We start from the raw sequence: 144179 nt of genomic DNA on the forward strand, positions 1-144179 counted from the left end.
CAAAATCGATTAGTGGACCCACCCCCACCCAATCATCAAGCCAGAAGCTTACATCGCCTGAGCCGATCAACCACCTAGACCTTTCAAGGATAAACTCTTTATGTGCCAAAGCTCTTCTCCAAGACTTGGACCCAACACAGCCTGATCCAACTAAAACAAAGTGAACATTCTTGAAGAACTTAGCCTTAAAGAAATTGCTCCATAACGAGGTCTCAGACAGGATTCGCCAAACGCCCTTTAACCTGAGAGCCAGCCCCACATCTTCCAAGCACCTTATACCCAACTCACCTTCCGTCAGAGGCCTACAAAATTTCCTCCAGCTCACCCAATGATGTCATTTACCCCAGTCCGAATTCCCCCATAAGAAGTCCGCACAGATACCATTGAAACTACGAATAACTGTTCTGGGCAGGTCCACTGAAGCAATGATATGTATTGGCATGGATGCCAAAACATGTCTTAGAAGAGTGAGACGTCCTCCTGCAGATAAAAGCCTCCCTTGCCACCTCACAATCTTAGTCCTTATCTTACCCAAAAGCTCATCAAAAAACACAGCCCGTGCTCTTCCAGTAAAGATGGGAACCCCTAGGTACATGATGGGGAGCGTTCGCCTGCTAAACCCTGAAATACTTCCAACCATTCGAGCCCTAGCTTCTGAGGTCTTATGACTCATAATGTAGCAGCTCTTCTGTCTGTTAACCAACTGCCCTGAGAAATCCTCATATCTGCCTATAAATCCAAGGATTTGCTTCAACGAGCTCTTCAAACCCTTGGTAAAAATAATGGTGTCATCTGCAAACAAAGAATGGGAGATGCTAGGACATCCCCTCGGCAGATGAAAGTAAGCAGCCCGTCCCTCCTCAAAGAGCTTCCTCAAACCTCTGTTCAAAACCTCTTCTGCAAGAATGAATAGGGCAGGTGAAAGAGGGTTGCCTTGTCTCAGCCCACGGGTGGACTTAAAGTAGCCCGTTGGAGCCCCTCCCCAAGCAACTGAAAACCAACAGTTCTCCACGGTCTTTTTAATCAGGCCAATCCAAGCATCTGCAAAACCAAACCGTGCCAGAACTAAATAGAGAAAACTCCACTCCATCCTGTTGTATTCCATAATAGGATTATCTGTAAATAAAGTAATAGAACTCAAGGCCAATAGGGAATGAATGAACCCATCAGATCTAACATGAATCACAGAATATGAATGGAACTGGTTGGAATGTATATTTTGATTGTGTTTTATATTCATCTCAATTTTTTTGGTAATTTTACTTAAATTTTGAAGGAGAAAAGTTTCTTGTGGGAGAGTGTACCGCCTTGTTCAGACACAATGGAGGTAAAATGACTGCCATACTTCCAATGAAAGGCAGAAATCCCGCTCCCAGGATGCTTCCGCATATGTTCTCACTGGCTCCCCACATGCGCGGGAGCCACGCTACCCATAAAGAACTCTTGCCCAATTTTAATTCAAAGTTTGAGCAATTTTCCTTGGGTACTTTGGACTAAAATTTGACTATTAACCTACATTTGGAGTCCTTTATCACATGGACCACCAAGTGGTAAATAGTGAAGCATTATAATTCACTAGCCATAGTGACACCTAGAAGGACTCAATATATAATTTTCATCTACAACTGTTCCTGAAGGAAATTAGAAACAAACATTAAAGCCTATTTTTAAAATGATCAAAATACCTTTAGCACAATAACAATGTAAGTGAGCCAAAATGTGATCCCAAGATTGTATATAAAGCTTTAAATCAAAATCAAAGTATCAAACACCTTAATAGCTTAATCGAAGTAAAACTAGCAAGATTCACCAAAACATAGAATTCAGCAAAAGTTCAAAGAAGGTAAATCAGAAACGAAACAAAAGAGCCCTTTCTTACTTTCTAATTATTGGCTTGTTAGAAGGTCAAACAAGGTTAAACAACAATTTGTGATTCTGATTACTTAATATATGGAACTTGTTTATATCCCCTTTTTGGTGTATTTCGGTCAATAAAGAAATAGACTGAAATTTATTTCAGTCAAGACTAATCTGTTAGTCAGTGACTGAAAAACGGTCAGTGACTAACAAAACAATCAGAAAACGGTCAATGACTGGAAGTGGCCAGTCACTGAAAATGGTCAATAACCGAAAATGGTCAAAGACTGATGGATTGACAGTGACCGATTAACGGTCAGTGACCGGTAAACAGTCACCAGGGTGGTTATAGACAATTTCAAATAAGTGAGAATTGTAAAAATTACCTAATAACTATAGAAACCACCAAAACAGTCTAGGATGCCTATAAATAGAGAAATTTAAAACAAAGGAGAATCCAACAAATCAATCAAACAAGTCTTTATTTTTATCTTTTATTTTTCTTTTTTAGGAGTAGTGTAATGTAGATTTTCATCCATCTATATATTTTTTGGCTTGCTTCAAAAGACATCCATTATCATCAATTTGCAAGCTTCAACAGTTCTGGCTGGGAGAGTTGTGAAGACTTCAACAAATTCGTTTATATGTTGTTAACAATTTGGTCATAGAGTGGTGGTAGTGTAAATACTAAGTTGTAAGCCTCATCAATTTCGGATTTGGCAAGTTGTAATGATTTCAACAAATGCGTTCTGTAAAGTAAGTAATTTGAATTCTTCTTCTTCTTCTTGGCATTGCAATCTTCGTATTTTTAAAAGTCCTTAGATTACCAAGGCACTAGTAGAATTCATCATCACATGGAACACGATCTTTATTAGTTTCCTCTGTCTGTAACGGTCTCTAGGCCAAAAGGAATTTTGGAGGAAACAGAACACATTTATGTTAATTATAGTTATTGCACAAGGCAATTACCAATCAAATGTATTTGGCCTTTATATAATTGGACGTCGACCCAATAACCACTTTCTAGTTGGATCTTACAATTAGAACATAAAATGGACTCAACCATGTATAAGTTTAGGTTTGTAACTAACAAAATGACAGGAGATCAGTACTTGGTCGCATGGCCTCTACACCAATGTCTGGGCCAATGGGGGAGCACTTCTATGTATCTACCTAGAGGCAGGAGCATCATTTTATGGTGCCCTGTGAGAGGGCATAGAGGGTGCCACCAAGTAGGGATTCTTTTCCGGTAATAAAAATTTGGTCTGAAGGGCCAATCCATACTTATTCCATTATTGCTTTCAAGGCATGAGCAGGACATGAATAAGAAGCCCTTTGCCAAACCTGTCATTGGGCCATTCAAGTGCATGGGCCACTATGTATCAAGTTTTCTCGCATGATTTTCATATTTTATATCATTTAGGACAAAATTTACTTTTTTGAACTAACTGCCAAACCACTATACCAATAGGAAGAGAAGTCAAATCAATCCAAAATTTTTTTGGTGAGAAAATCAATCCATAATTGTTATATTTAGATGCTATGGATAACCTTTCTTTTTTTCATTTTATTTATTTAGTAAAATTTTGTCTTGTAATTAAAAAAAATTCCTGGCATGGCCAGTGTGAAAAACCATACCACACGAAAAGTGTCTTTCTCTCTTATTTTGGCCCATGCAAATTTTATTTCTTCAAACTAACTTATAAAGCCTATGTTGACATGTGTACCGTAGCTGATGATTGAATTAATTTTTTAAATTTAACTCAAGTTTATATGCAGACATGGACAATTCGTCCACAAAAATTGGGATCCGAAAATATGAAGAACACAGAAATCCATAGAAGCAAAACCTCCCATAGCCATGGCGATCGCCATTGCTCCTCTCTCCACCTCCGTTCCTTCCTCTTTCTCTTTGCCTTCATCTTCATCTCCCTTCTGCTTCAGCGGAAACAGCTCAAGCTCGTTACAAGGATCCAAGACTCCCGAAGGAATACCGAATCTCAGATCTCCTTTCTTTGATGTCAACTCATGAAAAGATCGGCAAAATGGCCCAAATCGATCCCCCGCGTTTCTTATATAGTTTTTTAAGTTTTCCTTCTTGTTTGAAGCTTAATTGTCTTGATTTCTTTGAAGCTCTAAAGATGAAACAGTGACGATGAGGGTTGTTCTGGTTATTAATTTCAGGGAGTGTAGTGAACGGAGCAGTGCCGAACGTTCCTTCTGTTATAGCGCCAAATGCAACCCCTGCTATGTGGGCGGGCTTGATCGATGGGTTCCAGAAGTCTGCATTATCGGCAAAGCTTGGGATTCCCATAATATATGCCACTGACGCAGTCCATGGCCATAATAACGCCCTCGGCGCCACTATTTTTCCTCATAACGTCGGCCTTGGAGCTGCAAGGTTTCTCTGTCTTCTTCTTTCTCTGTTTGCTTGTGTGAATATTTTGGACTGTGAGAGAGACAGAAGCTTGAGATCATTAAAATATAAATTGCCACCAGATTTTTGGTTAATATTTCTTGTTTTGTTCTGATGAAGGGATGAGGATTTAATGGTGAGGATCGGAAGTGCCACTGCTTTGGAGGTTCAAGGCACCGGAATGCAGTACACTTTCGCCCCCTTTGTTGCTGTAAGCTCTCTCTCTCTCTCTCTCTCTTTCTCTTTGGAAAATATAAAATCCGAAGAGGGTATATTTATGAACCGAAAAGGAGTGAAATTATTCCATTTCTTTGGCTGCACGCACGGGTACGAGGAGCACTCCTGCAACCAGGGTAGCAACAAATTTTTTTATCTGTTTGGATTAATTTAATTAAGGGTTACAACTTCTAGAAACCTTCTACCTCCTTTAATTGTCTTTGTAATAAAAAAGAACTGACCAAAGGACTCTTGCACGATTGTGTCGAGAGCGTATAAAAAAATATATGATGTTATATGAATTATTTAATGAAGTATTTATATAAAATGATATTTCATAGGATTTATATTCATTGAAAAAAAATACATGTTATCCTAAAGGAAATTTAAAATAAAGGTTTCAAATTCTTAATTCAATATTTTTGTCAAAATAAGAATTTTCTTTTAATTAATTCTCATTTCAAACGATTTTTAATTATTCAAATTAAAAAATTATATGGTCTCAATTCTTTTCTCTATACTTTTTTTTATAACAGCTTGTATAAAAAAATTCTTAGTTCCAAGCTAAGTTACCAGTGGAAAGGCCACTTCAAAGTCCTAACTAATTGCGTTAGAAACCGCAGGAGCAGCTTTTCAATCCCTAGCATGGTTGGTAAACCCAGTTTTTTAACTCGACTCGTCTTTCAAGAAAACCTGGTGATTCGACCTTGTCAAACTCAGTCAAGGCGAGTCCCGTTTTTAAATTTTTAATACAATAAATATGTATAAATTAGTAAAAAATCAGAAAAATACCGAAAAAAGGGTAAACCACAAAAAAAAAAAAAAAAAAAAAATCAAAGAATCCCATATCAATGTATTTTGAGTTTATACCATTGAACAAGATAAGAGAATTGAGGAGTTGAGGGTGGGTTTCTTGCTATTTTAGAATACGGATTTACTATTTTATTCAACTCAGATTCTAAGTGAATCGGCTTTATTTATTTTTTAAAAATGACTAAACTCGCCAAGTTTGCCGTGACTAGGGAAAAAATACTAAGTCTTATTTGACACCAACAATTTATGAACCAGTCTCCCCATCTTTTACCTTGATCTAGTCTACACGACACTTGACCAGGTTTTCCAAAAATTTGACGGGCGACTCGCCCCAGTCAAAACCCGATTTTCAAACTATGATCCCAAGTAGTATAGTATCCGCTATTCCTATATAATTTCAAAGAAGGAGTAGGTCTCCTATCCCCCAAAAGTAGCAGCTACTATTGGAATAATCAACATCTCTTACCACGGCTGTCGTCTCATTCATCTTTTAACAAATTATTCTCCTTGAAAATGGTTGGGGTTTTTGGTGTGTGGAACTGTAGGTGTGTAGGGATCCACGGTGGGGTCGGTGCTATGAGAGCTACAGCGAGGATACGCAGATTGTGAAGAGCATGGCCAAGAGCATACTAGGCTTACAGGGCTACCCTCCTCACAATCACACACTCGGTTACCCCTTCGTCGCTTCTGGGTACTTCCTTTTTCTGTTTAAAGTTTATTTCCTTTTTCATCCCTATTGAGATCGTATCCTCTGCACATACGTCCACCTGAAGATCTTGGCTGTGTTTGGTATGCATTTTAGGTGAATTTTGCATTTTCAGACGATAAAATAACTATTTTTAGTATTCGAGAATGCAAAATCGACCTAGAATGAATTCCAAGAATGCATACCAAACGCATCCCTAATGAGTCAATGAGAGGTTTTGTATGTGATGTTTTTGCTTTCAAAGATGCAGTATCATAGATTTACTGTTTTACATTCTATTTGTATCGTATCATAGATCTGTATGACATGACATGACCAATCCCATATAGATTCCAAAAACCGAGGTCTCTAGTCATTTATTGAATGGCGGACTTTCTAAATTATGATGATTGTTAATGAATGGGTCCATTATAGGGGAAGGAAAGTTCTGGTTTGTGCAAAACACTACGCCTCCGATGGTGGGACACAAGGAGGGGTCGACGAGCAATACACGGTGACCACATATGACGACCTGTATCGCATCCACATGACCCCTTATATTGATGCAATCGCCATGGGGGTGTCGACTATCATGGCTTCTTACTCTAGCTGGAATGGGATCAAGATGCCTGCCAACCCTTTCCTCCTCACTCACATTCTCAAACAAGAGATGTCCTTCTAGGTAGCATAAAATTATTATACAACATCTCTAAATTTACATTTCTACCCTTATCCGGGTCCTGGTACCCTAGTGGTCATCACTTTGTATGGGCTGCTACATGGGACAGGGTATGGTCATATCAGACTGGGAAGCAATTGACCGGATGACCAACCCACCCGCTTCACACTACAAAGAAAGCCTGAAGGCATCAATCAACGCTGGAATCGACATGGTCATGATCCCTTACAAATACCACCAATACTTTACATACATGACGGAGCTTGTGTCGTCCGGCGACATTCCGATCAGCTGGATTGACGATGTTGTGAGGCGAATCCTTAGGGTGAAGTTCATTCTTGGGCTTTTCGAATGGCCCATGGCTGACCGGTCTCTCCATCCCATGGTTGGACACAAGGTTAGTCCAACACCCAACTGAATTAACCGATTTCATTGATATGGGTATTTTCGTCATTAAAATTGGTATAACTTCTTAACCTTTTGGACCCACAGAAACCCAGGGATTTGGCAGGAGAAGCCATGAGGAAGAGTTTGGTGTTGTTGAAGAACGGAAAGGGAGAGAAGAAGATGCTTCCTTTGAGCAATAATGCCCCGAATATTCTTGTGGTTGGGTCTCATGCACACAACATCGGCTACCAATGTGGAGGGTGGACTGTTTCAAGGAAGGGCAACTCAGGCAACATCACCGAAGGAACAACAATCTTAGAAGGCATCAAGAGGGCTGTTAGCAAGCAGACCCGGGTCGTGTTCCAAGAAAAACCTGACAAGCAATTCGTTAACAAGAACCGGGATTCCTCCTATGCAATTGTGGTTGTCGGCGAACTCCCATATGCGAAAACAGACGATGATAGCAAAGAGCTCAGGCTTGCACAAGATGGGGAGGAGACAATCAAGACTATGTGCAAGGAGGTGAAATGTCTGGTTATCGTTGTGTCGGGTCGACCCGTTGTGATAGAGCCTTATGTTGACATGATGGAGGCATTGGTGGCTGCTTGGCTTCCATGGAGTGAAGCTGGAAAAGGGATTGCTGATGTTATAATTGGGGATTATGATTTCCAGGGTAAGCTTCCGAGGACATTGTTTCGGCGGGTCGACCAGCTGCCGATGAAATTTGGGGATTTGTATTATGACCCGCTGTACCCGTTTGGGTATGGGCTCCAGATGGGTATCCAATCATACAAAAGAGGTCATGGTGTTTCATCCTCCTCTTTATCATCTTTTTCATCTATTTGATTGGTTATGGTATAGCTTATAACAAAAAATTTGTAGAAAAAGGGATATATGAGGATCAAGGATATGTTTGTTGTAGCATTTGTATAATTGTTGTTTTGATTAATGAGAATTTATGAAATAGCAAGGCTATGTTTGGTATGCGTTCTTGGAATGTGTTACGGTGAAATCCGAGTAGATTTCTACTTGGTTGAGCTGTCCTGCACAAGCAAATAACACAAGAGAAAAGAGTGTCAGCCTGAACCTGTTAATACACTCCGATACCTTAGTTAGATCTGCAACAGATAAAGACTGCTTTTTTTTCAGTTTTTTCTTTGCTTAACTAGTACCATTAGGAAAAGAAAGCCTCAGTAAAAAGAGACAAATAATTGTGCAAGCTAAATCTATAAAATAAAATGGACATAGGAACCAGCATTGTTCATCAACTAGAGGAGTAGTTGCAGAGTATAGGGGAGTCCATAATCAAATCAAATCTATGTCAAAAAGAAGTTCCACATATACCTTAGAATTAATACAAAATTCATGAGCAATCTACTATCCCTAATTGTTGTGAGCTTCTGCTTCAACTTCATGGTCTGTCACAATAAAACTATACCGATCAAAACAAAATTGCCATGGAACAGAGCCTCATATGCCTAACCTGCTTTGTTCTTATCACAATCAATTACTTTGGAATATGAGAAAAAATGATCAACACTCGGGAATGGGGCTTACCACCCCACCAAAGCTTACAGGGCCCTCTCCCTCGAAACAATTTTTAATATCAAGTGTATATGGGATATTGGGAGTGTTTCCCCATTTAATGTTGTGGACCTAAATGTACTTGAGCATTTTACCAAAAAAAAAAAGAATTGTACAAAAGCACAAGATCACCTAAGTAGTACTATGTTTGGAATAATTCAATGAAAAAAAAATGTATGGAGTCATTTCCTTTTTTGGGTACGATGGACTCTCGGAATGTAAGAAAAGAAGAAAAGGACCGAGTTTTTCGGTACCCAAAGTTGATATTTCCATGGTTCGTGATCCTCTGCTGTCGTCTGCCCATGCGGCCGGCTTGTAGCCTCACACAAGCAGGAGAAAAATGATCGCCCTACCCTTCCGGAGTAGGTGCTCAGGCAATGGATAGGGCAGTCATTTTGACCCTGCCCGTGCAAGGCTTGACGTCGGCGGCACAGGTAAGCAGTAGCAGAGGATCCAAATTGTTTTTCCCTTTGTTTTTTATTATGTTTTTTTTTAACCTTTTTGGAATAAGTTTTCCTGCACCCATAGAGGGTTGTTCCCCCACCATCCTTGGGTTCACAAACCCCTCCTAGGGTTTTGGTATGTTTCAAAATACACTTCTGATGCCCCATCCTGCCCTCTCCCACCCTGTGGTATCCCGTTCAACATGGGTAACAGGAAACTCGATCCTACCTTTTATATATCTATAGCTTGTTTGCCAAACACAACGACTGAAATGAACATACATGTGAAAGGTAACCACCTGTCCTTTTTTTTTTTTTTTTGGGAATTGGGAGCTTATATATATATTTTATACCTCCTGGTGAGCATGGGCCTGAAGTGCACCACAGCTCACCAACTGTGCTAGGCAGCTGTTGTTACTATCTGTCCTTTTTGTTTTCATTAATAAGGAATAATTTCTTAGATCCACTAGATAAGAACTAAAATTACAAGACAGGTAGGTTTCAAATTTGTTTTAAGCCCGCTAGTTTCTATTAAAAATTGATTTACTTAATCCCCATAGTTAGTTATTAGTCATGCCACCTAAGAAGAAAATAGAAGTGTACTTCCAAAAACACCCCTATCTCATTTCTTCTTTTTTTTTTTTTTTTTCAAAACCTCAATTCTCGTTTATGACCGTTTCATTCTAAAAAGATAACGGATTTAATTCATAATGGGAAGAATAAGAGGGAAGACCGTGCCGTCAAGAGATAAAAATTGAAATGGGAAAAATAAGGAGCTGGGCTCACATTCACGTACGTGAAGAGAACGCCTCATAGCCGTTTAGATGGAATCCCCTCCATGTGGGTCCCACGAAGTGGATTCCATCTGAACAGCTAGGAGCCTTTCACGTATGTGAATATGATCCTTGCTCGAATAAAAGGAGGAAAACTAAACTTTTGTGTTTTTTAAAGAAAACATGACCGATCCATACCGGCGATACGGCCGATCTGGATTGGAATTTGCAAAGAACGATGTCGCTTACTAAAGCCCTGGTTTAAACTCTGCTGCTAGACCTTTTTTTTTTGGGGGGGTAATAATAGGAGCTTCGATTAGTAATCGAACAAATGAAAGAAGCAAATTAACATTAGATGGTGAGAATGGATGAGTGACAAATGCCTTGAAGCAAATTAGGATTAGAAGGTGGGTTTGGAATTTTTTTTTCTTTTCTTTTTTATCCGTTTCTTTTGTATTCAATCCCTACTATTAAGCTGCCCTTCTCTTTGGCTCCCATAGTTTAGTTTTTTTTTTTTTTGGAGTTTTTTTTTTTTTAAGATAATAGGAGGTTTGATTTGTACCCCAACAATTAAGGAGCACTTATCATTGTCTTCGCATCCCACTACATCTCAATCTAAGAGATTGTCCAGATCAGTAGTCTATAGTGATAAATGATGGTTGAGGCAATTTTTGAAGTTCACTTTTATTTTCTTCTTAGGTGGCATGACTAATAACTAGCTATGGGGATTAAGTAAATCTTTTTAAAACAGAAACTAGTGGATGGAAGTTCAGTTTTATTCTCTCGTGAGTCGTGATCATATGAGCATGCAACTTGCTCAGCATTCTGTTCTTACAAGAGAATGTACAAAGAAGGCACAGTTTGATAACCTTCCCAAATTCTATAAATAGAGGAGATTTCAAAATCTGAATTCCACATACAGTCATTACTCGTCATTCCTATAGAAGGCTAAGAAAATATGAAGAAGACAGAAATCCAAAGAAGGAAAAGATGATTCTGGTCTGGGTGCCGAGAATGGCATAACTTGGTTCACCCAGGACTCGCGTGGTTCAGTCCAGGGCGGTTGGTCGGTTCGGCCGTAATCCTGATTTGCAATGTGTCACTTGATAGGTTGATTTTGCATTCTCTGATAATAAAAACAACTATTTTTATCATATGTGAAATCGACTTAGAATGCAAGCATAATAGGAGTTTTTTTACTACATTCATGGAACCAGAGGCAATCCAAGATGGATGGATTATAGAGGTTTATGTAGAAATTGCAACCCAGGAATATCGATTGGGGAAACAACTACCATTAATCCAAAGGGAATGTCAATGTGTAACAATCTTATTTAGTTTATGAAGGGGAGCGGATGGCATACACTCTTTTTGAGCTTTTTTTTCAGTTTTTTCTTTGCTTAACTAGTACCATTCGGGAAAGAAAGCCTCAGTAAAAAGAGACAAATAATTGTGCAAGCTAAATCTATAAAATAAAAGATATAGGAACCAGCGTTGTTCATCAAATAGAGGAGTAGTTGCCGAGTACATTGATAGGGGAGTCCATAATCAAATCAAATCTATGTCAAAAAGAAGTTCCACATATATCTTAGAATTAATACAAAATTCAGCAATCTACTATCCCTATTTGCTATGAGCCTCTGCTTCAACTTCATGGTCTGTCACAATAAAACTGTACCGATCAAAACAAAATTGCCATGGAACAGAACCTCATATGCCTAACCTGCTTTGTGCTTGTCACAATCAATTACTTTGGAATATGAGAAAAAATGATCAACACTCGGGAATGGGGCTTACCACCCCACCAGAGCTTACGAGGCCCTCTCCCTTGAAACATTTTTTAATATCAAGTGTATAGGGGTTAATGGGATTGTTTCCCCATTTAATGTTGTGGACCTAAATGCACTTGAGCATTTTACCCCCAAAAAAAAAAAAAATTGTACTAAAGCACAAGATCACCTAAGTTGTACTATGTTTGGAATAATTCAATGAAAAAAAATGCATGAAGTCATTTCCTTTTTTGGGTACCTCGGATTCTCGGAATGTAAGAAAAGAAAAGAAAAGGACCGAGTTTTCCATTACCCAAAGTTGATATTTCCATGGTTCGTGATCCTCTACTGTCGTCTGCCCATGCGGCCGGCTTGTAGCCTCACACAAGCAGGAGAAAAATGATCGCCCTACCCTTCCGGAGTAGGTGCTCAGGCAATGGATAGGGCAGTCATTTCGACCCTGCCTATGGAAGGCTTGACGCCGGCGGCACGGGCAAGCAGCAGTAGAGGACCAAATTGTTTTTCCCTTTGTTTTTTATTATGTTTTTTTTTTTTTTAACTTTTTTGGAATAAGTTTTCCTCCACCCATAGAGGGTTGTTGCCCCACCATCCTTGGGTTCACAAACCTCTCCTAGGGTTTTGGTATGTTTCAAAATACACTTCTGATGCCACATCCCGCCCTTTCCCACCCTGTGGTATCCCCTTCAACATGGGTAACGGGAAACTCGATCCTACCTTTTATATATCTATAGCTTGTTTGCCAAACACAACGACTGAAATGAACATACATGTGAAAGGTAACCACCTGTCCTTTTTTTTTTTTTTTTTGGGAATTGGGAGCTTATATATATATTTTATACCTCCTGGTGAGCATGGGCCTGAAGTGCACCACAGCTCACCAACTGTGCTAGGCAGCTGTTGTTACTATCTGCCCTTTTTGTTTTCATTAATAAGGAATAATTTCTTAGATCCACTAGATAAGAACTGAAATTACAAGACAGGTAGGTTTCCAGTCATACAAAAGAGGCCATAATGTTTCATCCACCTCCGCATCATCTTTTTCATCTATTTGATTCATTATGGTATAGCTTATAATAAAAAATTTGTAGAAAAAGGGATATATGAGGATCAAGGATATGTTTGTTGTAGCATTTGTATAATTGTTGTTTTGATCAATGAAAATTTATGAAGGCTGTGTTTAGTATACGTTCTTGGAATGTGTTGTGACGAAATCCGAGTTGATTTCTACTTGGCTGAGCTGTCCTGCACAAGCAAATAACACAAGAGAAAAGAGTGCCGGCTTGAACCTGTTAATACACTCCGATACCTAAGTTAGATCTGCAACAGATAAAGACTCAAATCCAAAGAGTAACAAGTGAGAGTGTACCTTTTACCTGAGGTAGGCATCGCTATTTATAGGATTGAGTTAGTAGATCGGTGTATAATTTTCTTGGTCGGAGATGGCAGGTAGTGTCTCACATAACTATAGGTGTCATTTCTAGGGTGTGACACCTATCGGGTTGGGAGCCACAAGCAAAGTGTGACCTTAACTGGATCGAACTATGGTCAGGTTAACTAACCAAATAGGTTTAAGTGCTTTTTGCCCAAGCTTTAGGGTTTTATCTGTGTGAACTAGGCCGATTCTTGACCTTAGTCTCCTAGTCAACTCGGTAGCTGTTCTTACGAATGATCTGTTTGGGTTTATGTCTGACATCTGGTCTGGGTGCCGAGTATGGCGTAACTTGGTTCGCCTAGGACTCGCGTGGTTCAGTCCAAGGGGGGTGGTTGGTTCGACCGTAATCCTGATTTGCAATGTGTCACTTGATGACTAGCCAATCATAATTGTGGTTCATCAGAATGCATTATAGGTTGATTTTGCATTCTCTGGTAATAAAAACAACTTTTTTTTATCATATGTGAAATCTACTTAGAATGCAAGCATAATAGGAGTTTTTCTACTACATTGATGGAACCGGAGGCAATCCAAGATGGATGCATTATAGAGGTTTATGTAGACATCGCAACCTAGGAATATCGATTGGGGAAACAACTACCATTAATCCAAAGGGAATGTCAATTTGTGTAACAATCTTATTTAGTTTATGAAGGGGAGCGGATGGCATACACTCTTTTTGAGCTTTTTTTTTAGTTTTTTCTTTGCTTAACTAGTACCATTAGGTAAAGAAAGCCTCAGTAAAAAGAGACAAATAATTGTGCAAGCTAAATCTATAAAATAAAATAGATATAGGGACCAGCGTTGTTCATCAAATAGAGTAGTAATTGCCATGTACATTGATAGGGGAGTCCATAATCAAATCAAATCTATGTCAAAAAGAAGTTCCACATATACCTTAGAATTAATACAAAATTCAACAATCTACTATCCATATTTGCTTTGAGCCTCTACTTCAACTTCATGGTCTGTCACAATAAAACTGTACCGATCAAAACAAAATTGCCATGGAACAGAACCTCATATGCCTAACCTGCTTTGTTCTTATCACAATCAATTACTTTGGAATATGAGAAAAAATCATTAACACTCAAGAATGGGGCTTCCCCTGGTGATTCGGCCTTGTCAAACTCGGTCAAGGCGAGTCCCGTTTTTTAATTTTTTAATACAATAAATATGTATAAATTAGTAAAAACTAAGAAAAATACAGAAAAAAGGGAAAACCAGAAAAAAAAATCAAAGAATTCTGTATCAATGCATTTTGAGTTTATACCATTGAACAAGGTAAAAGAATTGAGGAGTTGAGGGTGGGTTTCTTGCTATTTTAGAATACGGATTTACTATTTTAGTCAACTCAGATTCTAAGTGAATCGGCTTTATTTATTTTTTTATAACGACTAAACACGCCAAGTCTGTCATGACTGGGGAAAAAAATACTGAGCCTTATTTGACAGCGACGATTTATGACCCAGTCTCCCCATCTTTTACCTTGACATAGTCTACACGACTCTTGGCCAGGTTTTCCAAAAATTTGACCGGCGACTCACCCAAGTCAAAACCTGATTTTCAAACTATGATCCCTAGTAGTATAGTATCCGCTATTCCTATACCATTTCGAAGATGGAGTAGGTCTCCTATCCCCCAAAAGTAGCACCTACTATTGGAATAATCAACATCTCTTACCACGGATGTCGTCTCGTTCATCTTTTAACTAATTATTCTCTTTGAAAATGGTTGGGGTTTTGGATGTGTGGAACGCAGTGTGTAGGGATCCGCGGTGGGGTCGGTGCTACGAGAGCTACGGCGAGGATACACAGATTGTGAAGAGCATGGCCAAGATCATACTAGGCTTACAGGGCTACCCTCCTCACAATCACACACTCGGTTACCCTTCGTCGCACGGGTACTTCCTTTTTCGTTTGAAGTTTATTTCCTTTTCAACCCTATTGAGGTCGGATCCTCTGCACATACATGCACTGAAGATCTTGGTTGTGTTTGGTATGCATTCTAGGTCAATTTTGCATTTTCAAACGATAAAAACAACTATTTTTAGTATTCGAGAATGCAAAATCGACCTAGAATGAATTCCAAGAATGCATGCCAAACGCAGCCCTAATGAGTCAATGAGAGGTTTTGTATGTGATGTTTTTGCTTTCAAAGATGCCAATGCAGTATCATAGATTTACTATTTTACCTTCTATTTGTATCGTATCATAGATCCGTATGACATGACATGACCAATCCCATATAGATTCCTAAAACCGTGGTCTCTAGTCATTTATTGAATGGTGGAGATTCTAAATTATGATGGTTGTTATTGAATGAGTCCATTACAGGGGAATGAAAGTTCTGGCTTGTGCAAAACACTACGCCGCCGATGGTGGGACACAAGGAGGGGTCGACGAGCACAACACGGTGACTACATATGACGACATGTATCGCATCCACATGACCCCTTATATTGATGCAATCGCCATGGGGGTGTCGACTATCATGGCTTCTTACTCTAGCCGAACGGGATCAAGATGCATGCCAACCCTTTCCTCCTCACTCGCATTCTCAAACAAGAGATGTCCTTCCAGGTAGCATAAAATTATTATACAACATCTCTGAATTTACATTTCTACCCTTAACCTGTTCCTGACACTCTAGTGGTCATCACTATGTATGGGCTGCTACATGGGACAGGGTATGGTCATATCAGACTGGGAAGCAATTGACCGGATGACCAACCCACCCGGTTCACACTACAAAGAAAGCCTGAAGGCAGCAATCAACGCTGGAATCGACATGGTCATGATCCCTTACAAATACCAGCAATACATCACATATATGACGGAGCTTGTGTCTTCCGCGACATTCCGATCAGCAGGATTGATGATGCTTGTGAGGCGAATCCTTAGGGTGAAGTTCATTCTTGGGCTTTTCGAACAGCCCATGGCTGACCGGTCTCTCCATCCCATGGTTGGACACAAGGTTAGTCCAACACCCAACTGAATCAACCGATTTCATTGATATGGGTATTTTCATCATTAAAATTGGTATAACTCTTAACCTTTTGGACCCACGAAACATAGGGAATTAGCAAGAGAAGCCGTGAGGAAGAGTTTGGTGTTGTTGAAGAATAGAAATGGAGAGAAGAAGATGCTTCCTTTGAGCAAGAATGCCCCAAAGATTCTTGTGGTTGGGTCTCATGCACACAACATCGGCTACCAATGTGGAGGGTGGACTGTTTCATGGAAGGGCGGCTCAGGCAACATCACGAAGGAACAACAATCTTAGAAGGCATCAAGAGGGCTGTTAGCAAGCGGCACCGGGTCATGTTCCAAGCAAAACCCGACAAGCAATTCGTTAACAATAACCGGGATTCTTCCTATGCAATCGTGGTTGTCGGTGAGCTCCCATATGCGGAAACAGACGGCGATAGTAAAGAGCTCGGCTTGCACAGGACGGGGAGGAGACAATCAAGGCGTGTGCGAGGAGGTGAAATGTCTCGGTTATCATTGTGTCGGGTCGACCCGTTGTGATAGAGCCTTATGTTGACATGATGGAGGCATTGGTGGCTGCTTGGCTTCCAGGAGTGAAGTGGAAAAGGGATTGCGATGTTATATTTGGGGATTATGATTTCGGGGTAAGCTTCGAGGACATGGTTCCGTGGTCGACCACTACCGATGAATTTTGGGGATCCGTATTATGACCCGCTGTACCCGTTTGGGTATGGGCTCCAAATGGGTATGCAATCATACAAAAGAGGCCATGGTGTTTCATCCTCCTCTCGCATCATCTTTTTCATCTATTTGATTCGTTATGGTATAGCTTAAAACAAAAAATTTGCGTAAAAGGGATATATGAGGATCAAGGATATGTTTGTTGTAGCATTTGTATAATTGTTGTTTTGATCAATGAAAATTTATGAAGTACCAAGGATGTCTTTAGTATGCGTTCTTGGAATGTGTTGCGGTGAAATCTGAGTGATTTCTACTTGGTTGAGCTATCCTACACAATCAAATAACACAAGAGAAAAGTGTGCGGCTTGAACTGTTAATACACCGGAAACCTAAGTTAAATCTGCAGAGATAAAGACTCAAATCCAACCAAGAAGAAGTGATAAAGTCCCTTTTACCTCGAGGTAGGCATCGCTATTTATAGGATTGAGTTAGTAGATCGGTGTATGATTTTCCTGGTCGGAGATGGTAGGTAGTGTCTCACATAACTATAGATGTCATCTCTAGGGTGTGACACTGTCGGGTTGGGAGCCACAAGGAAAGTGTGACCTTAATCGCATCGGACTATGGTCGGTTAACTAACCAAATAGGTTTAAGTGCTCGGTGCCCAAGCTTTAGGGTTTTATCACGAGTGAACTAGGCCAATTCTTGATCTTAGTCTTGAATTCGACTCGGTATGTTCTTTTGAATGATCTGTTTGGGTTTATGTTCGACATCCTGGTTTGGGTGTCTAGTATGGCATAACTTGGTTCACCCAGGACTAGCAGGGTTCAGTCCAGGGCGGGTGGTCGGTTCGACCGTAATCACTTTGTATGGGCTGCTACAAGGGACAGGGTATGGTCATATCAGACTAGGAAGCAATTCACCGGATGACCAACCCACTCGGTTCACACTACAAAGAAAGCCTGAAGGCAGCAATCAACGCTGGAATCGACATGGTCATGATCCCTTACAAATACTAGCAATACTTCACATACATGACGGAGCTTGTGTCGTCCGGTGACATTTCGATCGGCAGGATTGGACGATCTTTGTGAGGCGAATCCTTAGGGTGAAGTTCATTCTTTGGCTTTTCGAACGGCCAATGGGTGACCAGTCTTTCCATCCCATGGTTGAACACAAGGTTAGTCCAACACCCAACTGAATTAACCGATTTCATTGATATGGGTATTTTTGTCATTAAAATTGGTATAACTTCTTAACCTTTTGGACCCACAGAAACACAGGGAATTGGCAAGAGAAGCCGTGAGGAAGAGTTTGGTGTTGTTGAAGAACGGAAAAAGAGGGAAGAAGATGCTTCATTTGAGCAAGAATGCCCTGAAGATTCTTATGGTTGGGTCTCATGCACACAACATCGGCTACCAATGTGGAGGGTGGACTGTTTCATGGAAGGGCGGCTCAGGCAACATCACCGAAGGAACAACAATCTTAGAAGGCATCAAGAGGACAGTTAGCAAGCAGACCTGGGTCGTGTTCCAAGAAAAACCTGACAAGCAATTCGTTAACAAGAACCGGGATTCTTCCTATGCAATCATTGTTGTCGGCGAGCTCCCATATGCGAAAACAAACAGTGATAGCAAATAGCTCAGGCAAGCACAGGATGGGGAGGAGACAATCAAGACTGTGTGCAAGGAGGTGAAATGTTCGGTTATCGTTGTGTCAGGTTGACCCGTTGTGATAGAGCCTTATGTTGACATGATGGAGGCATTGGTGGCTACTTGGCTTCCAGGGAGTGAAGCTGGAAAAGGGATTGCTGATGTTATATTTGGGGATTATGATTTCCAGGGTAAGCTTCTGAGGACTTGGTTCCGGCAGGTCGACCAGCTGTCGATGAATTTTGGGGATCCATATTATGACCTGCTGTACCCATTTGGGTATGGGCTCCAGATGGGTATCCAGTCATACAAAAGAGGCCATAATGTTTCATCCACCTCCGCATCATCTTTTTCATCTATTTGATTCATTATGGTATAGCTTATAATAAAAAATTTGTAGAAAAAGGGATATATGAGGATCAAGGATATGTTTGTTGTAGCATTTGTATAATTGTTGTTTTGATCAATGAAAATTTATGAAGGCTGTGTTTAGTATACGTTCTTGGAATGTGTTGTGACGAAATCCGAGTTGATTTCTACTTGGCTGAGCTGTCCTGCACAAGCAAATAACACAAGAGAAAAGAGTGCCGGCTTGAACCTGTTAATACACTCCGATACCTAAGTTAGATGCAACAGATAAAGACTCAAATCCAAAGAGTAACAAGTGAGAGTGTACCTTTTACCGAGGTAGGCATCGCTATTTATAGGATTGAGTTAGTAGATCGGTGTATAATTTTCTTGGTCGGAGATGGCAGGTAGTGTCTCACATAACTATAGGTGTCATCTCTAGGGTGTGACACCTATCGGGTTGGGAGCCACAAGCAAAGTGTGACCTTAACTGGATCGAACTATGGTCAGGTTAACTAACCAAATAGGTTTAAGTGCTTTTTGCCCAAGCTTTAGGGTTTTATCTGTGTGAACTAGGCCGATTCTTGACCTTAGTCTCCTAGTCAACTCGGTAGCTGTTCTTACGAATGATATGTTTGGGTTTATGTCTGACATCTGGTCTGGGTGCCGAGTATGGCGTAACTTGGTTCGCCTAGGACTCGCGTGGTTCAGTCCAAGGGGGGTGGTTGGTTCGACCGTAATCCTGATTTGCAATGTGTCACTTGATGACTAGCCAATCATAATTGTGGTTCATCAGAATGCATTATAGGTTGATTTTGCATTCTCTCGGTAATAAAAACAACTTTTTTATCATATGTGAAATCTACTTAGAATGCAAGCATAATAGGAGTTTTTCTACTACATTGATGGAACCGGAGGCAATCCAAGATGGATGCATTATAGAGGTTTATGTAGACATCGCAACCTAGGAATATCGATTGGGGAAACAACTACCATTAATCCAAAGGGAATGTCAATTTGTGTAACAATCTTATTTAGTTTATGAAGGGGAGCGGATGGCATACACTCTTTTTGAGCTTTTTTTTTAGTTTTTTCTTTGCTTAACTAGTACCATTAGGTAAAGAAAGCCTCAGTAAAAAGAGACAAATAATTGTGCAAGCTAAATCTATAAAATAAAATAGATATAGGGACCAGCGTTGTTCATCAAATAGAGTAGTAATTGCCATGTACATTGATAGGGGAGTCCATAATCAAATCAAATCTATGTCAAAAAGAAGTTCCACATATACCTTAGAATTAATACAAAATTCAACAATCTACTATCCATATTTGCTTTGAGCCTCTACTTCAACTTCATGGTCTGTCACAATAAAACTGTACCGATCAAAACAAAATTGCCATGGAACAGAACCTCATATGCCTAACCTGCTTTGTTCTTATCACAATCAATTACTTTGGAATATGAGAAAAAATGATCAACACTCAAGAATGGGGCTTCCCACCCCATCAGAGCTTACTGGGCCCTCTCCCTTGAAACATTTTTTAATATCAAGTGTCTATAGGATAATGGGAGTGTTTCCCCATTTAATGTTGTGGACCAAAATGCACTTGAGCATTTTACCAAAAAAAAAAAAATTGTACTAAAGCACAAGATCACCTAAGTAGTACTATGTTTGGAATAATTCAATGAAAAAAAATGCATGAAGTCATTTCCTTTTTTGGGTACCTCAGATTCTCGGAATGTCAGAAAAGAAAAGAAAAGGATCGAGTTTTCCGTTACCCAAAGTAGATATTTCCGTGGTTCGTGATCCTCTGTTGCCTTCGCCGTGCGGCGGCGTGTAGCCTCACACAAGCAGGAGAAAAATGATCACCCAAACCTTCCGGGGTAGGTGCTCAGGCAATGGATAGGGCAGTCATTTCGACCCTACCTGTGCAAGACTTGACATCGGCCGCACGGGCAAGCAGCAGCAGAGGATCCAAATTGCTTTTCCCTTAGTTTTTATTATGTTTTTTTTTAACCTTTTTGGAATAAGTTTCCCTCCACCCATAGAGGGTTGTTCCCCCACCATCCTTGGGTTCACAAATCCCTCCTAGGGTTTTGGTATGTTTCAAAATACACTTCGGATGCCCCATCCCGCCTTCTTCCACCCTGTGGTATCCCCTTCAACATGGGTAACGGGAAACTCGATCCTACCGTTTATATATCTATAGCCTATCTGCCAAACATAACGACTGAAATGAACATACATGTGAAAGGTAACCACCTATCCTTTTTTTTTTTTTTTTTTTTGGGGAATTGGGAGCTTATATATATATTTTATACCTCCTGGTGAGCATGGGTCTGAAGTGCACCACAGCTCACCAACTGTGCTAGGCAGCTGTTGTTACTATCTGTCCTTTTTGTTTTCATTAAGGAATAATTTCTAAGATCCACCAGATAAGAACTGAAATTACAAGACAGGTAGATTTCAAATTTGTTTTAAGCCCGCTAGTTTCTATTAAAAAATGATTTACTTAATCCCCATAGTTAGTTATTAGTCATGCCACCTAAGAAGAAAATAGAAGTGTACTTCCAAAAACACCCCTATCTCATTTCTTCTTTTTTTTTTGTTTTTTTTTTGTTTTTCAAAAGCTCAATTCTCATTTATGACCGTTTCATTCTAAAAATATAACAGATTTAATTCGTAATGGGAAGAATAAGAGGGAAGACCGTGCCGTCAAGAGATAAAAATTGAAATGGGAAAAATAAGGAGTTGGGCTCACGTTCACGTATGTGAAGAGAACGTCTCACAGCCGTTCAAATGGAATGCCCTCCATGTGGGTCCCACGGAGTAGATTCCATCTGAACAGCTAGGAGCCTTTCACGTATGCGAATATGATCCTTGGTCGAATATAAGGAGGAAAACTAAACTTTACTGTTTTTTTAAGAAAACATGACCGATCCATACCGGCGATACGGCCGATTTGGATTGGAATTTGCAGAGAACGATGTCGCTTACTAAAACCCTGCTTTAAACTATGCCGTTAGACCTTTTTTTTTATTGGGGTAATAATAGGAGCTTCGATTTGTAATCGAACAAAGGAAAGAAGCAAATTAAGATTAGATGGTGAGAATGGATGAGTGACAAATGCCTTGAAGCAAATTAGGATTAGAAGGTGGGTTTGGAATTTTTTTTCTTTCCTTTTTTATCCGTTTCCTTTATATTCAATCCCTACTATTAAGATGCCCTTCTCTTTGATGCCCATAGATTAGTTTTTTTTTTTGAAGTTTTTTTTTTTCTTTTAAGATAATAGGAGGTTTGATTTGTACCCCAACAATTAAGGAGCACTTATCGTTGTCTTCACATCCCACTACATCTCAATCTAAGAGATTGTCCAGATCGGCAGTCTATAGTGATAAATGATGGTTGAGGAAATTTTTGAAGTTCAAGTTTATTTTCTTCTTCGGTGGCATGACTAATAACTAGTTATCGGGATTAAGTAAATCTTTTTAAAATAGAAACTAGTGGATGGAAGGTCACTTTTATTCTCTCGTGAGTCGTGATCATATGAGCATGCAGCTTGCTCAGCATGCTGTTCTTACAAGAGAATGTACAAAGAAGACACAGTTTGATAACCTTCCCAAATTCTATAAATAGCAGAGATTTCAAAATCTGAATTCCACATACAGTCGTTACTCGTCATTCCTACAGAAGGCTAAGAAAATATGAAGAAGACAGAAATCCAAAGAAGCAAAACCTCCCATAGCCATGGCGATCGCCATTGCTCCTCTCTCCACCTCCGTTCCTTTCTCTTTCTCTTTCCCTTCATCTTCATCTTCCCTTCTGCTTCAGCAGAAACAGCTCAAGCTCGTTACAAGGATCCAGGACTCCCGATCGAATACCGAATCTCAGATCTCCTTTCTCGGATGACAACTCATGAAAAGATCGGCCAAATGGCCCAAATCGATCGTTCCGTCGCCTCTCCTGACGTTCTTATAAATCATTCCATCGGTTCGTCCCCTGCTTCTTATGTAGTTTTCTAAGTTTTCCTTCTTGTTTGAAGCTTAATTTTCTTGATTTCTTTGAAGATCTAAAGATGAAACAATGACGATGAGGGTTGTTCTGGTTATTAATTTCAGGGAGTGTAGTGAACGGAGTAGTGCCGAACGTTCCTTCTGTTATAGCGCCAAATGCAACCCCTGCTATGTGGGCGGACTTGATCGATGGATTCCAGAAGTCTGCGTTATCGGCAAGGCTTGGGATTCCCATAATATATGGCACTGACGCAGTCCATGGCCATAATAACGCCCTCGGTGCCACTATTTTTCCTCATAACGTCGGCCTTGGAGCTGCAAGGTTTCTCTGACTTCTTGTTTCTCTGCTTGCTTGTGTGAATATTTTGGACTGTGAGAGAGACAGAAGCTTTAGATCAATAAATTATAAATTGCCACCAGATTTTTGGTTAATATTTTCTTGTTTTGTTCTGATGAAGGGATGAGGATTTAATGGTGAGGATCGGAAGTGCCACTGCTTTGGAGGTTCAAGGCACCGGAATGCAGTACACTTTCGCTCCCTGTGTTGCTGTAAGCTCTCTCTCTTTCTCTTTGGAAACTATAAAATCCTAGGAGGGTATATTTATGAACCGAAAGGAGTGAAATTATTCCATTCCTTTGGCTGCAAGCACGGGTAAGAGGAGCACTACTGCAACCAGGGTAGCAACAAATTTTTTTTATCTGTTTGGATTAATTTAATTAAGGGTTACAACTTCTAGAAACCTTCTACCTCCTTTAATTGTCTTTGTAATAAAAAAGCATTGACCAAAGGACTCTTGCACGATTGTGTCAAGACCGTAAAAAAAAATATATGATATTATATGAATTATTTAATGAAGTATGTATATAAAATGATATTTCATAGGATTTATATTCATTGAAAAAAAATATATGTTATCCTAAAAGAAATTTAAAATAAAGGTTTCAAATTCTTAGTTCAATATTTTTGTCAAGATAAGAATTTTCTTTTAATTAATTCTTATTTCAAATGGTTTTTAATTATTCAGATTAAAAAATCATATGCTCTCAATTCTTTTCTCTATACCTTTGTTTTATAAAAACTTGTATAAAAAAAATCTTAGTTCCAAGCGAAGTTACCAGTGGAAAGGCCACTTCAAAGTCCTAACTCACTAATTGGGTTAGAAACCGCAGGGGCAGCTTTTAAATCCCTAGCATAGTTGGAAAACCCAGTTTTCTAACTCAACTCGTCTTTCACAAAAACCTGGTGATTCGGCCTTGTCAAACTCGGTCAAGGCGAGTCCCGTTTTTTAATTTTTTAATACAATAAATATGTATAAATTAGTAAAAACTAAGAAAAATACAGAAAAAAGGGAAAACCAGAAAAAAAAATCAAAGAATTCTGTATCAATGCATTTTGAGTTTATACCATTGAACAAGGTAAAAGAATTGAGGAGTTGAGGGTGGGTTTCTTGCTATTTTAGAATACGGATTTACTATTTTAGTCAACTCAGATTCTAAGTGAATCGGCTTTATTTATTTTTTTATAACGACTAAACACGCCAAGTCTGTCATGACTGGGGAAAAAAATACTGAGCCTTATTTGACAGCGACGATTTATGACCCAGTCTCCCCATCTTTTACCTTGACATAGTCTACACGACTCTTGGCCAGGTTTTCCAAAAATTTGACCGGCGACTCACCCAAGTCAAAACCTGATTTTCAAACTATGATCCCTAGTAGTATAGTATCCGCTATTCCTATACCATTTCGAAGATGGAGTAGGTCTCCTATCCCCCAAAAGTAGCACCTACTATTGGAATAATCAACATCTCTTACCACGGATGTCGTCTCGTTCATCTTTTAACTAATTATTCTCTTTGAAAATGGTTGGGGTTTTGGATGTGTGGAACTGCAGGTGTGTAGGGATCCGCGGTGGGGTCGGTGCTACGAGAGCTACAGCGAGGATACACAGATTGTGAAGAGCATGGCCAAGATCATACTAGGCTTACAGGGCTACCCTCCTCACAATCACACACTCGGTTACCCCTTCGTCGCTTCTGGGTACTTCCTTTTTCTGTTTGAAGTTTATTTCCTTTTTCAACCCTATTGAGGTCGGATCCTCTGCACATACATGCACCTGAAGATCTTGGTTGTGTTTGGTATGCATTCTAGGTCAATTTTGCATTTTCAAACGATAAAAACAACTATTTTTAGTATTCGAGAATGCAAAATCGACCTAGAATGAATTCCAAGAATGCATGCCAAACGCAGCCCTAATGAGTCAATGAGAGGTTTTGTATGTGATGTTTTTGCTTTCAAAGATGCCAATGCAGTATCATAGATTTACTATTTTACCTTCTATTTGTATCGTATCATAGATCCGTATGACATGACATGACCAATCCCATATAGATTCCTAAAACCGTGGTCTCTAGTCATTTATTGAATGGTGGAGATTCTAAATTATGATGGTTGTTATTGAATGAGTCCATTACAGGGGAATGAAAGTTCTGGCTTGTGCAAAACACTACGCCGCCGATGGTGGGACACAAGGAGGGGTCGACGAGCACAACACGGTGACTACATATGACGACATGTATCGCATCCACATGACCCCTTATATTGATGCAATCGCCATGGGGGTGTCGACTATCATGGCTTCTTACTCTAGCTGGAACGGGATCAAGATGCATGCCAACCCTTTCCTCCTCACTCGCATTCTCAAACAAGAGATGTCCTTCCAGGTAGCATAAAATTATTATACAACATCTCTGAATTTACATTTCTACCCTTAACCTGTTCCTGACACTCTAGTGGTCATCACTATGTATGGGCTGCTACATGGGACAGGGTATGGTCATATCAGACTGGGAAGCAATTGACCGGATGACCAACCCACCCGGTTCACACTACAAAGAAAGCCTGAAGGCAGCAATCAACGCTGGAATCGACATGGTCATGATCCCTTACAAATACCAGCAATACATCACATATATGACGGAGCTTGTGTCTTCCGGCGACATTCCGATCAGCAGGATTGATGATGCTGTGAGGCGAATCCTTAGGGTGAAGTTCATTCTTGGGCTTTTCGAACAGCCCATGGCTGACCGGTCTCTCCATCCCATGGTTGGACACAAGGTTAGTCCAACACCCAACTGAATCAACCGATTTCATTGATATGGGTATTTTCATCATTAAAATTGGTATAACTTCTTAACCTTTTGGACCCACAGAAACATAGGGAATTAGCAAGAGAAGCCGTGAGGAAGAGTTTGGTGTTGTTGAAGAATAGAAATGGAGAGAAGAAGATGCTTCCTTTGAGCAAGAATGCCCCAAAGATTCTTGTGGTTGGGTCTCATGCACACAACATCGGCTACCAATGTGGAGGGTGGACTGTTTCATGGAAGGGCGGCTCAGGCAACATCACCGAAGGAACAACAATCTTAGAAGGCATCAAGAGGGCTGTTAGCAAGCAGACCCGGGTCATGTTCCAAGCAAAACCTGACAAGCAATTCGTTAACAATAACCGGGATTCTTCCTATGCAATCGTGGTTGTCGGTGAGCTCCCATATGCGGAAACAGACGGCGATAGTAAAGAGCTCAGGCTTGCACAGGACGGGGAGGAGACAATCAAGACTGTGTGCGAGGAGGTGAAATGTCTGGTTATCATTGTGTCGGGTCGACCCGTTGTGATAGAGCCTTATGTTGACATGATGGAGGCATTGGTGGCTGCTTGGCTTCCAGGGAGTGAAGCTGGAAAAGGGATTGCTGATGTTATATTTGGGGATTATGATTTCCAGGGTAAGCTTCCGAGGACATGGTTCCGGCGGGTCGACCAGCTACCGATGAATTTTGGGGATCCGTATTATGACCCGCTGTACCCGTTTGGGTATGGGCTCCAAATGGGTATGCAATCATACAAAAGAGGCCATGGTGTTTCATCCTCCTCTGCATCATCTTTTTCATCTATTTGATTCGTTATGGTATAGCTTAAAACAAAAAATTTGCAGAAAAAGGGATATATGAGGATCAAGGATATGTTTGTTGTAGCATTTGTATAATTGTTGTTTTGATCAATGAAAATTTATGAAGTACCAAGGATGTCTTTAGTATGCGTTCTTGGAATGTGTTGCGGTGAAATCGAGTGATTTCTACTTGGTTGAGCTATCCTACACAATCAAATAACACAAGAGAAAAGTGTGCCGGCTGAACTCGTTAATACACCGGAAACCTAAGTTAAATCGCAATGAGATAAAGACTCAAATCCAACCAAGAAGAAGTGATAAAGTCCCTTTTACCCGAGGTAGGCATCGCTATTTATAGGATTGAGTTAGTAGATCGGTGTATGATTTTCCTGGTCGGAGATGGTAGGTAGTGTCTCACATAACTATAGATGTCATCTCTAGGGTGTGACACCTGTCGGGTTGGGAGCCACAAGGAAAGTGTGACCTTAACTGCATCGGACTATGGTCAGGTTAACTAACCAAATAGGTTTAAGTGCTCGGTGCCCAAGCTTTAGGGTTTTATCTGAGTGAACTAGGCCAATTCTTGATCTTAGTCTTCGGGTCGACTCGGTAGCTGTTCTTTTGAATGATCTGTTTGGGTTTATGTTCGACATCTGGTTTGGGTGTCTAGTATGGCATAACTTGGTTCACCCAGGACTAGCAGGGTTCAGTCCAGGGCGGGTGGTCGGTTCGACCGTAATCACTTTGTATGGGCTGCTACAAGGGACAGGGTATGGTCATATCAGACTAGGAAGCAATTCACCGGATGACCAACCCACTCGGTTCACACTACAAAGAAAGCCTGAAGGCAGCAATCAACGCTGGAATCGACATGGTCATGATCCCTTACAAATACTAGCAATACTTCACATACATGACGGAGCTTGTGTCGTCCGGTGACATTTCGATCAGCAGGATTGACGATGCTGTGAGGCGAATCCTTAGGGTGAAGTTCATTCTTTGGCTTTTCGAACGGCCAATGGGTGACCAGTCTTTCCATCCCATGGTTGAACACAAGGTTAGTCCAACACCCAACTGAATTAACCGATTTCATTGATATGGGTATTTTTGTCATTAAAATTGGTATAACTTCTTAACCTTTTGGACCCACAGAAACACAGGGAATTGGCAAGAGAAGCCGTGAGGAAGAGTTTGGTGTTGTTGAAGAACGGAAAAAGAGGGAAGAAGATGCTTCATTTGAGCAAGAATGCCCTGAAGATTCTTATGGTTGGGTCTCATGCACACAACATCGGCTACCAATGTGGAGGGTGGACTGTTTCATGGAAGGGCGGCTCAGGCAACATCACCGAAGGAACAACAATCTTAGAAGGCATCAAGAGGACAGTTAGCAAGCAGACCTGGGTCGTGTTCCAAGAAAAACCTGACAAGCAATTCGTTAACAAGAACCGGGATTCTTCCTATGCAATCATTGTTGTCGGCGAGCTCCCATATGCGAAAACAAACAGTGATAGCAAATAGCTCAGGCAAGCACAGGATGGGGAGGAGACAATCAAGACTGTGTGCAAGGAGGTGAAATGTTCGGTTATCGTTGTGTCAGGTTGACCCGTTGTGATAGAGCCTTATGTTGACATGATGGAGGCATTGGTGGCTACTTGGCTTCCAGGGAGTGAAGCTGGAAAAGGGATTGCTGATGTTATATTTGGGGATTATGATTTCCAGGGTAAGCTTCTAAGGACTTGGTTCCGGCGGTCGACCAATTGTCGATGAATTTTGGGGATCCATATTATGACCTGCTGTACCCATTTGGGTATGGGCTCCAGATGGGTATCCAATCATACAAAAGAGGCCATAATGTTTCATCCACCTCCGCATCATCTTTTTCATCTATTTGATTCATTATGGTATAGCTTATAATAAAAAATTTGTAGAAAAAGGGATATATGAGGATCAAGGATATGTTTGTTGTAGCATTTGTATAATTGTTGTTTTGATCAATGAAAATTTATGAAGGCTGTGTTTAGTATACGTTCTTGGAATGTGTTGTGACGAAATCCGAGTTGATTTCTACTTGGCTGAGCTGTCCTGCACAAGCAAATAACACAAGAGAAAAGAGTGCCGGCTTGAACCTGTTAATACACTCCGATACCTAAGTTAGATCTGCAACAGATAAAGACTCAAATCCAAAGAGTAACAAGTGAGAGTGTACCTTTTACCTGAGGTAGGCATCGCTATTTATAGGATTGAGTTAGTAGATCGGTGTATAATTTTCTTGGTCGGAGATGGCAGGTAGTGTCTCACATAACTATAGGTGTCATCTCTAGGGTGTGACACCTATCGGGTTGGGAGCCACAAGCAAAGTGTGACCTTAACTGGATCGAACTATGGTCAGGTTAACTAACCAAATAGGTTTAAGTGCTTTTTGCCCAAGCTTTAGGGTTTTATCTGTGTGAACTAGGCCGATTCTTGACCTTAGTCTCCTAGTCAACTCGGTAGCTGTTCTTACGAATGATATGTTTGGGTTTATGTCTGACATCTGGTCTGGGTGCCGAGTATGGCGTAACTTGGTTCGCCTAGGACTCGCGTGGTTCAGTCCAAGGGGGGTGGTTGGTTCGACCGTAATCCTGATTTGCAATGTGTCACTTGATGACTAGCCAATCATAATTGTGGTTCATCAGAATGCATTATAGGTTGATTTTGCATTCTCTGGTGATAAAAACAACTATTTTTATCATATGTGAAATCTACTTAGAATGCAAGCATAATAGGAGTTTTTCTACTACATTGATGGAACCGGAGGCAATCCAAGATGGCTGCATTATAGAGGTTTATGTAGACATCGCAACCTAGGAATATCGATTGGGGAAACAACTACCATTAATCCAAAGGGAATGTCAATTTGTGTAACAATCTTATTTAGTTTATGAAGGGGAGCGGATGGCATACACTCTTTTTGAGCTTTTTTTTTAGTTTTTTCTTTGCTTAACTAGTACCATTAGGTAAAGAAAGCCTCAGTAAAAAGAGACAAATAATTGTGCAAGCTAAATCTATAAAATAAAATAGATATAGGGACCAGCGTTGTTCATCAAATAGAGTAGTAATTGCCATGTACATTGATAGGGGAGTCCATAATCAAATCAAATCTATGTCAAAAAGAAGTTCCACATATACCTTAGAATTAATACAAAATTCAACAATCTACTATCCATATTTGCTTTGAGCCTCTACTTCAACTTCATGGTCTGTCACAATAAAACTGTACCGATCAAAACAAAATTGCCATGGAACAGAACCTCATATGCCTAACCTGCTTTGTTCTTATCACAATCAATTACTTTGGAATATGAGAAAAAATGATCAACACTCAAGAATGGGGCTTCCCACCCCATCAGAGCTTACTGGGCCCTCTCCCTTGAAACATTTTTTAATATCAAGTGTCTATAGGATAATGGGAGTGTTTCCCCATTTAATGTTGTGGACCAAAATGCACTTGAGCATTTTACCAAAAAAAAAAAAATTGTACTAAAGCACAAGATCACCTAAGTAGTACTATGTTTGGAATAATTCAATGAAAAAAAATGCATGAAGTCATTTCCTTTTTTGGGTACCTCAGATTCTCGGAATGTCAGAAAAGAAAAGAAAAGGATCGAGTTTTCCGTTACCCAAAGTAGATATTTCCGTGGTTCGTGATCCTCTGTTGCCTTCTGCCCGTGCGGCCGGCGTGTAGCCTCACACAAGCAGGAGAAAAATGATCACCCAAACCTTCCGGGGTAGGTGCTCAGGCAATGGATAGGGCAGTCATTTCGACCCTACCTGTGCAAGACTTGACATCGGCCGCACGGGCAAGCAGCAGCAGAGGATCCAAATTGCTTTTCCCTTAGTTTTTATTATGTTTTTTTTTAACCTTTTTGGAATAAGTTTCCCTCCACCCATAGAGGGTTGTTCCCCCACCATCCTTGGGTTCACAAATCCCTCCTAGGGTTTTGGTATGTTTCAAAATACACTTCGGATGCCCCATCCCGCCTTCTTCCACCCTGTGGTATCCCCTTCAACATGGGTAACGGGAAACTCGATCCTACCGTTTATATATCTATAGCCTATCTGCCAAACATAACGACTGAAATGAACATACATGTGAAAGGTAACCACCTATCCTTTTTTTTTTTTTTTTTTTGGGGAATTGGGAGCTTATATATATATTTTATACCTCCTGGTGAGCATGGGTCAAGTGCACCACTGACTCACCAAGCTGTGCTAGGCAGCTTGTTGTTACTATCTGTCCTTTTTGTTTTCATTAAGGAATAATTTCTAAGATCCACCAGATAAGAACTGAAATTACAAGACAGGTAGATTTCAAATTTGTTTTAAGCCCGCTAGTTTCTATTAAAAAATGATTTACTTAATCCCCATAGTTAGTTATTAGTCATGCCACCTAAGAAGAAAATAGAAGTGTACTTCCAAAAACACCCCTATCTCATTTCTTCTTTTTTTTTTTTTTTTTTTTGTTTTTCAAAAGCTCAATTCTCATTTATGACCGTTTCATTCTAAAAATATAACAGATTTAATTCGTAATGGGAAGAATAAGAGGGAAGACCGTGCCGTCAAGAGATAAAAATTGAAATGGGAAAAATAAGGAGTTGGGCTCACGTTCACGTATGTGAAGAGAACGTCTCACAGCCGTTCAAATGGAATGCCCTCCATGTGGGTCCCACGGAGTAGATTCCATCTGAACAGCTAGGAGCCTTTCACGTATGCGAATATGATCCTTGGTCGAATATAAGGAGGAAAACTAAACTTTACTGTTTTTTTAAGAAAACATGACCGATCCATACCGGCGATACGGCCGATTTGGATTGGAATTTGCAGAGAACGATGTCGCTTACTAAAACCCTGCTTTAAACTATGCCGTTAGACCTTTTTTTTTATTGGGGTAATAATAGGAGCTTCGATTTGTAATCGAACAAAGGAAAGAAGCAAATTAAGATTAGATGGTGAGAATGGATGAGTGACAAATGCCTTGAAGCAAATTAGGATTAGAAGGTGGGTTTGGAATTTTTTTTCTTTCCTTTTTTATCCGTTTCCTTTATATTCAATCCCTACTATTAAGATGCCCTTCTCTTTGATGCCCATAGATTAGTTTTTTTTTTTGAAGTTTTTTTTTTTTCTTTTAAGATAATAGGAGGTTTGATTTGTACCCCAACAATTAAGGAGCACTTATCGTTGTCTTCACATCCCACTACATCTCAATCTAAGAGATTGTCCAGATCGGCAGTCTATAGTGATAAATGATGGTTGAGGAAATTTTTGAAGTTCAAGTTTATTTTCTTCTTCGGTGGCATGACTAATAACTAGTTATCGGGATTAAGTAAATCTTTTTAAAATAGAAACTAGTGGATGGAAGGTCACTTTTATTCTCTCGTGAGTCGTGATCATATGAGCATGCAGCTTGCTCAGCATGCTGTTCTTACAAGAGAATGTACAAAGAAGACACAGTTTGATAACCTTCCCAAATTCTATAAATAGCAGAGATTTCAAAATCTGAATTCCACATACAGTCGTTACTCGTCATTCCTACAGAAGGCTAAGAAAATATGAAGAAGACAGAAATCCAAAGAAGCAAAACCTCCCATAGCCATGGCGATCGCCATTGCTCCTCTCTCCACCTCCGTTCCTTTCTCTTTCTCTTTCCCTTCATCTTCATCTTCCCTTCTGCTTCAGCAGAAACAGCTCAAGCTCGTTACAAGGATCCAGGACTCCCGATCGAATACCGAATCTCAGATCTCCTTTCTCGGATGACAACTCATGAAAAGATCGGCCAAATGGCCCAAATCGATCGTTCCGTCGCCTCTCCTGACGTTCTTATAAATCATTCCATCGGTTCGTCCCCTGCTTCTTATGTAGTTTTCTAAGTTTTCCTTCTTGTTTGAAGCTTAATTTTCTTGATTTCTTTGAAGATCTAAAGATGAAACAATGACGATGAGGGTTGTTCTGGTTATTAATTTCAGGGAGTGTAGTGAACGGAGTAGTGCCGAACGTTCCTTCTGTTATAGCGCCAAATGCAACCCCTGCTATGTGGGCGGACTTGATCGATGGATTCCAGAAGTCTGCGTTATCGGCAAGGCTTGGGATTCCCATAATATATGGCACTGACGCAGTCCATGGCCATAATAACGCCCTCGGTGCCACTATTTTTCCTCATAACGTCGGCCTTGGAGCTGCAAGGTTTCTCTGACTTCTTGTTTCTCTGCTTGCTTGTGTGAATATTTTGGACTGTGAGAGAGACAGAAGCTTTAGATCAATAAATTATAAATTGCCACCAGATTTTTGGTTAATATTTTCTTGTTTTGTTCTGATGAAGGGATGAGGATTTAATGGTGAGGATCGGAAGTGCCACTGCTTTGGAGGTTCAAGGCACCGGAATGCAGTACACTTTCGCTCCCTGTGTTGCTGTAAGCTCTCTCTCTTTCTCTTTGGAAACTATAAAATCCTAGGAGGGTATATTTATGAACCGAAAGGAGTGAAATTATTCCATTCCTTTGGCTGCAAGCACGGGTAAGAGGAGCACTACTGCAACCAGGGTAGCAACAAATTTTTTTATCTGTTTGGATTAATTTAATTAAGGGTTACAACTTCTAGAAACCTTCTACCTCCTTTAATTGTCTTTGTAATAAAAAAGCATTGACCAAAGGACTCTTGCACGATTGTGTCAAGACCGTAAAAAAAATATATGATATTATATGAATTATTTAATGAAGTATGTATATAAAATGATATTTCATAGGATTTATATTCATTGAAAAAAAAATATATGTTATCCTAAAAGAAATTTAAAATAAAGGTTTCAAATTCTTAGTTCAATATTTTTGTCAAGATAAGAATTTTCTTTTAATTAATTCTTATTTCAAATGGTTTTTAATTATTCAGATTAAAAAATCATATGCTCTCAATTCTTTTCTCTATACCTTTGTTTTATAAAAACTTGTATAAAAAAAATCTTAGTTCCAAGCGAAGTTACCAGTGGAAAGGCCACTTCAAAGTCCTAACTCACTAATTGGGTTAGAAACCGCAGGGGCAGCTTTTAAATCCCTAGCATAGTTGGAAAACCCAGTTTTCTAACTCAACTCGTCTTTCACAAAAACCTGGTGATTCGGCCTTGTCAAACTCGGTCAAGGCGAGTCCCGTTTTTTAATTTTTTAATACAATAAATATGTATAAATTAGTAAAAACTAAGAAAAATACAGAAAAAAGGGAAAACCAGAAAAAAAAATCAAAGAATTCTGTATCAATGCATTTTGAGTTTATACCATTGAACAAGGTAAAAGAATTGAGGAGTTGAGGGTGGGTTTCTTGCTATTTTAGAATACGGATTTACTATTTTAGTCAACTCAGATTCTAAGTGAATCGGCTTTATTTATTTTTTTATAACGACTAAACACGCCAAGTCTGTCATGACTGGGAAAAAATACTGAGCCTTATTTGACAATGACGATTTATGACCCAGTCTCCCCATCTTTTACCTTGACATAGTCTACACGACTCTTGGCCAGGTTTTCCAAAAATTTGACCGGCGACTCACCCAAGTCAAAACTGATTTTCAAACTATGATCCCTAGTAGTATAGTATCCGCTATTCCTATACCATTTCGAAGATGGAGTAGGTCTCCTATCCCCCAAAAGTAGCACCTACTATTGGAATAATCAACATCTCTTACCACGGATGTCGTCTCGTTCATCTTTTAACTAATTATTCTCTTTGAAAATGGTTGGGGTTTTGGATGTGTGGAACTGCAGGTGTGTAGGGATCCGCGGTGGGGTCGGTGCTACGAGAGCTACAGCGAGGATACACAGATTGTGAAGAGCATGGCCAAGATCATACTAGGCTTACAGGGCTACCCTCCTCACAATCACACACTCGGTTACCCCTTCGCGCACGGGTACTTCCTTTTTCTGTTTGAAGTTTATTTCCTTTTTCAACCCTATTGAGGTCGGATCCTCTGCACATACATGCACCTGAAGATCTTGGTTGTGTTTGGTATGCATTCTAGGTCAATTTTGCATTTTCAAACGATAAAAACAACTATTTTTAGTATTCGAGAATGCAAAATCGACCTAGAATGAATTCCAAGAATGCATGCCAAACGCAGCCCTAATGAGTCAATGAGAGGTTTTGTATGTGATGTTTTTGCTTTCAAAGATGCCAATGCAGTATCATAGATTTACTATTTTACCTTCTATTTGTATCGTATCATAGATCCGTATGACATGACATGACCAATCCCATATAGATTCCTAAAACCGTGGTCTCTAGTCATTTATTGAATGGTGGAGATTCTAAATTATGATGGTTGTTATTGAATGAGTCCATTACAGGGGAATGAAAGTTCTGGCTTGTGCAAAACACTACGCCGCCGATGGTGGGACACAAGGAGGGGTCGACGAGCACAACACGGTGACTACATATGACGACATGTATCGCATCCACATGACCCCTTATATTGATGCAATCGCCATGGGGGTGTCGACTATCATGGCTTCTTACTCTAGCTGGAACGGGATCAAGATGCATGCCAACCCTTTCCTCCTCACTCGCATTCTCAAACAAGAGATGTCCTTCCAGGTAGCATAAAATTATTATACAACATCTCTGAATTTACATTTCTACCCTTAACCTGTTCCTGACACCCTAGTGGTCATCACTATGTATGGGCTGCTACATGGGACAGGGTATGGTCATATCAGACTGGGAAGCAATTGACCGGATGACCAACCCACCCGGTTCACACTACAAAGAAAGCCTGAAGGCAGCAATCAACGCTGGAATCGACATGGTCATGATCCCTTACAAATACCAGCAATACATCACATATATGACGGAGCTTGTGTCTTCCGGCGACATTCCGATCAGCAGGATTGATGATGCTGTGAGGCGAATCCTTAGGGTGAAGTTCATTCTTGGGCTTTTCGAACAGCCCATGGCTGACCGGTCTCTCCATCCCATGGTTGGACACAAGGTTAGTCCAACACCCAACTGAATCAACCGATTTCATTGATATGGGTATTTTCATCATTAAAATTGGTATAACTTCTTAACCTTTTGGACCCACAGAAACATAGGGAATTAGCAAGAGAAGCCGTGAGGAAGAGTTTGGTGTTGTTGAAGAATAGAAATGGAGAGAAGAAGATGCTTCCTTTGAGCAAGAATGCCCCAAAGATTCTTGTGGTTGGGTCTCATGCACACAACATCGGCTACCAATGTGGAGGGTGGACTGTTTCATGGAAGGGCGGCTCAGGCAACATCACCGAAGGAACAACAATCTTAGAAGGCATCAAGAGGGCTGTTAGCAAGCAGACCCGGGTCATGTTCCAAGCAAAACCTGACAAGCAATTCGTTAACAATAACCGGGATTCTTCCTATGCAATCGTGGTTGTCGGTGAGCTCCCATATGCGGAAACAGACGGCGATAGTAAAGAGCTCAGGCTTGCACAGGACGGGGAGGAGACAATCAAGACTGTGTGCGAGGAGGTGAAATGTCTGGTTATCATTGTGTCGGGTCGACCCGTTGTGATAGAGCCTTATGTTGACATGATGGAGGCATTGGTGGCTGCTTGGCTTCCAGGGAGTGAAGCTGGAAAAGGGATTGCTGATGTTATATTTGGGGATTATGATTTCCAGGGTAAGCTTCCGAGGACATGGTTCCGGCGGGTCGACCAGCTACCGATGAATTTTGGGGATCCGTATTATGACCCGCTGTACCCGTTTGGGTATGGGCTCCAAATGGGTATGCAATCATACAAAAGAGGCCATGGTGTTTCATCCTCCTCTGCATCATCTTTTTCATCTATTTGATTCGTTATGGTATAGCTTAAAACAAAAAATTTGCAGAAAAAGGGATATATGAGGATTAAGGATATGTTTGTTGTAGCATTTGTATAATTGTTGTTTTGATCAATGAAAATTTATGAAGTACCAAGGATGTCTTTAGTATGCGTTCTTGGAATGTGTTGCGGTGAAATCTGAGTGATTTCTACTTGGTTGAGCTATCCTACACAATCAAATAACACAAGAGAAAAGTGTGCCGGCCTGAACCTGTTAATACACCCGGAAACCTAAGTTAAATCTGCAACAGATAAAGACTCAAATCCAACCAGTAAGAAGTGATAAAGTCCCTTTTACCTGAGGTAGGCATCGCTATTTATAGGATTGAGTTAGTAGATCGGTGTATGATTTTCCTGGTCGGAGATGGTAGGTAGTGTCTCACATAACTATAGATGTCATCTCTAGGTTGTGACACCTGTCGGGTTGGGAGCCACATGGAAAGTGTGACCTTAACTGCATCGGACTATGGTCAGGTTAACTAACCAAATAGGTTTAAGTGCTCGGTGCCCAAGCTTTAGGGTTTTATCTGAGTGAACTAGGCCAATTCTTGATCTTAGTCTTCGGGTCGACTCGGTAGCTGTTCTTTTGAATGATCTGTTTGGGTTTATGTTCGACATCTGGTCTGGGTGCCGAGTATGGCAAAACTTGATTCACCCAGGACTAGCAGGGTTCAGTCCAGGGCGGGTGGTCGGTTCGACCGTAATCCTGATTTTCAATGTGTCACTTCATGACTAGTCAGTCATATTGTGGTTCATCATAATGCATTATAGGTTGATTTTGCATTCTCTGGTAATAAAAACAACTATTTTTGTCATATGTGTAATCGACTTAGAATGCAAGCCTAATAGGAGTTTTTCTACTACATTCATGGAACCGGAGGCAATTCAAGATGGGTGGATTATAGAGGTTTATGTAGAAATCGCAATCCAGGAATATCAATTGGGGAAACAACTACCATTAATCCAAAGGGAATGTCAATTTGTGTAACAATCTTATTTAGTTTATGAAGGGGAGTGGATGGTGATGAGCACATTTATGTGTGAAATCTTAGGGCATACATTTTACCACATTGGACAGAGTTACTCGGTGCTTTCTTGTGTTTTTCAGGTTTTAGGTAAATTCTTGTGAAAATAGAGGAGATGATGTTAAGGAAATGTTTTTAAGATGTTTAAAGGTGTTAATGGGTTGGATACGTAGCCTATCAAGTCAGCTTCCCAACGGTTCAAACGGCACATGATTCCAAGTTGAAACGAATAAGTTACGGCCGTTTCGTAATGAAGCACGAAAATGGTCTGTAGGAGTTTATTTGTAATTATTGACAGTCGGCCGGAGACAAAGTGAAGCGAAAGTTCGGATTCTAGGGGCCTTAATACAATAATCAGAAGTTATATTTCTTGTACCGAAAGATTCCATTTGGAGGGCTCTGAACAGTCCAACTTCAACTTGAGATATCTTGGGCTCCCGAACTCCAAATTGGACAAAACTTGGGTCTATTTTGGGTGATTTTTCGCAAGGAACACAATGGTGAGGCCTATATAAGCACCCCATGCTCCATGTTTTCTGAAGGACAGAATGGGTATTTTATTTATTCTTGAAGGAATCCTAGTCATCACCCTTACTCTCTCTCTCCTCCAACTTCTCAAGGGCACGTCTGAAATTCTACTTGGGATAGATTTATTTTGAAAGATATTCTCTCACCTATGGAAAGTTGAAAAATCAAAGATGCTTTGATTTTATTGCTTGGAGAAGATATCTACAAAGAAAAGGAAGCACTTGTTAGAATTGGAAGTTTACTTTTCTAGAAATAGAAGGTCTATGTAAACAATCTTCTCTTCTTCTTCTTTCTATTTTTTTTTTTTTTTTTTCTTAGGATTCAAGGCATTGTAAAAGAGGAAGGAGAAGAGAATATTCTCTTTTCTTAGGGAATATTTCTCCTACACTTCCCTCTTTTCTCTTCTCCTCTCTTCCCCCTATAAATACCCCTTGCCCTCTGGGTTGTAAGAAGTTAGTTTTTAATTCAGTTTTTAGTTAGTTTCTAGTTCAATTTTAATTCAGTTTTTAGTGTAGTTTTTAGTTCAATTAATTAATGACACTTCCCTCTTCTCTCTTCTCCTCTCTTCCCCCTATAAATACCCCTTGCCCTCTGGGTTGTAAGAAGTTAGTTTTTAATTCAGTTTTTAGTTAGTTTCTAGTTCAATTTTAATTCAGTTTTTAGTGTAGTTTTTAGTTCAATTAATTAATGAAATTTTTTCTTCTCTTCTTCTAGTTTTTGGCTTTCTAAGTTCTAGTTTGATTTCATGCTTTCAATTTCATGGTTGTGATGCTTTTGATTCATGCTTTAATTTTATGTCTTCAATATGGTTGTAATAATTCTAGTTTAGTTTCAAGCTTTCTAGTCTAAGTTTCTAAGTTGATGACAAGACTTGGAGATTTAGAAGAGAAAGTAATTTCAGTCCGGTTCAAGCACATCCAGGTTTTCATTCTCTAAACCCTTAATCTCATTCTCCCTCTCCTCTATCTCTCTCTATCTTCTTCTTCTTCTCCCTCTATTTCTTTTATTTTTTTTTTATATATGATTGTGACTTGTGGATGCACTTTTATTCCCTTATTCCTTTTTATGTGGTTATTATGTGTGGCTGCATTTTTATTCCTTTCAATTTGCGTTAGTTTGATAGGTTAGATGCTCATGTGTTAGGACGCCAATTTAATCCCTTAATTTTGTTAGATTCTTATGAGTAGGTTGCATTAATTTTCATTAGTTTAATTTAACACTTTAATTTGGTTCACTTTGCATTACTTTTAAGTTAGTTAAATAAAGTGGCGTATATCTCCTCGTGTTCGACCCGTAGCTACGATTGACCCGTATGCTTGCGGTATTATTTTAACTCAAACAAGTTTTTGGCGCCGTTGCCGGGGAGATTATTGACCATTTTATTTTTCTGATTTTTAAGTAATTCGAAGTGCTTTAGTTTCTTCTCTTTCTCCTCTTTCTTTTTAAAAAAAAAAAAAAATTTTTGAAAACCTCTACTCGTTTCTCTTCTGTTTCAAATAGTGTGCGCCCAATCTAAAGTCCTTCATATGCCCAAACCCAGCCAATCTTGGTGCCACTTGATTCGTTGGGTGGTTTGGATTGGCATGTGACTTATCTTTGGAGGTGACCACTCTTGATAACAGGAAAGCAACATAGTCAGAGCGTTGGAAATATAAACATACAGTAGTCCTCCATCCTACATCAGAATCCATTTGGAGTCGCCTGTAGGTGGCTCGTGAAGACTATATGGGTTCCCTTGCTGTCAACCTATGTGGCAACCTTACAGCTTTGGAACCATTGTTTCGATTTCTGAGGGATAGATGCACTATCTACCTTGGGCTCCCTCTTGTTTTTAGTATTTTTTTTCTTGTCTTTTATTTTTCTTTAAACTTTTTTTTATGGGAGACCTCAATTTGGGATAGGTGGTTAATTTAGAATAATGGGAGATACACTTCCATATAAGACTTTGGGAGAAAGATGGACCTATGCTAAGGCAACCATGATTTTGGAGAAAATGTTTAAACAGGTTAGGGAAGCCAAAAGTAGTGAGATAGAGAACAATTTTGCACCACCCCAGTACAATTTTTCTCCCCAACCCAACTATGGACTTTCGGGAAATTTTGATTGGTCACTTCCCCAAACAATCCATGTTATGGAAGGATGCCCTAATCTTTATGGGGGTAGCTATGGTGATGAGAATATGAGTCCTCAATTTCAATACAATTCTTTTGGCACTTACAATCAAGGGTGGAGTGATCATCCCGATTTCTTGTGGGATCAATGGAATAACCAAGCTGGACCACCCAATTTCCAATATCATGGTCAGTTTGGTCCTCCAATGCCCAACCCTCCATTAAATCTCAATGGGCCACCTCTCCTTGAACCATATCACCAACCCCTTGAGTTTCAAAACATGGGTGAGGAGGCCAGACTGAATGAGCTTGAGAAATACATAGACCTTCTCACAACAAGCCAAAATACCATGGAGAAGCAACTCTCTCAACTGATAACCATGGTGCAAGAGGAGGAAACGGGTACATTACCTAGTCAGCCTGAACCGCCCCATCCCCAGTTTAATGTTATTGAAAGTCCACCACCCCAGTTTGAGGTTAATGAGAGTCATTCCCAACAAGCTGCTTTTCATGATGATTTATTTGTTGAGATTGAGTCTCCTCAAGATATTAGTGAAGCGAGGTTTGATGAGCTACCTGGGGAAGTCCACCTTTTGCCTGAAATTTCTGATTTTAGTGTGTCTAGTGAATTTATTGATTTAGAATCAGATTTTCATGATAACATAGAAAGCCAGGAAATTCGATCTCCCCCCCTCTCTTTGGAAAACTTAGATAATTGTCATTTTGAGGATTTCATTGTCTCACATGTTGCTTTGTCCAAACCTCCTAGGTTTGACGATTTTATTGAGGAGGACAATGTTAGTCATAATGCCTTTCAAGCATATTTCCATGATCCTTATTTGGCAAACCAAGTTATGCAAAGAGCGGATAGTTGTATTGCTAGGATTGATTTGAGTAAACCTTCAATTTTTTATGATTATTTATATGAGGTTATTCATAATCCTTTTTATGCTTATTGTGATCCGTTTTTGATTGGTTTTTCAAAGAATGATAGGTGTTCTACATTGCAAACGGGAAAGGAGGGACAGATTTATGGCCTGAGTTTTAATGCCTTCATTTTTCACTGTCCCATGAGGATAGATATTTCTATTGGATATTTCTCAGTTGTGCTTAACTTCCATATTATTTCTCGCTTTACTAAAATTCATGGTCGAGTGTTTTCTGGGTCTGAAGCTATTTCTCCATTTACTGGCCATGGATTGAGATTTTTGTTGCTGCTCCTAGCACTTTTTGTAGAGCTCATGACTCTTCATGATCCTCTTTGTTGATTATATCTGGTAAGCCCCTTCATCTCCTCCCTTGTCCTTATTTTTTTTCTTTTATGCATGCATTGAGGACACTGCATGAATTAAGTGTGGGGGGGTTGTTGGGCTTAATTGGTGAATTTTGATTGTGGCAATAGTTTGGTTTTGTGCATATGTCTCTTTGATTGCAAAACGAGAGAGAGAGAGGGAATTAGGTGTCCTAGCATGCGAAATAATAAAAAATTCCTTTTCAAGGATAGTGGTTGGTTTGTATCCGGTGAGAGTGATTGAATTGGAAAAAATGAGCATTATTTCATTTGATGGTTAGATTTCTCTATGTATTTTATGGACCCTTTGATCTTTTGGCTAGTAGTTGAGACTAATTTGTTTGTGGCAAGGCAAGGCATGAAAGTAAATGAAAGAAAAAAAAAAAAAAAAGAAAGGAAGGTGGAATTCCTTGGGACTAGATAGGGTAATGTGCCTCATGAAGCAGGGTGACTTGATCGAAATTCCTTGGAAGGAAACTCAAAAAACTCTTGCATCAATGTCTCAAAGTCTCTATGGATATATGCAAAAAGCGAAGCTACCAAGTATTTGGGTGTCTGGTGTATGCTCCACAATGTCATTCAGAGAACAGTAATGGAGTAGAAATAGAGTTTGTGGTTGAGAAAAAAAAAAACCTTTGCCTTAATGCGGGAAAAAAAAAAGAAAGTATTGTCAACAATACTCAATGCCTAAGTCTTTGGTTCCATCGATGCTATGGGGGGGTTTACTTGAAGGTGAGTAGTGTTCAGAAAATATGAGGAGATCCCTTGAACTTGATGCATGCTTGTTACTTAAATTGATGTGGGGTGATAAAATTCAAGTGTGGGGGAACCTTTGGCTCCTTGATCTTTAGTTGAACACTTTTTGGGATTATATGCACTGTCTTACTTATGCCATGATTAAAATTTACAGCATTCATTTACAATTGAATTTTGCGTGTATATTCACTGCAAACACCCATGAGACACAACTCGTCCACTAGGGGTAACCTAGGGGTTTAAAGGCTTGTTGCACATGCTAAGTGCAACCGTGATTCCTACGAAAGTGAGTTAGGATTTTCTGCATTCTAGATTAGTTTTTGTTTTTGCTTTACTTGAGGGCAAGTAACGTTCAAGTGTGGGGGAATCTGATGAGCACATTTATGCGTGAAATCTTAGGGCATAAAGCATACATTTTACCACATTGGAGAGAGTTACTCGGTGCTTTCTTGTGCTTTTCAGCTTTTAGGTGAATTCTTGTGAAAATGGAGGAGATGATTCTAAGGAAATATTTTTAAACTGTTTAGAGATGTTAATGGCTTGGATACGTAGCCCATCGAGTCAACTTCGCAACGGTTCAAACGGCACATGATTCCGAGTTGAAACAAAGAAGTTACAGCCGTTTCCGTAACGAAGCACGAAAATAGTCTATAGGGGTTTATTTGTAATTATTGACAGTCGGCCAGAGACAAAGTGAAGCGAAAGTTCGGATTCCAGGGTCCTTAACACAATAACCAGAAGTTATATTTCTTGTACCCGAAAGATTCCATTTGGAGGGCTCTGAACAGTCCAACTTCAACTTGAGATATCTTAGGCTCCCGAACTCCAAATTGGACAAAACTTGGGTCTATTTTGGGTGATTTTTTGCAAGGAACACAATAGTGAGGCCTATATAAGCACCCCATGATCCATGTTTTCTGAAGGACAGAATGGATATTTTATTTATTCTTGAAGGAATCCTAGTCATCACCCTTACTCTCTCTCTCCTCCAACTTCTCAAGGGCACTTCTGGAATTCTACTTGGGATAGATTTATTTTGAAAGATATTCTCTCACCCATGAAAAGTTGAAAAATCAAAGATGCTTTGATTTTATTGCTTGGAGAAGATATCTACAAAGAAAAGGAAGCACTTGTTAGAATTGGAAGTTTACTTTTCTAGAAATAGAAGGTCTATGTAAACAATCTTCTCTTCTTCTTCTTTCTATTTTTTTTTCTTTTTTTTTATCTTAGGATTCAAGGCATTGTAAAAGAGGAAGGAGAAGAGAATATTCTCTTTTCTTAGGGAATATTTCTCCTACCCTTCCCTCTTCTCTCTTCTCCTCTCTTCCCCCTGTAAATACCCCTTGCCCTCTGGGTCGTAAGAAGTTAGTTTTTAATTCAGTTTTTAGTTAGTTTCTAGTTCAATTTTAATTCAGTTTTTAGTGTAGTTTTTAGTTCAATTAATTAGTGAAATTTTTTCTTTTCTTCTTCTAGTTTTTGGCTTTCTAAGTTCTAGTTTGATTTCATGCTTTCAATTTCATGATTGTGATGCTTTTGATTCATGCTTTAATTTTATGTCTTCAATATGGTTGTAATAATTCTAGTTTAGTTTCAAGCTTTCTAGTCTAAGTTTCTAAGTTGATGACAAGACTTGGAGATTTAGAAGAGAAAGCAATTTCAGTCCGATTCAAGCACATCCAGGTTTTCATTCTCTAAACCCTTAATCTCATTCTCCCTCTCCTCTATCTCTCTCTATCTTCTTCTTCTTCTCCCTCTATTTCTTTTATTTTTTTTTTTATATATGGCTGTGACTTGTGGATGCACTTTTATTCCCTTATTCCTTTTTATGTGGTTATTATATGTGGCTGCATTTTTATTCCTTTTAATTTGCGTTAGTTTCATAGGTTAAATGCTCATGTGTTAAGACGCCAATTTAATCCCTTAAGTTTGTTAGATGCTTATGAGTAGGTTGCATTAATTTTCATTAGTTTAATTTAACACTTTAATTTGGTTCACTTTGCATTACTTTTAAGTTAGTTAAATAAAGTGGCGTATATCTCCTCGTGTTCGACCCGTAGCTACGATTGACCCGTACGCTTGCGGTATTAATTTAACTTAAACAGATGGCATACACTCTTTTTGAGTTTTTTTTTTTCAATTTTTTCTTTGCTTAACTAGTACCATTAGGGAAAGAAAGCCTCAGTAAAAAGAGACAAATAATTGTGCAAACTAAATCTATAAAATAAAATAGATATAGGAACCAGCGTTGTTCATCAAATAGAGGAGCAGTTGCCATGTACATTGATAGGGGAGTCCATAATCAAATCAAATCTATGTCAAAAAGAAGTTCCACATATACCTTAGAATTAATACAAAATTCAGCAATCTACTATCCATATTTGCTATGAGCCTCTACTTCAACTTCATGGTCTGTCACAATAAAACTGTACCGATCAAAACAAAATTGCCATGGAACAGAACCTCATATGCCTAACCTGCTTTGTTCTTATCACAATCAATTACTTTGGAATATGAGAAAAAATGATCAACACTCGAGAATGGGGCTTCTCACCCCATCAGAGCTTACGGGGCCCTCTCCCTTGAAACATTTATTAATATCAAGTGTATATGGGATAATGGGAGTGTTTCCCCATTTAATGTTGTGGACCTAAATGCCCTTGAGCATTTTACCAAAAAAAAAAAAAATTGTACTAAAGCACAAGATCACCTCAGTAGTACTATGTTTGGAATAATTCAATGAAAAAAAATGCATGAAGTCATTTCCTTTTTTGGGTACCTCGGATTACCGAATGTCAGAAAAGAAAAGAAAAGGACCGAGTTTTGCGTTACCCAAAGTTGATATTTCCGTGGTTCGTGATCCTCTGCTGCCTTATGCCCATGCGACCGGCGTGTAGCCTCACACAAGCAGGAGAAAAATGAACGCCCAACCCTTCTGGGGTAGGTGCTCAGGCAATGGATAGGGTAGTCATTTCGACCCTGCCTGTGCAAGACTTGACGTCGGCCACACGGGCAAGCAGCAGCAGAGGATCCAAATTGTTTTTCCCTTTGTTTTTTATTATGTTTTTTTTTAACCTTTTCGGAATAAGTTTCCCTCCACCCATAGAGGGTTGTTCCCCCACCATCCTTGGGTTCACAAATCCCTCCTAGGGTTTTGGTATGTTTCAAAATACACTTCGGATGCCCCATCCCGCCTTCTTCCACCCTGTGGTATCCCCTTCAACATGGGTAACGGGAAACTCGATCCTACCGTTTATATATCTATAGCTTGTCTACCAAACACAACAACTGAAATGAACATACATGTGAAAGGTAACCACCTGTCCTTTTTTTTTTTTTTTTGGGAATTGGGAGCTTATATATATATTTTATACCTCCTAGTGAGCATGGGTCTGAAGTGCACCACAGCTCACCAACTGTGCTAGGCAGCTGTTGTTACTATCTGTCCTTTTTGTTTTCATTAAGGAATAATTTCTTAGATCCACCAGATAAGAACTGAAATTACAAGAAAGGTAGGTTTCAAATTTGTTTTAAACCCGCTAGTTTCTATTAAAAAAAGATTTACTTAATCCCCATAGTTAGTTATTAGTCATGCCACCTAAGAAGAAAATAGAAGTGTACTTCCAAAAACACCCCAATCTCATTTCTCCTTTTTTTTGTTTTTTTTTTTTTTTTGTTTTTCAAAACATGTGTTCTCGTTTATGACCGTTTCATTGTAAAAATATAACAGATTTATTTCATAATGGGAAGAATAAGCGGGAAGATCGTGCCGCCAAGAGATAAAAATTGAAATGGGAAAAATAAGGAGCTGGGCTCACGTTCACGTACGTGAAGAGAACGCCTCACAGCCGTTCAGATGGAATCCCCTCCATGTGGGTCCCACGAAGTGGATTCCATCTGAACAGCTAGGAGCCTTTCACGTATGCGAATATGATCCTTGCTTGAATATAAGAAGGAAAACTAAATTTTTTTGTTTTTTTAAGAAAACATGACCGATCCATACCGGCGATATGGCCTATCTGGATTGAAATTTGTAGAGAATGATGTCGCTTGCTAAAACCTTGGTTTAAACTCTGCCGCTAGACCTTTTTTTTTTTTTTTTGGGTAATAATACGAGCTTCGATTTGTAATCGAACAAATGAAAGAAGCAAATTAAGATTAGATGGTGAGAACGGATGAGTGACAAATACCTTGAAGCAAATTAAGATTAGAAGCTGGGTTTGGAATTTTTTCTTTTTTCTTTTTTATCCGTTTCCTTTGTATTCAATCCCTACTATTAAGATGCCCTTCTCTTTGGCACCCATAGTTTAGTTTTTTTTTTTCGGAGTTTTTTTTTTTTTTTTTTTGAGATAATAGGAGGTTTGATTTGTAATCCAACAATTAAGGAGCACTTATCGTTGTCTTCGCATCCCACTACATCTCAATCTAGGAGATTGTCCAGATCGGCAGTCTATAGTGATAAATGATGGTTGAGGAAATTTTTGAAGTTCAAGTTTATTTTCTTCGGCATGACTAATAACTAGTTATCGGGATTAAGTAAATCTTTTTAAAATAGAAACTAGTGGATGGAAGGTCACTTTTATTCTCTCGTGAGTCGTGATCATATGAGCATGCAGCTTGCTCAGCATGCTGTTCTTACAAGAGAATGTACAAAGAAGACACAGTTTGATAACCTTCCCTAATTCTATAAATAGAAGAGATTTCAAAATCTGAATTCCACATACAGTCGTTACTCGTCATTCCTACAGAAGGCTAAGAAAATATGAAGAAGACAGAAATCCAAAGAAGCAAAACCTCCCATAGCCATGGCGATCGCCATTGCTCCTCTCTCCACCTCCGTTCCTTTCTCTTTCTCTTTCCCTTCATCTTCATCTTCCCTTCTGCTTCAGCAGAAACAGCTCAAGCTCGTTACAAGGATCCAGGACTCCCGATCGAATACCGAATCTCAGATCTCCTTTCTCGGATGACAACTCATGAAAAGATCGGCCAAATGGCCCAAATCGATCGTTCCGTCGCCTCTCCTGACGTTCTTATAAATCATTCCATCGGTTCGTCCCCTGCTTCTTATGTAGTTTTCTAAGTTTTCCTTCTTGTTTGAAGCTTAATTTTCTTGATTTCTTTGAAGCACTCAAGATGAAACAATGACGATGAGGGTTGTTCGGGTTATTAATTTCAGGGAGTGTAGTGAACGGAGTAGTGCCGAACGTTCCATCTGTTATAGCGCCAAATGCAACCCCTGCTATGTGGGCGGACTTGATCGATGGGTTCCAGAAGTCTGCGTTATCAGCAAGGCTTGGGATTCCCATAATATATGGCACTGACGCAGTCCATGGCCATAATAACGCCCTCGGTGCCACTATTTTTCCTCATAACGTCGGCCTTGGAGCTGCAAGGTTTCTCTGTCTTCTTCTTTCTCTGTTTGCTTGTGTGAATATTTTGGACTTTGAGAGAGACAGAAGCTTGAGATCGTTAAAATATAAATTGCCACCAGATTTTGGATAATATTTTCGTGTTTTGTTCGGATGAAGGGATGAGGATTTAATGGTGAGGATCGGAAGTGCCACTGCTTTGGAGGTTCAAGGCACCGGAATGCAGTACACTTTCGCTCCCTGTGTTGCTGTAAGCTCTCTCTCTTTCTCTTTGGAAAATATAAAATCCTAGGAGGGTATATTTATGAACCGAAAGGAGTGAAATTATTTCATTTCTTTTGCAACAAGCACGGGTAGGAGGAGCACTCCTGCAACCAGGGTAGCAACAAATTTTTTTATCTGTTTGGATTAATTTAATTATGGGTTACAACTTCTAGAAACCTTCTACCTCCTTTCATTGTCTTTTTAAGAAAAAAGAATTGACCAAAGGACTCTTGCACGATTGTGTCAAGAACGTATAAAAAAATATATGATATTATATGAATTATTTAATGAAATATTTATATAAAATGATATTTCATAGGATTTATATTCATTGAAAAAAAATACATGTTATCCTAAAAGAAATTTAAAGTAAAGCTTTCAAATTCTTAATTCAATATTTTTGTCAAGATAAGAATTTTCTTTTAATTAATTCTCATTTCAAACGATTTTTAATTATTCAAATTAAAAAATCATATGGTCTCAATTCTTTTCTCTATACCTTTTTTTTATAAGAGCTTGTATAAAAAAAAATCTTAGTTCCAAGCTAAGTTACCAGAGGAAAGGCCACTTCAAAGTCCTAACTCACTAATTGGGTTAGAAACCGCAAGAGCAGCTTTTCAATCCCTAGCATAGTTGGAAAACCCAGTTTTCTTACTCGATTCGTCTTTCAGAAAAACCTGGTGATTCGGCCTTGTTAAACTCGGTCAAGGCTAGTCCCGTTTTTAAATTTTTTAATACAATAAATATGTATAAATTAGTAAAAAATCAGAAAAATACAGAAAAAAGGGAAAACCAGAAAAAAAAAAATCAAGGAATTCTATATCAATGCAATTTGAGTTTATACCATTAAACAAGATAAGAGAATTGAGGAGTTGAGGGTGGGTTTCTTGCTATTTTAGAATACGGATTTACTAGTTTATTCAACTCAGATTCTAAGTGAATCGGCTTTATTTATTTTTGAAAACGACTAAACTCCCCAAGTTTGTCATGACTGGGGAAAAAATACTGAGTCTTATTTGACACCGATGATTTATGACCCAGTCTCCCCATCTTTTACATTGACCCAGTCTACACGACTCTTGGCCAGGTTTTCCAAAAATTTGACGAGCGACTCACCCCAGTCAAAACCCGATTTTCAAACTATGATCCCTAGTAGTATAGTATCCGCTATTCCTATATCATTTCGAAGAAGGAGTAGGTCCCCTATCCCCCAAAAGTAGCACCTACTATTGGAATAATCAACATCTCTTACCACGGCTGTCATCTCGTTCATCTTTTAACTAATTATTCTCTTTGAAAATGGTTGGGGTTATGGGTGTGTGGAACTGCAGGTGTGTAGGGATCCGCAGTGGGGTCAGTGCTACGAGAGCTACAGCGAGGTTACGCAGATTGTGAAGAGCATTGCCAAGATCATACTAGGCTTACAGGGCTACCCTCCTCACAATCACACACTCGGTTACCCCTTCGTTGCTTCTAGGTACTTCCTTTTTCTGTTTAAAGTTTATATCCTTTTTCACCCCTATTGAGATCGGATCCTCTGCACATACGTGCACCTGAAGATCTTGGCTGTTTTTGGTATGCATTCGAGGTCAATTTTGCATTTTCAGATGATAAAAACAACTATTTTTAGTATTCGAGAATGCAAAATCGACCTAGAATGAATTCCAAGCATGCTTACCAAACGCAGCCCTAATGAGTCGATGAGAGGTTTTGTATGTGATGTTTTTGCTTTCAAAGATGCCAATGTAGTATCATAGATTTACTATTTTACCTTCTATTTGTATCGTATCATAGATCCGTATGACATGACTTGACCAATCCCATATAGATTCCTAAAACCGTGGTCTCTAATCATTTATTGAACGGTGGATGATGATTGTTATTGAATGGGTCCATTACAAGGGAAGGAAAGTGCTGGCTTGTGCAAAACACTACGCCGCCAATGGTGGGACACGAGGGGTTGACGAGCACAACATGGTGGCCACATATGACGACCTGTATCACATCCACATGACCCCTTATATTTATGCATGCAATCGCCATGGGGGTGTCGACTATCATGGCTTCTTACTCTAGCTGGAACGGGATCAAGATGCATGCCAACCCTTTCCTCCTCACTCGCATTATCAAACAAGAGATGTCCTTCCGGGTAGCATAAAATTATCTCTGAATTTACATTTCTACCCTTAACCTGGTCCTGACACCCTAGTGGTCATCACTTTGTATGGGCTGCTACATGGGACAGGGTATGGTCATATCAGACTAGGAAGCAATTGATCGGATGACCAACCCACCCGGTTCACACTACAAAGAAAACCTGAAGGCAGCCATTAACGCTGGAATCGACATGGTCATGATCCCTTTCAAATATCAGCAATACCTCACATACATGACGGAGCTTGTGTCGTCCAACGACATTCCGATCAGCAGGATTGACGATGCTATGAGGCGAATTCTTAGGGTGAAGTTCATTCTTGGGCTTTTCAAACGGCCCAGGGCTGACTGGTCTCTTCATCCCATGGTTGGACACAAGGTTAGTCCAACACCCAACCGAATTAACCGATTTCATTGATATGGGTATTTTCATCATTAAAATTGGTATAACTTCGTAACCTTTTGGACCCACAGAAATATAGGGAATTGGCAAGAGAAGCTGTGAGGAAGAGTTTGGTTTTGTTGAAGAACGGAAAAGGAGAGAAGAAGATGCTTCCTTTGAACAAGAATGCCCCCAAGATCTTTGTGGTTGGGTCTCATGCACACAACATCGGCTACCAATGTGGAGGGTGGACTGTTTCATGGATGGGCAGCTCAGGCAACATCACCGAAGGAACAACAATCTTAGAAGGTATCAAGAGGGCTGTTAGCAATCAGACCCAGGTCGTGTTCCAAGAAAAATCCGACAAGCAATTCGTTAACAAGAACCAGGATTCCCCTTATGCAATCGTGGTTGTGGGCGAGCTCCCATATGCGAAAACAGACGGTGAATGCAAAGAGCTCAGGCTAGCACTAAACGGGGAGGAGACAATCCAGACTGTGTGCAAGGAGGTGAAATGTCTGGTTATCGTTGTGTCAGGTCGACCTGTTGTGATAGAGCCTCATGTTGACATGATGGAGGCATTGGTGGCTGCTTGGCTTCCATGGAGTGAAGCTGGAAAAGGGATTGTTGATGTTATATTTGGGGATTATGATTTTCAGGGTAAGCTTCTGAGGACATGGTTCCGGCGGGTCAACCAGCTGCCAATGAATTTTGGGGATCCGTATTATGACCCGTTGTACCCGTTTGGGTATGGGCTCCCGATGGGTATCCAATCATACAAAAGAGGCCATAGTGTTTCATCCTCCTCTACATCATCTTTTTCTTCTATTTGATTCGTTATGGTATAGCTTATAACAGAAAATTTTGTAGAAAAAGGGATTTATGAGAATCAAGGGTATGTTTGTTGTAGCATTTGTATAATTGTTGTTTTGATCAATGAAAATTTATGAAATACCAAGACTGTGGTTGTATGCGTTCTTGGAATGCATTATAGGTTGATTTTGCATTCTTGGGTAATAAAAATAATTATTTTGATCATATGTGAAATCAACTTAGAATGCAAACATAATAAGAGTTTTGATGCTACATTCATGGAAGCAGAGGCATTCCAAGATGGATTGTAGAGGTTGATGTAGAAATCGCAACCATTGAATATCGATTGGGGAAACAACTACCATTAATCCAAAGGATATGTCAATTAGTGTAACAATCTTATTTAGTTGATGACAGGGAGCAGATGGCATACACCTTTTTTGAGCATTTTTTCAGTTTTTTCTTGGTTTTGTCTAGTAAGATTAGGGAAAGAAAGCCATAGTAATAGGAGAGAAATAATTATGCAATTTAAACCTACAAAATAAAATAGAATATGCGGCGTTGTTTATCAACTGGAGGAGTAGTTGCCGAGTTGATAAGGGAGTCTATAATCAAGTCAAATCAAATCTATGTCAAAGAAAATATTCCACACATTGTTGGAGAAGGAGGATTGAAACACACTATATTTTGGTCCCCTCTTCTCCCTTCTCTTCTTTTCTTTTATTAGTAACTGTAATACAATAAGAAGAACAAAAAATGTGAAAATTTTAAGCTTTGTTTTTTTTATCGATTTTTTGTTTTCTCCAACAATCTATGTCCGTTCCGCAGATTTATACAGGTCGTAAACGAAGAAGAGGATGATAAATTGGAATTCGAGAGGTTCGATTTTCGATACATTCCGCTGATACCGTTCGGCGCTCCGAAACGGTGGTTATCGGAGTCCCTAATTTATCCTGTCGGGAAAAGTCGGATTCTGATCAGTGAATTCATCGGTAGAGCAGCATTTGTGGAGGCGATAAAAACGCCGATATATATTCGGCGGAAGAGAGAGAGAGAGAGAAAGAAGTGTGATGGCATCGGTTCGTGGTGGAGAGGAAGCGGCGACGGTGTCGCCGAAGAGTCGTGTGAAGTTCTTGTGTAGCCATGGTGGGAAGATATTGCCAAGGCCAAGCGATGGCCAGCTCAAGTACGTTGGCGGCGAGACACGTGTCCTCGCCTTTCCTTGCAACATTGGTTTCTCAGAGCTAATGAAGAAGCTTGCTGCTATAGCTGAAACTGAACTAGTACTCAAGTACAAATTGATACCAGAAGACTTGGACGTCTTAGTTTCTGTAACATCCGACGAGGACCTCAACCACATGCTCCACGAATATGATCGCCATGAGACACAATTATCCGAAGGTGGTAGTACCCCAAGGCTTCGAACCTTCTTGTTCTGCTCTCACCCGCCTACACCAATCGAAAACCCAATGAACGATGGCCGAATGAACAATATGGCTAGCAATTCACTCGAGCAACGTTACATTGATGCAATCAACCTAGTACGTAGCCCTAATTTTAACATAAGAAGTAGCTCTGCCGGTATTAACTGTCCGACGATCTCGTCGGCCGGAACATCCCCAAGATCAAGTATCCCTGAGGGATTTAGTGGCGGAATGAATGATATGCATAGGGTCAATAGCTCTCCTAATCTTAGTAGCCTTCCACAGCAAAAACCACCATGGTCACCAAATGCAACAGCAACATGCACATTCTTATTATCCTCCATCAAGGCTACATTTCTCGTATTCAAATGGGTGTGGACATGGAAGGTTTGGGACAAACCCTGTCTCATTGGGCCGGAGTGATTTTGGAAGGAAACAAATGAGTCATGTTCCGACTCCTCGATATTTCTCACCAACTAGACGACTTTCAGGAAGTTGGGGAAGGAGTTATGGACCTGTTGATGAAGGTGGCAGCATTCACAAGAGTGGAGAGTTTGAGAAGGGGGAGACTCACCTTCAACACTCTTCTATGAAACAAATATGGGAGTAAGTTGAGTCTCCCTATAGAGGGATATTGAGGGGGAAGGAAAGGTGTTCATAATATCATATAGCAGCTAGCATGTCCAGAAAGGTATAGGTGATTCTTTTACATTCAATGATTCATCGATCAGTTGCTTTGTTTATAAGAACTTTTCTGTTTGGTTTAATGTGATTGCATTTGTCTGTGACTTTGAAAGATAGTTCAAACTTCAAACATGAATTGTACTTAAAAAAAAATGAAAGCACTTGAAAGTTAAAACTGAAAAAAAAAAAAAAACACTATATTTTCATATTTTTAATCACTAGTGTCTTTCTTAAACCATTTTTCGTCTTCTTTAATATTATATTGAGTTGTTTGTGTTGACATTCTTTCTCTTAATCATTTTTTTAATCTTGCTATGTTTTTGTTTGGAAGAGAGCAGACCCTCAGCACAATGGTAAGGTTGCTCCATTACGACCTAGTGGTTATGGGTTCGAATCAAGAAATAGCCTCCTCCAAACCCATGCAGTGGCAAGAGCCCGATGTACTAAGTACACCAATGGTGAAGCTCATGCACGGATAAAAGTGGCTTCTCTCTGTAAATCCTGACATCCTATTGGATAAGATCTTCTCTTATTTCTTTCAATAATATTTTTGTGTTCAATTTGAACCTACATACATCTTGCAATGTGGAGAAATTAATCTTTGAAAATTTGGTGTATTTAAAGAAAATTGAACAACAACAAATGCAAAAGGTTAAAAAAAAGTTTGCAAACATAGCAAAGCATGTGTTTGAGATGGATAAAAAAACTGGTCCATGGCTGATCCAAACCATAATCGATTTATCCATTGTTGCTATGACCAAATTAACAGTCCAACTTAAGGAAAACAATTTACCGATAAAAAGAACTGTCATATAGGCGACTATGGAAAGATAATTTTCCCAATACAAAGGAAAAAAGTTTTCCTTCACTATACGGTGAAGATTCACCACACCATCCTAGGATCAAAAAACCCTATGAGGTTTTAGTAAGTTCCTCCAAAATATCATCCGGTGCACATCTGAATAGACAACCCAAGAAAATAATAGATCAAATTAGGAACCAAGAAAATTTATATAAAAAAAAAGGAAAAATTACACTGCCACCCCCTGAGGTTGGTATTAAATACAAAGCAACCCCCTGTGTTTTTAAATTATACAACCACACCTTTGAGTTCCCACTCCGTTAGTTAAGTGTTACTGTGTTGGTTAAGTTTACCCTCAAATGATTAATATACTCCCTTCAGGATCTGAGCTTACCATTTTGCCCATAGGGCATCCCTAACTTCACACCCAACTTCTTCTTCTTCTTCTTCTTCTTCTTCCTCCTCCTCCTCCTCTGCAACCCCACAGGCCCCACCACCTGTTGCAACCTAAACCACCCGCCGCTACCCCCTTCTGCAACCCAACCCCACCACGTCCCACCTTCCCGTCTCCCCCCTCCCTCTTTTCTTGCACGAACAACCCAATTCGATAGGAATCCCAGATTCAGCTATTGAAAAAAGAGGAGCAAACATTCCTCTCTATGCAACACATTGAAGATGGAGAACAAGTTCAGCATCTTGAAGATATATCAAAGTAAAATCAGGGATACCACCCTTGGCTGAAATCGTGAATTCTAAGAACTAATACTGAAACATTATGTTTTTTAAGTAACAGAGAACCATTCTGAATCATCTTCCATCCAGGATTGCATTCACACTCAAGCTAAGAAAGAAGTTACTAGAAGATTTGCAAGTTCCTTCCCCACAACTGATCAAATTGCATCCAACATCTATTCACAACTCAGAATCCATCAAGAAAATCCACCCAATGATCAGAAAGTATATAAAATACAAAAACCAATTCAGTTATGGGTTTTGGGGGGGAAAGGAATTCAAAAATGGAGCAGATAAATTACTTGATCCATGGCCTTCGCTTACACAGCAGGTCAAAGATAAGCCACCAATAAATAAAGCCAGGAACTGATCCCAATTCCAGCCCATCCATTATGACTGATTCACACACTGAAAACCCTATTTTCAGATCTAAGGGTCAATTCTAGAGTTATTGGGATCAATTCCAATCAGAATTAACAGGAATCAATCTAAAGGGTTTGCATCGACGGAGTCTCCATTCTTGTGGGAGTTTGAGATCAAAAAACTAATGAGGGTCAGTGATGCAGCCCTGGACCTGGACCAGGAAGAAGCCGCCACCTCACACCCTAAGGTTCTTCGAAGATCGGTTCAGGTCAAGGAGAGGCATGTCAGGCAAGGCCAGCCCCTGCAGGGATAGTCCATCTATTCCAAATCTTCCCTCTTTATTTTAAGAAAAGAAGTTGCACCTAAAAGAGGGAAGATTTGGACTGATTTAGGATTATCTCAATTTTTAAATAAATAATGCCTAAATAAATAAATGATCAATCAGCTAGCTAGTATATTGGGTTGATTGAAGATTTGATTGAAGATTGGATTGAAGAGTGGATTTCTGATTGAGAGTATATTGGGTTGATTGAAGAGAAGATTGGATTCTGATTGAAGTATTTTGGCTAACTGGAGATTTTGATTGAAATATTTTTGGCTGATTGATCCTTTATTTATTTAGGCTTTATTTATTTAGAAATTGGGATAATCCCAAATCAGTCCAAATCTTCCCTCTTTTAGGTGCAACTTCTTTCCTTAAAATTATTGGAAAGATAAGGAATGGATGGACTATCCCTGTAGGGCTGGCCTTGCCTAGCATACCTCTCCTTGACCCGAACCGATCTTCGAAGAACCTTAGGGTGTGAGGTGGCGGCTTCTTCATGGTCCAGGTCCAAGGCTGCATCAGTCAGGGACCCGTTTCAAGGTTTTCCATTGGAAGGAATGAAGGGAAAGGTTTAGAGTTTTAGGTAGGGAGAAGTCGTGCACTAGCATAACAGATTAATTATCAGTGCAAGGGTGTTCTGGGTTTTCAAAACCCAAAATGGATTTGTTGAATGTGTAAAGAAAATTACAGATACATTTTCAATTAAGATTCATGTGGCAGACCAAAAACACTCAGAGAGGGAGATAGAGCTAGAGAGTTCCTGGAAGACATTAAAGTTGGAAGCAATGAGAACTGTTTTTGACTGTCGATGGATCTTTTTAAAAGGCTTTGCCATTTCCAAAACCCAGAACCAGACACTTCATACAAAGGAGCCGCACAGCTCAGGATACAACACCAAAAGGAGAGCATTAAAACCCTCCAAGGTTGAAGCTTTGGAGGGTTCAATACAAAGGCAGAAGAGGAAAAAGAGGCAGGCGAGGAAAGTAAAAGCAAAAGAGACAGAACTGAAGAAGAGACAAACAGAGTAAAATTTGTTTTTCTTGGGTTGGGGAAGGAACAGACGGACGGGGGAGACAGGAGGGAGGGTGGGACGTGGTGGGGTTGGGTTGCAAAAGGGAGTAGCGGCGGGTGGAGTTGGGTTGCAGCAGGTGGGTGAGGCCAGTGGGGTTGCAGAAGAGGAAGAAGAGGAAGAGGAACAAGAGGAAGAGGAAGAAGGAGGAGGAGAAGGGACGGTGGTGGGGTGGGTCCCATTCATTTTATTTTATGTGTAAAAGTGGAAAAAAAAATTAGTGTTTCAAACAAATGGGGATACATATGGGCAAAATGGTAAGCTCACACCCAGGGGTATATTAGTCATTTGAAGGAAAACTTAATCAACACCGTAACACTTAACTAATGGAATGGAAACTCAGGGGATACAGCTGTATAATTTAGAAACACAGGGATCGCTTTGTATTTAATACAAACCACAAGGACTGGCAGTGTAAGTTTTCCAAAAAAGAAAAGATCAAAATGTTCAAAACTCAAATGTGTGAAGATTATTAAACGGAGGAGATCTATTACCTCGTTGGCTCGTTCTATTTTTCTTAATGGATCAGTCTTGATTCATCCATGACACAAGATAAGATGACTCACTCATGAGTCATGACTATCGAGGTAAGTCCATTCTTATTCCTTATAGCATTAACACTTTGGGATAACGTAATGGTATTCCATAAATAAAGTAACAGAACACAAGGCCCATGTGAAAGAATACACACCCATGAATCACAGAATCTGAGTGCCCTACTTCCAATGAAAGTTAGAAATTCCGCCCCCATGATGTTTCTGCACGTGTTCTTATTGGCTCCCCGCATGCACGGGGTCACGCTCCCTCATAAAGAACTCTTGCCTAATTTTGAATTAGAGTTTAGGCAACTTTTCTTGTTTACTTTGGACTAAAATTTGATCATTAAAATGCATGTGTACGTAGTTTTCTATCACATGGACCACCTAGTGACAAATAGTGAAGCATTATACTTCACTAGACATAGTGACGCCTAGAAGGACCCCACATATAATTTTCATCTACAATTGTTCTTTAGAAGGAAATTAGAGACAAACATTAAAGCCTATTTTCAAAATTATCAAAATACCTTTAGCACAATAACAATGTAAATGAGCAAAAATAGCCGAAACATAGAATTCAACAAAAATTCAAATGAGGCAAATCAGAAACGAAACAAAAGATCCTTTTCTTACTTTCTAATTCTTGGCTTGTTGGAAGGTCAAACAAGGTGAAACATCCATTTATGATTTTGATTACTTAATATGTGGAACTCATATATGTTAACTATAGTTATTGTACAAGGCAATTACCAATCAAATGTGTTTGTGTAATTGTTTGGATTATGTATTTGGCCTTTAAATAATTGGACGTTGACCCAATAACCACTTTCTATTTGGATCTTACAATTAATTAGAACAAAAAGTGGACTCAACCATGTATTAAGTTTAGGCTTGTAATTAATAAGAGGACAAGAGATCGATACTTGATCGCATGGTCTCTACACCAACATTTGTAAGAAAGTGTAAGGGACGCCACTAAGTAGGGATCCTCTTCCCTTAATAAAAATTTGGTCTAAAGGGCCAATCCATACATATTCCATTATTGCTTTTAAGGCATGAGCAAGTCATGAATAGGAAGTCATTTGTCAAACTTGTCCTTGGGTCATTCAACTCCATGGTCCACAATGTATAGAGTTTTCTCCCATGATTTCAAGTTTTATATCGTTGGGGACAAAATTTACCTTCTTGACCTAACTTCCAAACCACTATAACAATAGATGGAGAAGTCGAATCAACCCATAATTGTTATATGGGCTGATGTTCTCTGTGCCGCAACGCAACCTACGCCCAATCACATGGGCCTGCCATATTCAGGGGGCAGGGTGATCATTTCGCCCACCCCCATGTATTTGGACGCAGCCTACTCCCCCGACATAGAAAACATTTGGTCTTGTTATATATTGATTCTATGGATAACATTTCTATTGACTTTGTTTTTTCTTTATTTATTTAATAGAATTTAGTATTTTAATTAAAAAAAATTCCTTACCTGGCCTGTGTGAGAAACCATACCACACGAATAGTGTCTTTCTCTCCTATTTTGCCCTATGCAAATTTGATTTCTTCAAACAACTTATAAAGCCTATGTTGACATGTGTAGATGATGATTAAATTAATTTTTTTAAATTAATTCAAGATTAAATGCTGACATGGACAATTCGTGGACAAAATTTGGGATCCAAAAAATAATGCCACGTGATTGTTCTTATCACAATTTTTTTTTTTTTTAATAAAAGAAACAAAAAAGTATAAAGAGGAAACAATTAGAGAATTTACAGAATGATTAGAAATAGGTATCCCCCTTAATAAAGCTTCAACACCTAACCCCTTAATCCACTTAACAACATCATGATCAGAAGATACACAAGAAGAACTAGCCCCAACCAAGCAAAAAATCTGCCAAAAAATTATAGAATGATTCCCAATTCGAAATAGTAGATTTCGAAACTGGCACCATAGACTACAAAACCTTAAAATTAGTCCAAAATTCAGCAATCTGTAAGCCTCTGTTTTAACTTCATGGTCTGTCACAATAAAACATGTACCTATCAAAACAAAATGGCCTTGGAACAAAATCTCATAGGCCTAACCTGCTTTGTTCTTATCACAATCAATTATTTTGGAATATGAGAAAAAATTATCAACAATGGAGAACCCTCATTGGTGGCTACCTACCCTACCAGAGCTCACAGCGTCCTCTCCCTTGAAATATTTTGTAATGTACATCAAGTTTATATGGGATAATGGGAGTGTTTCTCCATTTAATGTGGTGGACCTAAATGCACTTGAGCATTTTACCCAAAAAAAAATGTACTTGAGCACATGATCACCTAAGCAGTGCTATGTTTCGAATATTTCAATGAAAACAAAAATACATGAAGTCATTTAAGGACCGAGTTTTCCTCTAGCCTCCATCAAAGGGGACCGAGGCTTTCAGATGGGTGGAACATGGGATCGGTGAACAGTAAAGGGTATTATCGACAAGTCGAGATCAGCTCCTCGTTTGAGGAGAAAATTTTCTCTCTTCATCCTTCAAAAAATTAGCAACTTCCTCATATGATTTGTCATTGTTACTTTGTAATATTTAAAAAAAAAACAAATGGGATCCACATATTCCTTTTAATATATCTATTTTTAATTGTTTTCTTTCAATATATTGTTAGGTACTTGATCGATATGCCAAAAGCTTCAGAGCTGATGGAACGAGTTAAATCGAGCCCTTTAACCTATCCCATACTAAGTTGGTCCAATCTAGCGCCCATACATTAGAGTGGACTCCATTAGGCATGTAACACATCTATTTTTTATTATTTTTATCCATATACAACCCTACCCTTCTTCTCTTCTGTAAAATGCAACCAATCAGAAAAGAAGACGAAGAAGCTGAGATTGAAAATGACTCCTCCGACTTGATCCATTCTGCAAGGAACCTCGAACTTAAAGCACTACGACCATCCAAGGAGGTAGGTGTATGGTGGGAGAAGAGAGGAGGGAATGAGGGACAGACAGGATTACATGGGATAGGGAAGAGGGAGGGTGAGAGCTGGGAGATCAGAGGTTGGGGCATGGGAAAGAGCAGGGTGGGAGGGACTGGCCCGAGTTGCATACGAGGGTGTGGGGATGGAGTGGGGGGTTGTAGAGTGCAGGATTAGGAGGAAAGAACAGGGGTGGGGCTGGGATTACAAGGGGTGTAATAGGGGGTGGGGCAGTGGGTTGGGAGGAGTAACAGGTGGTTGGGGAGAGAGATCAAGGGTGGGGGCACATGAGTTGTAGACGTGGGTGGGGGTTAGGATCAGGCTCTTCTAAGTCACAGGGGTGTGCCGCACATCCTGTGGTGCGGCACCACAACACGTGGATGAGTTCCTCTTTGGACCGCCTGGATTGAGCTAGAAATCTGGATTTCAAAATTCAAAAATCCTCTTGTACGCTGCATGTGCACCACGCTCAGCTTTCCAAACTCTATCCAGGCCATTAAAAGGGGTGTTTATCCACGTGGCAAATTGCGGTGTCGTGCCACAAGATGTGTGGCACACCCTTGTGACATAGAAAAGCCCAATCCTAGGGGTTATGGGGCAAGGGCAAAGAGAGGCAACAGGGATGGGGTGGGGGTGGCCGTATAGGGAGAAGTTGTGGTGGTGGAAGGAGGTTGAGAGCGAGAGGAGAGGAGGAGAGGAGGAGAGGAGGAGAACAGAGGATTTAGAACATTCACCACCTCTGACGCAGCCATCTGGGGTTGTCTCTTACTAATACAGCATCAAAAGAAGTTGACCAAACATTAAAAAAAAAAATTAAACCAAAGAGGAAATCTGTGGTATAGTGACCAGTGATACCTTTCCCGACTCTTGTACAGGTGAAACAGATAGGACCAATTCGACTCCTCTACTTCCCCCAGATTCAGATCGTCTACTGCACCCTGCCTTAGCGGTCTGAGCGGCGCACAAATAGGACATCTTGCAATGACCACCTTATCTTCGCTCGGGCAAGGTGCTCGGACAGGGGTAAGGCGGTCATTGCAAGGCACCCTGTTTGTGCGTCGCTCTGCCCGTAGCCCTATAGACAATCTGGATCCACTTCCCCTTGCCCCTACTACCGTGTGCGCCATACACACAAACAAGGCGAAATGTATCGCATCACCTCTATCCGAACGTCTTATTGGAATGGGGTAAGGCAATACTTTTTGCCATGCTTATGTGTAAAAGGTGTACGGCGGTACCGGGCAGGCAGAAATAGAAGAATCGGATCCAGGACGGACAGATAACTTCCTACGACGATAAACTTGAAGAAATTCTCGAATCTCGAGCATGCAACTTGCTCCGCATTCTGTTACTTACAAGGGACGTAACTGAAATATCCAAAAATCATGAGTCAGAAAATCTATATAAAGAGAAGGGGGGAAATCAGAATCTGAATTCCACTTACAGTTAACCCAATCGTCATCAGTATAGACAATCCAGTATAGAAGGCATGAGAAGAAATATGAAGACGACTGAAACCCAAAGAAGCAAAACCTCCCATAGCCATGGCGATCGCCATTGCTCCTCTCTTCACCTCTGTTCTTTTCTCTTTCTCTTCTTCTTCTTCTTCTTTATCTTCCCTTCTGCTTCAGCAGAGACAGCTCTACATCGTTACAAGGATCCAAGACTGCCGATCGAATACCGAATCTCAGATCTCCTTTCTCGGATGACCATTCATGAAAAGATCGGCCAAATGGCCCAAATCGATCGCTCCGTTGCCTCTCCTGCCGTTCTTATAAATCATTCTATTGGTTCGTCTAGTTTTTCCTTCTTGTTTTAAGCTTAATTTTCTTGAGTTCTTTGAATCTCAAGAAGAGGAAGAAATGATAGAATGAGGTTTTTCTTTCTGATTATTTTCAGGTAGTGTGTTGAACGGTGGAGGAAGCGCTCCAGCGGCAGATGCAACCCCTGTTATGTGGGCGGACATGATCGATGGATTCCAGAAGTCTGCGTTGTCAGCTAGGCTTGGAATTCCTATAATGTATGGCACTGACGCAGTCCATGGCCATAATAACGTCCACGGCGCCACCGTTTTCCCTCACAACATCGGCCTTGGAGCTGCAAGGTTTCTCATCTTCCTCTTTCTCTGTTTGTGTGAATCTCTGCTACTGTTAAAGAAACAGAACCTTCACTATTGAGATCATTTAAGATAAATTTCCATCAGATTTTGGTGAATTTTTACTTGTTTTCTCATTTTCTGGTTTTGTTCTTCTATTGAAGGGATGAGAATTTAATGGTGAAGATCGGAGAAGCCACTGCTTTGGAGGTTCTCGGCACCGGAATTCCGTATACTTTCGCTCCATGTGTTGCTGTAAGTTCTCTCTCCCTCTCCCTCTCCCTCTCCCTCTCCCTCTCTCTAATCTTTACCCAAAAATAAAATGGAGAAATCCAATTGGGATTGTTTAATCGTAGATTAATTAATCTTTCAGTCATTCTTGTCTCGGTGGTATAACTTCCCTTTAATTATTTAATCTTCTGAAAATGCTTGGGGTTTTGTCTGTGTGGAACTCAGGTGTGTAGGGATCCACGGTGGGGTCGGTGCTACGAGAGCTATAGCGAGGATACGCAGATCGTAAAGAGCATGTCCAAGATCATATTGGGCCTACAGGGCTACCCTCCTCACAATCATACCCTCGGTTACCCCTTCGTCGCTTCTGGGTATTTCGCTTCCTACCTTTATCTCAATCAATTTCTGAAATCGAATCAGTCAATGAAAGGATCCAACCGTCATTCCTTTCACTTTTGATATGAAAGATTCCAATTTGATGGCTTTGACATTTATGGCGAATCTAGAGCTTTTTAGATCAAGGGTCCAATTCCATCACATCATTTAAAGTAACAACAAAATAAAACATGGTACTAACCTACTAGGCTATCTATTGTGGCTGGGGATCTACTATAATGAATAATTTAGTGGGACCCACAAAGTCTTGTCCTGATATTCTACACTGGAGGCAAATTAACATAAATAATTGGACTAAAAAGTGGGAACCGGTCCATAATAATTTCCCGGTTTATTGTGTTATTGGTTCACAGTAATTCTGATTATTAAGTGGAGTGGCTTCTACGGTTCTACCTCGCGTCTCTGTCTCCAATTTTTTTATTGAATGGGTCACTATTAACAGGGGAAGAAATGTGTTGGGTTGTGCAAAACACTATGCGGGCGATGGAGGGACACAAGGAGGGGTAGATGAGTACAACACGGTGACCACATATGATGACCTGTACCGCATTCACATCACCCCTTATATTGACGCAATAGCCATGGGAGTTTCAACTGTCATGGTTTCATACTCTAGCTGGAACGGCGTCAAGATGCATGCCAATCCTTTCCTCCTCACTCGCATTCTCAAACAAGAGATGTCCTTTCAGGTAGCCCAAAAATATCATGCAACATCTCTGAATTGACATTTCTACCCTTCACTTTGTCTTGAGTGGTTTGCTACATGGGACAGGGAATGCTCATAACAGATTGGGAAGCAATTGATCGGATCACCGACCCACCCGGTTCACACTACAAAGAAAGCCTGAAGGCAGCCATCAACGCTGGAATCGACATGGTTATGATCCCTTACAAATACCAGCAATACCTCACATGCATGACGGAGCTTGTGTCGTCCGGTGAGATTCCGATCAACAGGATTGACGATGCTGTGAGGCGAATCCTAAGGGTGAAATTCATTGTTGGGCTTTTCGAGCGGCCCATGGCTGACCGTTCTCTCAATCCCATGGTTGGACACACGGTTAGACCAAAACCCAACTTAATTAATCTATTGCCCTTTGTGTTCTCCATGTTATAATTTATTGATATGGGTATTTTGGTCACAAGAATTGGTTTAACTTTTTAATCTTTGGAACCCACAGAAACACAGGGAATTGGCAAGAGAAGCCGTGAGGAAGAGTTTGGTATTGTTGAAGAACGGGAAAGGAGAAAAGAAGATGCTTCCTTTGAGCAAGAATGCCCCCAAGATTCTTGTGGTTGGGTCTCATGCACACAACATCGGCAACCAATGTGGAGGATGGACTATTTCATGGCAAGGCACCTCAGGCAACATCACCGAAGGAACAACAATCTTAGAAGGCATCAAGAAGGCTGTTAGCAAGCAAACCCGGGTAGTGTTCCAAGAAAAACCCGACCAGCAATTTGTTAACAAGAACCGGGATTCTTCCTACGCAATCGTGGTTGTCGGCGAGCTCCCATATGCGGAAACATTCGGTGATAGCAAAGAGCTCAGGCTAGCACTGGATGGGGAGGAGACTATCAAGACTGTGTGCAAGGAGGTGAAATGTCTGGTTATCGTGGTGTCGGGTCGACCCGTTGTGATAGAGCCTTATGTTGACATGATGGAGGCATTGGTGGCTGCTTGGCTTCCAGGGAGTGAAGCAGGAAAAGGAATTGTTGATGTTATATTTGGGGATTATGATTTCCATGGTAGGCTTCCGAGGACATGGTTCCGTCGGGTCGACCAACTACCAATGAATTTTGGGGATCCACATTATGACCCGCTGTATCCGTTGGGGTATGGGCTCCAGATGGGTATCCAATCACGCAAAAGAGGCAGTGTTTCATCTTCCTCTGCATCATCCTTTTCGTCTAGTTGATTGGTTATGATAGATTACAACAGAAAATGTGTACATAAAGGGCTATATGAGGATCAGAACTCAGAAGGGTATGTCTATGATATCAACAATGGTGAGTTTTGTTATTGTAACACAATATTACCCATCAATTTACAAAGTTCCTGGCCGGTTCTCATCTTTTTCTAGTTGACATTTATCTCTTGCGTATTTTGTTAAAAGAAGCGGAACACATGAGCAATCTTGACTCCATACCAAAGGGGAGTGTCTCAATGAAACCTCCATGTCCCGGTAGAAAACCTTTATAAGAACAAAAAAAAGGGGGGGAGGGATGGTGAGTTGTGATAGAGGCATCACCATAGAAGCATTACCTTCTAGGTTTCTCATAAGAATTTGAATATAAAGATAGGTAATGGTAGAATATTTCTTGTTAGTTGTCCCAACATTTTGGTCGATCATTCTACTTGGTTTGCTCTAATCCAATATCCACCTTTTAAATTAGTCTTTTTTTATTTAATTACTACGATAAAATAAAGATTTCATTCTCTAAAATATCAACATGTTATTAATTAAACATGTGATCTGCTAATTAGGGGAAAAATTAAGGCATATATAGTTGGGGAGAACATATTGGTTACAAAAAAGAAGGGAGAAATTATCAGCAATAAAGCTATTTTCCAAAATCTTTTGACCTAAAAAAAAACCGTATTTTGAGAATCAGATGAACTATGCAATGTCATCTACATTATGGCCCAATTACTATAGAAAATATTCGATCAAATAAATCTATGTAGTTATGTTGTCTTGTGTACATAACTTTTTTATTTGAAGGGATAAACATTGTTTTCTTTTTTGATTTTTCTATGGGATCAAAGATTTGTTCATTAGCTTGTATTTGTGGTGCATAATTTCGTGGAATGTAGGTAGGGGTGTCTATTCTAAACCCACATGCCGGTATGACCAATCTGTCCCGATCAATGAAAGTTCGAAACAGGCCCAACCCGTTAACTAAATGTGTCAGACTAAGGCCTGTCACGTTAGTTAAACATGTTGCTTACGGTGCAAGAGGATGGACTGATGAGCGCCCAACTGAGCCCGACACATTTAAGCTCATTTATGGACCGTTTGTTTTACCACTATTACCCCATAAGTTTCCTATTTTATCTTAAATATATCCTTTCTCAATTTCCTTGATTAATTTATTTTCTTGCATTACGTAAGCTATAAATAAAGGATTATGGGCCGAGTAAGACCATAGAATTGATAATTATATATTATTGCACTATGAAGTTGATGGGCAAAAAATAAATGTAACACATAATCAAGGCAATTTATATCTTTTGAAAATATCGTCAGATGTATGTCCATTGAGACTAAGGGCCATACAGCTCCAAATAAAATTGAGATTTACTTATAGATGTCCATTAGCCCAGTGAGGAAAAGTCTCTCAAGTAAGTTCTTTTTTCATCACAAAGAATTAAATCTCATTAGATGCTATATGGACCAAACTTGCATAGCCCGATTGTAGTCCATTTAGTATCAACTCGTTTATAGGCACGTTTAACCCGTTTATAACACGTTTAGATACAAGCTCGATTATAGACCGATATCCAACCGACCGTTTATAAATAGGACCATGCCTAGCCTATGAGGACGATTATTTAAATGGGTCAATCATAGTGTAAGATCCTAAAGTAGAAGGACCAATTAGGCTTAATCACAACCCGCCCAGACCAACCAATTTATATCCCTAAACGTTAGTAGCTATATTCCATTCGATAGAAAAAGAAGAAATAATGTATAATTTTCAGTGGGGTTTTCCTGAAAAAAAATTGTTGCATGACTAGAAATTGTTCTCAATTACCTTGAACGATGTTGGTGCAAGCCAGAATTTGGTGACTTCTTGAAAAAAAATTGAATTTGAAGAATTCTTTTTTTTTTTTAATTTAATTCATAAATGAATGATGGTCCACGATGGTCGGAGCTGCCGTGGACTCTCTGTTTCAGGGCACCATTTTGATCTTAGACCAGATGCTATATAGAGGATCTATATAAGATCTTTATCCCCTGTAGTTTCTTGCCTGGTACAGTTCCTGCAATTTCTTTCATAGAGAGCAAAAATGATCATCTTACCCTTACCCGAACAAACTGCCCAGGTGGGGTACACCCCCCTCTTATTAGAGGCACTAAGGAACTATGAAAGGCAGAGAATTGCAGAAAATAATTTTACATCTATATTCCTAGGGTGTGCAGTACTACCAGTAGTGGCTTTAACCATTAATCGTTTGAGGAAGGACACAAAGAGAAAGGGGCAAAAAAAGAAGGGCAAATTACATAGAAACCCCCTGAGTTTTGCTTTAAATACACGAAAATCCCGTGTGTTTCCAAAAACCTACTGTCTAACATTTTAACCCATTTTGATTAACGATGTTAATGGAAAATCATAAATTACCATTTTAACCTTTCATTAAATATGGAAAAAAAATCATAAATTACTAAGTTACCCATTTCCCTTTAGCGAAAAACAAACCCTTTCTCCTTAAAACCAGACCCTGTTGGTTCATCTTCTCCAACCCCACCTAACTTCCTACAACTTCCAAGCTCGACCGATCTTCATGCTTGCAGCTCCAAAGCAAAAATTCCTATAATCTCATCGTTTTCAACCGATATTGGTACCTGCAACTCAATTGAGCATATCTGCGACTCAACTGAGCTACATAGTTTTGTATCTGTGACTCAATCGAGCTCCATAGTAAGTATGTTGAGGAAGCCGATCCCTTCTCTCTAAGAGAATCAAAACAGTAGGCCAAAGGCATTGATTTGTGCCTAGGCGTGCAGGAAAACGTAGAGTTTTTTTTTTAACCATTTTGAACTTTGGTTCTTAACTCTTAAACAATAACGCTCATTTCTCATTGGGAAAAACAGAAACGCTCATATGATTTTCAAACCTCAGCTCTGCAACTCATGTATTATTGGTGAAGCTTGATTTCGGTCTAGAAAATAGTTCAGAGCATCTTCAAAGGGCCGTTTCGGCCTTGAAACGAGCCCGGATGGCCTAAAAAGTGTGAACGTCACTGCCATTGGCTGGGGGTCATGTAGAGCTCGTCAAGACCTACCAAACGATATATATTTCGACATATGTTTAGTTCTGGTCCAACCCTGATCGGCTGGTATTTTTTGGGCTCTAGGAGCATTTCTGTACTTTCTAGGTTAGGGCTTTTCTATATATTATTCTTTTCTTGGGGAGAGCAGCATGTTGAGGGTTTGTAACATTTCTGAGATAGTGAAATTCATTCTGTTGCTCGGTCTTGGATGTAGCTTCCCATCTTGGGGGTGAACTACATAAATCCTTTGTGTTGTGTGTGTGTTTGTGTTTTGTTCTTCTCTGTTTTTTCGTATTTCTTCTACAAATCGTCACTTCTAAACATCGTTTCTTAACATCATGGTCCAAAGTTTTCAAGTTCAAGTACTGTTACTTCCAACCATCGATTGACTCTTTTTGTTGCAAATTTTATACTCTGATTTATTAAGTTTAAGTCCTCAGACTAGTCTACAGTTACTAGAGAACAAACCTTGCTATTATAAACTCCATTATTCCTAGATTTCTAGAACTAATGGTATACCCTATTTTTAGTTCCTATTTCAATTTAAATGATTAGTAACTGCAGGCTGAACCCTTGATCTGATTAGGCCCGTCTTTTGGGGATTTCAAAGGCTGACCAGGACTAGAACTTAGGAAGAAGAGAAAAAGCAACATGCATGCTATGAGAGAAGCAGAGAAGCAAAAGAGTGAAACCCAAGCCGTAACATTTCACCCCCATTTGGGTCATATGGTCGCCGTCAAGAGAAGCAGAAACTCATGTTGAATGGTTCATAGTTGCTGGTGGAATGGCGATACATCGAGAGAAGAAGAGAAGCAAAGAGTGAAACCCAAGCCCTAACAATTCATCCTCAATTTGTTTTGAGGTCATGGGTACTTTGGTAAATTTACATCATGTTAAGGGTACTTTGGCTAATTTTGGGAAATAGACCATGTTAGCAACTAACGAGATGCGTTACTGAGTGTGATGGAGTGGACTAATGTGTTACAAATTTTAGAAACATAAGGAAAGTTCGTGTAGGTTTTGGAAACACTAGGGGTGTTCGTGTATTTAAAGCAAAACTCAAGGGGCTGCCATGTAATTTTCCCAACAAAAGAAATACAATAAATGGATATTGGTGGAGGAGAATTTTTACCTCCTCCAATTCACTGTCCGCTTCAATTCCCTCAAATTCCTCACATAGGAGCAAAAATGACCACCCTACGCCACCTTGGGCAATGTGTTCGGGCAAGGGGTAAAGTGGTCATTTTCGCTCCTACATGAGGAATTGGAGGGAATTGGAGCGGGCAGGAATTGGAGGTGATAATGATTCTTGTGGAGGATTTGCTTGCGTTAGTCATGGAAGATGGAACTTAAACTATATATGAGCTTTGGGCAACTATTTTTTTTCTTTTTGTGAAAGATGAACTTATTTAATGAAGCATCTCCAACGCAAGGAGTCTGAGTTATATAAATCCGAAATCCAAAGAGAGAAAGATGGCCAAATTATCTCACACGCTAGAGAAGGCTTTTCGGGCAGGAGAGTCAGCCACACTGTTAATCTCTCTTGGAATCTACTCCTTCAAAAATGTTATAAAGATTATGGGAAAATGTTGGACAGGCAGCTAGGGTGCCCAATATGTGTATCCTCTCTGCTCTCATTTTGGAAAAAAAACCTCTTGCCTTCTTGTGTCCAACCCCTTGATTTATGTATTCTGTTAGCTTACCCAAAGCTGGCAGCATACCCAAACCACTCCCAAAAATTATTTATAACTAAGTTGTTACCAAATGGTTTCTCATCCCATACTCTACTTTGTCTAATGTTTACCAAACAATTTCATTTTTTTATGGGGAAAGTTTTCATACACGGTCATGTAAACCATGTATGTGAGAGGGTGGGAGTTTCAAGGCATTAATTAATGTTAGTGGTTCTATTATTTTGCTCTGCAAACACATTTCTGTTTCTTTTCGAATTCAGAACACTCATGTAACCAAATGCATTTTTACCAAATACTCTGCAAAAACATGAACAAATTTTTTTAAAAAAACGGCTAGAGGAGCTGCCTGGAATACTAAACAATAAATACGTAAGCAGCACAAAATACAGAGCTGCCTGGAATAATTAACAATAAATACCTGAGCAGCACAAAATACATCACTACAAAAATCACAAATACGACAGCTCAGTATTCTAAAACCCACACACGAAAAAACACCACCCGTATGATGCTGATCAGTAGAAAAACGATCAAAGACACTAGTTGAGAAAGCATGGTGTTACTGGCAGAAACTATTACTGATATTCTTTTTGATTCTGCATCATTACTGAAAGATGCACAGGCGAGCCAAGGCATGATGGAAGATGATGACGAACCCAAATGTGAATTCATATTGGATTCACCTTCTGCCTCTTCCTCGACTCCTCCCACGGCTGCCTCCTCTCCCTCCACCACCACGGCTGCCTCCTCTCCCTCCGCCACCACGTCCTTGACCTCTACCTCGACCTCGTCCTCGTCCTCGTCCTCGAAAATCTAATCTATCAGGTTTCAGGCCTAAGGATTGGATTCCTCTTCTCTTTCCTTCTCGTTCCTCTTCCCTGTCCTCCTTATATCTGGCGGAGTTTCTGGAAATAAACGAGATCTCTCGTGACCCACCAGGTCCAAGCTTTACATTATTGGGGACACCAGAAACTTGCTGGTCTTGCAAAGCTTCTACCCTTTCTCCCAAAGGAAGAGCATCCTCCTTTGCAAGTGACACGTCATTCCAAAAGGCTTCTGCATGTCGCTCATCCTTCACTTCATACAGCCTGCAGGGAGGATTTATAGAACGTCATTAATAAGAGAGTAGCTAGCTGTTTTTGCATCTGATGATAAAATTTCCCAGTCATACACTGAAGTACCCTTAATATTCTTAAGATAAAATTTCCAGATCAACCTTGAAATGTTTAGATTTTAAATTGGCAATTTAGCATTCACAGGAGAACCATTGTAATATTCACACTCTATGACACAACAAAAACTATGACTTGGAAATATATTAAAGCACTGTCTTTATCAACTCAACATAATAATCCTTATCCCAACTAAACAGGCTAGCCTATGTAAATCTTGTTATGCCAATGAACTCTATTTAAATTCATGTTGGTAACAATTCATTTGTATCTACTACTCCACTGTTAATCATTGCTTCCTACTATTCATTTATTTTAGAGTCGGTCTCAGTATACCCTTGCCCTGAAGTAGAACTGCACATAGTTGTCACGGGCCTCACGGCGACTAGGCGACCCAAAGGCATTGTTGGGGCAAATAGGCGACAAGATGCCCAGCTAGACGTTGCCTAATCACCCTAGGCATGCAGTATATGATTGTGTGTAATATACCAATGATAATTTTATATGATTTTACTTATATGCAACACAGAAGCTATATCAATGCAATATGATAAAAATTATACTAGCTATGACTTAATATGAGAAAAACCAACATATAATAAACAAAGCATAATATATAATATAAGCATGTTCATCAAAAAACAAAACAATAAACATAAATCAACGTAAATTTGTGTAGTGTAACTTGGGCTGGGTTAGGTTGGTCAGTCTGGTTGATGCAATTTATAAATATGTGTTGAAGCTAAAAATTCTAAACAAGATACTTTATCATCCATACTGTTTCTCTCCTTTTTCTTTTTGTTGCAATCATATAATCTTATATAGGTTGTACCAAATCAATAAAGGATATGAAAAATCTACACCAGATGCATATAATTATCATTATCATATCATACAAAAAAATGTATAACATACATGCAAAATATATATATATATATACACACACACATACATACACACAAATGTTAAGGCTCTATTGGGGGCCAGGCTGTGATGAACCAAATAGTTCACTCGTAACCCCGTGATCTGGTTAAAAAAGTCAGCATTGCCCAGGAAAGAATTGGGATTGACCCAATCAAGGTCAAAACAGCTGAACCCAAGTTAACCCCCACTATAATACTGTAAGGTTATGCAATTAATCTGATTAAATCAAATAACTATTGAGACAAGACTGCTCTTGAGATGACAAGTTTTAAATAAGATATTCAAGGCTAGCCCAAAACTATTCATTTATCGAACCTGGCTATATTATGCAGTTAAAACACCTCACCTTGGAACCCTTGATGTCTTCTTTTTAACTTTACTTCTGTCTTCATTGAACTCATCTTCTGATGACTCAGGCCCTGCTGAGGCATCCGAATCATTTATACCCTGCTCTTCTCCCAGAACTGGCTCAAAATGTTCCTCAATCAATGAGGGCTGCTTCTTGGTGGAAGGCATAGGATGTAAAGATATATATTCATGGGAGAACTCATCAACTTCAAAGTCCTGGATGTGAAACCAAAAAATGTTTCATCATGTAAGGAACAAAATAATGATATTATTACAATTCACAAGCAGGCTGCTACAAAGTAGGGGGGGATAATGAGTAATGACAATACAACCATGTTCACAAGTAAGCAGCGATTCCATAATTACAAATGGCATCACATTAAACAGTGTGTGTGTGTGTAAACGGAGCAGGCTGCTACAAAGTAGGGGGGGATAATGAGTAATGACAATACAACCATGTTCATAAGTGAGCAGCGTTTCCCATAATTACAAATGGCATCACGTTAAACGATGTGAGTGTGTGTGCATCATGTTAAACGGAGCAGGCTGCTACAAAATAGGGGGCCCATAATAACAAATGGCATCATGTTAAACGGGGTGTGTGTGTGTGTGTGTGTGTAAACGGAGCAGGCTGCTACAAAGTAGGGGGGGGGGATAATGAGTAATGACAATACAACCATGTTCATAAGTGAGCAGCATTTCCCATAATTACAAATGGCATCACGTTAAACGATGTGTGTGTGTGTGCATCATGTTAAATGGAGCAAGCTGCTACAAAATAGGGGGCCCATAATAACAAATGGCATCATGTTAAACAGGGTGTGTGTGTGTGTGTGTGTAAACAGAGCAGGCTGCTACAAAGTATAGGGGGGGGGGGGGGGATAATGAGTAATGACAATACAACCATATTCATAAGTGGGCAGCGTTTCCCATAATTACAAATGGCATCTCGTTAAACGATGTGTGTGTGTGTGTGCATCATGTTAAACGGAGCAGGCTGCTACAAAATAGGGGGCCCATAATCACAAATGGCATCATGTTAAACGGTGTGTGTGTGTGTGCGTGTGTGTGTGGGCAGTTCACAAGCAGGCTGCTACGAAGTAGGCGGGAAAATAATGGGTAATGACAATACAACCATGTTCATAAGTGAGCAGCGATTCCCATAATTACAATGGCATCATGTTAAACGGTAATTATCAATGTTCTGTATGTGTGTGAGCAAGCATTCACGAAGAGAGAATACTGAATAAATTAGGTTTCCTTCATTCTCTTCTCCTATCTGCCATACACAAATTGATAACTGCTAATTTCCAAAATGAAAGGTGAATGATCATTAATCATCAGCAGATTAGGAACTTACATTTATTATGTGTCAACACATCTATACATACCATAATTAATAGACATAAGACATAAGAAGAAAAAAACACAAGATTAAATACATGATCTGCATAGACATAACCAGTGAATGATTAAAAGGAGGGCAGGGGAATGGGGATGATCAATATAAGGTAATAAAGTAATCACACGATTGTACCTTATTTTCAAACATTGCCGAAAAACGCTCATCCTTCAGCACTTCACTGCTTAATCCCTTCTTTTTCTTTGACGTTTTCTTTGTGTTTCCAGCATCAACATCTCTTACTTCACCTTCAGCTTCTTCATTTTCAAGAAGACGAGCAGCAAAGGCGCGGTTTACTTTAGGTAATTTCCTCTTGATCTATAGAAAGATAGAAACATGAGATTCGTTCAGCCAAAAATAAATGTTTTTGGTTCTTGCATGAAGATAAAAGAGTTTCCCAATACCACCGATGAGGGGTTATTCTCCAAATTATTTTAAATACCAATGCCATTACTGCAAGCATCCGAGTGACAAAACCTTCATATCTTAGTGATAACCAAGATGCAATTACAGAGTACACAGTTTTCTTGTAAACTAGTTAAGGTGTACTACTCTTTCCTTGAGAGAGAGAGGGGACGACGAAGAAAACAAGTTTTAAATTTTCAATAGATGATTTTGAAATCCAAACAATTTTTTATGATGTTAGGAAATGCAGGATGCTTTACAATATATATTATATCTCTACAAGCCACGAGGTAATAATTTCCAATGAATGATGAATCTGCAAATGCATGCAAATAGAAAGGAGCATGAATATGCTCCACAAGCAAAAGTTTTGCAATAATGCACGTAAAAATTCCAGATTTGAACCTAGCTAGTGAATAAATTATCCAGAATTTCCCATCAAAGAGGGAATTGAACTAAAGAAGTTCAGGCAGACAAGATGGGATGATCAAAGGAATTTGAAATCGAAAAATCTGACCGTAATTCTAGATGCACGTTCAACGTCCAGTTTCTCTTGTTTCCGCTGCTCTATATAAGCATCATACGCTAATGGATCTGACAAGGATTTCGCCTGCAAAGGTACAAACAGAAACATGATATTGAGCAGCAACACTAAATCATGACTATCATAAAGAATGATATCAGTAAGAAAAGATGTATCCTAGAGCACCAGTCAGAAGCTATTCCATAATGGCTTAACCAGCCGTTGTTACAGCCATGTGAGGACTTATCTGTCCATCTAAACATTGGATAAATAGATACTTTCAGGAATATCGTCTACCATGTATTGGATTTTTTCCTTGTATTTTCAGCCATCATAATGGTTTCTATTGATTTTTCAACCTTTTATAATGCTTTATTCAGCCATGCAAAAATGCATCTGGGCTAAAAACTTAGCACATGAACAGGGTGCGTCAAGAGACTACATTCGAGCCAGGGCATGTCCTCAAAATTTGAGCACCAACAAAGCTACAATGTGAGGAAGATATAGGTGCCTGTCAAGAAAGCATTTCCTTGGCTGCTGACCTAAGAAACCCCTTTTGGAGAAAAAAAAAAAATTTAAGAAGTTGAAAGTGAGTTCGCCCACAAAAGTAGCAGCAAATTTCACATCCAATTATGCAAGTCAACACATAGCAACAAACATCTACTCCCTTGCTTCCATGTCTACTAAGTAAACACCTGAAACCTCACAAAAGCATCATTATCTTGGACAAAACAACTATTACTATTTTTCAATCATAAGTAAAATGTGTTTGGCAAGGTTTGCAGAATGTTTTAGCATAGAAAGGAATTCTCAAATAAAAAGCAACTTGAGTTATGGCACTACACATTTTCAAATTTGAAATTATCAGGCTTCTATATCTCATTCAACTCGAGTATAATCATCCCTGATACATTCGCCTATTTGGAAATATTTTATGCCTCATAAATTTGTCTATTTATTTCAACTCGAGTATAATCTCTCTCTCTCTCTCTAACCCACCAACAGTGCCCTGCATCTTCTCCCCCCCCCCCCCCTCTTAGTGTCTTCCATTATCAGTATGAACACCCCCTTCCCTCCCCCACCCCACCGCCCCCATAGAAAAGGAAGAAAGAAAAACCTAAAAGAAATTATAAGCCAAGGAGTTTAACAGAGAAACAATTGGTGTCGCTCGTTCGGAGGTTCGAGTCTTGGAGATTTTACATTCTTCAAAAATTTTCTTCTGACTGTAGAATACACAAGGAACAGATCGAAAAATGGCAGGAAATAAATGAGCTTCGATTGATCGATGCCTCAACTGAGGAGGCCAACACTCTTCTGCACAATATTCGCTTCCGCTGCACCCTCTCTCTTTCTCCCCTTCCCTTTCCCCCGCTTGCCACTGCAAAGAATGCTGCCATAGTTGTCAAGCGGTGGAGGGGTGACTAAGCGCTTATACAACAAGGCACCCGCCTAGGCGACCAAGGTGCCCAACTGTTATTATTTATTTCCCCTCTTTAAATGGAAAAGATCACTGCGTAACCTTAATGATGTAGGACAAGTTTGGGAAACCACATCTTTCATCACAATCAGTCCTATTCCAGCCAAACAAGTATGATTTATTGGGGTTTACAAGCTGCTGTAGTTGAAAGAAATAATGGAAGGGACTTAAGAAATGAAAATGGGGTTGGGAGAAATATGACAATGAAATAGGGATAGTTTGCTGTAGGTATAGAGTTTGAAAGAGAGGAGTGGATAGAAGAAGAAGGTAGAGAAGAAAGAAGAAGATCATCTTGGCTTCACACCATCTTGGAGTCACTCCATCTTGCCTTCACACCATCTTGAATTGCATAGAATCACTCATGCTTTCATTCCTTCCTTGCTTGTTTGCTCATCTTCCATCTCTAAATAGTCTTTTTAAACCCCAAAAAGAAAAAAATGAACCTAATAACTACTTTTCCAGCAATAACTACTCTCTAATAACTACTTCTCCAGCAATAACTCCCTTACAACATTAGTACACAACAATTCTGGCCCCAAGTAAAAATACAACAGAATAATAAAAAGAACTACACATAATGCTGGTAATTTATCCATAATGAAGTGATATGTGGCTGCATAAATCCTTGAGTGATGTCCTCATCACTTAAACTTCGGATTATCATAGTAGATATTCAGATGATACCATTCCGAGGGAATAAAACCACCTTCTCTCCATGTCTGTCTTTCCCTTTTCATTTCCCTGTTCAATCATCGGTTCTCCCTTCCTGAATGATAGACCAATATTATATCAAGGCCTGAACATTTACAATTTCCTCTCCTGATCTCCAAAGTCCTTCCAACCCCTTCTACTTGTCCACATTTCACTCTTCTCTCTCTTGTATCAAATTATTCAATCAGTACTTATTAGTCACTTAAAAAAATGTTAAGGACCAGTTTTCATTTTGTTTTTTTCCTTTGATCTTCCCAACCTCCCCCCCCCCCCCCACCCCCCAACTTTCAAAGTTCAGACTTCACAGACGCCAACCTCTATGCATCTTGTTGCATACCGCTTTTTCAGTGCTGTTGCAATCTGCAGAAGCTCTCAAAATCAGAGGAACCACTTTTTATCTTCTTTGTAGCTTGGGCTCCCATCAGGGAAGGGGGGAAGGGTTGCAGGGGATAGAGGGCAGATGTAGCAGTGGTGGAGAGAGTGTGTTGCAACAATGGACGTGTTGAACAACTAAGATGCAGAGAAGGGAATCCGAAGATCAATTAATATAGTAGTAAAGGGCTGTGACCTGGTCCAAACCCACTTTCATATGGTCCTGGGAGGTAAGGATTTGGATTGATCCTAATCTTCGGCATCTTACATGCAAAGTGGAAACCCTTGCTTAAATGTGTGTGATCACACAGGCAGCCCAGGGTTTTACTATCACACTAAAAGATAATCCTTAATATCTCATGTTTTATTAAAGCATAATATATAATGTATTTTACTAAAATTTATAAGAGATTACTTCCAGAGCATGTATATCATGTCCAGAGGAGACTGCAGCAACCATTTTTTCATAAGAATCATTCTGTAATAGCTTAGGATGATTCCATGGATCAAATTTCAGAATTACAAAGGTATGAATTGGTTTTGAACTAAATTGGCACAGGTTTTATTAGGTTTCATTTCCTAAAATAGACCTTCCCAGCATCTCATACTAGAGAAGGAAGGATCCTCAATATAAGAAAGTCAGCCCAAAAGGAAGGAACTTCAATATAAGTAAGTCAGCATTACCTTTTTATACAGCCGGTAATCAATAAAGTAGCCATGCATGTAGGCTCTTAAAAGATTAGTTCCAATCAAATTTGTCAAGTTTAATCTTTCAAGGTCTTCTTTTGTCAAAAATTTAAAATCATCATATATAGTTGTTTGAGCACCTTCCTCCAGTTCTTCCTGTAAGAGACATCGGCAAGATTAGCGCTAGAACTTATACAATCGGAGCATAAGGCATTTAAGTTTATGAGGAATAAAACAATGAGATCATGAAAACAGTTCACCGTTAAATTTTCAAGGTAAGAACACCATTTTGGAGCAGGTCCAAGTGCGGGTATGAAGTAAGATGGTATTTGGCTGCAGTCTAAAGCCAACAATATCAAGCCACTCTCAAGGAATACACAAATATCATTGATAGTTCCAGCTGTTGGTTCAATGCTAGCCATACTATCTCCCTGGAAAGAAATATAGAGGTTACCACCTGAACAAATTGTTCAATATTTACAATTTCTGACTTTACTCTTCTATTTATGAAAATTATACCTATTACACAAGAAGAAATTATGATAAAACCGGAAAAAAAATTCTATAAAAGAAATCATCACTGATTAAGAAAGGTTGTCCTAGATCAGATCCTGTAGAGACTTAGTAGTGCAGATCTATCATTGCATTCTAAAAGAAAATATAAGTATTAGCAAAGACTGATGACCATGTTCAGTTTTTATTTTTTATACAATTAGATTAGTGAACTGATTAAGGGTTTCAGATTGCACTACAGAATTTACTCTCAGAACTTCATCAATTCAATCAGATTAAATTCCACTGATTTATTATTTTTTTTATTTATCTCCTGAAAATCTGTTCTCTGCCACCCATCAATTGATGTAAGAAACTGTATGGCTCATGTAGGCAAATTAATTCCTGGTAGGAGGGGTTTCCGTTTCCATAGAAGAGGCTAACAATATTTGCTTGCCATTGCATAACATAAATATAAATAAAGTTCATCATGGAAACAAAGGGAACCTCTTCTTGAGATGAACAATACCTTCACAGTAGATGAGTTCTTTTTATAAGCAGGAAAAGGGGGGGGGGGGGGGGAGAGGCATTTGATGAGCCAATATTAAATTACAATATCCCAAAAATTTTCTAGTTTGTTGTGCTCAGATCTAACTGAAATAATTACTCATTGAACTTTTTAATCGTGTGCCACCACCAACCTAGATTTTGTATGGTTTCATATTCCAACCCAGGGGTCATATACTCCCACCCCCAACATAATGACACCAGAAGTGGAATCAAGAACAGAAACAATTCTATAGAAGAAATGCATAGAGTCAACTGGATCGTTTTCCTTTTTTCATGATGCTGAAACTTGAACTGAAAACAGGGTACCGCAGGGTTGTAGATCAGGGAATATTTGAGTTTATATAAGAATCACCAATAGCAACTCCTAAATAAGAGAATGAAAACAGATTAAATCAGGGATTGAAATCTATGGTTCGTGGGACTATTTGATGGGTGATTATAATAGTATTGTTAACAGTAAAACAGAGGAGTATAGAAGAGAAGTCAGATAGCTTAGGCTTCCCACCCACAAGGATCAGCTTCTCACTTTTGTTGGCTTCTCACCAAGACTGATTCACACAGCTTCATGAGCAAGGCAACTCAAATTTATTCTAATTTCTAAATCGTGTCTAGGGCCAAGGCTTACATTGTATTTATAATGACTGAAAATAAAATCCTAGTATGAATAGGAAACTTTATTTGCTTAAACTGAAATAAAATTAGAATTAAACAAACTATCCTAATGAAACTAGGAGTCAATTAAAGCAACTAATTAACTAGCTAACTAGACCCACGTGGGCTAAATCAAGCCCACGAATTGGGCACACTCAGTCTCCATTGGCTGGTCCAACTGAAGGGGGGGTGCTCGATCTTCAAGAATCTGGTCCACCTTATGGCTTGGTTCATGCTGTTTCAGGTGGTCCAAAGTACATCAGATGGCTTTATGCTGTTTTGCTTTGTGAGATTCGATATAGGCTGCGTGAGATGCAGTTGCAAGGTGAGATGTTGTGCATGATCAATGTGATGCTGATCGAGGCTTAGGTGGGATGCCCAAGTGATGCAGATTCGTCACCGAAATGGGCTTATTTCTTTAGAAATAAGTCTAGGGTTGGGTTATATGTATGTTGGGCCTTTGATCCCACGGGTTTTCTATGTAATAGGCCACTTTTATGGGCCTAAAAGAGGGGTACATAGGTTGCATACGGGATTAGCCCAATATTTAGTCTATTTTTATGTTTTTAATTGAACCGGTTTAAATTGGTTGCATCCAATTGGTTCAATTGGTCTAATTTAAGTGAAGTGATCCTATTGGCTAAGAGGTTCTTATATCCTATTGGCTAGTAGGGAATCTTCTTTATTTTAAGTAGTTTAAGTTGTTTTTAAGTCATTAGGACTCTATTTTGAGTCTATTTTAGTTTCCTAGTCAGTTTAAGTTACCTAATAGGTTAGGGATTGGGTTAGGCCTTTCCTTTTTAGAGTAAAAGTCTATTTTTGAGTCTTTTATATAAGGTTGTAAGGGGGCAAAGCCTTGAACACGAATTTGATTAATGAAAAGCTTTTTGTTTGCTGCTGCCCTGCTCTGTTGAGTGTGCATCCTTGTGGTTCTATCAAGGTGGAAAGGGACTGGTGGAATCCGGTTGACTCCTTACGCCGTGACGGCTGGGAGGATCTTCTTCAATTCGAAGGTGGTTCTATCCTTCACATCTGTTCAAGCTGCTGCCAGTGGAATCTCCAGTAAGTTTGACACCCAATTTCTTCTTCTAACCCTCTAATCCTTTCCCCCAATTGATCCTCTTTATGTTTTGTTTGAATCCCATAAACCCTAACTCCATTAAACCCTAGATCTTGCTGTCCAGTTTTACAGAATTTTCAAAACACTTAAAACTCTATAATACCTACATTATTATTGTCCTATAAACCTGCCTAGCCATACCCCCCTAAGCCCCCCTTCCATTATCCTAACCTAAGCCCTAGATTTGACCTAAAACTGCAATTCTGTCCTACTGAAACTGCAGAACCAGCAGCCCTTTGTTTCTTGTTATTGGTCCTGGTTTAATTGGCTTCTAGTAGGGCTTTACCCTATCTAGAACTACATTACCAAGTCATATCCTTTTATTTTGCTTTCAAATGTAAAAAAAAGAAAGAGAAAAGAATTCAGTTATTGATTTCATTTGTCCCTAAAGCACTGATCATGTTGCAAATGATCTCCCACTTGTTCTTTCCCTGGTTCGAGATCGAGTCCGCATTAAAGATTGAATTGGAATGAATAGAATTGTTTTTCTAGTTGCTGTCATGGCTTGTCTGTTGGCTGGCAGCCCTTCCTCATCTTTATTCTTTGTCAAATCAGATCCTCTTCCTCCATCATTATCTTGTTGTGATCTACTGCAGTCAACAAGCATTAAACCCTATCTACAGTTCTGGTTTTATACCCAACTTAACACCCTTCTCTGTTGTTGCAGCAGCCTATTGCAGGCCTGTTGCACCAGCATCTATGAGGTATTTTTCTATGAGATTTCAGCCATAGTTGGGACCCACTAGGAATCTTACGGACTGGAGTTTCAGCTTCAGCCAAGCTCTTGTTTAAGAGCTATAGATTTTTTTCCTAACTGAGCCCTAGACTGTTGTTCCTTCTACTTTGAGTTCTGTTTAATCGAAGGAAGAAGAGGGTGGGCTTGGTGCAACGGTAAGGTTACTCCATTGTGACCAAGTGATCAAGGATTCGAGTCTGGAAACAGCCTCTTTGCGAAAGCAAGGGTTAGGATGCGTACATTATGACCCTCACCAGACCCCACAGTGGTGGGAGCCTCGTGCCCTGCGTACGCCTTTTTTTTAAATCGAATGAAGAAAAAGATGCTAGTTTTCCTTATTTGCAAGCAAGGACTTAAAAAGTCTGTAATTACTTTCCAGTCCTTGCTTTCTGAGTTTTGTTCTATTCTTGTCGCTCGTCATTTGAACTTCCAGCTTAGCCCGTTTCATTTAAACTCTTTATTCTTTTATCCCCAAATCCTGTTCACCTCTTTAAAAGGTTCCTTTATCTGTTTTGAAATTTGCAAGACTGCCACTACTCCTTTATATTTGGGTTTTTGTCAATTCAGTGGGCCCATGGTATATCAAGGTTTAGGAAGAATAATTATCACCTCCAATTCCTCTAATAGTTAGGAGTGGACCCCACCTTGGGCAGTGTTTTCGAGCAGGGGGTAGGGTGGTCATTTCCGCCCCATGTGAGGAATTGGAGGGGGCAGCAAATTGGAGGGGATAACGATTCGTTTTGGAACCCTAGGTTGCATCAAGAATTAAAAGAATAATCTGAAAATTGATTAAATAAGCTGCTATTCTCGAGATAACCTCGGATAGCCTGCCTGCTGTTCTTGACCAAAATGGGAGAAATTTACTCAGTTCAATGAAACTTTATCCCAGCTACCGGGGGTAGGCTACATGGATGGTGGTCTCCTATTCCACTTTATTTATTAAAAAAAAAATAGTCTCCAAATAATTTCTGTAACATAGATAGAAGATGCAACTAGCTATGAGATTATTTTATCCAATGCAAGTTCATTACCGTCTCTGAGTCCCAAATCCTAACAATATGATTATCCGTAGTAATCAACTTTGGCCGTTCAGAATTAAGAGTACGATGCCACTTAATATCCAATATGGGGCTTTCGTACCTGTAAAGCCAAGGAATTGACATCTAAAGGTCAGCATCAAACTGAAATACATCTCTATGTTAAGCAAAAATGAAAGATTCAGGAAAATAAACAAAAACACAGGTGACACTCACATGTGATCCTTAACTCGAATAGGATAAGAAGAACGCAAATCATAGATCAATACCTGCATGTTACTGGTCAGAATCAAGAAAAATGAAAGATAGAACAAATTTTCTAAGTAGCAGATATTAAACAACATGAAACGTAAAAATGGAACACGTGTCCATTTCACTCAACTAAATCAGAAAGAATGCACACCAAAGTGAGGCAAAATCTTTTCCTAACTTTCTGATTCATTATCCACAGTTGTTAGAGCACCACGGCAAGTCAAGGCACCAGGCACGTTCTAGGACACTTGGGCACCAACCTGCCAGGGGGCTTGGCGGCAATACGATGAAGAAAAGGTTGAACATGTATATGAAACAAACTCCAAAGACAAAATTAAAAAACAGTTTGTTATCTCTAATAATAATGCAGGTCGGTTTAAATTTGGGCCAGGCTTTAGTATAGGTTTGGGTTGGACTATAGTTTTTAGGTTTTACTGTTGTAACGGGCTGAAATATAAAGCCCAAAAGTGGGCTTTACGGGGGTCCACGAAAATTCTTATTTTATTAGTGAGTCCCATGTTATAGGGATTTATCTTATCCTAAGTTGTTAGCCTTTGAATTAGTTTAGGAAAGTAAAAGTCCTAATTAGCTGTCTAGTTAGGAAAGTCTTAGTACTTGAGTCAATCTAGGAGATTTTATTTCAGTTTCTATAAATAAGGAATGTAATCAACCCCCCACAATTTGGAATGGAATGAACAGATTAGGTTGTAGCCATTGATGGCTGAAGCTTCTCTCTCTCACCTTGGTTTGGTAAGGGATTTTCTCTCTCTTGATGGCTGAAGCTTCTTTCTCACTCTCTCCCCTTTCTTCTCACTCTCCTTCCCCGCTCTCACTGTTTATACTTCTTTTCTTCATACTTTCTCTTGTTATTTTTTCTCATCTCTCCTCTCAACCCCACAGTAATGGTTCCTCCCTAACTTCCATCTCCTTAATTTTTCTCCTTCTATTTTTCTTTTTTCTCTTTTAGTTGATATCCTCCCTTTTCAGTTTCAGATCCTAATTTCTAGGAAATAAATTCTCTCTTCCCCATGTTTCCCTAGATCCTATTTTTTAGGATAGAATGTTCATTCTCTTAACACCCAACTGACCACCTATTTCTCTCCCTTGATGCACCATCGATTATGAGAAAGGTAAAACAGTCGACCGACCAATCTCTGGTATCGACCCTTATCCACGGGATCACCTTCCTTGTTAACCAAATGATCATTAGCATCAATAAGAATCTTCTAGCTTGCATCCTAACATACCAATCTAAAAAAGAAGGTCAAGCACATAACCCTGAGACAGGTAGATGCCACTAGAGGACCGGAAACTTCAATGCCAAGAAAACAAATGAATATTTTACCGCACTTTTGGTTTTTAGCAATGTTTTACCATTTTAAGAAATGGAATATTTAGATTTGAGAACAACCCAACATTTAAAAGTTGAACATTGCACCTACCACCGAAAATCTAGTTTTTGTTCTTGAACTGGGGGGGTTGACTTTTAATCCTTTTGGAATTTTATTTTTTAACTATTTTTATTGGATTCAAATAGGGGGGGTTTTGCTTCTTTATGAATAATATTTGAAGTAAATGACAAATGATATTTGGCATAAATAAGTGTCTGTCCTAGACAACTATGATTCTTAGTACATTGTGAGTACACTAGTAAACTTGGGTCAATAACCACAAATACCATTTTGAGTTTTTGTTTTTTTTTTTTTTGTGAAAATAGTTCATGCATTGTATTTAGAATGTCAAAAATAGGCTGCATAGAAAAAACCAGAGCAAAAAAAACATTTCTGGGCCTCGAAACCACCTCCTCGAATTGGCTGAGAAAAAAAACCCAGGTTTCGACCAGTTTCGACCATATCTCTATTTTTGGCTGGTCGAAACCAGTATCGAAACTGAGTTTTAGAACCTTGGCAGAGGCAGAAGTAGCAAATGCAGGTTGAAGAGGCTCTATCCTAGTCAGAAGACGCCGAAATGCAAGAAGCTCAGCTGATGACAGAAAAGAGCCAATTTGTGCATAGTTAGATACCTCAATATGGTTGGCTTGGCTGGAATGACCACGACCACGACCACGACCAGAAGCATCAATAGGACGGCCATGGAGTTTCCAACAGTACTCCTTGGTATGAATCGTATGACGCTCCTTACCGCATTAGATGCACTTCACAAGTGCCTTGGTAGAGGAGCCGCCATACCGTGGGGTTTCAATGCGGGGCTCAGAGCCGGAAATAAGAGCTGATCTCTCTGGAGGGGCTGAAATAGGCTGTGGTAACTAGTAACATAGTAATACGGCAACTGCCCTCAAGCTTAATCATAGAGTAGGACAGCTCCAGAGTAGGGAAGGGGTCACAACTCAGAACATGAGCACGGAGCTGATCATATTCAACCAGGCCAAGAAGTTATACACCATGATCTTGTCTTCCCGCTTTTTGAAGTTGGCGACATCATGTGGTGGGATGAAACTCCTCATAAAAATCCAACTCCTGCCACAAAGAACGTAACTCAGAGTAATATTGTGACAAAGTCAACTCCTTTTGCTTCAGTTCATGAACCTTCTTGCGGAGTTCGAATACTTGAGCATCATTCCCAACCAAGGAATAAGTGTCACGGGCAGCCTTCCATATCTTAGCAGCAAAATCAAGTAGAAGGTAGCCTCGAGCAATCTGTGGTTGCATAGAGTTTTTTTTTTTCAACCCGAACTTAATGGGACCCCGGCCAGCCCCAAAGCTTTATTAAATCAACAAAGAATAATGAATACAGGGGGGGACATTCCACCTTACCCCAAACCCACCAAAACAACATTAGACTCTAAGGACCGGCAGGCCCTCCCTATCTTCCTTAATAATCTCTTGGAAGGTTCCTGTGGGTAAATTACCCTGCAGGAACGTGACCATAGACCCTGTCTCACAAGCTTGCTTGGCCAACCAATCAGCAGCCCTGTTACTTTCTCTAAACACAAACTCCACTGTCACTTGAGTAGCCTGTATGAGCACTAAAACCTCATTGAACCAATACCACCCTTTCCAAAGGCTGCACCTCCGAAGGAGCACCATATTAATTGTGTTGGCTGAATCTGAATTCACTACTACCTCTTTGAACCCCATCTCCTGGCACAATCTAAGGCCATGTCTCAAAGCTCTAAGTTTAGCTTGAGAGTTTGTGCACAACCCGTAGAAGTTAGAGAACGCTGCCAGGACAACTCCACCCGTATTTCTGATCACTCCTCCTCCCCCCCCCCCTCTCCAGGGTTGCCCCTGCACACCCCATCCACATTCAGCTAAACTGAATGGGGGGGGAGGGCGCCAGAAAACTGGAAGGGGGCGCGGACTTTTAGCTGGAGCTACCTCAATCGCAAAACATTGCAGGATTAATCTGTCTCTAACAAATCCCCCCCTTTCTCACCTTCGCCGGCATAGGAAGCTCTTTTACCCAGGCTTTAATGCGAGCCATAATCGTGACTGCTGTGCGCCTTTGTTCATTATGTTTCCTGTTATTTCTTTCCCTCCAAAGCTCCCAAACAATCAAGGATGGCAACAACCCTGTAATATAAGCACTGAGGCAGCGTCTGCTTGCCAATGCATGCCACTGGGTAATCTTGCTTCTAACATCCTGGGTTGGAAGTACCTCAATATCGAACAGCCGAGAAAAAAAAGCCCACACCTTGGCTGCAGTTCCGCCTGAAATCAAGCAGTGGTCCAATGTCTCCATTCTAGGCTCTCCGCAGCACAAACACTTGGAAGCCATCGGGATCCCTACCGACATTAAGGCATCATCGGTTGGGATCTTCCCGTTCAACAGTTGCCACGTGGAGAAAGCCACCTTTACCGAAAGGGATTGGTTCCAGACCCAGCTAGCATATGGGACAGCAGGCAACACGCTTCTTATTTCATTCCAGGCTGATCTAACCGAAAAGACACCATCACTTGCAGGAGTCCACACCAGAACATCCTGCCTAGCAGAGAGGCAAAAATCTCCTGATGAAATGTCATTCCTGATCGTCGCGTCATCGATGTGGTTCTGAACGTCCTGTTTCCAAGAGCCATCCTCTTCCAAAGCGTCTTTAAGGCGTAGATCCACATCAACCTGGAGGCCATTATCAACTGCATCAATCAACGGACCAGCCTCAGACCAGTTATCTAGCCAGAAGAAAATCTCCCCCGACCCAAGAAGCCAGCGAGATCTGTCCATCAACAGCCCTTTGTAGGCCAAGGCATTCCTCCATGACCTAGACCTAACCCCTGTCGGAACCATCAGGGATATATGAAGGCCTTTAAAGAACTTGGCCCTAAAAAACTCACTCCAGAGAGAGCGGTCAGTCAAGACCCTCCAAATGCCCTTGAGCCTCAACGCCAACCCCACATCCTCCAATAACCTCACTCCAAGTCCTCCCTCCTCCGATGGCCTGCACACCTTTTGCCAGCTGACTCAGTGCCTCCGCCTTCCCCACTCCGTGCTTCCCCAAAGAAAGTCGGCAAATATGCCATATATTTTCCGCAACACAGCCTTCGGAGGATCCATTGTGGCCAAGACATGAATAGGCATAGAGGAGAGGACATGTTTTAAGAGGGTGAGCCGGCCCCCTGCTGAAAGCAACTTCCCTTTCCACCCTGCCACCCTGCTACTGATCCTGTCCACCAGCTTATCAAAGAAGTTAATTTTTCCACAGAAGAGAGGAGCCCCTAGATAGGTAATAGGCAGCGTCCTCTGCGAAAACCCCGAGATCGAAGCTACCATTCTGGTTTGCGACTACGTAGCCCTGGACCCAACCACAAAACAACTCTTCTGTTTGTTGACCAGCTACCCCGAGGATCCTTCGTACCTGCTAAGAAAACCCATGATCTGCTTTAACGCGCTTTTCAAACCCCTGGTGAAGATTATGGTGTCATCTGCAAATAGACTATGGGAAATCCCAGGGCACCCTCTGGGGAGTCTAAAATACGAAGCATGCCCCTCAGTGAACAGCCCCTTCAAACCTCTACTCAACACCTCCTCTGCCAGTATAAACAGGGCCTGCGAAAGTGGATCCCCCTGTCGCACACCTGTGGAAGACTTGAAAAACCCAGACTGTTTGCCTCCAAGAACAACAGAGAACCAGCAATTCTCTACTGTCTTCTTGATCAGAGCAATCCAGCTGCCATCAAACCCAAACTTTGTAAGGACCTCCCAAAGAAAACTCCACTCCAGCCGGTCATACGCCTTAGCCATGTCTAGTTTGAGAATCACATTACCGCCCCTAGCTCTCCTGTTTAGCTCCTGAAACATGTCCTGCACAATGGCAATGTTGTCATGAATACACCTTCCCTGGACGAACGCCCCCTGCTCCTCCGCCACCAATAGAGGCAGGACCTTTGCTAGCCTGGTAGTAATGAGCTTCGCAATAATCTTATAAGAAAAGTTGCACAAACTGATGGGCCTCAAATCCGCCATCACCTCCGGATTGTCTTTCTTCGGCACCAAGACCAAGTTGGCAAAAGTAAAGCTTCTAGGCAAGTCCCCTCCTTCAAAAAACTCCTTGACCGCAGCCCACACATCAATACCCACAACCTCCCAAAATGAAGTAAAAAAATACCCCGTGAAGCCGTCTGGGCCTAGCGCACTGTCACAGGATAAAGCAAAGACCGCGTCTTTCACCTCCTCCACTAAGGGGGTCTCCAACAGCATAGCATTATCAGCATCCGGGACCAGCGAGGGGAGCAAAGAACTCAAATCCTCGTCCACCACACTGCCCTGAGCAGTAAAGATCTCTGAGAAATGGCACACTGCCTCCTCCTGGACACCCTCCACACCCGAAATCCACTCTCTGTCCGACCCTTTTATCCTTTGCACCCTTGTCAACCTCCTCTTGACATTGACCGTGGCATGAAAGAACTTCGTGTTCCGATCCCCCTCCTGAAGCCAAGTGATCCTAGACTTCTGCCTCCAAAATATCTCCTCCTACAATAAAACCTCCTGCAGCTCTGTCTTGGCAGCCCCAAGCAAATCTCTAGAGGTGTCATCAGCCCTCAAGTCAAACTCCATTTCTGTCCTGAGAACCGCATCCTCAGCATCCCTAACTCGTTGATGTATGTTTCCAAACACCTCCTTATTCCAACCGCGCAGGGCTATACGAAGTCTCTTGAGCTTCAAGCACAAAATCCCCAGAGGTGAAGCCACCACTGGCTCTTCCCACTGACCCTTGACAAAGTCTTGGAAACCTGGATGTCTGAGCCACATCTGCTGAAATTTAAAACCAGCCCCGGTGCCAGGGCCAACCACCCCAAAAGAGAGGCCAAGCGGAGCATGATCCGAGCAGGTCCTGCTGTAATCTGTCACTGAATACCTGCTAAACGAATTCGCCCAAGCCGCATTCACCAGAAACCTGTCCAACCTAGCCATGACCCTACTAGCACCAGCTTGGTTATTGGACCAGGTGAACTTACTACCACTGTATCCCGCATCAATAAGTGCTGCTCTATTACAGAATCTACCAAATTCCTCCATAGACAAGGAGCACACTGGCCTGCTGCCCACCTTCTCTAAAGAAGAAGCAATCGCATTGAAGTCCCCCCCAACCGCCTAAGGTAAGGAAACCGAAAGAGAAAAGGCTTCCAATCTCTCCCACAGCTCCCTTCTCTCCACCCTCGAACATAACCCATGAACAAAGGTAAGGACATAGGAGCCTGCCCCACCCCCTCCACATTCAACCGTGATGTGCTGCCCATGCTCCTCAACTACCCTAACCTGAAGTGTTGATCTCCAAAAAATCCATAACCTGTCCGAAGTATATACTGCATCCATTCCTATCCGCCTCCTCACTAGACGTGACTTGGCAACTTGAGCTTTTGGCTCAGCAATTGCCACCATCTCAACCTTATGCAAGCTTACCAGTGCTTTCAAACGCCTACAAGTGGGCTTGTTTCCAACCCCGTGCGCATTCCAAAAGATGCAACTCATTGAACAGAGTTAAGGGAGACAATTGCCGACCTTATTGATCTCGTTACACGCCTCTGGGCCCATTAAGAGCTCTCCTCCCCGTCTTGGCCTTCCTGATCTTCTTCCTCTTGTACACCAAGGCTGCATTCAAACAAACAGGTCGCTACTGCAAACGCCTCCTTGCACCATGGCCCACTGGGGCAGACACAGGCTCTACCCCTGGAGGCCTCTCCTGGCCAAGTGAATCACCCTCCAGTATCTCAGGCAGCCTCTCAACCAATCTGCTCACCCTACCCGGAAGGGTGGCCTTAAAGGCCCTCAGACTGTCCAACAATGCCTCACGGTTTGCCCCCTCCTGCCCTGAAGTTGGCGCCTACTCATCATCCCTCGACCCTGCTGGAGCCACGCCCCCTTCAAAAAAAGGCTCAGTGCCCTCGCAAAGAGAAGACGACAAATGTCTATTCCCTGCTCCCACCGAGTTACAAGACTCCTTTGGGAACTCCAACACCACTGTCTGGTCCCTTTCGGCTTCAAGAGGCTGAGCCCTTTCGGCTTCAATTGTTATTCCAGGGAGCTCCCCTTCCTCTGCAACGCGAGGGGTGATCATCTCTTCTGTCTCGACAACAACTCCAGCGCTAGGCGCCGCTGGACACGCCAAAGCAGTGCAGCCCTCCGCCTGCTCCTCCCTAGTCTGCTGCCTCATCAGCTTCCAACGGCCCCTACCCCGCCAAGGTAACCCCACAGTCCCCTGGGCAATAGGCTCCCTGACCTCACGACCCAAACCAGACGAGGTACCCTCGCCTCGAGGAATAAAAACCCCTTCTCCAGTCCTTCCTTCCTTCTCCAAAACAAATGTCGCCTCTGCCGTGTTAAGACCCACCGCAGGAACCTCAACTCGCACCCCTGCCGGTCTCTGCCTCAACACTTTTCGGCAAACATCTTTAACATGGCCAATTTTCGAGCACGCAGAGCAATATGAGGGGAGCCTCTCATACACCACTGATTGGAAGAAGCCATTCGCACCACACCCAACCCAGACCTTCTCAGGTAGAGAGTCTCGCAGGTCCAATTCCACACACACAGAGGCTGCCACCGTGCGTGTGCAGTTCGCCGTGGCTCCATCCACCCTCAACACCTTGCCAATAGACCCTGCAATCGATTTCAAAAAGTTTCCCTAGTACAAATTTACTGGCAGCCCCGGCAGCGAGATCCACTCTGGCGCTAATGGAGATTCCCAACCTGAAACAAATTCCGCAGTCCACTTCATAAAACGGAATCGAAATCCCTGAATCTGCAACTGTTCCTTCATCCAGACTCTTACAAAATCATCATGAGCAGCGAAACGAAGCAGCACATGGCTAGGGTCGAGAGTCGAAACCATAAAATCTCCTTGCAGATGAAGCACCTTGCGAATCGTTTCCTTAATAACGAACAGGGAGGGCTTCCCATAGCTGCACTTGGCAACCAGCGAAGTCGCAAACGCCAACTCCAAACGATTCAATTCCTCCTCCAAGAAAGAAGAATACAGCAGGGCTTCCATAAAACGATGTTGATTTTTTAATCTCGACCGAGACAGGTGGCAGCGACATCGATTTGGAGACCACAGCAGCAAACGTAGATGCCCCACTAAGGCCCACTCCAAGCCGAGGTGGAAGATCAGGGGGCCGATCCTCCCTAGGAGGGACCGCCTTGGCCAAAAACCACATGAACTCCAAAACCCTTATCCTACGCCTTCAGAGCCAAACCTGCGCACCTCATTCAAATACATTTCCAGCATAGAGTTGACTAGGAAAGCCATAACTAGGGAATTTTCACACACACATCTATCAACAGCCGTACCTGCAGTAGCAGGCCTCTTTATATCTCCTGTAAGGTACCCATAATAACCACGGGATTTGATAGATAAGCAGCACAAACGTGACCACATCAGAAAATTTGTGCCGCCAAGTTTGATAGAACACATAGGGAAGGAAGGAAAATTTCTCTGAGTTGGTCCTTCCATCACAGTAGATGCAGTAGAGATAGCAAAGGTATCTGGCATGGTGACAACCAAAAAAAGAACAAAAAACCCCAGCAGCCTGGGATCAGTCCCTGTAGAAAATTGATCAGGTGTGGAAACCTAAAAAATCGATTTTAGGGTTTTGAGCCCTGTAGAATCGATGAAGTAGGGATTGGTCCCTGTGAAGAAACAGTAAAGCAGGGTTGGCCCTGAGTGGAATCAACAAGCAGGGGTGGCCCTGTGTAGCATCAAAAGCAGGGAGTGTCCTGGAGCAAGAAATCGATAATCAGGGTTTTTTTTTTCCTGGGAAATTGATAATAGGGTTGGCCCTGAAAATCGATGAGCAGCTTTGATGAAGGAAAAGCAGGGATTGGCCCTAGAAAGTCGATATACAGGGTTGGCCCTGTAGATCGAAAAATAAAAGCACAGGAAAAAGCCTGTGAAAAACTGAGAAACCTCTCAGATCATGGGAAAAAAGTCCCATATAGATCTAGATCTTGAGAGGCATCTTCAAGGTGAGAGAAAGGCTCTCGGTGAACTAGGGAGGAACCAGCGAGAGTAGGAAGAAGGCTGACGGTGGTGGGAGATGCAAACCAAGAAGAGAAAGAGTCTCGGTTTTGGTTGGTGGAGGCGCTGAAATCGAGAAAGCGAGAGAGAGGGTCTGCGATTAAGGTTTCAGATCTTCTGCTCTGACACCATGCTAATTTGGTGAATATGACTTGAGTCTATTGGTATACAGGCCAGCTTTATTTATAATATGGAGTAGAACAGTCTAGAATAAATACAAGACCAAAATACCCTTACAAGACAATTCTACCGTTGTACCCATATTACAACAATTATTATGGTCCCTGTTGGGCATGTGGAGTAGGAAAGAAAGACTGTTGGGCATGATAATGAGTTTTCATTGTTGGCAACACATTGTAATGTTTTGTGTTTGGTTGTGCTGGAGAGCTTGGAGTGTTGCAGCAGCAGAAACTTCATGGGGATTTTGAGCTATCCTTTAATTTGTTTATGTGGAAGCTCAAAACATGAAAAAGAAAGTCCTGTGAGTCATCTTTCCATCAGTTCAAGTTTTATATCAATCCAACATTGGTATTGGAAGTTATGGCAAAAACATCCGACATGGTCTATGTGTGCATCAGCAAGGCAGTGTTCTACACCAGTCAGGTTCAAGACCAGGTTGATAAAGAATTAACAACCAACCAGCAATAGATTGGACAAGGGAAGAACAAGAGAAAGAAGAAGAGACAATACAGAGAGAAAAAGATGGGAGAAACTGAACCAGCGATTGGTAGTGTGTGTTCTATCAGTGGTCAATAATCTTTATTTATAAACAACTAAAGGCAATTCCAACTGAATAAGGAATCATAAACAAATAAGGAAAATTACACCAAATAGGAAATAAACTAAACAGCATAGCAATTCACCCAAAAAAAAAACTAAACAGCATAGCAATCCTACCTAAACTAAACTAAGACTCCCCCTATCATGAGATAGGTGAAACACAACTACTGCCAATAGGGGTCTACAACTCCTTATAAGACCATAACATACTTTATACATGCCTGGAACATCACCTTTACACTCCTAGGTTGTATGTGTACAACCATTTAGAAGTACTATATTCTGAGGTTTCCAGTGCTTGCTATAGCAGCTCACTTTATACCATTGACGGTGGTTATCACTTATCATGGCAGCCAGGCAAGCCCTAGATGGTGGCCAGGTGCCTTATTACCTTGGTGCCTAGGCAGTGGCCGGGCAATTAAGTAGTGTTGTATAAAGGGGAGTTTTATGTAGAACACTGAAGTCCTATTAGTTTTAAACTTTTAATTTTACCCGGGGGGAGGGGGGGACTCTGTGGACAGTGGTGGCAGTGGCAGGCTACTGCTTTTTCACCCCATTTTTCTTATCATTAGTATACAAAGAGATAAATAATACATTTCCGGCTCCTCGATTGTTCCGACCTTGATTCCAATTGTTGTTCCAACTCAGGTTCTGATGATGGCCTTGAACCACTCAGACCTAAAACATCGACCTCGTCCTCTTTGGTTTCCTCTTCCTTGAGATTTTGAGTGGATGTGCAGCTGTGCACCTGTGCACCTGTGCAGAACTCTGTTCAAATCCGTGTTTTCTCCCCATTTCTTCCCCTTTTCCTCATTTTTCCTTTACTTTCTCCTTATTATCTGTATGGGCACATTAAGCAAGATGACAACAGGTCGCCTAGTTGGCTGTGCAGCTGTGCAGAACTCTGTTCAAATCCGTGTTTTCTCCCCATTTCTTCCCCTTTTCCTCATTTTTCCTTTACTTTCTCCTTATTTTCTGTATGGGCACCTTAAGCAAGATGACAACAGGTTGCCTAGGTGCTCAAGAACCACCTTGTCGCCTAGGCAGTGCCTATGCAACACCTTGGCAACTATGATTGACACATAATGAAAAGGGATGTAAATTATAATCATTTGCTAGCAATAAATCAAGCAAAGTATTTCATTTTAGCCAATCAAATACTTACCACGATCAATGAAAGCTACCGAAGTTGATTGGATAAATTATATATCAATAAGCTTAACTTGAGATCATAGTTGTCAAGGCACCTAGGCGAACCAAGGCGATCAAGCGGGTAACAAACAAAGGCGACACCAACAAGGTGACAAGGCATCACCTAGGCGACCAAGGCAACACCAGCAAACAAAGTGAGAGAAAGGCGCCTAGGCGACGCCTTGACAACTATAATTGAGATACATCATCCATGCCATTCAGGCATCTCAACTCTCAACTATTCATGTTTAAAGAAGAGCAGCAACAACCACCACCATAACAATGATAGTAAATTGGCGTGTCTGGTGTCATTTAGACCATGGTGTAATATAGACCGGCAAGATATCAAATTCCTTGCTAAATGACATAAATTGGTGGCCTCTGTGATAGGGTGTACCGTACACAAGACCCATCTCACTGGTCAAATTTCAGTCCAAGTACTTGAGATGCCTCAAAAGTGAATCCAAAGTGATAAAAATTACAAACATGCCACAATATGAAACACATTCTTGTAATTCTATGAAACTTCAAATTTACCTTGTAATTACTAGCCTATTGTGTTTTGTGCTGGAATTTTGACCAATGAGATGGGTGTGAGGTCCTCTTGTCATACGGACAGATATCTATCTAGCGCTTGGCAAGATCTTGTTATTTGGTGGCTGGCTATATATGACGAAACTAGATGATGATAAGATGTTTTGAATATACACCAATTAAATCCTTAACATATGATGACAAGACAAAACAACCACTACAGTACCAACCATAATTGTCTAAAATGGTCTATGAACACTATTATGAAGTTTAATACAAAGAATACAGAGTCCAAAAGTCAGAAGAGATCCAAATTTTAGAGATGATGTGTCATCATACCTTTCCAGCACTACTTCCGACAGCCATGAGAAAACCCCCATCATTATCAAACTCTAAAGCAGTAACCTCCTAGAATCAAACAAAATTATTACGCTTTCCAGGACCAAAGACATAAATTAATGAGAATACATTGAGAGCTTAACAGGATAATCAAGATGGGATTAGTTGGAATGACCAGTTGTCCAAAGTGAGGAACGGGAAACTCATTACAGTAATTAGCAGTTTTATGATTGTCTTGCATTGGATTAGCAGATTTAGATGACCAATCCGCATATTCTCTTTCAGGGAAGTGCATAAAAGGAGGAAGAAAAAGAAATGGGAAGAGAGGGAGAAAAACGCTTTTCCCAATGCAATGGACAGGGACGATGGGACTTCTCAAAAACTATTACAATGCCTGTACAACAGAAATATCCTAAAAAACCCCCTTGAGATACAGGTACCCTACCTGATCAATGTCACCAGCAGGCGTAACAGCATTAATTCTGCCAACTGAAGATTTTGTCCTTGTGTCAAAGCATTCAACTGCGCCATCCTCACCACCACAAGCAATTAGGCCATGAAGCTTGCTGAATAGGGAAAAAAACTATATCAGGATTTTGAAAAGCACACCCCAGCATTAGTACACAAAGGTGTATTACTTCAGCAAGAAGAAGCCATTGGTCATTTTGAAATTTAAATTACAACAGTTATAAGATTATGCAACCACCTCCGAGAAACAACATTTATTGCTGGAGATTGGGTGGTGAGCGATGACAAGAAACGACCCTGCGCATCAAAAAGACATTCTCAGCACATATTACGCAAAGTGCATGTAAAGTAGCTGAAGACATTCAATGTAAAGATCTAACATTTGGAAAACAATACAGGTACAAGGTATAAAGAAATAAGGATGAAAATGTCATCACACAGGTGTCTGGATGTTTTAAACATAATAAATCACAGGAAATCGGAGAGTGCAATGCATTGATGATTCATATTGTCTGTGAAACAAAAAGTTAGAGCAGATACAAGAGATGAGTCATACAACTTTCAGGTGAACTAAAAGGAGAAGGTGAGATGATTTTCTCCCAGTGAACAAGTTAATAAAGATAATCAACTCAATAAAGCATCATCCCAACTACTTTTGGTTAACACACAGATGTTCAACTCTGTTTAGGACCACATACCATTAAATTCAAAGATCACAAGGCCTTTCTTATTACTTCAATACAAGTCCTTTCAGGCCTTCCTCTTGTTGTTTGGAAGTCCTCAAATCACCATATCACCAAGGATTTAAGTATTGGAATCGGGTATCGTATCCGGAGGGGTGATCTTAAAATACATATTGTATCATATCGTATCATATCGGAGAGACCCAAGATATGACAGAGATACACGTGGAATTGGTCAAGAAATGCTTGGATGTGCTTATGATACATATAAATTACAGAATTTAAGCATAGAACACCTTATTATGCAATATGTAAATATATATCAGCTTGATGCAAAGATCTGAGTCGTTTTTAACTAATATTTATTTACCACTTTTTTGTTCACATCTGTTTCAATCCGTGATTTGAGCATTGTAAATCCCCAAAACTTGTTGAAATGGTGTTTTTTATGTTAGATGATTCCTCCAATTCATATCGAAGAGAAAAACAAGTATCCAAGGCCTTGGGTTGCTCTCAGTTTTGTATCTCACTCACAGTTTCTGTTTTGTAGGTTTAAAGGAGGCATATCAAGTGTACAAGACCGTATCCGATTGTATCAGTCCCCTTATCAGACTGTATCGATCCGTATCGGTTGATAGAAATTTTTTTGAAAAATATGTATCGTATCAATACCCACCGATAACGATATGTATTGTCCGGAACGATACGATACTTACCAATACTTAAAACCCTGCACATCTCTACTCATTTATGTCATTATTTGTACCCAATGCAAATGCACGAACCATCTCAGTTCTTATCAGTGCTACCGCTAAAATTCCCACAAATTAATTCGATTTTGATTCTATGATTACCAATCCTCCCACTTATCAATCACAACATCCTCATGTCATACTCATTCTATGTCAAATGTTGTTTCTTGATTGGTCAACATTCAACAATTTGCTCAATAAAGCACTGCCGGTCTTTTGCTACCCTCCAAGATGACTACTTTAATTGTAATGATATGCATTAACTGCACCTCATTCATCCAATGAAAAACTGGTCCAAAATATGATGAAATATTCACTCTGCTTTATCTACTGCACATCAATAAAGGAAAGACGGAGAAAGGAAAGAGAACAAAAGAAACTTATAAAAGAAATTACCTTGAACAAAAATTTCTACCTATGAAAGCTCGTCCCATTCTTCACAAACAAAATTGAAGCCCAAAAGAAAGGTGTCATCCTCACTTTCATAACCACTAATTTGCTCATGAGCATATAATCATCCATTCAAATGCTCTAACATGTAGCAAGGGATTGGGGGTTTAATCAAGCTATCACGATTTGTAAAGCACTTAACACACCATTCATCATAATCTTCTTAGTTTTATTGGCTGACATACAAAAACCTCACAGATGCAGATCCCCAGCAGAACTGTGGGATCCAAATAACTTAAACTTGGAAAAGAGAAATCCTAAGTGAAAGTGCCATATAAAAGGAACAAACTACAGGGGCAGCTTATTAGCATAGATTGCAGACTCACTCAGCTTGCAAGAAAAACCACCATATCTTCCACTATATAATCATTTGAAATTCTTCTAAAGGGGGACACCTTTATCATCCACAAAAAAACAGCTTATGTTATCCTTACTGAACGGAACTGCATAGAAGGCCAGAAAAGCAATTCATGAATGCTCCTCCCAGTAAGTCCCAAGATTTCATAGTTTCACCATTTCAAATATTCAGCCGTAACATCTGAAATTTCTGGTTCTACACTTTGTTACATAGTTATCAAGGTGGCAAGGCGACCATGGCATTGGAGGGGGTCCAAAAAGCAAGCCGACACCAACAAGGCGGCAAGGTGCCCAAGGGGACCAAGGAGCTTGGACGCCTAAGCGTCACCTAGGCAACGCCTTGATAACTATGCTTGGTTAGGATTAACCTTCTCCATAAACTATCTAGTTCTTCATCTTAATCTGTAAAACTACTTCCTGAGTGTACTTCATTCATAAAACTTCAAAAGTTGGAAACCAAGCCCTTTACACTCTTTAAAGGAGCAAAGTTCCTTCCAGGCAATAACATGGTACATCTGCCACAAACCCTTCTACAACTAATTCTAATTATCAAGGCTCATAGCCCATGCAACCAAAATAGAACGTGAAAGGTCTTCCTAGCGGACCATGTAAGCATGCTTGCTGGGTGGATCAATACTAATTTCTCTGCCACGTTCAGTGATGATCTCACCATTTCCCAGCATTGAATAGATAGGTGACTCTCCAGATTTGGCCTCATGTCAAACCCCATGGTCAAACTCAATCATATAAGATACCAATAACTGTATTCCTTACCTTGTACTATCAACAGTCCAACATTTACAAAATTTTCTGTGAAGAAGCGTTGTTAGGTGCTCCATTTTCCCATTGAGGCCGAACCTAAACCTGTGCTCGAGAGATGGCTGTCCATACACTAATAAGGGATGTATGGATTCTCGAGAAGAGAGGAGCTTTGATTTTTCAATGATTTCCCAAAGCTTTACTCTGATATATTGCAAATTTCATTTAAATTAAAACTTACACATGGATAGAAAGTGATGTAGGATAACTGTCCACAAAATTGAGCCCCTACCATGCTGCCATGTCATGGGAAATGGTCTACCCAGCCAAGGTTGGCTGTATTGTCCAGGTCCACCCACTAGAAAAGCATCCAATTATGTATGGAATGTAGTCCTAGATTGGCAGGGGACCAACTAGGAGCCAGTAAACCAGGATCTGTTATGAACAAGTAAATCGGTTAGGTCAAAATAGGGTTTCTGGTGAAATTAAGGTTATGGTTTGGTTAAGTTTAGGGTTGATGTTAGGGTTATGTCAAGTCAAGGTAGGGGAGTCTTATCAGTGAAGGTCCTGAGATGTTTTGATGGATGGAAGTGTGTGAATTTGAATGGGCAACAACTTAGGTTTAGGGGTTTCGGGTTTTGGAAAAGAGGAAAATAGGGGGATCTAGGGTTTAGGATGGGAATTTGGGGCTAGGGTTTGGATCGATTATTCCTAGTGTAGGGAATAAAATTCGATTCAGGTATGGTGTGCTTCTAATAGTTGGATTGGTCTGTGAAGAATGAAATAGGTGGGATGTTGTGGTTTGAATGGGGTAATGGGAAAACAGCTTGGTTCGAGTATTCCAATTGGGCTGGAGAATACTCGATCCAATTATGTGAAGGTGTTGTTAGCTGAATGGTTTGTTAAGAATTTTGGGAGATGGGTGGGAAAATTAGGGTTTTGGGGTGATTAGGAGAAGAATGAGTATTGATGGGATGATTCAAACTTACTGTTGTTCCAAGGGCAGCTCAGTTGGTTAGAGGATCTTGAATAAATCTTGAATCTTGATCTTGAACTTGAAGGAGATCTTCAAAGAACCACCCAGGCTTCACACTGCAAAGTGTCAATTGGATCAAACACCAATCCCACCAACGAACCACCTAGGCTTCCCACCACAAGGTGTCAATCAGATCAAACAGCGATCCCACCCCAGCCTTGATCAAACACAAGACAAAATCTTTAATGGAGAAGAAGAAAAGAGTAGCAAAAAGTTTTCATTAATATCAAAATTCGTGTTCAATACTTGCCCCTCCTCCTTACAACCTTATATAAAATATTCAAAAATAGACTCCTATACTAAAAAGGAAAGGCTTAACCCAATCCTTAACCTATTAGGTAACCTAAACTGACTAGAAAAGTGAAATAATAAAGGAAATAGATTCAAAACATGGCTGGACTTATAGAGTCCTAATCCAGCCCAACTTAAATAGTCACATGACCACTTAACCAAGTCACATGATCACTTAAGTTATCAGATGACCGCTAATTACATAAAAATAAAACTAAGGAAGGAATCCCGTATGCAACCTAATTATCCATAATTTAGACCAATAAAAGTGGCCTACAACAGAGAAAACTCATGGGATCAAAGGCCCAACATATATATAACCCAACCCTAGACTTATTCCTAACCAAACAAACCCTATTTGGTGATGAATCTGCATCACAATGTCCCCAAGTGCAAACAACTAGCTTTTTCCATATTTAATCCCAATTCCGAATTTCCAACGCAGCAAGACAGTCAATAACATCACAGGCATATGAATAGTATGGGAGATTTAACAAATGAAATGGAGTAGTCAGCAAGCTGAAACATTGTCAACTGAAAAACCATTTTATACCATCATATACTGCTCTTTGTGAAAGATATCACAATGCATCCATAACACATTGAAATAGAATGGAATGAGTACCTTGCAGTTTTGGGGATAAACAGGTGGGAAGCAAACCATGGAAAATCCATCAATTTTGGTAACATAGATAATGTGGGGAGCGGTTAAAAACTCATCAATTGACTCCAATTTAAGCCAACATAACTTCAACTTCTGTGGGCTTCTACAGATGGAAAAGCAGGTTGAGTTTATGTATGTAAGGCTAAATAGAAATGGATTAAGGAGTTGGCCAGGTGGTCACGGATTCGAGTCTGGAAATAGCCTCTCTGTGAAAGCCAGGGGTAAGGCTATGTTCATTATGACCCTCCTCAGACCCCATAGTGGCAGAAGCCTTGTGCACTGGGTACACCCTTTTTTTAGAAATGGAATAAGGAGTACCCTAGAGTTTTGGAGATAAAAGTGGTGGGGATGTGCTTGCAAAATCAACCAACTCAGAAAACATGGAGAATAATTACACTATCTCATCAATTGATTCCAATTTAAGCTAACATTCCTTCCAAGGACTGAGGGCTTCTAAGGGATGGCAATTGAGCAGGTTGAATTTGTGTATTTCAGCCTACATGCCTGGCCTTTGCCCAGTCAATTATTGAACGTTTACAGTAGGCATGACCCAGCCCAGTCCATTAATATTTGAGTAGTTCTACAAGCCTGTGTAAAATAAAATCAAATAGTATATCATTTTAATTATGATAATAACATGTTAACCACACTCAGGAAGGTTTAAACAGGTTCAAGTTGGAATTCAAAGGATATGCCAGCCTGTTGGGTTCAGTGCCCATGCCCAAGCCAAGCCCATTTAATTGGCCCAGTTGGCCTAACCAATAAATGACACATTTACTAATTGGTCAAATGACCTTTACATGGCCCAATATGGACAACTCTGTCTTGACGCTCCACCCAATGCTGCCACATCGCAGGATTCTGTGACAATTCCGACCGTCGTATAGATAGGGCAAGATTTGATTGGCTGTCAAATTTCAGATCCAAATTCAATCATACAGGTCCCCCCCCCCCAAGTTATTAGCATGCAGCCTCTACATAGTCCATGTCATGATACATGCCTTCTTGGTAGTCCCCTGAATTTTCAAAGCTTTATTTTGCCGCTTGGCTAATTCCAATTGGGATGAAACTTGACATGAAAACGGGGAATCTTGGGTCTACCTTTTCACAAAATTTGGCCCTCACCCGACACGCCACATGGCAGATATTATTGTGGCCAACCAGACAAAATCTCTTTAGGCAGGCCAACCAGGAAACGTTTTATCCCTCATGGATTGTAGCAGTTTCTGGCAGGTTTGGGTGGGTAAGGGTGAGCATTAACTACTCTAAGTGCATATACTACATTGAAGCAAAAGCAAATAGAATTTAATAACCAATGACTGCTCAACTATACAATGAGGCAGGTAATAGCAACCAAAGAGGGCGGGGGAATTTATAAGTAGAACCTGTTCCAAATTAATTCTGTACAAATCTGGAGAAGAAGCAGCACAGAGCAAGTCACAGGACCAGCAGTCATAAGCTATATCCCTTCCCATCCTGTCCAAAAGATGCATATTAAACAAAAAACAGATAGATGCAAGGCCAGAATATCACAAAGTAAAATAAGAATAAATCAGTAATATTAAATGAATAAGTTCATGTTCCAGTCGCAGATCAAAAAAGTACAATGAAAATAGTTTTCATGAACAGGATAACCAAGGTGTTTAGTATTCATATCGGTTAGTGCATCAGAAAGCAGGCTTAAGAAGACGTCTCGGAGACCTATCATAGAGATGCTAAAAGATGCAAAATCCACTAAAGACATGCATGGATAAACATAAGTAATACAGGAGCGTGACCTCAACACTTTGAGATGGCTTCATCTTACAATTTGGTTCACATATCTGTACTTTATAATATGGAGTACTGTAATAATATAGTTCAATAGCATAGGATAATATTTAAATTAATAGCAGTCTTACTGTGGGGCCTAGTGGTAGATATCGATTTAGGTTTTTTGGTGGTTTTACTGCTTTGGTAAGTGTTGGGCTATAAGTTAGTTGTTTTATTTATTAAGAATATACTATAGTTTCCAATTTCGGGATAAGTCGATTTAGGAAACAAGAGTCATTAGTGGAGTCTGTATTTTTCTTTTTTGGCCTATAAATATGCACCACCCCCATGATTTATGATGGAATAGAATGAATTTAAGAATTATTTAGTTTGAAAACTGAAAAGTGAGTTGGAGCTCTCTTCTCCCTCCCCCCACAACCTCAGATTCTGATTTCTTCTCTCTTCCTTCCTATTTCTTTTCTCCTCTCACTTTATTTCTCCCTTCTTAACTACTTTCTGGTTTAACAGAATAGTTAGTTTCCTGTTTTTTCTCTCATCGTCCTTTCTCTCCTAGATCCTTTTTTTTTTTTGGAAAATCTTATCTCTTAACACTCCCATCGCATCTTAATCTCTATCCCTATCTTCTCTCCCAACTTTTCTCCATTTGAAAGCTATTTTCTTATTCTCTTATTACTCTCACCCTTGCTCATGACCATTCCTATTTTCTCTCCCATCGATTAAGTCGATCTCATATCTCTAGTTATTTTCTTTCTAAATCTGAGATATTATGCTGTCATCATCATCCATTAAATCTGACTTCAAATCTGGAATATTCTTTTATTATTTCTGACTGAGATCTGAGATCAAATCTAGCCCCATCTAGCCGTTAGATCAGGATCTCTTCCATTCTAATCATAAGACAATTACTCGTGGCCAATCAAATCCGTCAGAGCTGATCGAAACTGCATCATTTGGCTACATGCAAACTAGTATTTTGAAGCAAATACACCATAAATAAGCACTATAATGATACATCATATATAATCGCCAAGTCCTACAAGTCAAGCAGAGCCAACTAGAGGGAAGAATAGTTCCGTTTTCCTGCTTCCCACTTCTACATTATATATCTCAACCATCCTATCCGCTTCTTCAGGGCCCAGCCAAACTAGTGAGTTAATTCTGCCGGAGTCTATCTATCCATCTATTTCCCACTGAAGAACCAATCCCTGCTTACCCCAATCTCCATGGCCAGGCTGGGCAGAGGAGGAAATAGGAATAGATAGAGAAGTCAAGGGAGTAAGCCCCCATCCCTCGATTAGGTTTGAGTGGATGAACCACTGTCATTACTTTCATTTGATTTGTTTATTACTAATACTAACAGGAACAAGAGGGATCCACCGAAGTTGACCCTTACCCTTCCCTTTGTTTGGAAGAAGAGAACCACAAAAACCCAAGTAGTGGTAAAACTAGAAAAGATAAAATAAAAAACGAAAAAACTAAAGCTAGTTTAGGAGGAGCTATGTGACATAGACATGTGCAAGTTAGCAACAGAGACCTTTGAATGCTCCAGCAAGGAGAGGTGATTTGATTCAAATTGAAGGAGCTAAAAGAGGACAGTGGTGTGCCTAAAATGACTCTACGATCCGTTGTCAGGAAACACATGCATAGCTTAGGACTAATAACAAGTATGGCTTTGAATATATCTGATTGGACAAAAAGGATCCATGTAACCAACCCCATCTAATTAGGATAAGGCTGAGTTGAGTTGAGCAGGAACTCAAGGCCAGCAGCCATTAGTTCTTTTCATAATGCTTCCTCATCCACAGCAAAAAATGACAACTTTATGATACAATATTAACACATGTAACAAAGCGAACACTATAAACCTGAAGACTTGAACAATAATTAGCATACAAACATCTTTGGCTACTAGAGAAGAAAGAAGAGATAGAAAAGTTATAGCAGATAATATAACTCCTCATAGAAGAGCACTAGAGCAGTAATATCATTATTTACCCTCCCAAAGAAAGATGAAAAACCTTGGAATCCGTAAGCTATAGTGACTTCCATATTTTGCATGTAGGCAAACAGAGCGATCGGCACATAGAAATGCAATCTTGGAATAATCATCTGCCAACACCTATTTGAGCAGAAAAACAGTGTGTCACAAGGATATTAGCTCTGAACTAACACCAGAACAAGTAATAAGCGAACATCTCCAGCAAACAAATAAATAGATTATGACCTAAAAATGGAGAATGACACCCTCCCCCAAAAAAAATATGAAAGAAAAAGTAAGAAGTAAACATCCCATTGGCTATTGTTTCCGTTCAATATTAGATTCCAGAGACATTTTAACTTAAGGGGTGCATCTTGCTGTAACCAAAGTAGTAAATTGAGAAAATGTAATTTTCTTTTGATTCCAAGGGTAAAAAAGGGATTTTAAGTTTTTTAAGTTGCGAGTCTTGGTTTTTAAATTCTTTAAGTTGCGAGTCTCCAAAAGTTCTTCAAGTCAAGGGTACAAAAAACCAAAAAGGTTTTCAAAATAACTTGAGAGCGACTTATCAATATTTCATTCTCAAAAGCCGTCATTGTGTTACACACTTTTCGAGTACACGTGAAATGACAAGATGTTACCCTCTTGAAAAAAGATATATTATATTAGAAGGGCAAAAAATAAGGTTACAATTCCAACTTAAAATATTTGAAATCGATGACGCAATAAACATTTCATACACGTAAACAAAGGAGATATCTTCAAGACAACACTAGGCCTTTGTGCCAAGATAAAATTGAATAGTGGAAATGCTAAGGGTGAAATTAATACAACAGAGAAACCATTAATCCCAATTCAGAATTTAAGGCTAATTAGGCTGCTGACACGTTGAAGACCCCATCTAACTAAGATTCTCCTGACTGGCTGGGCTGTGCCTCTTTCCTCTTACTTTAATCTTTCACCTCTCATTTTTCTTTCATTTTCCATCTTCCTTTGTTGTTTTCCTTTTTCTTTTTTCATCTCATTTTATCCATTTTTCTATTTTTTCATCTCATTTTCCTTTTGTTTAGACCATAGTTTCCCTACTTTGTCTGTTTGAATCCATGTAGCTGACCCCATTAAGTTGGGATAAGGCTGAGTTTGTTGTTGTTGTTGTCGTAAGCTGCTGACATGTCCAGGGTTTGAAGGGTATGAATATGGAATAAGGCTATCTATAAGGTAGCTAAAGTGAAAGAAAGGAAGAGAAGAGATCTCAATCATGTTAAATATATTAAAAGTGAAGATGGTAAAATATTAATAAGGGATGAGGACATTAAAAAGAAATGGGAAGTTTATTTCTGCATCTTACTAAATGAAGACGAGTAATAGTGCACTGGAAGACTGCATTACCCATCAAGACACCACATGTCCGTATGATTGCACCACCTCAGACGACTCTCTTGGAGCTTGTCATTGATCGAAGCAACTCCCAAGTCAGCTCTGATACGATCATTCCTTACTTTATCCTTCCTTGTTTTTCTACGCATCCATCTTAACATCCTCATCTCTGCCACACAAAGTTTCTCAATATGACACTTTTTAACCGCCCAACATTCTGCCACATACATCATAGCCGGGCGAACAACGGTCCTGTAGAACTTTCCTTTAAGCTTTAAAGGAATACGTCGATCACATAGCACTCCAGACGCACCTCTCCACTTCAACCATCCCACTTTAATTCTCTATGAGACATCATCTTCTATGTCAGCTTCCTTATTTATGATTGACCCAAAATATCTAAAACAGTCACTTTTGTGGTATCTCTCTTTCCTCAATTCGCACCATGTCAGTATCCATCATAGTGTGACTAAAATTACACATCAAATACTCCGTCTTCGTTCTACTAATCTTAAAACCCCTTGTTTCTAGGGTTGATCTCCATAGCTCTATCTTAGAGTTAATCCCTGCTTTTGTCTCATCCACCAAAACGATATCATTGGCGAAGAGCATACACTACGGGACCTCGTCTTGAATGCTCTTGGTCAGGTCCTCCATGATAAGCGCAAAAAGATAAAGGCTTAAGGCTAATCCCTGATGGAGCCCAATCGTAATTGTGAATTCCTTACCCTGACCTCCCACAAATCTCACACTAGTTACAACGTCCTCATGCATATCCTTTATTATATCCATATATTTACTCGATACCCTTTTTCCCCTAGAACTTGATGGATTAAGTCTCTAGGGACTCAATCATAAGCCTTTTCCAGGTCAATAAAGACCATATGGAGGTCCTTCTTGCTATCTCTATATCTTTCCATGAGCCTCCTCAATAACTAGATAGCTTTAGTCGCGGATCTACCTGGCATGAAGCCAAATTGGTGAGATCAGGATGCAATTAAGAAGCATCATATAGATAAATTCGATATAGGTGAGATGAGGAAGTTGAAATGGATGTGTGATAAAACTAGGAAGGGTAAAGTAAGGAATGATCAAATTAGAGCTGAATTGGGAGTAGCTCTGATACATGACAAGCTACAACAAGTCGTTTGAGGTGGCATGGTCATGTTCAACAGAGGCCTTTAGAAGCTCCAATACAAAGAAGTGATTTGATTTAGATAGAAGGAGCTAAAAGAGTCAAGGGCAGACCTAAAATGACTCCGGGAAAAGTGGTGAGGAAAGACATGCATAGCTTAGGCCTTGCATCAAGTATGACCTCGACTAGAGCAGATTCGAGGGTAAGGATGTGCTGAGGAAAGACATGCATAACTTAGGCCTTGTATCAAGTATGACCTCAAGTAGAGCTGATTCAAGGGTAAGGATTCATGTAGCCAACCCCATTTAGTAGGGATAAGGGGGTAATGATGAATAAAGGTGACCTAAGATCCTTTTTGTTAAAACTAATCAATATATATTGCATGCAGAATTCATTCATTACATAAATTATCGAAAAGGACAAACAAACAGTCAAGAAAAGATTACCTGAAAATCTATTATTTCAGAAACCAAGTGTCGTTCAAACTTCAGCGATAGTTCTCGTAGCTCATATACTTTAACTTGTGGTGGATAAATACCTAATTGTAAATAATAGAGATTAGCATGAACCTACCAAATAACTAACCATCAAATGTTTCTCAACACAAAATCAACCTGCCAAATATAGAAATAAGCATTGGAGGCTTTTCAGTACCTGATGCAATAAAATATTCTCCATCAGGAGACACCTTAATTTTAGTTGTCGCAGTCTCAAACCTCAAGTCCTGGATCAAATCGAGCCTTTGAATGTAGTCTAATTATTAATAAAAAAAGCAGGCAACCAAAAAATATTAGATTACACTCCCACCAAATGAGAAAAGCTTACACCACTAATCATATAAATTTGAACAACGTAACAACAGAAGTTTGATTTGGGTCAGCAAAAAATCCAAACAAGCAAAGTGTGCACAGCTACACATTTGAGGTATAAAACAAAAATACCTAACTGAAATTAAAGGCTTTTCATATTATGTTTTCAACTTTCAAAAAACAAACAAGAGTTTATAGTCATCACTAGTGAGAGGCACTAGTAATACAAATAATAATGAAAATAAAAACGGCAAAAAGTAATGAAAAGACTTGGATTACACTCAACAAACGGACCAAATCATAATCACTTATACCACTACTTGAATCAAACTGAAGAACGTAACTTCAAAAGTCCAATTTTGGGTCATCCTAGAAATCCAAAAACAATTGAGTGTGCGAAGCAACCCACAATAACTACAGAACTAAGATATCAAACTGAAATTAGCGTTTATTTTTCAACCTGTGTCGTACAGAACTAATATACCTAACTGAAAGTAGAGATTTGGATTTTCAAATTTTAGAACAGAGAAGAACTTGGAGTAATGATACACGAAATTCAACAAGGGATGAGTAATATTACCTTTGTCTTTGCGAAGAGCTCTCAACTTCTTGGGTGGAATCCAAGTGGGCACAGAACGTTGGCCCGACACAGAATACATCTTTACGCCATTAATGGAGGTCGACTTGAGATTGCCTCCCTCATACGCCATGGTACACTTTTCTTCTACTTCTTGCTGTTAATGCTTAGAGAGAAAATCTTACACCTACCAAACGAGAAAATCTTACATCACTAATCATATGAATTTGAGCATATTAGCCGAAGTTCAATTTGGGTCAACTACCCACTTGAGCTATAGAACCAGAATACCTAACAGAAATTATAGGCTTTTCATACTATAATTTTCAAACTTTCAAAAAAAAAAAAGTTTGACAGCTCTGTAACTATAATTCTCAATGGATTAAGAACATGTTCTGTAACTAACTCCACAAGCATACCCCTATCCTGCAATCTATTTCTCAAACGAGGTGAAAGCTCCCTAACATATGGACCACTCGCCGAGGACGGGCAGAGGGAACCGCAGGAGGGGGGGGGAGATAGAGAGAGGATGGAGTAGTAAGGCGTTACCTGAGTTGCCTGATTGCACGTTGCAGCGGTGACCGGCAGTTAACTCCTTGTCTCTCTCAATTGCTCTGGAGTCCTCGACCCTGCTACGAATGGAGAATGGTGAGTGAAGACTGAAGAGTTGAACTGTTTCGTCCAAGAAAAAAGAGTTGAAGTGTTGAACAGTAAAAACCAAAAACCCTACTATGTAGAACCGTAAAAGGGGTTTTTCTGGTTTTTAACGTACCCGAATTTTTTCGCATATAATTCGTTTGTAGTAAAGTACTTGTGTCGTCATAATGAACGAAAAAATAACGATTTTTTTCTGAATTGCCTTTGGTTTGGATTTTACCGAATAATCCGTATTATTCGGTTTGACGCAAATTAAATAACTATGCCAAAAACTATAAGATTAAATATGATATCAAGCAAGCATATGACCCAATCGGGGACCTGGCTCCTGTGCATCTTGGCAGCCGGGCTGCATGTACAGCGCCAGACTCAAGGCGGCATACTTTGACCACCTTATCCCTACCCAAGCGCCTTACCCGAGTAGGGGTAAGGCGGTCAAAGCACGTCATCTTGAGTCTGGCGCTACACATGCAGCCCGGCTGCCTGGATGCACAAGATCTTTTCCCCCAATCGGACCAAAAAAATTGTACCGAATATCTGACAGAAGTGACACACAGAAAAGAGAGAGAGAGAGAGTAGTCCGCCTAGCCCTTAGTAAGTTTGGGAATGGATACATACGACAATTAAACAGGTATAATATAGTCACTTCTAAAATACGTGGTTTTAGCCATTTTAATAATCTATTCTGAAAAATATGTTTTTTTATAAAACATTTGGATACACGTATAAAACCCGAACTTACTAACTAAGGTCTGGCCACCAATGCAATAGAACTCATTTAATTAGTTCGTCTAGTCACCGTTGCAATTCCTGCCATTAATAATAATGGTGACAGCGACGAAGTTTCAAACTATAAAATTGAAGATGAAGATCGATAAATCAGGTAGGAGAGAGAGAGGGGGAGCTCACTTGGTTCACTCCACCACTTTGATCTTCAAGAGACCCTAAACTTTTGCACTTTTGCACTTATGCTCTCGAGTCGCCATAGAGTTTGAGCAAAGTTAGAAAGTGGAAGAACCTTGGTAGCCTTGGCCCCGACTGACCTTGATTTTTGTTAGGGTATGTTGGCCTTGAGTTGCCTTATTTTTTTGCCTTTTACGTCGTCCTATGCATTAAAAAATTGAGAAACATGTGACTGGGTATTGGTTCTATACTAAATTTTTTGTTTGTAAAAATTTCATACTCAATTGACTAATATTATAATTGTAAATATGTTCGTTCAATAGATAATCAGTTTTTTTTTTTTTTATAACCATTAAACAAAAATTGTAAAGCATAACCTACCATAGGGCAGCACTGGGCTGGACTTAGCCCAAGGCCTTAACGTTGGCCCAACCCAACCCTGACCCATGTTGAAAAATACAGCATAGGCCTTGTTCGGGTTCAAGGCAGGCTCGGACTGACAGGGCCGAACTTACACCCCTAATTAGTATTACAATGTAGTAATATACTTAAGTTCACCCACCATCCTAGGGTTCACAAACCCCTCCTAGGGTTTTAGTATGTTCCGAAATACCCTCATCATACCCATTCTCACCCTCTCCCACTCGTCGATTAATGAGATCCCAATCATCCCATTCACTGTGGGTAGAAGGAAACTCGATCCTATACTTAATAAACTAATATCCAAATTCAGTTCAGTTTGGGTTTTGGAATTCAGTTGCTATGTTGTATTTTTTAAATCCAATACTCAAACCTAATCAAATTTTATTTGGTTCAATTCAGTTTGGATTATTCGGTCCGGTCTTGGTTTCTGTTTTCGGTTTGAATTTGACGCTCATAGTGGTAAGGTGTGTGCATCTTTTGCAAAAACACAATGCTGTTAAGTAGCCAGCCATGGTTCGCAATCTTGGATTGGATCAGCCAATATTTGGTCGGATTGGATCGATATTGGTCAAGACCAATTCAATACACCTGTACGAACAAAGGTAAAAAGGTTAAAAAAACAATTTGTTTTTAAGGGGGGTGGGGGGGGGGGGAAACAAGGACAAATGTGTTATATTTTGCCCAATTCTGGGCGATACCGATCTAATACACCAATCCAATGAGTATCATATAGGATTAAAATCCTCTGCAGTTAGGTCCTAGGAGCTCAACACGTGGAAGAGGCTTCATCCAACGGTGCAAGCTTGATGCAAGGCAGTTTTTTTTTTTTCTTTCTTTCTTCTCGAGCTCGGCACTGTTGGATGTTGTATCTTCCACGCATCGAGCTCTCAGGCCCACACTGCAATGCACCGCCAGATTAGGCCGGTGCAAAGGATTTTTTTCCTATCCTATATGGGTCAAAAGTCTTTTTCAAAATTGTATAAAATTACAAACTTGCCATTAGACTTCATTATTATATATTAGATGTACATGACGTCTTTGTAATTTTCCATTACTTTTAACCACGATATGTTCCACATTATAAACTCGTATTGGGTGGAAAATTTACCAATGAGATAGATATAAGATTCCCTATTATGTGGACCCACTCAATTTCCATTATTTCTAGCCACATGGCATTTGACAAATCTATTAAGAGCCTCTTCGGTATCATGTCTATTTTTGTTTATGATCTATTAAAAAATCATCAATGAAAATTAATTTTAATAAAAAAAGGGAAAAGTTTTTATACCGTGTATGAAAACTTTCCCCTATTTATTCTTATCGACCTAATCGACTTCCACAATCAATGAGCTACTGGCACAAAGTGTCTCCTTTGACAATAATTACATGATCCATATTAATCATAAGGGAGGGTTGGGTATGTCGTCAGCTTTCAGTAAATTATCGACATACACAAATCCCAATTTGGACATGAGGGTAAGGGGGTCTTTTCAAAAGAGAAAGGAGAGAGAATGACGCATTCTGGTCACCTTGGGGGTGTATCGTCGTGTCCAGTCTTTTCCCTAATCATAAAAGCAAGAAAGAATGCTGCCGATTATGGTAGCACTTTTCTTGTCTACATCTCTGATCTCCTATGAAATGACATATCTGCCCCTTATAGTGGGAGGAGAGACACAGGGAAGTGCTAGCATATTCTATGCATCCGAACAAGGAACTCATTTCCTTCATAAAATTATAAATACGAATGATGCTAAGAGAATATGCAGCAGACATTCCGGGATTGAATTTCGACATTATTTTTAGACTAAATTATTCAGAGTTTCAGACCTCTTTTGCACTATGCCTTGATTATAAGTTTACAATAATGACACTCATCTCTCATAAGTGTCAATCACCGCCTCTGTAATTGTTGAAAATATAGGGGACATGATTGGAAAAAAGACAAAGTTCAGGGAAGGTTTGAGTAATTTATTCACTTAGAATGGGGTTAAGTATACTAATTGTAATGAATTCAGGGGTATAAACTGCAATTAAGACAGTACAGGAGAGGTCTGAGTAATTTACTTTTGTTTTTAGTTTCTTCAGTTATTTCATAGTATTGAACTTTGGTGCACAAGAGATGAGCCCTCACTGATATTGTGTATAAGTCACCCACTACCCTTTTGAGACACTTGCAGATTGGACCTCTTCAAACGACCGATCAATGCAACTTGTTTGGCATGAAGCATATTAAAAAAACGGGAGAAAGTTCTTTGTATGGGAGTGTGGCCTATGCCAACACTCCCATGAGTCTATCTCTCTCCTCCTCATTTGAAAAGACACCTCTGCCCCTTTGTTTTGAGGAAGAGAGAGACAGACACATGGGAGCACTGGCGTAGGCCACACACATGGACAAAAAAATACTTCCCTAAAAAAAAAAATAATAAAGCAAGAGATCGCTGTCCGGTCACATAACCCTCGCACCAGTGTGGGGTCGGTCACTTTTGATTTTACAAGGGGTTAGGTGGTAAATTCACCTGCTCCTGTGTTTAGGCATAGGAGTCACATGACCAGATAGGCGTTCTTTTTCCAAAAATAAAAAATAAAAAACAAGCCACATGCACACACAAACTTGTCTGGAATTGCCTGTGATCCTTCACTGTTCTCTTGAGAAGGAGCACAAAGGTAAACTTCCAAAGCAGGTTTTTTCTTCGTTTTTTTTTGGTGATGGAACTTCCAAAGAAGGTTGGTGATTGTAGTTTTCTTGAGAAATCCAGTATGTCAAGGGAGAGATGTTGCAACTAACCATTGGTTTTCTGTACCTAGAGATTGAGAGTAAGATTTGGTTCCCTTTCTTAGCTTGTAATTTCTTTTCCAGGTAAAGGTACTACTACTATACAATTACAAAGGTTTCCTAGCACCTTGGACAGTTTTGCTGGCTCAGAGGGCATGGATTAAAAAGAACAAAAAAAAAAAAAAAAAAAAAAAAAACAAAATGAAAGAGGTACCTACATATGGGCCATCAGAAACAACTATAATAAAAAAAGCAAAATACAAAACCAATGTAGATCTTCAAACCACAGGCTTAGAGTTCATCCTTTTTTCACACCAAGAAAGGCAATTAGGAAGGAGCAATAAATACGCTTGAAGACCTTCCCTCTCTTTGGGACCACTGAAGAGTAGGTGTTGAACTTGAGTTTGTCCTTATTTGTCATTGGCTTAATTTCACATAGAGGCAACCTTTATACAAGAGTGATTATTGGTTTTGAGAAGTACTATTCTTGACCTCTTTCTTCCTCTCTCTTTTGAAATATGAAAGAAATGCAGAGAAGTTCTTGAGCTTGAGCCAAAGTCTGCTATTGATCAATTCAGAGGGGATAGCTCAGAGAAGCTTGAAGATGGCCGGGGAAGCTAATAAGACCTTCTTCTTCTGTAATATACCTTTGTCACATCCGTGTAATTCTGTTGTGATTGGACTTCTAACACTGAGACTGGGTAAAACAATAGAGACAACATGGATTATTAGCCCAAAAAAGGAAAGAGACAACTTGGATCTTGACCTAACAGCAAAGCTTCTAACAAACACCTCTTTGACCATTAATGACATGGAATTAGTCAAAATTTCTACTCATAATCAATTAATTAGTTGACCGTAGTTAGAAAATCAGGTTTTCTGATTCGACTCGTCTTTTAAAAAATCTAGGGATTCGGCCTTATCAAACCCAGTTAAAATGATTCATGTGTTTTAATTTTTAATGTAATAAATATGCATAAATTAGTTAAAAAAATTATAAAAAATTTGGGAAAATCAAGAAGAAAAAAAAAAAACAAAGGAATCACATATCATTACATTTTGAGTTCATACCATTGAACAAGATAAGGGAGTTGAGGGGTTGAGGGTTTTGTATTTTTTAGAATATGGATTTACTATTTTACTCAACTCAATTTCTAAGTTATTTGGCTTTATGGTTTTTTAAAAAATGACTATACTAGTGAGAGAGGAGAGAGAATGGGTTAGGCTAGGGTTGGGGTTGTGTTAAGGATGTGTTTGAACTGGTCGGGTGAGTTTGTTTTGGGATTTAAGGTGGTTCAAACAGGTCTCATGTGATTTTGAAAAAATTTTGAATTTTTTCAATACCAACCAGCCGTTGGATGGTAGTCAGGCCAGGTGGCACACTGGGAGCTGATGGAAGTAGGATAGAAGTACAAGCTTTGGAAGTAGAAGAGCCAGATCCAATAGTCAATAGATGGGTACCGCTGGTTCTTGAAATTTGGGAATAATGAAATAGGAACTAAAAATAGGGTACCGCTGGTTCTAGAAATTTGAGAATAATGGAGTTTATAATAACAAGGTTTGTTCTCCAATAAATGCAGACTAGTGTGAGGACATAAACTTAACAAATCAGAGTATAAAATTTGCAATTAGAATAGTCAATTGATGGATGGAAGTAATAGCACTGAACTTGAAAACTTTGGACCATGATGTTAAGAAACGACATCCAGAAGTGGCGATTTGTAGAAGAAATACAAAAAACAAAGAAGAACAAAACACACCACACACACAACACAAAGGATTTACATAGTTCACCCCCAAGATGGGAAGCTACATCCACGATCGAGCAATAGAACGAATTTCACTATCTCAGAAATGTTACAAACCCTCAACATACTACTCTCCCAAAGAAAAGAACAGTATATAGAAAAGCCCTAACCCAAAAAGTACAAAAATGCCCCTAGAACCGAAAAAATGACCAGCCTGTCAGGGTTGGAGCAAAACTAAACATATGTCGAAATATATATCGTTTTGAAGGTCTCAACGAGCTATACTCGACCTAGGCAGTGACATGTGCACTTTTTAAGCCATCCGAGCTCGTTTTGAGGCCAAAACGACCCTTCGAAGATACTTTGAACTACTTTCCAGACCGAAGTCAGGTTTCACCAACAACACATGAGTTGCAGAGCTGAGGTTTGAAAATCAAATGAGCATTTCCATTTTTTTTTTCAATGAGAAATGAGCGTTATTGTTTAAGAGTCAAGAACCAAAGTTCAAAATGAAAAAGAAAACTCTACGTTTTCCTGCGCGCCTAGGCGCAAATCAATGCCTTTGGCCTACTATTCTGATTTCTCTTAGAGAGAAGGGGTCGGCTTCCTCAACATACTTACTATGGAGCTCGATTGAGTCGTAGATATGAAGCTATGTAGCTCAGTTGAGTCGCAGATATGCTCAATTGAGTTGCAGGTACCAATATCGGTTGAAAACGATGAGATTGCAGGAATTTTTGCTATGGAGCTGCAAGTATGAAGATCGATCGAGCTTAGAAATTATGAAATTGTAGGAAGTTAGGTGGGGTTGAAGAAGATGAACCAACATGGGGCTGATTTTAGGGAGAAAGTGTGTGCTTTTTGCTAAAGGGAAATGGGTAATTTAGTAATTTACATTTTTTCATATTTAATGAACGGCTAAAATGGTAATTTACGTTTTTCCGTTTACACCCTTAATCAAATGGGTTAGAGGGTTAGACTGTAGGTTTTTGGAAACACAGGGGTGTTCGTGTATTTAAAGCAAAACTCAGGGGGTTTCTGTGTAATTTATCCTTTTATTTTATTGAACTTCCAAAGAAGGTTGGTGGTTGTAGTTTTCTTGAGAAACCCAGTATGTCAAGGGGGAGATGTTGCAACTAACCATTGGTTTTCTATACCTAGAGATTGAGAGTAAGATTTGGTTCCCTTTCTTAGCTTGTAATTTCTTTTCCAGGTAAAGGTAATACTACTATACAATTGCAGAGGTTTCCTTGCACCCTGGACAATTTTGCTGGCTAAGAGGGCATGGATTAAAAAGAAAAAGAAAAAATGAAAAAAAAAAAGAAAGAGGTACCCACATATGGACTCTAAATCCTAAACTATAATAATCAGAAACAACTATAATAAAAAAAAAGCAAAATACAAAACCAATGTAGATCTTCAAACCACAGGCTTAGAGTTCATCCTTTTTTCACACCAAGAAAGGCAATTAGGAAGGAGCAATATATACGCTTGAAGACCTTCCCTCTCTTTGGAACCACTGAAGAGAAGGTGGTGAACTTGAGTTTGTCCTTATTTGTCATTGGCTTAATTTGATATAGAGGGACTTTTATACAAGATCGAGTGATTATTGGTTTTGAGAAGTACTATTCTTGACCTCTTTCTTCCTCTCGATCTCTTTTGAACTGTGAAAGAAATGCAGAGAATAAGTTCTCGAGCTTGAGTCACAGCCTGCTGTTCAATTCAGAGGGGATAGATCAGAGAAGCTTGAAGATAGGGAAGCTAATAAGACCTTCTTCTTTTTTTTGATAAAACAAAAAAGACCTTCTTCTTCTGTAATATACCTTTGTAACATCCGTGTAATTCTGTTGTGATTGGACTTCTAACACTGAGACTGGGTAAAACAATAGAGACAACATGGATTATTAGCCCAAAAAAGGAAAGAGACAACTTGGATCTTGACCTAGCAGCGAAGCTTCTAACGAACACCCTCTTTGACTATTAATAATGGCATGGAATTAGTCAAAAAATTTTACCTGTAATTAATTAATTAGTTGATCGTAGTTGGAAAATCAGGTTTTCTGATTCAACTCGTCTTTCAAAAATGCTAGTGACTCAGCGTTATCAAACCCAGTTAAAACGAGACATTTTTTTTTTAATTTTTAATATACTAAATATGTATAAATTAGTAAAAAGATCTGAAAAATATACAAAAATCAGGGGAAAAAAAATCAAAGAATCAAAGAATCACAGATGACCATTGCATTTTGAGTTTATGCCATTGAACAAGATAAGGGAGTTGAGGAGTTGAGGGTTTTTTATTTTTTAGAATATGGATTTACTATTTTACTCAACTCAATTTCTAAGTGAATCAACTTTATGGTTTTTAAGAAAATGACTATACTAGTCAAGTTTGTCATGACTCAGGTAAAAATATCAAGTCATATTTGATTCGGACGATTTATAACCTGGTTTCGCCATTTTTTTAACCTTGACCTAGTCTATACGACTCTTGATCAAGTTTTCCAAAATTTTGACTCGACTCGAGCGATTCGCCCCAATCAAAACCCAAATTTTCAACTATTTGACCTTTTATAAATCAAAAGGAATAATTTGTTGTCACTAAAGTGGTAAATTAAAAAATTGTAACTTTTTTTTAGCCATCCCTCATCTTATTCCCAAAAGTTGGTTACTTAATGAAGGGGTAATAAAGAGTTTTTAAAATTTTGAAATTCATTCAATGCAGTATTTAATGTAGTTTCATGTGAAATAATATGATTTATCCCCACGGGAAAAAAAATGTGTGGGCATAAATTAAATTACAATCTTGTTGAAATCAAGGTTGGTTACTATTTGGGGATCTTAGGTTGATATTCACTTCTAATCAAACTTATATGTTGAATTATAATGTTTTAAATATATTTGAAAAATCAATAAAGTTTGAAGAAATGGGTTTGTGTTTGGATTTGGGTTTACTTATGGGTTAGACACCTGAGGACTTCAAACAACTCAAACCCAACCTTGAGGCAAGTTTGGATCCTCTCCAACGACATTGAAGAGGATTCCACTCCAATGACCTTTTTCTAAATGTCACGTTTGATATCAATTCACGGAGAGATCACACCATTCCTTTTTTTTTTTCTTTCTATTTTTCTTTTTCCTCTCTCTCCCTCTTTTATAGGAATTCATTACTCTTGATTGAGTTCAAATAGGTAATTAAGATAGAGTCCAAGAATCTACTCTCAAATTTCTCTCCCTCTCTCTACTTTTGCAAAAGAATCCTGCAACTTCTATTGGTTTGTCCTCTATCTCTTTACCCCCCTGCGCATGTGTCTCTGTTTTACAAAATACGTTGCAAGTGCTGCATCAATCTATCTCCCTATCCCTGCAAGAATCTATTGTTTTGTCTGTACCATTTTACCAATACGGTACTGGCACGATATCGGAATCATGGTTTGAAGAATCAGTATTGGATCGGCCGATTCGTATCAATATTGGTGGAGGCCGATATCGATTCCTAGCCGGTCTCGGTGAACCAGTACAGACAAGGGTAAAAATTTAAAATAAAAAATCTAATTTTTTGAAGGAATCAAGGGTAAACCTAACCGATCCAGATCGGTAGAGACCAATATCGATTACTAAAACCCTGATCGGGATCGGTGACCTACAAAACCCATGGTTTTAGTGCATGGTATTGGATCAAGTATCGGTCACTTGCAAAACCTCGACTCTGATGAAACAAAATTGCCCTTGATTTCTTTAAAAGAAGATTTTTTACTATTTCACCCCTTGTTCCGTATTGTGTCATTGATCGATATCAGCACAATATCAGGATCAGCCACAACCAAAATCGTTAAGTATCACCCCTATACGATACCGATACCTCAAACCATGGCGATACCGATAGGGAGGATGCGATAATATGTCAGACTATGTTAAACAAAAGCTTTAAATAGTTGGGACATGATATAAAGATTCCTATCTCAATTATTTATGTGAATTCAGTCACATTTAATGGATTCCTATAAAAAAGGGAGAGAGAGAGAGAGAGAGAGAGAGGAAAAAGAAAAATACAAACAAAAAAAAAGGAGAGAGAAAGAGAGAGATGCTAACGACCAGTCAGTCATTTCAAGAATAAACAAAACTAGAAGTGTGGCATAAAATTTGGGCCATGAAACCAGTGATTTTATTGGATATGGATAAGATACAATCCCATACTACACATGAACCATGAAGGAAAGCCCCCCAAAATGCTATGTAAACAACCACAGCCGTAAAAGCACTCCAAAGGAAATCAATCTCTGCTCCCTCAACCTCTGGTCCTGATAATGGTGACAGTGCCTCTCCCTCTAGTGCGGATTCTAGTTAAAGCCACCACTACTTTTCCTGAAAGTCCGAGCCCATCGGCTGTCACGCATGGCCGGCAAGCAAAGTCCCCTACAGGGTGCCGAACGGGTCTAGTGGGCCTCATAAGAATCCTCTTATTGATGTCTTCAAGTGTCACGTCCCCTTCAATGCTTCCAGGCTTCACCATATCAAATGGGTACACCACCTTCTTTATTAAACAACAATTTTCCTCTGCAACAAGTGACCATCGCGACCCATGGAACCAAATCAAGAAACCAAACGGAGAAGAAAAGGGAGAAGACTTAGAGAAATATAAGTACAACATAGGGCTTTATGAATAGAAGGCAAGTATACTAATTGCTGATGGGTCCTTTTCTTCTTGTGGGTCCTTGGTCTTTGAGTCCATGTGAGAGAAAGAGTAAGAAAAAGGTTGGTTTATGTGGTGCTCATGTTCTCCAGGCTTCTTCTATTTAGCCAATTCTGAAAAGGGTTTCTTTGTATGGTCACAATAAGGGAAAATGTCAGTTATTCTCTGAATAGATAGAAATTATAAGATCATTTCAAATTGTAATTCTCACATACAAACTTCATATCAGACTAAGAGAGAGAGAGAGAGAGAATAATGGGGAGAAGATGCCATTGTAAAAGAAGCATGAAGAGTTAGGGTTTATGGAGATGATTTTGAGAAATAACACAAAAGGGTTGTGTTTAAGGTTATTGAATCAGTACATTTTGTTGGTTAAGTAACATTCAATTTGTAGGTCCTGCATGCCAGAGGTGGGTCCCACATCCCATAGACAGGGAGGTTGGATCAAGTTCTCGTATGAGAACCATTCTCATATGTCCTTAGGCGAGATAAAATCCACTCACTCTCTTGGATTTCATCTGTGCACCTAAGGGCGTACGAGAATGATTCTCATACAAAAATTTGAACCATTCTCATGTAAGAGGAGATCCATGTGGGTAGAGGATTCTGACTTAGAAAGCATATAACAATCCATGGGCAAGAGATCTCTACTTAGTCGCATGGTCTCTACACAAGCGTCTAGGCCAATGGGTGAGCACGCCTGGGTATCTAGGCAGAGGCTTCATCTCATGGTGCCCTATGAGAGGATGTAGGAAACAACACCAAGTAGAGATCTTTTCCCCATAATTCCATATGGCATTTGCAGGTTCCTAAATTAGTAATAAACCATGAAGAGAAAGGAGGGTTTACCTGCAACTAGATCATAGTTCTGTCCTCTCAAGCTGCCGAATTTCACAAATGGGTCTTCATAATCCATCGAATTCCAACAATTCTGTTGCAGTATATGATCCATGCATGAGTGTCAGCACCTCTCTCTCTTAAAGTCTATCATAACAAAAGGAAGAAAGAGGCAAACCTTAGAGTAATCATCCATTGTATCATGACAGAAAGAAGATATTCTTCTCCTCTTGCAGCAATTGCTTAATGTAACTATGGCATCTTGAAGATATCCAGTTCCAGTTGACAAGTCCTCTGAGAAGGTGGATACCATGTCTTCAACAAAAATAAAGTATTATGAATTACTGAGGAAATAAGAAAACCATTATTGCTCTTTGAAGACAAGAAAACAGAGAAAAGCAAAGAAAGGAAGAAGATACCAAAAGACATGTCTGTGTTGAAAAGCCCCAAGCTTTGTACATCAGAAGCCATCTTGGGAAGAGCCCTCCTTCCTCAACCCAAATGCAATTTAACAGTTTTGAAGAAGAGAGAAGACTTCATTTATGACCCTTAAACAAGGCCTAGCTACCTACCGATCAATCCTAACCATTCAATTAGTGGGCCATTCCCTGAATAGGATCTTGATCATAAAAAGACCATTTGAGACATGAGGGTTGATTGGACGACTCTGATTCAAAGGATTTGAAGGGCATTTGTAGAGGTGGACAGTACACAGGAGTGAGAAAATATTGAGCACAAAGTGTTTGCTTTCTGTCCACTATGGAGTAAGGACAACAAATGCTTCTTTATCTTTGCTTAGGATTTTGTTAATGGAAGGGGTTGCACTGTGGGGTAGTTTAGTTAATGATTGAATAGAATGATATATCAAATTTATTGACGTATAAGATAGCGGTTTCGTGAGAAGGTAATGGTGGAAGAAATTCAAATTCCCACTTTTAAATTTTATCCTAATTTTCTCAATGGGCAGGTGAGGAGCAGCTAAGCACACATTTTTGGCTCTTTCTCTGATTTTCTCTTTAAGGTGGACCTTTTTTTACCCCTTCTTGTGTGCAATCTTTGTGGGGCTTAGGTTGCCCAACCCACCCGAGCTAGAATTGCACCCCACCTTTCAAACTATTGGTGCCCAATTACTCTATTGGTTGATCTACATCGTTCTTAATCCATCAAAATGTGTATGTTGTGAATTCAAAGAGAAAACTTCCAAATTGATCTATTTAATTAACTCAGCTGATTGACAATTCACTAGTTTTTTTTAGTGGATTAGGCAACTTGAAACAAACTTTCAATTGCCCAATGTTTTTAGTGTTCTTTAAATCCTTACTAAAGCAACTGAAGTTTATATTTCACATGTGAATTGAACTAGATCATACGAGAATTTTACATCTGCATTAGTGTTTGTTGATTATTGAATGAAATTCTCGTTGTAATGTTGGGTCGGTTTCTTAATCAGAGGGATCCTTATCGATGCGGTTACACATTGTGAGTTTTAACGTACCAATGGTTGATGTCTTCTTGACTATATATTAGTGTATTGGATTCGTAATGTTTGGTCATATTCGAAAGAGACGCACAATATAGAATCCATTAGTATTTTAGTAAATTGTTTATAAAGTTTTAAAAATAATATTAATTATTAAATTTTGACGAATTTGCATGTTGTGTTATCTATGGGTGCAAGTTTGGCCCAGTCAGCCGAAACCCGCCCTGAGCCCAAACAGGGCCTGGGTTGAGATACCTGGCCCTGAGGGCAGGTCAGGACTGGAAGTTTTTGACCCTGAATCAGGGTCGGGATGGGCCAGGGTTGAGGCTTCAGGTTGAGCCCGACCTGGCCCAACCCAACCCTGTTTTAAGTTATACTTTAAAATATAGATTGATATACTATATATATTATAAACTTTAAAAATGTCACACATATTTTGTTATATAATATATCATATATGAAGATAATAAGTGATAATATATTTTTATTGTAGTGTTATTTTATGTAAAATTGATAATTTTCTCCCTAACCTAGCCCAATTCAGTTCAATCCATGCATCTCTCCCTTCCCCCAATCCATGATCAGGGCCAATCTGGGTCAGCCAGGCGCAACCCTGTGGGCAGGTCAGGGTTGGATTTTCCAAGCCCTGAGTTAGGGCCGGGCCTGGCCTGGGCCCAGCTAAAGGGACACAGGGTTGGGTTGGGGTTTTAAAAAGCCTGACCCAATCCAACCCAGTTGCAGCCCTAGTGTCATCCAATCTAAAATGAAATAAATAAAAACAATTATAAAAATAAATTTTTAAATAGATTTTTTTTTATGTATTATGAATTGGGGTGTTTGGTATAGATTTTTTTGGTTAGGAGTCAAATTGATACAAAGTAATTTAGTAAGGCCTCCAACATGTAGAAGAATTTGAATCATTTTAATTTTACTTCACTCTCAATTACAATTAACCAACGGCGGTTTGTCTCTCTTCTTTTTTTGCTCTATCTCATCCTATATTTTTACTATTAAAATATAATCAGTTTCTGCCTTTTTATGGGATACGACAGTCATTTCACTTGCCCATGTATCTGGGCGCAAGGACAGTGTACTCCTATTAGATTCACTCCACCTTTCCATTGAGGCGTGGAATAAACACTACCTTCTGCCTTTCAATGGGGGCACGACGGTCATTTCCCGTCACTATGTCTGAGAGCAAGAGCAGCTTCTTTATCCCATACAAAATTGTTTTTTCTTTTTTTCCTTCAATATTTAATGTTATGAACTCTTCTATAATTTGCTCCTGCGCAGCACTGGTCATCATCAGCTAGTTCAGGATGAATTTTATCCCATCCAATTTCTTATATGGGCCCACCTAATGGCTGATCGTGATCCACAAATAATTGAACATGTGTCAACATATGCCAAGAATCCTGGACTACTATAGAAAAGTTACGGTACCTAGATGTGAGACAATAGCCCATGACATATCAATGATGGGCCCAAATTGTGGGCCTCACTCCCCTAGTAAGTGTTCATTGAAAATGATTGCCTGATAAATTTCATTTGCAGAAAAATTATCTAGTTGTCTTTCAATAATTTTACTTATCCATTTCATCTATACAAAACATTAATCCTAGATACTTTTCTCTGCCATATGATTGGATGCAGGGCCATTAAAATATACCTGAACCCAATTGTTATACCTAATTAACTTATGTTTCTTTTAAGAAAAATAATTTATTGTATTTAATTTTTAGTTGAGAAAAATCCCATCAGGAAGCCCATGATGAGAAACCAAATTTCTGCCCATGACATTTCTGTTGGTGCTCAAATTTCTAGGGTAGTCTATGAGTGGTCTTTCTTAGTCATATGTTTTCGTATTTTTTAGTTTTTTTTTAATGGGAAAAAAGATTGCCACGCCGCAAGTGTGTAGTTCCCCTTTCATATGATTTTTCTATTATTTTTTTTCTCACTTATTCTTATAATGTGTGTCGCAGCGCAGCCTGCGCCCAAACACATGGACCTAGCATTCAAGGGAGCAGGATGGTCATTTCGCCCACCCACAGGGGGCAGCCTACGCCCCGTAACAGAGAACATTTGACCAAGAAGAAATTAAAGAATCATGGAGTAGCTCTTAACGTCTGCATGTAAGTTGTGTTGGGATTGTCTTGTATATTTTATTGGGTTGATTATAAGTGCATTACATATAGAGACGTAAAATTATAATTGTGTTAGAATCTAGCTTTCTAGGGTTGCTGATTTATTGTCTCTTTAGGAGAAAATCATAGGGCGATAAAATAACGAGGTGAAGAAAAAAAATATTTCTTGGTTCATAAAAAATTCACTGATTCTCTCAGATGGTTGTAGACATTTATACTGAATCATAATAAATTCCTTATGTTTATATGTAATTGTGTGTGTGTGTTTTTTTTTTCTTTCTTTTGTTTGAATTCTCACCAACAAATTATATTTATGTGGCAGTACATATGATCATGTGGGTTTGCAATAAAAGTTTCCGAAGGCCTGAATCAGGCTGTTTGTGGCTTCCGTGGAGCTTGGGGTCAGAGGAGTCTTCTTTGGTTGTTTTGGAGTTGCACTAGTAGGTTACATAGTATAGCATATTAGAAAAGAAAGATCATCCACACTGACCGAACTATGAATAAATGATGGTCTAAATAAAGGACTGATTTGGTATGATTTGGATTTCAATTTCGGATTGATTTCATTAAATCTCAAAAATAGATTTTTGGTCAAGAAATTGAAATTATTTTGGTTGCGCCAATGTGAAATATTTCAAGAATAATAAATCCATTTGGTAGTTCAATTGTTGAGAATAGATTATCTATATTTTTTTAGGAGAGAGTGGTGGTGGTGGTGGAAGGGGGTGTGGGACGGGTTGGGAAAGAGGTGGTGTCCGTGGCGGCAATATAGAGTGATTTTTCTTTAATTTCTTTTTATACTTGTCAAATGACATATTTATCCTTGTTATTAACACATGTTCATTAAAGTGGAGCAGATAATAGATTTGAAATTGATTTCAATTTCAATATTGTAACAGGTCCTCATTTATTACACTATTTCATATGAAATTGATTTCAATTTCTCATAAAGATGGCATGTCTGTTGGAGATACCCTTTAGTGCTGTCTCTTCCTCTCCTATATATAGAGAGGGGGTGTTGCCTATTTCTCTAACATTTTTTGTGTGAAGACAATCTCACTTTATTATGCTCTTGGACTTCTCTGTTATTTCTGGTTTTTCGATTGCATTAAAATCATTTTCCAAACCATCTATTGAGTCTAGTCTTGTTCTCCCTTATAATCGAAGTCTTTGTGTATAAGACCAAGGTTCGGTGGTTGATTTAGCATTATATTGTTGTTGTTGTTCTTATTGGTGAAGCCTGATTTTCGTTCCAGATATGCCGTTGGGATCTTCAGAGGGCCATTTTGTTAAATCCGTGCCCAAAACCCGGTTTGAAATGCGATCTGACCAACGGTTTGGTTTGAACCTTTTGTGTAGAACCGGGAGCGGAGTACACTCGTGAACTGTGGGTCACAATACTCAAGCCATCACACAAGATTGTCAACCACGAAATGGGGGAAGTAGTCGAGGAAAGATTCACCGTCAGAGACAAGGGGGAAAATCGTCCACGAAAGCATATTCTTGGAATTCCCTTATGATGGGGAATTACGGGGCCCGCACCTGAATCGCCCTTATCCACTTAGCGATAACTGGGAGTAAATCACTATTCGAGTAACTCATGCCTATGCATGACCATTAATAAGCATAAGAACTAGAATGGGCTTAGGCTTAGGACCTTAGCCTCTTTCTATTTGTAACTAGAACTTAGGCCATGAGCCATGGGCCCAAATGGATCCAATGGCCCAATGACTTAAACTAGACCTTAGGCTTTCACCTAACCAAATAAGCACCTAAGCAAATGGTCCTAAGGACTTAAGACTAACCAAACATGACCTAAGACTAAAGTGAGGTAAATAGGGGTCAAACCACTATTCACCTCACAATAAGAAAACCTAAATCGTGGAGAAGAAAGGAGACAAGGAAAGAAAGAAGAAGAAGAAAAAGAAGAAGAAGAAGAAGGAAGAAGGAGAAGAAAGAAGAAGAAGAAAGGAGAGAGGTGGAACCCAAGTGCTCTCCTACATTGGTGAGCATTCTCTCTCTCTCTCTCTCTCTCTCTTTCACTTTCTAATTTATAGACCTAGGGTTTGGAATTATGAGCCATGAATGATTCACCTACCTTATTAGAAGAGCCATTAATGACAAATCCTTGATGCTTAACTATGAAGCACCTAACCCTACCTTAAACCCATTCACCCTTCTCCATTTATGAACCCTAAGTTGGGGATTTACCTCCATTTATGGGTTTCACCAACCCTCATGGAAGACTGTAAATGTGTGGTTTGAGGGGTGTTAAATAACATTGATTAAAGACACTTCTAAACCCCAATACCCAAACCCATGAGTTCCCTTCCCATGTGTATTTTAATGGAGGAAAACCCAATCAATCCATCATTGGGTTTACAAACCCATGTTGGGGGTGTGCTATGGCACCTTGATTGAGTTGTTTTCATGGCCAAAGAGACCTCTAAAAATCCCTAAGAATACCCCATTTTACCTCAAGGTAAAACCATTCTCAGAATGGCATGAACAGCAAGACTGGCACATGGACAGGCACATGCAAGTGCCTGTCCCTGAGAAACTAGATCTGCCGGTGGGAAGTCCGAGAGGGACAGGCACATGGACAGGCACATGCAAGTGCCAGTCCCTGAGAAACTAGATCTGCCGGTTCCTGAGAGGGACAAACACATGGACAGGCACATGCAAGTGCCAGTCCTTGAGAACCTAGATCTGCCGGTGGGAAGTCCGAGAGGGACAGGCACATGATATAGCCTTGCTGTATGTGCCGGTCCCCTATTTTAGCCTTGTTTGATAACTTATGGGGCCCAACTCTTCTAGCCCTAAGGCACAAATCTCTCCCCACGTTGTACACTCTCTTTAGGTTGACTGACCCGGCTTGAGGGCGTATTAGTAGGTAGGACAGTGTACTTGGCATCGAACGCCGATTTGAAGAACTCCGTACTGACGATTGACTGAGAATCAAGGTGAGTGAGTTAAGCAAACGTCTTAATTTATGGAATGTCTGTGTGTCGTATCTTGCGAATGCCATTCATGCATGTGTGCTATAAAATATAATTATTGGTAAGATATAGGACGATATAAATGTTTAGATGTTGATAGGACTTTACATTCTTGTCTTGCGATATTATTTATTTTATTGCACTATGGTGCGAATGGTATTGGATTTAGTTATGGGACTCAGGTGCCGATTGGTGCTGGACCTAGGGATTCCATAATATGGACTCACTCATGGCATGTAGATCTAGGGCTTCGGAAGCGGGATCCAAGTGCCGGTGGGTGCTGGGCTTGAGATTGCTGTACTTGAAATTGCATTAGAGTTGTCCATTGCATTAGGTGGAAACGGAATGGTGACCGATCGACTACCTTCGGTATTCACTTCTCGTACTTGTATACGTACGTATGGGCTCGAGGGGCGAGAGGATAGCCGGCCGACCGTATTTCGATACGATATCTATGGACATGGCCTCTGGCCTATGCACATGCGTACCTCACTCATACAACAGGTGAAAGCTGGCTAGGATAAATGTTTACCCAGTACTATGACCCTTACTGACAGGGGGTTAGGTGTCGGTCAAATCCGTGGGTTCCGATCGTTATTCGGATATACCCACCCGAGAAGTTCGGGCACCGACCGTATTTTGGGCCGAACGCCAGGACGGGATTTGACTTGGGGTTTGCGTATATCTCTTGGTGGAGATCGGTACGGCAGGCTTCCAGGGCAACTCGGATTTGTCATCGCCTGTATACCATCCGTTTATGGTACCGATGTCGGGGATGCTACCTAAGGTGTTGCTATAGTACTATACCTGACTTAGTTGTGTGTTAGGTAGATAACAATAAAACTATACATCATCATTCATTCATGTAGCATGATTGTAAATTGTATGTGATGTACGGTCTACCTTGGTGGTATGGGGTACCTTGGTATCCGTCCATCATGTATGGTTTGCAGTCAACCCCATTCATTAATATTATTATGTATGCTTGTGTGGCCTTAGCCACTCATTGGGCTCAATTGGAGCTCACTCCTCGAGGAAACATATTTTTAGTTGATGCAGGTACATTCGAGCAGGATGGCACAGAGTTCAAGACTCCTGAAGAAGGTCATGAAGAGTGGTGGACTCCGGAGTATGAGGATCATGGACCGGAGTGCTACTGTGAGATGTGTTCCACGAGGGAACAGTGATTTTTGGCTGGTGGCCATCTTTTGTTACATTTGGTAAACTATCTTTTGTTTCAAAGGTGTATTCTTTTTATTCCTTTTTTGATAGGTGTATTTATTATACAGTGATAATACATAGATCTTTATTAGAACGAATTGTACTTGAAGGGGTAAACTTGAATAGACAATATTTTATATGCTATCACTTAGCTTCTGCTAACTCTGATGTTATTAATATTAATCATTTCTTTTTACCTATTATTTATCATTGTGAATGCGTTAGTCTTGGATACTACATCAGTGATTCTGGTGGTTGGAGAGCGTAGTTGTATGCTCCAATTGTATTTCCCGTGGTTCAGGGATGGGGGTGTAACAGCTTGGTATCAGAGCGCGATGCTTTACCTCATGGACTAACTCAGTGTTCACACGACCCGATTTATTCTAAATTAGGGTTAAATATTAAAAGCCTAATCCACAAACAAGAATCAGTAGAACAAGGGGGAATATATAAATTTTGCTGATAGAACAATGCTTTGATAATACAAATAAAGGTAGAAGATTTTCATAAAACATAAACCAGTTTGGAAATGAAGAAAAGATGAGAAACTAATACTAAACCCTAGGAGTTACAAAAAAAAAAAAAAAAAGATATATACTAAGGTTTATGAGGGTAAAGTCATGAACAATGATGTAAAATATAATGATAATTGGGATTAGCCTAACCATAAAGAGCTATTGTATATATTAGGAAAATTTATACATTATAGGATTGCTGTTGCATAAGCCCAACGACTTCAAGATACACCAATACCAATCAAGAACTGGGGCCCTTGGTCTATAAAAAAACAAAAACAAAAAAAAAAAAAGAAGAAGAAAAGTTGTGGTTAGGTACATTACGAATAACATTTTGAATAGTGAATCATACCATAAGCAAGTGTGGGAACGGGAAGAAGCTTACACATTGAGATGGATTAGCAAATAGCTAATTTATACAAAAGAAAAGCTCACCTGAGCCTTTTCACAAACACCTTAAACTCATCACCTGGGCATTCGTTGCTACAACTGCAACAAGCGGGGCCATATGTCCAAGACTTGCTCGTACAGTAAGCCCGTGTATTTGCCAAACCTGTAGGCCATCGGTCCCATGCAACCCCAGGGGAGTGTATTCAACATGCTTGCAGATGAGGCAGAGTCATCATCAGGCGCAGTGGCAGGTACCTTACCTAACTCACTAATGCTTAGCATTCATTATTTTCCTTACATTGTTAGCATGACAATAAGGTAAATTTCATTGCGTCAGGTACCTTATGTCTATACCTATCACTTGTACATGCATTATTGATTTTAGAGTTTACGACTCAATTTAGTCACCCACGGTCGTTAGTTGTAATTCCAACTTGCGTAAGCCAGCTGTCGGTGAGAGATTCTCTACAGGACTTGTTACGTAGGCTAATGATCAGGGGAAAATTATCTTTCATTTTTCTCGTGGCCTCAGTGGCTGGCCCGGGCTTTCTTTGGGAACCACCTAAAAATTTTGAGTATTGGTCCAAAGTACCCTTGGGTAAGCCTATGGCCCCACATGTCGATCTCTCAGGAGAGCCATTTTTAGGACTAGTTGGTAAATCTATCGGGAATGCTGGGATTGGCTTGGTGTATGGGCCTGGTACGTTCAGGGACCTTGTCCAGTAGGAAACCCCAGATTTGTGTCTAGATTCTGAAGGGACGGTGAATATATATATATAGGCACGTAGTTGAATCTCGATATGTTTATACACCCACGAACCGATGGATATCTAGAAAGGATAATTTAGGATGGATGCTAGGAGGTATGGATTATATCATGTAGTTGGAAGAGAATGATAGATCTAGCAATTTAAGTTGATGAACAGTATTATATCGGGTGTTAGTGTAGCCAAGTACAGTCAAGAACTAAAAGGAACTGGAACTAAAGGATTCGACAAAACTTTGCTCAACAATAGATATAAGTGGAGTAATGGGTCCCTGAATGTCCCCTTCGTTATTGGGAGTGAACAGTAGGGATTCCATCAATATTCCAATTCATTCTAAAGCTGAGTTAGGTATTGGAGGATCGGAAGTGAAAGTCCTCATAGGAAAAGCCAGGTAAGCAAAGTAGTACAACCTTGTGTCATTCAACCCAAAATTTTTAGAGTACAGATACTGGACGAAGTATATGGAAATAGTTACGTCTCTCTATTTCTAGGAGTATAAGCTCAGAGTTTGATTTTCACTGGGTCCTTATATACACTGGACTTTATATTAACTAAACCGGAATTGACTTATACCATTGTGTAAGGTGGATACTATTAGAGGACAAATCAATACAACTTAATTTAAGCTAAATAACTAAGCAGTCCAGGAGCGAAAGTTGAGCACAGTTTTAACCTTTCTATCCGGCACTATCCAATACCATTTAAGCAAAGCCAATGTGGTGGCAGATGTACTTAGTAGGAAATCACAAATCCTTCTATGCCAGCTTTAACAGTCAATGAGTGGCTTATAGAGGAAGCCAGAAGAATGGGGTTGGAAGTATTAATTGATGATGCTACTATGTTATTTGTCACCCTGATAGTACAACCCTCATTAGCGGAGAAGATTAAGGAAGCCCAACCTACCGATGCAGAGTTACAGAAATTGATAGATGGCATTCAGGAAGAGATGCAGGAGGAATCAGATTTTACCTCGTTCGGAAATAATATCCTTCGGTTCAGGGATAGGTTATGTGTACCCAATGCTGAGCGAGTTAAGGTGGCATGGAGAGACAACGACCATATGGACTATTGTAATCACTTCCTATTCCCGAACGAGAGTGGAAATACATCATTATGGATTTTGTCACTAAATTGCCCTGTATAGCTAAATGTATTGATGTTGTTTGGGTCATTGTTGACCGGCTTAGCAAGTTAGCACATTTATCCCAATAAAGGAGATCTATCCAATGGACAAGTTGACTAAGCTATACACGGATAATGTGACTCACTTACATGGAGATCCAGTGGATATCATTTCTAATCGTGATTCTAAGTTTGCATTGAAGTTCTGTGGTGATTTTCAGAAGGCTATGGGTACACTGCTGAATTTTTGCACGGTTCTCCATCCACAAACTAATGGTAAGTCAGAGAGGACTATTCGAACCCTAGAGGACGTGCTTAGGGTTTGTGTCATTGATATGAAGGGTAGTCGGGATGAGCACATCTCATTCGTAGTGTTTGTTTACAACAACAGCTACCAGACAACTATAGCTATGACACTGTTCAAAGTATAGTATAATAGAAAGTTTCGAACACCACTATATTAGATGAAGTGATTAGCAAAGAATATTGGGGTCCGAATTGATACAAGCCACTTGCAGAATAGTAGATTTGATAAAAGATCGAATCATGGCGGCTCAATCTAAATGAAAGAGCTATGCCGACTTGAGACGGAAGGAAAGTAAGTTTATCGTGGGCGATTATGTTTTCTTGCGAGTATCGCCAACTAAGAGAGTAATTCACTTCGACAAGGAGGGCAAGTGTGTTAATGTATTTTACGTAATGATGCGAGAAAGTACACCCCTACATTGATATTGTCAAGACTAAAAAGCCACATCAGCTTGTCATGGACTGACATATGAAGAGCTACCTAAAGAGAACTTTGATTATAAGGACAGCAATCCTCACAATCGAACTGTAACTTTTGTTAAAGTTCGGCGGAGTAATCTCATTGATTAAAGGGGCATCTTGTTAATGAGAAGGTGAAGTGCGGTCGAAGTTTCCTCACCTATGCAGATACCTAGGTACGTCTCAATTTTGAGGACGAAATTCTTATAAGGTGGGGAGGATGTTAAATCTGTGCCCAAAACCCGATTTGAAACGCGATTTGACCACTGGTCTGGTTTGAACCTTTTGTGTAGAACCGGGAGCGGAGTACACTCGTGAACTATGGGTCATAATACTCAAGCCATCACACAAGATTGTCAACCACGAAATGGGGGAAGTTATCGAGGAAAGATTCACCGTCAGAGATAAGGGGGAAAATCGTCCACGAAAGTATATTTTTGGAATTCCCTTATGATGGGGATTTACGGGGCCCGCACCTGAATTGCCCTTATCCACTTAGCGATGACTGGGAATACGTCACTATCCGAGTAACTCATGCCTATGCATGACCATTAATAAGCATAAGAACTAGAATGGGCTTAGGCTTAGGACCTTAGCCTCTTTCTATTTGTAACTAGAACTTAGGCCAGGGGCCATGGGCCCAAGTGGATCCAATGGCCCAATGACTTAAATTAGACCTTAGGCTTTCACCTAACCAAATAAGCCCCTAAGAAAATGGTCCTAAGGACTTAAGACTAACCAAACATAACCTAAGACTAAAGTGAGGTAAATAGGGGTCAAACCACTATTCGCCTCACAATAAGAAAACCTAAATCGTGGAGAAGAAAGGAGAGAAGGAAAGAAAGAAGAAGAAGAAAAAGAAGAAGAAGGAAGAAGGAGAAGAAAGAAGAAGAAGAAAGGAGAGAGTTGGAACCCAAGCTTCCTCTCCTACATTGGTGAGCATTTTCTCTCTCTCTCTGTCTCACTTCCTAATTTATAGACCTAGGGTTTGGAATTATGAGCCATGAATGCTTCACCTACCTTATTAGAAGAGCCATTAATGACAAATCCTTGATGCTTAACTATGAAGCACCTAACCCTACCTTAAACCCATTCACCCTTCTCCATTTATGAACCCTAAGTTGGGGATTTACCTCCATTTATGGGTTTCACCAATCCTCATGGATGACCGTAGATGTGTGGTTTGAGGGGTGTTAAATAACATTGATTAAAGACACTTCCAAATCCCAATACCCAAACCCATGAGTTCCCTTCCCATGTGTATTTTAATGGAGGAAAACCCAATCAATCCATCATTGGGTTTACGAACCCATGTTGGGGGTGTGCTATGGCACCTTAATTGAGTTGTTTTCATGGCCAAAGAGACCTCTAAAAACCCCTAAGAATATCCAATTTTACCCCAAGGTAAAACCATTCTCAGAATGGCATGAACAGCAAGACTGGCACATGGACAGGCACATGCAAGTGTCTGTCCCTGAGAAACTAGATCTGCCGGTGGGAAGTCCGAGAGGGACAGGCACATGGATAGGCACATGCAAGTGCCAGTCCTTGAGAAACTAGATCTACCGGTCCCTGAGAGGGACAAACACATGGACAGGCACTTGCAAGTCCCTGAGAACCTAGATCTGCCGGTGGGAAGTCCGAGAGGGACAGGCACATGATATAGCCTTGTTGTATGTGCCGATCCCCTATTTTATCCTTGTTTGATAACTTATGGGGCCCAACTCTTCTAGCCCTAAGGCACTAATCTCTCCCCACGTTGTACACTCTCTTTAGGTTGACTGACCCGGTTCGGGGGGGTATTAGTACGTGGGACAGTGTACTTGGCATCAAACGCTGATTTAAAGAACTCTGTACTGACGATTGACTGAGAATCAAGGTGAGTGAGTTAAGCAAACGTCTTAGTTTATGAAATGTCTGTGTGTCGTGTCTTGTGAATGCCATTCATGCATGTATGCTATAATATATAATTATTGGTAAGATATAGGACGATATAAATTTTTAGATGTTGATAGGACTTTACATTCTTGTCTTGCGATATTATTTATTTTATTGCACTATGGTGCGAATGGTATTGGATTTAGTTATGGGACTCGGGTGCCGGATGGTGCTGGACCTAGGGATTCCATAATATGGACTCACTCATGGCATGTAGATCTAGGACTTCGAAAGTGGGATCCAAGTGCCGGTGGGTGCTGGGCTTGAGATTACGGTACTTGAAATTGCATTAGAGTTGTCCATTGCATTAGGTGGAAACGGAATGGTGATCGACCGACTACCTTCGGTATTCACATCTCGTACTTGTATAAGTACGTATGGGCTCGAGGGGCGAGAGGATAGCCGACCGACCGTATTTCGGTATCTATGGACTCAGCCTCTGGCCTATGCACATGCGTACCTCACTCATACAATAGGTGAATGCTGGCTAGGATAAATGTTTACCCATTACTATGACCCTTACTGACAGGGGGTTAGGTGTCGGTCATATCCGTGGGTTCCGACCGTTATTCGGATATACCCACTTGGGAAGTTCGGGCATCAATCGTATTTTGGGCCGAACGCTAGGATGGGATTTGACTTGGGGGTTTGCGTATATCTCTTGGTGGAGATCGGTACGGCAGGCTTCCAGCGCAACTCGAGTTTGTCATCGTCGGTATACCATCCGCTTATGGTACCGATGTCGGGGATGCTACCTAAGGTGTTGCTATGGTATTATGCCTGACTTAGTTGTGTGTTAGGTGGATAACAATAAAACTATACATCATCATTCATTCATGTAGCATGATTGTAAATTGTATGTGATGTACGGTCTACCTTGGTGGTATGGGACACCTTGGTATTCGTCCATCATGTATGGTTTGCAGTCAACTCCATTCATTATTATTATTGTGTATGTTTGTGTGGCTTAGCCACTCATTGGGCTCAGTTGGAGCTCACTCCTTGAGGAAACATATTTTTAGTTGATGCAGGTACATTCAGCAGGATGGCACAGAGTTCAAGACTCCTGAAGAAGGTCATGAAGAGTGATGGACTCCGGAGTATGAGGATCATGGACCGGAGTGCTACTGTGAGATGTGTTCCATGAGGGAACAGTGATTCTTGGCTGGTGGCCATCTTTACTTACACTTTGATAAACTATCTTTTGTTTCAAAGGTGTATTCTTTTTATTCCTTTCTTGATAGGTGTATTTATTATACAGTGATAATACATAGATCCTGATTAGAACGAATTGTACTTGAAGGGGTAAACTTGAATAGACAATATTTTATATGCTATCACCTAGCTTTTGCTAACTCTGATGTTATTAATATTAATCATTTCCTTTTACCTATTATTTGTCGTTGTGAATGAGTTAGTCTTGGATACTGCATCAGTGATTCTGGTGGTTGGAGAGAGTAGTTGTATGCTCCGGTTGTATTTTCCGTGGTTCAAGGATGGGGGTGTAACACATTTCGACCTCGAAACAATCTCGGATTGCCGAAAAATGACGTACGTCCCCGCCGACGGCTGGGTGCTGTGTTGGGCTCATTGAGATCTTCGAAACGATATATTTTGGGATATATGTTATGTTTTGGTTCGATCCTGTCCGGTTTGACAATTTCTGGGTCCAGGGGTATTTTCGTACTTCCTCGGATTATGGCTTCCTTATATAATGTTCTTATCTCTGAGATGGCTGTATGAGAGATTTTGTAACATTTCCAAAAGATAGTGAAATTTGTTCTATTCCTCGACCGTGGACGTAGCTTCCCATCTTGAGGGTGAATCACGTAAATCTCTGGTGTTGTGTGTTTTGTGTTTTCTCTGTTTCTCGTTTTCTTTTGCAAATCGCCTTTCTTGGGCGTTTTCTTAACAGTTGTTACTATTTTTATTTTAAAATCAGAAAAGTAAATTCTTTTTTTTTTTCTTTGTTTCTTAATAGATTGTGTTCCTTTTTACTCTATCACATTAGGCTATATATTTTCCATTAAAAAAAAAAGTAAGCTAAAGAATTTTTTTTTTTAGTTTAAAAAGCCAATGAATTTGATTTGTAGAGAACTATCAACTCTCATAATTATTTTTTGGTTGTCATTCTACAATTAATTCATCATCTAATCATTGATTCTCTTTTCTTGACCACAATGAAGACAATTGTCTATTCAATTGGTAGGTCTTATTGGTAGAGTGTAGACTCCCAGGATGTCACAAGTTTTACTCTCATGTCTTCACCTTGTGCCATAAGCTCTCTCTCTCTCTCTCTCTCTCTCTCTCTCTCTCTCTCTCTCTCTCTCTAACTATAGTTAAAGTTCCATTGGGCAGTTAGTTAGGTAGACTCAAAAAAAAAAAAGGATAGATCATCTTGTGCTTGGCATGTTGGTCAAGTGCTCACTTGCTGAACGTTTGATCACGGGTTCAAATCCTGAAAATAAAAGTAAAATTGCATACATTTGACCCTTCCCAGACCCTGCTAAACACGGGATCTTATGCATTGGGTGGGTATGACCTTTTCATAATAAGATCAATTGCACGAACACATGAAGAGAGAGTGAAGGGGGAAGAAGGTAAGGGGCCCACAACTCACCAACTCAGACTTGACTGGAGATAGTGTTCAAATCTTCATGAGACAATCCACATCACTCACCTTCTACTCATTTGCAAAAAAAAATTATTGCATAATCAACCTTTAGAAATGGTTGAAAGTCAATCTTAATTTTGGAGGAAACAAAAATGTTAGGGGTAGTTGATAATACAAGGAAAAAAGTCTCGTACATGTATGAGAAAATCTCTTGATTAAGTTGAAACATTAAATTTAACATATGGTTTATTTTTTGGATGAAAAAATTTAACATGTGATTAATTCAAAAAAATTTTAATTAATATATTCATTAAATACATTCACCCAGCTAAGCTTTGGCTAAAGAATGCATATTATGTATTAATTCCTTTTCCCTAGGTACAAAAAAGAGAAGGAAGCTAGGTTCAAAGGTTTCAAGCTAAGCAAGGCCTATCTGGACCCTCTTTCATTATTACACTAGATTTCCTCATGTAGGCTTTTGCTCCTTTTAAGTGGTAGAATTAACTATAATTAACTTATTTAATTAGTTCTTAAAGGATAGATAAGATAGTTTTGCATAACCTAATCAATTATTTAATAAAAGGCCTTGATAAGAAGTAAGTAGCAGTTGGTCAAAAGCTAAAGTTAAAGCCAATACACACGTGCTGAATTATGGTCTTTGGTGGGTCCCTCTCACCATGTCCTCCTCATTACCTCATGCTCTCTCTCAAGCTCTAAGACTAAGAACGTGCCGCTAACAACAGGTAACGGCCTGAAGAACGTTGAAAATTGACGAATTAATTAACGTGCTAATGCGGGCCTGTTCATACTTAACCAGTAAGAAAGAATTAATAAAAGATGATGTATCTTTGGTTTTTAGCCAACAAAAAGAGCACCATTAATTGCCGTGTGTCGTGTGGAGTGTTGGAGAATAGAGTATAGACTGCACGCACGTACCATCATTAAAATAAGTATTGGGAAACCTTCAAATGTTCTTCGCTTTGAATTAATATAAAATTTTTGGGATGATGTTTTCCATGCCGCAACGCAGCCTATGTCTAGACACATGAGCTGGGTATTCAGGGGGTAGGGTGATCATTTTGCCAACCCTCATGTGTTTGGGCGCAGAGAATATTTGGCTAAATTTTTGAATGTTAATATGAAGTAAGGAAAGAGATCATTGTCTGATCGTGTAGTGCCTGCATCAGTAGATGACCTAATAAAAAATTTGGCTCTTCTCCAGCCATGGTGAGAACTGGAGGGTCCAGCCCAGCAAAACAAGGGGGGTTTTGGTCATTTCACAGGTGGTACCCAAGTGGGTCCCCGCCTATTTTTGCTGGGCTGGACCCTCTAGCTCTCGCCACTGCTGGAGGAGAGCCAGATCCCTAATAAGAGTGCATGCATGAGCATTTGATTGAATGAGATTTTTTAGTTCATTGAGAGCTGAGCAATAATTTTGTAAAGTCCTGTGTCTGCACGCAAGAACCATGCGACCGATAAGCATTCTTTTTCCTTATAAAATAACATGAACGGATTGAATCTATGCATGGCCAGATTGTATTGGCATGTCTTAGGATAAGCCATTGGACTAGGGGTGCAAGTTTGGCCCTGTCGGCCCGAACCCGCCCTGAGCCCGAACAAGGCCTGGGTTGAGATATCTGGCCCTGAGGGTAGGTCAGGGCTGAAAATTTCTAACCCTAAGTCAAGGTCGGGTCGGGTTAGGGTTCAGGCCTCAAGCTAAGCTTGGCCCGGCCCTGATTTAAGTTATACTATAAAATAAATATTGATATAATATACACATTATAAACTTTAAATGTCACCTACATTTTTTTTATATAATATATTATATATGAAGACAATAACTGATATAATATTTTTTATTATAGTGTTATTTTATGTAAAATTGATAATGTTCTCCCCGGACCATTCCAACCAATGCATTTCTTTCCCCTACCCCATGATCAGGGCCAATCAAGGTCAGTCTGGCCCGACCCTGAGGGCGGGTCAGGGTTGGATTTTCTGGCCCTGAGTTAGGTTAGGGTCGGGTCTGGGCCCAGCCAAGGGGACTTAGGGTTGGGCTAGGGTTCTGTAAAGCCTGGCCCAACCCGACCCTGTTTCAGCCCTACATTGGACACTTGGGACTTTGGGAGGAAGTGCCTAAGGATTCTTATATAGAAGGCCCATATGGCTAGGGAGGAGAGAGAATGATAGGGACAAAAGAGTGTGTTTGTGAGCATATACTATTAGCAATGTGTACATCATTTTCCTAAAATGTCTTGTTAATTGCGGGTCATGTTAATTCATGGGTATGTGAACGCTTGTTTAGTTGCTTGGTGACTTGCCAGTATAGTGCATGTCACTAAGATGTCCCAGGATTGACTCCTCTGTTTCACATTTGTGCCACTAAACAATTCATTTAAAGTTTTTTTGTCATCAATTGTTTATTGGGTCATTTTGATTATTGAATAAATAGAAAATAATAAAAAGAACATCTGTCAAATTTTAGAGTCTAATCTCAACAAAATGTTACATTGTTTTTCCTAAACTTTTTAAATCTTTATATTTCACATATAGTGTCAAATAAAAGTGATTCTCTTAACATATTATTAAAATGGCAGGTACATTAATCAAATTGATATGGCAATAGAGTCATGATTAGATAATGCAGAACTAACTCCACTAAATTTGGGCACATTAAGTATTGTCATGTGGAGGATGGGCCTTGGTGCAATGGTAAAGGTTACTCCATTGTGACTAAGTGGTCATGGGTTCGAGTCTGGAAACAGTCTTTTTGCGAAAACAAGGGTAAGACTGCATATATTATGACCCTCTCAAACCCCACAATGACGGGAGCCTCGTTCATTTGGTATACCCTTTTTTAAGGTATTGTCATGTGATCGGAAAAAAGGCCAATGTACTTGGAATGCCTTCCAACTATGCTTCAATTCCTAAAGAAAAAGATTAAAATGTGAAGGTAAAAGTTTTCTTTAACTGTAGGTGAAGAAAAATCCCACCTTGGTTATAAAAATGGGAATTGGATCAGGCGTATCAGTTGAGCTATATTGGTTGTTCTCCATACTTGCCCAATATTATGTCAGTGGAAAGGTTCTAATTAGGATAAATTTATCTAAAAAATATTTTTAGTTGAAATTGAGGGTAAAATTATCTGATTCGGCCGATTCGTATCTAGATCAAGATCTATCGATGACTGATACCCATCATGATACCTTTGTTTTACCAAATCATTAATCCCACCACTGGGATGCAAGTCGTTATGTCATACTAAAACCTAAAAGGCTAAAACACGAGTTCTAAGATTTCGATTTTTCACTTTGTCTCTTTTGCATCTGTATTTAACTATCTACTCTACTCCTCTTCTGCTATTATGCATCTCAAATTGTTTCCTCTTCGTGCCTTACTTCTTCAAGACTAGTTAAAGGCATGCTGAAGTCTCTTACGAACCAAGAAGTAAATTGAAACAAAATTACTAATACTGTATACCAATTTTATGAAATCGAATATAGAAAACAAAATAAGAATTGAATAAAACCAAACTGATTTAATTTGATGTAATGAAATTTGTTTAGGCTTTGATTTGGTTTTAACTTTTTCATACTATATTCTGAACTGAATCGAAATTTTTGAATCGAATCAAATCGAACCGAACTGTTTGACACCCTTAAATTGTCCATATGTCTTGTATATTGAGAATACAATACTGGAGTCTCAAAAAAACCTCATTAAAGGAGAGATTTAAAGAGGGGGGGGGGGGGGGAAGAAGGAAGGAGAGAGCCAGAGAAGGCTCAAGTTCATTGTACCATTACATTAGATCTCCCTCTCTGACACTCTTTACATGTTCTGTTTATTATTGTCTTTCGTACATGAATTAACTTATAGTTAAGCTATTAAATTATAATTAAATGATTTTCTTAATGTTTTAGAGGATAGAAGACAGCTATTCAATTCATAATTAAATTAAGGGAAAAATAGATTAATAAAAAGGCTTATTCAAAAGAGTTAGGTAATAAGTGTTTGATTCAAAGTCAAAAGCTACTCCCTCGTGCCATTTTGTTCATCTGTGGGTCCTTCACTACTACTCATCATCTCATCACGGCCACTGGCTCAAAAGCTTAACAACATAAACCAACTGAAAGCTGAAATCAGGGTTTTAAAAATTCGGATTGATTTGGATGGAATCGACCAACCCTAATTTTCTATCAATTCTAGTCCATTTCAGGATAATTTGAATCGGAATTAATGGAGATTATATCTAATTCTGAATTTTTAAATACTGGTTGACCCTTAAATACTTAACTTTTAAGAAAACGGGTCTTGAATCTACATCATCAGGATCATGGTTTCAAATATTCATATCAGCCGATACCATATTGGTGTATTTGTCCGTGGTAAAGGCAAAATCATCAAAAAAAATCAAAATTTTAAAGAAACATAAGGGTAGAATCGTCCGATATGGGCCAATTAAACTGATACCAAAACCATGATCAGGATTAGAACTCAGATCATGGGCCACTGTTCATCAAATTGGACCAGGTTCAATGGTCCAACCATTCACAACATGCACAATTTCAATACTAGATCACATAAAATTTGGCTGACCCGGTCCTTTGCCACCATGTTTTTGTGTATCGCTAACCATCCATCTCCCGATACGGTATTGGTGGAATGGTACCGATCAGGGGTAAAACAATCAAAAACACTATATTTTTAAGGAAACCAAGGGCAAACCGGATCTTGGTCCCCTTCCAGATCCCGAGTGCCTGTAATAAGGGGGCTCAATGACCACCCTACCTCTGCCTGAGTGAGGTCCACCCTCCTTTATTATAAGCATTGGAAGTACTGGGCGGAGCAAGAAACTGGAGGAGATACTTTTTCAGGGCAAACCTGTTCAATAAACCATGAACTCACTTAATTCAACTGGAACCAGACCATGAGTGGATAACTCCAAAGACTCTGATTCATCAATCGAACGGTCAAGAACTTGAATTAATCTCACATAGACTAAGATCGGCTTCATTAGATCAGTCTGAAAATAAGCCAGTACACGTGTAGACTAGGAAAGGAACAAAAGATCCAAAAGCACTTTTTGATTCCAGAATTACCAACGAGTGTGAACACATGAATGTGCGAATGTGAACGCAGATTAAAACCTCAGAATGCAATTAAAAAAAAGATAGATACCACCGGATTTGATTCGGAGATGGTGAAGTTGGAAACCATCCATAACCCCTAATCCCCAAATGGAATTTACGTAGACACCCTCAGGTTTCTTGAACAATCCCTTTCCGCGTTGCAGGTATCATGGAGGGTATAATGGTCAATCTGAAAAAATGGCGCCAATACAAATCCAGGGCGGGTTTCGCTTAAACAATTAATGTGCAAAACTGTGGATTCCCAATTGAGATTAGAGAGAGAGAGAGAGAGAGAGGTTTTGGGACACGCTTGGAGTTGGGTATTCTGCTAAACCGTGTATCTCTGGGGAAGAAAGTCTCATTTTAGAAAGGGTAGTGTTTGGGTCTCTTTTGTTCTTCTATCGTTCTCTCCCTCGCTCTGCTCTTCTCCCTCTATTCTCTAATCGCAAATATATATCGAGAGCTCTCACACGCGTTCAACACGGTTTTCCCTTACGCGCCCGCGGCTTGTAAAATCCGTTTATAAACCAAGTCGGTGAAGTTTCGTCGACATAGGCGGCCTTCTGCGAAACATCGTGCTCTCCACTGTGAAAGACCATTGCTTTCTCTACCCTGCCCTGTCAAGTGTCATCACCATGGAAGTACCAACTAGAACCAACACAGCTGCAGAACAGAGAAGGCGCCGCTGCCGGCAGCCCACCGTCGCCGTCGGACGCGGAAGAACAGCTCCTCGTTTGATTCCTAAGAGGGGTCAAATTCTCATCGGCATTTTAAAGCGCGCCTTCCCCTGCTTTGGTAACCGGAGAAGCCATGGTCGTTCTTCCTCTGTTTCTCCATCCGATTGAATTACGAAAAATCCTCACCAAATTCAAATACCCAACTGGTGATTTCCCTCAATCACCTTTTTTTTTCTAAATTTCTCAGTTCTTACTATTTGAATCGATTGGAATCGGACCCTGTACACCCGAGATTATTGCCAGAGATTGAGGAGATTATTGCCGGAGATTGAGGAGCGATGAAGAACAGATCAAACAGGGGGAGATAGGAGGGAAGTTCGTGAACAGGGATTCCGTATATATTATATATTTTTTTCCACTCTTCATTCTTTTTGTTTTAAGTCCAATTTTGTTCAGCTAGCTTCTTTTTTGTCTAGATTTTCAGTTCTGCTGTTCTTAGGAAGAATCATAGTTAAAAGTACTGGATTCCCAAATCGCACTAGTCGTTTCAATTTGTAGTTTGATTGAAGATGTATTAATGAGGAACAGCTTTAATTTAATTTCAGTTATTCTCTCTGTCGGAATTCGGAAATTAACGGTATCAAATTGTTTCCTGTTCCGATTATCTGAAATTCTGGTTCGGAATGATTCAAATGGATACGTTTTTTTTTTATTTTTTATGATTTTGTTTGCACAGAAAAAGAGAAGAAAAAAACCAGCTTGCACAGGAAAGAGGGTGAACTTTGTGGCCAAAAGCGCTTTGTCCACGTCATCATTTGAAGTCAGAAGATAATGAATGACCTAGTCCAGTATGACCAGACAAATTAAAGGAGCATTTATGACCTGGACTCAAAAGGTAAAACACTGTTCCTCAATATCTTTTTGACACGTGGCATATCCGTTAGTAATGACTGGACTTATCAGGTCCATTTTTCTGGGAAGAAAATCCATAACGTCCAGTTCAACTGGCGAATGGTACTTTGGTAAATGGCCAGGGAGAGAGTACCTGGACTTGATCTGCACTCCACTCACGCATTGATGCTTTAAGGCACTCTATTTACTAAAATACCCTCATAATCATCGATTTTACTAGTTACCATAATTATGGGGTATTGAATTAAATACCCTCATAATCATCGATATTACTAGTTACCATAATTATGGGTTATTGCTTTCTTATACCTTCCAACGTGTCAAGTAATTATTAGATAGATTACAACATGTTTGGCTGGATGATGTCAGCCCTTCTAGAATACCTGACGTCATCTATACTATATAAAGAATTATTATCTTTGAATTACTTGATAAGAGGTAAGGACAAAACTAAGCCACGTATGTGATAAATACTTTAATTGGTATTTGATTATCTTATGATTTCTTGGAGAGAAAGGGAAACTAAATCAAATAAAATTGGAACAGTGGAGAAGGAGGAATCCCTTCACCAAAACATCAGGAGAAAGGAAATATATATATATATATATATATATATATATATATATATATATATATTAAAAACATTGGGAATTTATTTTGATAAGACTAAGTTGAATTGTATTGTGGATAAAAACTAGTCTTAGATTCTTAGGGGTATATAAGATAGTTTCACATTGGTGAGTAAAGGAAAAACCTTGGTCCTTATAAGGATTCGAGTCTTCATTCCCTTATGAGGGTTTTTAAAAATGTGGTGACATTAAACTAATTTTGACAAGCAATCCAGAGCGTACAAATATTATGAGACATATTCCCTGACCTCATCAAATTGATTATTTGGTAATAGTTTAAATGGTGTGATGTTAGGTGGTTAGAAGGGTGGCCAAAGTTAACTTCAATTGCTTCTCGAAGGCATCTTTTTGCTTGCATATTGTTAATCCTTTTCCATTGAATTTGGTGTTTTGTTTTTTTAAAAAAATTTGAGCTGTCCAAGCAGACGTGGTAATTCACTTTGTGGTCCAAAGGACTTCAAGCAATGTGCCATTTGCCGTTGGACAGAAAAATAATTTAATATATATTACCTGTTGACTTGTCAATAACCATTGGATACAGATCCTTCTTTAAACTTGATTTCTTGACAAAATGCACCCAAATTATTTTTTTCTATTATTTTCTTACTAAACAAACACAACAGAAGCGAGAGTGGAATCCAAGCCAAAGAGATTCTTACATATGTGACACTTTGAAAAGCCAATAATTGTCAATTCTGTAGATAGGTAGATCCCTAGGTCCCTTACTCCAGTATAAAATTTGAATTCTAAGGGAGTTTGCCATTTCACTCGACATACCTTTCAAAATCCAAGGCCATAAGAGAGGGATCCGATTCCTCTCCAAGGAGCTCAATACTCAAAGAGTGTCTAGGGGGCATCAAAGGGTTGGATTATGCTACACTCGGTGCACATCTAGGAATGTATGCGGCACAGCCCAATGGTTGGATGTCCCCTAGGCGTGCTGGGCT

General features: G+C 39.8%; 5 protein-coding genes and 4 pseudogenes across 9 annotated transcripts; 7 read left to right on the forward strand and 2 right to left on the reverse strand.

Annotated features, from left to right (window-relative positions):
* Positions 1 to 1321: 1321 nt before the first annotated feature.
* On the forward strand, positions 1322 to 7936 carry LOC122645242 (annotated as a pseudogene).
* Positions 7937 to 14805: 6869 nt separating this feature from the next.
* On the forward strand, positions 14806 to 18384 carry LOC122645243 (annotated as a pseudogene).
* Positions 18385 to 22446: 4062 nt separating this feature from the next.
* On the forward strand, positions 22447 to 28484 carry LOC122646008 (annotated as a pseudogene).
* A 4034-nt stretch (positions 28485 to 32518) lies between these two features.
* LOC122645244 (beta-glucosidase BoGH3B-like) lies at positions 32519 to 36545 on the forward strand. The gene is made up of 7 exons (XM_043838570.1): positions 32519 to 32576; positions 32705 to 32921; positions 33058 to 33148; positions 34490 to 34632; positions 35069 to 35315; positions 35422 to 35709; positions 35805 to 36545. Exons 1-7 carry the CDS (start codon positions 32519 to 32521, stop codon positions 36543 to 36545), a joined length of 1785 nt encoding a protein of 594 aa, XP_043694505.1.
* Positions 36546 to 47042: 10497 nt separating this feature from the next.
* LOC122645245 lies at positions 47043 to 51284 on the forward strand (annotated as a pseudogene).
* A 796-nt stretch (positions 51285 to 52080) lies between these two features.
* On the forward strand, positions 52081 to 53111 carry LOC122645246. The gene has a single exon (XM_043838572.1). The coding sequence runs from the start codon at positions 52335 to 52337 to the stop codon at positions 53109 to 53111; it is 777 nt and encodes a 258-aa protein (XP_043694507.1). The 5' UTR covers positions 52081 to 52334.
* Positions 53112 to 61656: 8545 nt separating this feature from the next.
* Positions 61657 to 64871, forward strand: LOC122645997 (beta-glucosidase BoGH3B-like). Its single transcript, XM_043839450.1, has 7 exons — positions 61657 to 61967; positions 62077 to 62281; positions 62437 to 62527; positions 62729 to 62874; positions 63342 to 63588; positions 63672 to 63959; positions 64081 to 64871. The coding sequence occupies exons 1-7, from the start codon at positions 61667 to 61669 to the stop codon at positions 64816 to 64818; spliced, it is 2016 nt and encodes a 671-aa protein (XP_043695385.1). The 5' UTR covers positions 61657 to 61666; the 3' UTR covers positions 64819 to 64871.
* Positions 64872 to 70092: 5221 nt separating this feature from the next.
* LOC122645996 (nucleolar protein 10) lies at positions 70093 to 108076 on the reverse strand. 2 transcript variants are annotated; one of them, XM_043839449.1, is made up of 17 exons: positions 107897 to 108076; positions 107162 to 107260; positions 106954 to 107045; positions 104039 to 104139; positions 101633 to 101723; positions 95494 to 95552; positions 95233 to 95353; positions 94788 to 94856; positions 82436 to 82488; positions 82214 to 82322; positions 77874 to 78044; positions 77611 to 77769; positions 74361 to 74453; positions 73574 to 73756; positions 72035 to 72252; positions 70384 to 70680; positions 70093 to 70330 (listed from the first exon to the last, which is right to left on the reverse strand). In XM_043839449.1, the coding sequence occupies exons 1-17, from the start codon at positions 108024 to 108026 to the stop codon at positions 70261 to 70263; spliced, it is 2115 nt and encodes a 704-aa protein (XP_043695384.1). In that variant the 5' UTR covers positions 108027 to 108076; the 3' UTR covers positions 70093 to 70260. The 2 variants fall into 2 exon arrangements, with proteins under 2 accessions (XP_043695384.1, XP_043695383.1); XM_043839448.1 differs by having other exon boundaries at positions 70093 to 70680.
* A 2953-nt stretch (positions 108077 to 111029) lies between these two features.
* On the reverse strand, positions 111030 to 120411 carry LOC122646449. Of its 4 annotated transcripts, none has more exons than XM_043840004.1 (5): positions 120350 to 120411; positions 120109 to 120245; positions 119943 to 120024; positions 118649 to 118957; positions 111030 to 111040 (listed from the first exon to the last, which is right to left on the reverse strand). In XM_043840004.1, exons 1-4 carry the CDS (start codon positions 120399 to 120401, stop codon positions 118689 to 118691), a joined length of 540 nt encoding a protein of 179 aa, XP_043695939.1. In that variant the 5' UTR covers positions 120402 to 120411; the 3' UTR covers positions 111030 to 111040; positions 118649 to 118688. The 4 variants fall into 4 exon arrangements, 3 of the variants coding, with proteins under 3 accessions (XP_043695939.1, XP_043695940.1, XP_043695941.1); XM_043840005.1 differs by having other exon boundaries at positions 120109 to 120251; positions 120353 to 120389; XM_043840006.1 differs by having other exon boundaries at positions 120109 to 120248; positions 120350 to 120387.
* Positions 120412 to 144179: the final 23768 nt, after the last annotated feature.

This window comes from Telopea speciosissima, chromosome 11 (genome assembly GCF_018873765.1).
Source record: "Telopea speciosissima isolate NSW1024214 ecotype Mountain lineage chromosome 11, Tspe_v1, whole genome shotgun sequence".
Taxonomy (NCBI): Eukaryota; Viridiplantae; Streptophyta; class Magnoliopsida; order Proteales; family Proteaceae; genus Telopea; species Telopea speciosissima.

Coding starts and splice junctions, on each gene's coding strand:
- LOC122645246 (XM_043838572.1), top strand. CDS start 52,335: ATGGCATCGGTTCGTGGTGGAGAGGAAGCGGCGACGGTGTCGCCGAAG.
- LOC122645996 (XM_043839448.1), bottom strand. CDS start 108,026: ATGGCGTATGAGGGAGGCAATCTCAAGTCGACCTCCATTAATGGCGTA. Junction 77,770..77,873: donor CTTACCTTGAAAATTTAACG/GTGAACTGTTTT, acceptor TGTCTCTTACAG/GAAGAACTGGAGGAAGGTGC. Junction 73,757..74,360: donor AACGTGCATCTAGAATTACG/GTCAGATTTTTC, acceptor ATCTTTCTATAG/ATCAAGAGGAAATTACCTAA.
- LOC122645997 (XM_043839450.1), top strand. CDS start 61,667: ATGAGAAGAAATATGAAGACGACTGAAACCCAAAGAAGCAAAACCTCC. Junction 62,282..62,436: donor ATCGGCCTTGGAGCTGCAAG/GTTTCTCATCTT, acceptor CTTCTATTGAAG/GGATGAGAATTTAATGGTGA. Junction 62,528..62,728: donor CTTTCGCTCCATGTGTTGCT/GTAAGTTCTCTC, acceptor TGTGGAACTCAG/GTGTGTAGGGATCCACGGTG.
- LOC122645244 (XM_043838570.1), top strand. CDS start 32,519: ATGGCCCAAATCGATCGTTCCGTCGCCTCTCCTGACGTTCTTATAAAT. Junction 33,149..34,489: donor CTTTCGCTCCCTGTGTTGCT/GTAAGCTCTCTC, acceptor GTGGAACTGCAG/GTGTGTAGGGATCCGCGGTG. Junction 35,710..35,804: donor ATCCCATGGTTGGACACAAG/GTTAGTCCAACA, acceptor TTGGACCCACAG/AAACATAGGGAATTAGCAAG.
- LOC122646449 (XM_043840004.1), bottom strand. CDS start 120,401: ATGGCTTCTGATGTACAAAGCTTGGGGCTTTTCAACACAGACATGTCT. Junction 120,246..120,349: donor CAACACAGACATGTCTTTTG/GTATCTTCTTCC, acceptor TTTTTGTTGAAG/ACATGGTATCCACCTTCTCA. Junction 120,025..120,108: donor CAATGGATGATTACTCTAAG/GTTTGCCTCTTT, acceptor ATACTGCAACAG/AATTGTTGGAATTCGATGGA.